Below are 143514 nucleotides of genomic sequence, written 5' to 3' on the forward strand. Positions count from 1 at the left end.
GACTATTGTGCTCAGTAACAGCGATATTGTTTTAAAAATAACTATTATAAATACCCAAATTAACTATAAAAGACACATGAAGAAAGATGCTATATACATCCAGAGAAAGAACTGATAAACAGAATTGCATAGAGAATAATTTTACATATATGTATACATAGGTGCTATGTATGTGTATATGTATTTGTGTCTAATGATGGCCATTTCTAGGATGGGGTGGGGAAGGGAGAGAGGAGGAGGCAGGAAACAGAAATTTACATTATAACTTTAGTACTTATTTAAAAGGAAAAGCAAGTTGTACACAGTAGATTTGCAAATGTTATATACAATCATCTTTTTAAAATTATCCTATTGTGAAAAAAAGTATCCTATTATGGAAATACTTGTTTTATCTCATAAATTAAAAATACAATTAATTTAATTTAAAGAGATATGTAAATACTAGCTTTGCAGATTAAATCATAGGTGACTTGCTAACTTTCTCTTCAGTTTCCTTTTTATTTCATATTTTAACTTTATTTCAGTTTTAGCATAATCTAAATCAACATGATCAACAAGATCCTAAAAACCAATCCCATCCAGTTTTTTTGGGGGACCAGATCATGGATCTGGTCTTTGGTGTCATAGAACTCTCTGATGAAGAGATTTCTTCTACTGAGGCAAGTTATCCCCACCCCAAAATCTAGAATCTCTGAGAGTCACATAAGATTGAATTTGCCGAGAGTCATAGTACATTCAGCTCTAATTATTATTGTCTAATTATTATCTCTGTCTCCCTCTGTCTTTTCTCTCTGTCTCTGTTTCTTTCTGTCTCTGTCTCTGTCCCTGTCTCTCTCTGTATCTCTCTCTTTTTCTCCCTTCCTCTCTCCTTTCCTCCCCTTTTCCCTTTTCTTCCTCTTTCTCCCCTTCTCTCTCTGTATTTGTACCACAGCTGTGGAATACCACAGCAATCTCAATGAATTCTTGACTTATAGACTTGGAAGGAACCTCAAAAGTCATCTAGGGTCTCTTCAACCTCAGAAGCACTATAGCATAATAGAATGAGATTTGTGTTCAAAGGACCTGGTTGCCATTCCAGGTTATACCTTCTTTTCTCTGGGGATCAGTTTATTCATTTGTAAAATGTAAAATAGAAAGTTGCACCAGATGATCTCTAAGGTCCCTTTTAGCTCTAAATCTGTGATTGGTCCTTTTTGATCATATTTCCATCCTTCCTAACACCTCCATTCAATGAATTCCAGTATCTCTGTTGCTTCCAGGATCTTGTATAAAATCTTTTGTCTGGCTTTTGATATTCTTCATTACCTGTCCTGTTCCTACTTTTCCAGGCCTCTTATATCTAACTTCTTTTCCTCTCATTACCTGACTCCTACCTTGTACTCTGAGAGCCAGCGACACTGCCTTTCTTGATGTCCCTTAAATAGGACATTTCATTGTCCCTTAATTAGGACATTTCATTTCCTAACTCTCCCTGGATATCCGCCATTCCTGGAATGCTCCCTCCTCATTTCCCTCCTGGCTTCTCTGGCTTCCTTCACGTCTCAGCTAAAACCTCTTCTTGATCTTACATCTTTTCCTCTAAGATTACTCAAACTATCCCATCCATATCTTGTTTGTACCCAGCTGTTTGTATGTGGTTTTCTCCATTAAATGTGAACTCTTTGAGGGACTGTCTGTTGTCTTTCTTTACACTGTGCTTAGCACAGTGGCTGGCACATAGTAGATACTGAATAAATGCTTTTCCATGCTTTTATTTACTTATGTGGTTTTTTAATATTATAATTTTGATGTTTCTGTTATGTCCCTGTGGAAGAACATAAGCTCCATGAAGGGCAGGGGCTCAGTCTTTTTTTTTTTTTTTTTTTTTTTTTTTTTTTTTTTTTTTGTGTGTGTGGCAACTTTGTAATTCTAACACAGCAAATATTTATAAATTTTAATAGGAAAAAACCACAAACAAACAATGAACACACACTAAATGATCAAGCTTTTCCTAAAAATAAGACAATGTATCTCTCTCCCTTCTTTGCAGGGATGGAGGACTATGGATTTTGAAGAATACAGACATAGCCTGTCAGAATTGGTTGATATGTTGGTTCATTCTCCTGAACTACTTTCTCCCTTCTCTATTTTTTTTTTTTTCTGGTAAAAAAGGAGAGAAGAGGGGAATATTTAAAAATGAAGATGATACAAAGACAAAGGATATATCAATAAAACATTTTAAAAGTCTGTTGATTTTCTGAATTGATTTGGTTGTTTGGCTGGAAGAGTTGCTGTTTGCTCAGCAAGAACATGGCACCAGATACTGAAACAGATACGGAGGTTATTTTCAAACTGCATGTAGACCCCCAAATGGAACATCTTCTTTTTCAATGGAACCCCTTCTAAAACCCACTAGACAGATTGAGTTTCACTTTTAGCAAGCTCCTGGCCCTGGGTGAAGGCAGAAACTAGCAGCCATTAGGGCCCCTTCAGTACAAATCCTGCTCAAAGGTAAGATTATTTGTTGTCTACATTTCTCCTTCCTTCCTTCCCCAATTCCCAGGATTACTTAATGTCTTTTCTCTCCTTTTTTTTCTCTTTGCCTTCCATCTCTTCTTTTCCCATGACCTTTCTCTTTCTCTCCTCTTATCTCCTTCCCTTTTTTCATCTTAACATTTATAAGGGCCTATTATGTGCCAGATACCGTGTAAGGCACGACAGAAGCTGACATTCTACTGAAGCCGAGATGCAAAATCCTTAAAAGTTAGATCTTTTTCCTGCATATAATCTATGCAGCATCCTGTAAGCATTCAATATTTACAGTGATGAGACATTTGGTTCAAGAGGCCCAATTGTCCCTTTTTCATTTGCCATCAAAAACAAATGAATGAATGAACAAATAAAGGCTTCCCCCCAGGGTCCATATGTGAAGATTCTTTCATGGCTAGGTTGATTCAGATGACCCCAGAGGACCCTCCCCGTAATATGGAAAGGTTGGACTAAATGACCTTTAAGGTGCTTTTCAACTCAGGAGCCATAATGCTAAACCTCACCTAGTCTCATTCAATTATTCCCCAATGGGCTGCACTCTTCTGGGCTTCTCCAGTGCCTTTTCTCCCCAGTCCCTACCCCGGCCACCTGTTTTTCGGCTTCCTTTTACAGCTTGTCTTCCCCACTAGAATGTAACCTCCTTGAGACTTAAAAGAACTGATGCTGAGTGAAGGGAGCAGAACCAGGAGATCACTGTGCCCGGCAACAGCAAGACTGTACAATGATCAATTTTGATGGAGGGGCTCTCTTCAACAGTGAGATGATGCAGGCCAGTTCCAAGCATCTTGGGAGGAAGAGAGCCATCTACGCCCAGAGGATTGTGGGAACTGAGGGGGGATCACTGCATAGCATTTTCACCCTTTTTGTTGTTTGCTCCCATTTTATTTTTTCTCATTGTTTTTTTTTTTTAATCTGATTTTTCTTGTGCAGCAAGATAATCATATAAACATGTGTGCATATATTGGATTTAACATATATCTCTACCCTGTTTAACATATATCGGGCTACTTGCCATCTAGGGGAGGGGGCGGGAGAAGGGGGGAATTGGAACACAGGGGTTTGTGAGCGCTAATGTTGAAGAATTGTCCCCGCATGGTTTGAAAAATAAAAAGCTTTAATAAAAATCTCTCTCTCTCTAAAGAATGTGATCCAAAACAGGGGCTGTCTCTCATTGCGCTTGTGGCTGCCCCCAGCACTTAGCGCGGCGCGGGCCCGGGCAGGTTTGGGGATTGCTTAGTCGGGTTTGACTCCAGGGCATTGGGTTCCAAACTCAGCGTCCTTTCCTTGCCGCTCCAACGTGCCCCCTCCCCCCCCTTCCCCCCCTTAACCCCAGGCTGTTTTGGACAGTAACTACAATAACCCGGCAGCGAGTAACCGGGCCTTAGTTACTCCGCTGTCAGCGGCAGGATTCGCGCCGCGATTGTTCCGTTGTTGATTCTGCGCCAGAGCTCCCAGCGCCGCCGGACGCGCCTCGTGGCCCGGAGCTCGGGGGCTGCGGAGCCCCGCGGTCTGTTAGCCCCCCTCCCTCTCCCCCCCGCCCCGGAGCCCTAAGCCCCAGCAGCCATCAAAGGGGCAGGTGGAGAGAAGGGGGGCAGCTCGGAAGCCCGCCAGCGCGCTCGCAGTCCTCCCCCTCAGCCCCGCCGCCGGCTCCTCTCCCCCCCAGGGCGTGCACCCCTGGAGAAGGCTGGTTCCCAGACTCCGCTGGAGGAGGGGGAGGGGGAGTGCGGACACACATGTGGCGGGACAGCCGGATCTGTGAGGGGGAGCGGGATCTGTGCGGGGAAGCGGGATCTGTGCGGGGAAGCGGGATCTGTGCGGGGGAGCGGGATCTGTGCGGGGAAGCGGGATCTGCGCGGGGGAGCGGGATCTGCGCGGGGGAGCGGGATCTGCGCGGGGGAGCGGGATCTGCGCGGGGGAGCGGGATCTCTGTAGGGGAGCGGGATCTCTGCAGGGGAGCGGGATCTCTGCAGGGGAGCGGGATCTCTGCGGGGGGGCGGGATCTGTGCGGGGGGGGCGGGATCTCTGCAGGGGAGCGATATCTTTGTAGGGGAGCCAGGAAGGATGATGGAGACAACATGGGATTTAGAATCAGAAGCCCAGACAATCTTATGTCTAGAGCTTGCGGGGAGCTTAGAGATCACTTTGTCCAACCACCTTGTTTGATGGAGAAACTGATTTCCAGAGAGATCGACTGGCCCGGTAGTAAGTTACAGGGGCAGCATCTGAACCCAGATTCTGGAGCTCCAGCTTCAGTTGTCCCACATTTCCACTGTTCCAGGACTTAGGTCTAAATTCTGGTTCTGCCTTTGATGTCTGTCCTTGATCAAGCCAGCATTTCTTAATTGCCTGCTAGGTGCCAGGAATGCCCAAAGGAAGCTGTGTCTCCAGGAGCATAAATGAGACTTCAACTCTCCAAGGTTCAGTTTCCTACTTAAAAAAGTAGGATTGGGGAGCAGCTAGATGGTGCAGTGGCTAGAGCCCTGAAGTCAGGAGGGCCTGAGTTCAAATTTAGTCTCAGACACTTAACACTTCCTGGCTGTGTGACCCTGGGCATGTCATTTAACCCTTAGCAGAAAAAAAGAAAGAAAAATAGGATTGGATTAGATATAGAACCTTGACTTTTTTGTGTCCTAATCCCTTTGGCAGCCTTGTGAAGCCTATGGCCCCTTCTCAGAATAGGGGTTCTAAATGCATCATATAAAATGTTGAAGATTATAATGGAAGCCAGTTATATTGGAAAACAGTTATGAATTAATATTTACATATTAATAGACACAAGTATAGAAAGATGGTGGGCACATTAGGGGATGCAGTGGATAGAGTGCTGGCCCCGGAGGCAGGAAGATTCATCTTCGTGAGTTCCGATCCAGCCTCAGACACTTCTCGCTGTGACCCCCTGGGCAAGTCACTTAACCCTATTTTCCTCAGTTTCCTCAACTGTAGAATGAGCTAGAAAAGGAATCACAAACTACTTCAATACCTCTTCCCAAAAACCTCAAATAAGGTCACAAAGAGTTAGACACAACCGAAAACCATTAAACAGCATCAATAACAACATATTAACATGAGGTCAAGAACCTTTGGACTAGATCCTCTCACTGGATTCTTCCAGCCCCAAATTCGATGATACCATGATTGGAATAGTGGAAAGAACACCAAAGTAGGAATTGAGCGACCTGGCTTCTTGTCCAGCTACTGACTTTTTGGGTAACGTTAGACAAGTCACCTTTCAAAAAAGAGTAAATCATACTTAACTCACAGGATACCCAAAGACGTGATGTATGAAGAAAGGGGCTAGGCCCTTTCTTGGCTGCCATTTTGGATTTCTCCTCACTTTCCTCCATTTCTCATCTGTAAAGTTAGGAGATGGCACGTGATGACCTCTAAGACAGTCCAGCTTCCAGCCCTCAGTCCTATCACCCATGCTCCACTTCCCACTTCCCAGGATGGGTTCAATAAACTTGCCGAATTTCAGTGTTTTTGAGGCACCTCCAAGTCTGGGAGGTCTGGGACTGGCTGGAGCCTAATTTTCCAGGCTTATTGGGCATTCCTCCCCCTCACCAACTCTGTATTGCAGCAGACTGACTTACTTGCTTCTTATGGAATATGGCATTTGTTCCAACTGCTACCTCTCTCTCTCTCTGTCTCTCTCTCTCTCTCTTTTTTTTTTTTTTTTTTTTTTTTTTTGTTTTTGTTGAGGCAGTTGGGGTTAAGTGACTTATCCAGGGTCACACAGCTAGGAAGTATTAAGTGTCTGAAACCAGATTTGAACTCAGGTCCTCCCGATTTCAGGGCTGGTGCTCTATCCACTGCACAGCATAGCTGCCCCCAAATTGTTCGTTTATTAAGCAGCTATTAAGTGCCTTGCTCTGTGCTTATCATTAGGGATACAAAGAATGAAACAATTCTTACCCCAAAGGAGTTTATATTCTTATGGGAAAGACTGTAAATACATACAGAAGAAATAGAGAATAAATACAAATACATACAGAAGAAACAGAAAGAGAATCAATACAAATTCAAACAAACGTCAATATGAGGTAATTTGGTAGGGAAGGCACAAGCAACCAGGGTTAGGGGACTTTTCAAAACATCACATGGAAGATGGAGCTTGAACCGCAGCTTGAAGGAAGATTAGGGATTCTGGGAAGTGACAGTGAGGGAAAGGTGAATTTCAGGCTGGGAGACAAAGGCAGGAGGCAGAAATTACTTGTCCGACTGAAGGCCAAAGAGAGAAATTTGTGATCTACAGAGCTGGGAGGGAGACCCCATGGGGATGAGAAACTACTGAAATGGGTCAGGGTGTGGTTTTGTGGCTGGAACACTGATGGCAGAGGGGGTCTGTTTTAAGCCTGGCTTTGTCATGAGACATCCCTGTGAAACGCCGGCTTCAAATGGGCAGGATCAGACCCTCTTCTGGCAAGGTCTTGGGGCAGCAAGTGAAAGGGAGTCTCCCATATCATCTAAAAGCTACTAAGAGGCTAATCATTGTTTCTTTTGTTTCTTTAAATGGTAAAGGATCTTTTGGCACCTTACAGGGGAAGAATGGAAGAGTTTGGGTCCCTGTGATACTTGTGTGTTTGTGGGATACACGGGAGCCATTGATTAATCAAGGTGATATTACTCTGAAAGCAGCAAGAGGAAAACCTAGAGCTGTGATGGGAAATCTCACCTCCCTATGGGCCAACAGGGGAAAGGAGTGAATCATGAGCCTGGGAGGGTTTCTCTGGTAGACTTTGCCACCCCACCTACACTAAAGAGCACCGGCTGATCCTTGAATATTTAAATTTTTTTTAATGTGTTATAAACTTGATTGATATTGACAAACATGAATATTTCAATTTATAAAAAAGGATTACATATGAAACTATGAATTTCCATTACATATTTACATATCATAATATTATTATTATTATTTTTTTTTTACAAAAGCATATATTAAATTTTACACGGCAGGACCCACATTGCCTTGCTTGTGTTCCCTTTGGACTTCCTTCTATTCTCTCTTCTGTGTTTCTTATTTTATTTTTGTGATGCTATTGGAGTTAAGTGACTTGCCTAAGATCATACGGCTATTACATTTCAAATATTTGAACTCAGCTCCTCCTGGCTCCAGGGCCAGCGCTCTAGCCATTGTACTACTTAGCTGCCCCTTCCTCTGCGTAGTTTAAAGCCACGATTGATTGCTACATTGATCAGGATCCCAAGAATTAATTATTCCAAAGTTGGTGGCAAAGAGGGGGAAAAAAGTTTCAGAGCCTAATTGCTTGATGTTTAATTTTCATGCTGTCACAGTTGAGGCAAGAGCCATTAATTAACACTAGTGTTCATGTGCATATGCACAAACCAGGGATCCTAAACTCTGATATCATAGGAAACTTTGATAAAATGTCCAGTGCAAGAACCAGGAAAAACTTGAGGCTTCTGGTATTTGTGGTTGAGGATTGGCTGGGAGATAGGAAGGAGAGAGGGGATTTCCTTTCTAATTTCATTAGATTATAAACTGCTTATTAAACTTTAAACTCCTTGAAGGCAGGGACTGCTTTTAGCTAATTTTTTTAATCTCCAAGAGTTACTACAATGTCTAGCACATAGTAGACACTTAATACATGTTTTAGTTACTGATTGTTATTCCACTGATAGTATAAAAGAGTAAGGGCTAGCAGGGGCAGTCTTAGGAAGGGAAGGGAAGGTATAGAGGGTGTCCAAAGAGAAAAAAGTTAGTAATCAGAATAACAACCAATATTTATGAAAGAATCTTAACATCTGAAAAGCATTTATTATGCATTAAATTAAACCAGAACAAGTAGATGGGACCAGAATCCTTCAAAGGGTAAAAATGTAATGGAAGGAGGCACCAGAGCAGATGAGAGAGCAACTTTCAGTTTCTTTACGTATAGAAAACAAAAAGATCACAGATTTAAAAGCTGAAGGGGCCTTTGGGGTCTTCTGGTCTCCCTCATTTTACAGATGAGAAAATGGAGGCTCAAAGAGCGTGCTCAAGGTCACAAAAGATATTCCATTTATTTCTTTCTGCTTTAAGTTCAGACTTGACTTCCTACATTTCTCTAAATTCTTCCAACTCCTAATTCCCATGGACCTTAATATTCCATTATATTCATGGAGCTATCTCTCCAGCTCTTAAAATACCTTCTTAAATCTTCTCTGGAGATGCTAGATAGCTGCAAATGATGAAATATCACCATTTTGAGGGAGTCAAAGTCATCCTAAAGTCAATGGAGAGATGCATGTATAAGGTAGAGTGTATAAGCTTTAAGGATTTTAGTCTCTATGTAAGAGATATCATCAAAGAGATGAGGGGAAATGTACAAGAGACTTTTTATATATAAAAAGATTTTATCCAATTATAATAAAAGACTTAAACGGATACTTAAGTATTTCATTCCAAAACAATACGGATCAAATAAGATTTTTATAAGAAAGCATGTTTGGGCCATAGGACCCATAGTGTACAAGTCCCTTCCAGCGATGCATCTACAGCCCTATATCGAAATAAAAGGGAAACCCCAAAGTCTTCATTCCCGAAGCTCTTTGAGCCCCCAGAAGCCTAGTTTCTGACTCTCTAGTTTGCTTATCTTCAGGAAACAATTCGCAATGACTAATCCATGTTTTCTCTTGGGCTGCTACCAACACACAAGCCAGAATGAGTTCTTCCTTCTCCCACTATAGGAAGGCACTCGAAGAGGCGGCTTTCTGTTTGAGTAGGGACAGTTCTTTCACCTCCACTGGGGATTACTTTCTGAAAACAAGCCATCCACCTTCTATGAGCAGCCAGCAAGCATTTATTAAGTACCTATCAGGATATATTTAGCCAGTTAACTAGCACTTATTAAGTGCCTACTATATGCCAGGCTCTGTGTTGAGTTCTGGTGATACAAAGAAAGGCAGAAGACAGTTCCTGCTCTTAAGGAACTAATGGTGTGGACAATATGCAAATAGCCATGTATGGACAAGCTATATACAGAACAAATTGGAGATAATCGAGAGAAAGGACCATATTTTAAGGGGATCAGGGAAAGTTCTACCTTGGGAGCTGGCCAAGTCAGAAAATAAAAAAAAAAAGTAGGATAAGGATGTTCTTCCCTCCTCTATCTCCTAGGCTGGAGGAAAGAAATCTAGTAAGAAAAGGGTTAGGGAGAGTCATGTTGTAAACAGTAAAGGTGCTTAGGTGGCCAAAGATACATGTATCATTGGGTGGAGGGGATTTTCAGATGGAGAAGAAACATGAGTAACAACAATCTTGCAGGCAGAGGCTTTCCATCCCTTGGTGCAATGGTTGCACAAATGAATTATTTCTAAAAGATTTTATTCCAATTATGAAAAAAAGACTTAGAAGGATACTTAAGTACTTAATTTCAAAACAGTATGCATGAAATAAGATTTTCATAGGAAAGCATGTTTGTACCATAGGACACATAGTATACACAGATGTTATTTTCACATTAGGAATACACTTAAATAAAATTGATTTTTCCACTGATGTAACATAAATTATTCCATAAGTCACCTCCCTAAGAAAAATGATTGCACTAAAGTTCTTTTCGTACTGAAGACGTACTGAAGAGGTTTCTGATTTTATTTCAAAAATAAATAGAATAACAGCTAGGTCCCACAACAATTGTATCAAAAGCCAATGAATCTTACATTATTTTGAAACATTTAAGGACCTCAATTCATATAGATATATACATCAGTAACAGGCAGATGACTAGGCCAAATATTCATTTGCCTGTTTAGAATATAGTGGCTGCTTATTTCCAGATTGAAAACAGCATGATCTTACATATTTGCCTTGTGCTCATGTGTTCTATTGACCACTTGCTTTAATTATGGAAATTTGCTATAAGAGAAAAAAAGCAGGGTCATGATTATAACAGCATCAAACCATCCTCCAAGCTTAAGTCTAAAGGCAAATATATGGCAAGATAAATTATCTCTGTCTGTTTTCAGGTAAGAGTCACAGTTGACAACCAACTATATAGTAACAATTCCACTTCGTAGATAGACTCAGGTGGGAAACATTCCTCATCACAGGACCCCAATTGGAAACTGAGCCAGAAGAATATCGTCTTAAGCTTAAGCCAAAGGTTGTCCTCTCAGCTTTCCCCCAAATACAGACCTCCATCTATAACAGGTCAGGATCACATCCTTTTGAATAATTTATGGCATTTCTCTTGAATGGTGGATTACTGACTTGATGACCCAATGAATCATCATACCTGAATTCAAAATTCAAAACAATATCAGTTACAGTGCCAAGAGATTTTATTCCAAATATCAAGCTTCACTAATTACAGTTTAGGACTAGATAGAGTTATTTTTATTCTCGTGAAACTGCAATAAGAAATAGAATTTAATCAGGACTTGTAAGAGATTTTATTTAACATCTTTCACTTGTTTTTTTTCTTCTCCTCAAGTTTAAACTCCTCTTAGAATAAAGGCTAATCATTAGAAATAACTTCTATATGATAAATAAACTCACAGATTTTCAGTAAAACCATTTCTTATTTGGAAACTACATAACCTAAACAACCTCTTTTCCCAAGGCTAATGACTTGCCCACACCAATGCTTTCTAGAAACCTGGCAAATTTACAAATTAAGGGAAGTCAACAGGAACTCCAGAGAGGGAATTGAGCTCGCTGCTTCTGCCTGCCCACCCCATCTATCTTTAGGGTGTGCTCTTTGCCATATCCCCTCTCTCTGGAAAGGGGGAAGGGAGCTGTGCAAACTGAGACCCTAAGACAAACTGCTCTGAAAAAAGCAAAACTAATGTAGATGAGACTTTTTACTGCCAGAGTTTTTAAAGTGATAGCAAACCTTTTCGGTTTCCAAATGTTTCAAAACTCTCAAATCCCTTTCTGTCCGTGTTTCTCTCATTCCTATATACTTGTTTCCTTGATTTCTTTTCTACATAAATATTTCTTGAATGAATTTTGATTAAAGTCCTTTTAAAACTACATAGTCTTGTTTCTTTCTTTTTAATCCAGCATTTCTGTTTTCTTTTACTTGCTTTTATCATCTTATCTCAAATAATCTTCACTGCACTGAGTACATTTTCTCCCATCTGCCCATCCCTGCTGCAATCAGAAAAGGGTTGGGGAGAAGCAGGGAGGGAGGAGGGGAGGAGAAAAAGAGAGCTTCAAAAGAGTACTTAGAATTACCCCTGAGTCTCTGGAGTTCTTTCTTACAATCTTAAAATGACTAATTGCCAAACCCCTTAATGATTAATCTCAAAACCTCCAGAATCTACTAAGATATTTTTAATGGTTCTCCAATTTTAATGATATAACTTTATTTATATAGCCACAGTTGAAACCACAGGGAAAAAAAAAAGTGTCACAGGCCTTTTCTATTTTTCTTATACTGAATCTCTCATGGAAAGCCTAAGGTGGGATTTAGGAATATTGATAAATCTTTCCCAGTTTTCTTTCTAACTTCCGCTCTTCCAAGGTTTTCTTTCTGGCTGTATCTCACAGCACAAACATGACACGTACATTCGGCAAACACAGAGACAAAGACTGAGATAAAATGACAAGACAAATACAAACAATAAAGTGTGTGATTAAAATACTAATTTAAGGGGAGTCCCATGAGGTGTAAGGGGGGACTGTCCCATCTTTGTCACAAGCTGTAAAAAATAGGAGGGAAAAACTAAAAGCTCCTATAATGTTCCAGAAGAAGAAAATGAGCAGTAGATATTCCAAGACAAGGTGTCCCATATTGAAAGGGAATGCTGTGAGAAACCCATGGCAAACTTGCCCAAAGAATAAAGCCTTCCTAGGTGCTTGAAGGGAGGACCCAACTACAGGACAAAGGGAGGGAGGCAGGAGGATTACCTTGACTGGAAAGGACTTAAGCTGTCAGAAAGGTCTTTGCATGGGGCACCAAAATGATGAGTCAAGTCAGGATGAGTCATGAAACAAATCATGAAGATGGGGAGTTATCCAGAATGAATTTATAGGCTCACACCATCTCCAGGTCAAGGGGCAAGGCTTTTTTGTAATGCCATAAGACAAGAAAAGATCTTAATGAACTTGCAATTAAGGGGGGAGATGGATGATCTTTAGTGGGAGAAGACCCAGAGCAAGAAGTGCTAACTGTGCTGATTGTCTGCCTCAGTAAATGAATTTTACTCATCCTGCCCATCCTGTTTACACAAGATGCCTTATAAGTTGACGTCCATAGCTTAACTTCCAGGTTGTATAAGGTAAGAGTGGGCTCCAGTACAGGATAGCTCTGTCTATACAAGGGAACTCTACAGAGGCAGCTTCCTTCTCACGGGGGCCATCTCAGATACTGGATTGCAACCAGGGATATGGCTTTTTGTGCCATTCACTTCATCAGGAACACCTCTGACCCAGAAACTTACAATTATTCAATGGTCTTTGGTTAAAATTGTCAAGTATCAGGGTGACTTGTAAAATAAAACAAAGTAAAACCCTTTGTTGGGTGTGATGTCTTTTCTCTGGCTTCCTGGGCCAGCTCTGGGCCCTGGAAAGTCACTACAGAACCCTGCTTTCCTTCTTCAAAATAAAAGGAAGACAAATGAAATCTGAACCGATGAAGAGGGAGGAAGGAGAGATAGATAGCATGGGTGAACTTTTAAACCACACAGCTACCTGGAGTGTGGCTTTGAGAAGTTTACCTTAAAACTAAAAGTTTATGGTTGGGGGGTTGTTGGTATATACATGTAGGAGGGTGGAGGGCTTGTTTCTGGGCAGAGTTTAAATTAACAGGATTTTCTGTTTTTGGGTGAAGAACTATGATTTTGCTAATTCCCTGTATGGAAAACACTTTTTACCACTGCTGAGCTAAGTCTGTAACTAATAGTCCCCGAGGATAATGAGAGATTCACTGACCTACCTAGTCAGTTGTATGATTACAAAACCAGTATATATCAAAGGGTAGAGTGGAGAGAAAACCAGACTAAATAATGTACATTACAGCAAGTTTAAGGAAGAAGGATGAATTTTTATAAAAAATATAAATGTCAAAATTGACAAAATTGAACTTATTTTGAAAAAAAAAAGTGAACAGGTCAAAAGTAAACTGAATAGAACAGAACACCAGGACTAGAAGAACTCACAAATCAATCAATAAACATTTATTAAGTAGTTATTATGTGCCTGGCACTATGCCAGGTGCCTATTCTATTAAGTATTTGAAGAACAAATAATCTCTTTTACTGTAAATTTTCTTCAAAAATACTTTACATAAATGATCTTGATAAAACCAGGAATGGATAATTTAGATAAAGAGAACTAGAAATCAACAACTAAGGGGTATTGATATAAACACTGGCAAATTGTAAATTTATGTTCATATGTTTACATATAAAATGAAAAACAGGAAGGATTTTAAACTATTCACAGTCCTCTTTGGCAAAGCCCACCAGCCTGCCTTAGGTACCCACATCAATAACATTCATCTCATCTCCACCCCTGTTCTCCAAGCCCTACCCACAGCCCCTTTATAGTCAGTCTTAAAGTCAGCCAGTTCTGTCACAGGTGTGTATTATTCCCCAAACAAAACAAAATTAAGAGCAAATAAACCCCAAACCCCCAAACCAAAGTGAGTTTGCAAACTAGCAAGTAACACCAGTATCAGTAACAGATTTTGAGAGGGAAGGAGAATTAAACATTTAAGCAGCGGTGGAGGGAAAGCGCTCTTGGGCTTTTCTGGCACCCACTATGATTTTGCTGAAAGGGCTCTAACATCCTTACCTGTATGGGTCAGTTTCCTAAATTATAGTTTCCCACAGCCTAATATTCCTTCAATTCATATTTTTCTTCACGGCACCTGCCAACAAGCTTATCATCAAAAGACAGAGAAGGTAGTCTTCTTCATAGAGTGTGGCTCCCTTATAGGGCAGGAGCACGTTCTATCTCTGGGCACTTCCTATTTCATTGCTCAACATTCAATAAACATGAGAAAGAGTAAGTGGAGATTATCTGATTCTGCTTTTTCCTCTCCAACTCCACTCCTTGAGATCTTGGAGGGAAATCTCTGGGCTCGTGTCCCTGGAGCTCCAAAACAGAAACCCTCATATTCTACATGCAAAGTATCATTAGTTTGTTTTTATGCAGACCTGTGAATGCATCCATTCAGGGAACGCTCTGTTCAGACTATAATGAAGAGTTTTAGAAAGTCACCTTGGGCACTGAGAGTTAAATCATTTCCATCCTCACTTTACAAGTTTGTGTTAAGGCAACACTCGACTTTAGGTTTTCTTGGCCCCAAAGCCAGCCTTTAATCCAATGGGGAAGAACTCTATCATTTTTTGTGTTCAGGACCTCTTTGGCCTTCTCAAAAAAAGAGTTTTAAATGCATAGGATTACAAAGAAAACCAATTATATTAAAAGTCATAACAATATAATTTTTGAAAAGTTCTTGGACCTCAGATGAAGAACCCCCGTTCTATGCATTCTGCCCTTTCTCTTTGCATCTCATCCAACACATTTTTGTTGAATCGATGGCTGCTAACGGTTTGGCTGGGGGCCTCGTTCACAAGGCCACCTTTGCTGATGGCCGCCACTGACCGCAGCGGTGACGTCCCCCGAGCCACCTCTGAGTCCTCCCAGAGACGAAGTCCTGGTTTCTGAACCTCGTCCTGGTTAGAAGCCCTTTAAAACACAAAACCCCATGTTGCACTTGGGGCATGTCTGTGACATTGGTTTGCTCTGTGTGAACAAAGGAGCTCAGAGATACCATCAGGACCCAGCTTCTGCAACAATTAATATCAGACTTTATTTTAAAACAAACAAAACAAAAAAACCGAGGCCATTTTCACTCAGAGAAGAGAAAAGGGAAAATAACAAAGAGAAGACCTAGAAGAGAGGCGGAAGGGCTGCACCCGCTCTACCTCGCAGAGTACCCTCATTGTCACGGAGAGCGTATCAGGCAGATATTAACCCTTGGAAGCCACGGCCGTGGCTTACCTTCCACTTCTGTGAGCTTACTTTTGTTAGTCACCGGGGAGTCACTGTGGAATCATGGGGCCAGACCTACTGCTGAGAAAATACAGACCCGGCCACTGACCGGTGACTTTCAAAGGCTCTGGCCCAGAGTCTGAATCTTTCCCCAGTAACAGGAAATGGCATTTGTTACATAATCAGCAAGTAGCAGAAAGTGCTTGAGGTTTAAGCTGGGCTACTGGTGACCGCCAATCCATTAGTCCCATGAACCCAATTCATGAGAGGGTAGGCCAGGGCTCAGGAGAATTTCAAGGTTCATCATTGTTATTCAGATGCTCTAGTTTCCCAATTCTGCTTATGCAAAATCCAGCGCATTTCTTCAGCAGGCTATTTGAAGAACTTTATTTTGAGGGGTATGGAGCGGTACTCATCTGTGAAGCCTGAAAAAAAAAGTCAGACAAATTCATCATCCTTTGAAGTCGGCATTTTGAATTTTTGCTACTGTGAGCTAAGGTATAAGGGAGAGCTCTGGATTAGAACCAGGCAGGCTGGGGTTCAAATTCTGCCGCAGATATTGAGTAACTATTTTGAATTTACTTGATGATTTCACCCATAGTGAAAATAAGATGAAATCGGGAATTATTTTTGTCTTTCTGTCTCTAGGTAGTGCAAAGCTTGAAAAGCACTTGTTTAATTGAACTGAATGAAATCAACCAAATGGCAAGCAAAGTCACTAATTTCTAAGATCAAAGATTTAGAGAGAAGGCCATTTAGTCCAGTCCATTACACCTGAGGAAACTGAGGCTGAGAGTGGTCATGTGACTGGCCCACAGTCAATGGAAACAGGTTAAAATATCTGAGCCTCAGTTTCTCTAGATGTGAAATGGAATTAATAAAAGCTGCTGTAAATACCTTATGGGGTTATTATGCAAACCTTACAATTCCACTAAAGTGCTGATTATTATTAGTAATAACAATGAAAATTAGCTCTTTCCAAGCATCAAGTGTCCAATTTTATGGGATGATCATAGAGAGGATGGTAGTTAACTCTCTGCTGAGGTCCAATCCAACCTGTTGAAGGGTCAAAAGGTAGATGAGCACAGGATCAGCTGAGCAGAGAGCCTTGAAGGACAATTTCTGAGAAGCAGAAAAAGGAAGAGGGACCAGAGGTGGGGGATCTGAGTCTTAAAGTCCCATGAAAGGCAAAGAAAGAAGCAGGTCATCACAGAATCCCGGCTTGGAGCCAGAACTGACCTTCAAGGTCAGCTGGTCCGTGTATATCTTGTACGTATAGAGTTGTTTTTGTGTCGTCCCCTTGATTAGATTGTAAGCTCTTGGAGGGCAGTGAAAACCACCCTCAAGGGGCATGGAAATATTTTAAAGCTTTAAACAGGAACTTAGACAAACTTATTTTCAAAATTGACACCCTAGATACTGTTGCATTTAAGGTATAGGAAACTTCCTTTCCTGCTTTGAGTCAGCCTGGTTTCCTCTGGCTTAGGAGTGATGGAAAGTCAGACCCAGAATTGGAGAGAATTTCCAGTGCCTGTTGGTGGTGACCTAGGACACATGTTTGATCTGGGAATCACTCATCAATTAAACAAGCCAGTGGGAGGGAGCCCCAGAAATGGCTGCTACAGGGCTGTGTCCGGACACACCCTTGTTGTATGTCTTTACCAAAACCCGGGGGCTCACTTGCTCAGATAATAATTCTTCACTCTTTGTTTTTGGTGTAATTCCTGTGTATTTGCCCAGCCCTTGGCCCACCCATGGAAGGGAGAGGTAGGGAGACAATGTGCACCCAAAGAATCCAATCAATACCCAACATACCCAGGTTCTAGGGAAGTCTCTCCTGGGAAAATAAATTCATTTTGTTTGTCCCTTCCCCTAATGATTCTAATTGCTTATTTGTGGTTGATGATGCCCTAAGGAGTGATCTGTGGGGTTAAGAGGGTAAAAGACTTGTCCAGGGTCACAAAGACAATATATCAGAGGTAGAATTTGAATCCAGGTCTTCCTAACTCTAAGTCTGGCCCACAGAAATAGGGACTAGACCTGTGATTTCACTGGCATTAAGGGAACAACGCAGTCTGGAGATTTAAGTGCCTTGCCTTGGTCAGCCCTGACTGGTTCTAAGTCTGGTTCTCTGTGATTTTTACATGATTTATATAATTACTTAATCCAGAACTTTCAGGCTTTTGTCCTTAGGTTAGAGTCAGTGACTGTCAGAAATCAGAAAGAGCATGAGGAGGGGGCAGCATGAGGACTATGGGAAACCTGCATGTCACGGTCCCTGCAGGGAGTTTTCACCAAGCATTAAACATCAACCATCCTTCTGGGGATTCGCTTTACTTACTGTTTCACAAAGTGATGACGAGCTAGATTCCATAAATCTGGGAGGAGAGAAGGAGAAGCATGAGTTAAGTTCTTCCCATAGCCCCTCATGTCCACTAAGCAACTACCAAGTCTTCCCTAAGCACCTCCTGCTATTCCCTGCACTGTTCTGGTTATTGCTGGGATTCCCACCGATGGAATCACTATCTCCAACCTCAAGGGCTTATGACTTACTAGGGAGAATCACGAGACAGCAACAAGGCAGAAGAAGATGTAAAACTTCCCCAGAGAAAAACGCACAAAACTCTACCTCTGGAGCATCGTACTGACTTCTGGGTGTCACATTTTAGGAAGGACATTGGTGTGAAAAGTGTCCAAAGGAGGATACTGAAGAAACTGGGGATATTTAGTCTGGAGAGGAGGAGACTTGGGGGAGATAAAATAACCACCTTTGTGTATTTTAAAGGCTGTCATATGCAATGGCAATCCGTCAGTCAAGAAGTATTTACTAAATATTTAACATGTGCCAGGCTCCAAGCTAAGCGATCCGTTAGGAGATGATTGCAAGAGATGGGGACGGGGCTGAAAGAGAGATGTGACACATGAGAGAGAGAAAGGTACGTATGAGCGAGGTCTGGAAGACAGAAACTGCAGGGCTTGGAAACAGATTGGACTTATGGGGTGAGTGTAGATGAGTTGGTTGTCAATCTGATGATTGGGAGCATGGTGGTTCCATCAATAGGAAGAGGGAAGTTCATAGAAGGGGAGAGTTGGAGGTGGATAGAATAATGAGTTCTGTCTTGGGAGATGCTGAGTTTGAGAGGATTACATGATCTATGGTATGTAATGTCCAAAAGGTACCTGGTAATAGAGAATGGTACTTTTCACAAGGCCAGGATTGGAGATATATAAATCTGTTCAAAGCTGTTGAGACTATGGGAGCTGAGAAGATGAAATGAGAGAGGATGGAGAGAGAAGAGAAGAGGGCCCAGAATAACCTTGAGTTGTTGTTGTTCAATGGCTTCAGTCATGCTCTATTCTTCAAGACTCTATCTGATATTTTATTGACAAAAACCCTGGAGGGGTTTGCCATTTTCCCTTTTTAACTCATTTTGTTGATGAGGAAACAGAGGCAAACAGGGTTAAATGACTTTTTCAGTTAGTCTCTGAGGTTGGATTTGAACTTGAGAAGATAAGTCTTTCTGACTCCAAGTCTGGTACTTATCCACTGTGTTCTCAGGAGATTTGAGAGATCTCTACAATTGTTTGATGTGAAGAGAATGAAGAACCAGTAAATGAGATGGAGAAGTTATGATCACAGAGTAAGGAAGAAAACTAGAAGAAAGGAGTGTCACAAAAACCTAAACAAGGGAAAGAAACCAAGACAAAATGATGATGACAGAAAAGGCCATTAGATTTGGCAAATAAGAGATCACAGGTACCTTTGGAGAGAGCGGTTCCATTTGAAAGATGAAACAAGATCGTGTAGGGTTTTAAAGAGGGTGAAAGAAATTCAGTCCCATGTGTAGACAGTTTCCTTAAAGAGTTTAGCCTTGAAGGATAAGAATAATATAGAATGGTAGCTGGTTTGGATGGATGGGTCAGGTGGGCGTTTTTTGAATCTGAGGGAGCATGTTGGAAGCAGTAGGGAAGCAACCAGCATAAAGAGAAAGACTAAAGAAGAAAGAGTACAGATTATAATGGGGAAAATCTGTTGGAGAAGTTAGCAGGGGATGGGATCAAAGGTGCAAATGTAGGACTTGGGCATCTCTCTCTGAGATTGTCACAAAGGAGAAAGTAGTGGGGAAAGTTCTATGAGTGATGGGAGATGAGGAGGTTTCAACAAACTTTTTGGGGGGTCAAATATGAGACAAGTGTGAAGGAAAGGGCTTAGGGATGGATGAAAAGGTTTGGAACAGCTGCCATTCAGATTAGGACAGCAAGTCAATGTGAGAACAGGTTTGCCTTGTGAGAGTGAGGGCATGGGTCAGTTTTTAGTGTTCAAGTCACCATGGCTTTATCATTTCTCCCAGCTCTATTCCAGACTATGTGAACAGGGCTGAAGGAGACAAAAAGTGGAAGTAAACCCTGGTGGGGGTTTGGCAGGGTGTGAGCAACAACAGGACAAGGGATCCAAGAGCAGAGGTAGCTGTAGAGTCAAGATGAGAAGGGGAAGAGGGCAGAACCAGCCAAGGGGTGATGACTTGAGGAAGAATGGAGCAGGGGAGCGACAACGAGGATGAAGAACAGGGCTGGGGTTTTAAGGCACCAGGAAAGATGGGACGATAAAAGATTATGACCAGAAAAAGGGGTTTCCGAGTTCCTGCCCATGTGAATGACTGAGTATCACTTTGGGGGTGATGGCAAACTCAGAGGTACATCTAGCTCAGTGTAGGTGAAGGGTGGGGAGGAACTGAGTAGTCAGGGTGTCTGAGGAAGCATCAATATGTATGTGGAAGTCCCCAAGTTTCAGGACAGAAGGTGAGAAGGAAAAAAAGACTTTGAGGAAAGAGCATGTCCTTTCCTCAATAACCAGTGGAAAATAACCAGTGAGAGCCGGATCAGGTGATAGAGCTCTACAGCTGTGACCCCGGAGGAGAGGTTACTTAGTGAAAGGGCTACTGGGAGACAATGGGGATCCCTGAATATCTCTTCTTCCCCACTCTCACTGCTGTGACTGGATGTCTGGGAGAGAGTGTAGCTGGTGTTGGAAATGGTGTCCAGGGAAGCCACATCAGAAGGGAGAAGTCACCATGTCTCAGTGAGAGAATGGAAGAAGTGAGAAGGGAAGAGATTTAAGATGAAAGAAGTTAGAGAGAACAGAACCAGGATTAATGGGTGAGAGCACAAAGAGGCGGATTGAGACTTGATTAGATGAGCAAACAAGCAAGGCCCCCCAACTTCCCAACAATAGCGCTGTCTCCAGAGAAGGCAATGGTCTGCTCCAGGAGACAGTTCTCTCTCAACCCAGGACCTAAGTGGAGACCAAATGACCGCTTGGCAGGTAGGTCACGGCGGGGATTCTTATTCAGGTGTGGGTCAGACTGGATGATTTGAAGCCCCTGCTAACTCTGCAACTCTGGGAAGATGCACTGGTCAAGTGGGACAAGTACAGTAACAAACTATTATCGAGCCAGAGATTTCCATCTACAAGAGGTCATATTTTACACCTGAACAAGCTGAGGTCCGGACAAGTTAAGAAATGAGGCAAAAGCCACAGAGGAAGCGGCAGAAGCAGGGTTTGGCTCTCTCATTCTAGCTTGGTGTTCTTCCACGGCACCATATTCATCCCAAACATGACCCTAATCCAGTCTCTCGGCCCAATCGCTCCGGCTCCCGCCCACTTCCCAGCCCTGAGAAGCCACATGGACCACACTGAATTCTAGAGCTCCCTGGGCTAGGCACTTCACAGGTCATTCTTGGTCCCACTCAGTTCCAACTCATTTCCTCTCATAAACATTTATTCACTGCCTGCTATATGCAATGGAGCTCCCTTCAAAGTGCCCTCAAGATGCAATCCACCTTTCTCCCCTTTTCCATCTTTTCCCCAGCTCTACAACACACTGAGAAAATGGTAATCTCTTGCTTTTATGCCACTTGTGAGGGTGAACAACTTACAGTTCAATCGGATGATCACAATTAGAGAGATTAGCAAAACCGTAGCACACCCCACCAGGAGGCTGAGAGGGAGGATGTTACAGTGGGTACCTACAACAAACATACAAAAAAAGGGTGGTTAATATTTCTCCCCCCAAAATCCCCTCAAAAGAGTTTTTAAAGGAATGAATTCAACAGCTTTTTACATTCAAAATCATTGCATAAAACTCAACTAGTAACTGTACTAACATCCATGGCATTGGTAGGATTTTTATTACGTCAGCTATAGTACTGGATGATTCAAAGCTCCGGCTAACTCTGCAGTGCTGGGCAGATGCACTGGTCAAATGGGAAAAGTAAAGTATAAAACTATTATCGAACCAAAGATTTAGACCTAGGAGAGGCTGTACTTTACACCTGAACAAGCTGAGGAACAGACAAGTTAAGTGATGAGGCAAAAGCCACAGAGATAGTGGGAGAGGGAGAAATGTCTTCTAAGATATCTGTGCTTTCAGTTAGACTTGGCCCTGTTCACAGTCAGCTCAAGTGACCCAGTTCTGGAGCTGCTACTCTTAGGGAAAAGATTAGGATTGGTTTGAACGGGGGCAGTTAGATGGTGCCATGGATACGGCACCAGCCCTGAAGTCAGGAGGACCTGAGTTCAAATCTGGTCTCAGATAGTTAACACTTCCTGGCTCTGTGACTCTGGACAAGTCACTTAACCCCAACTGTCTCAGCAAAAAAAAAAAAAAAAAAGGATTGGTTTGAAGGATGATGGAAAGGATGCTGGATTTGGGGTCAAGAAGAACTGAATTTAAGTCCTCAGCCAGTCACAAGCTTTCCTTTATCAAACGAGGGTGTTGGTTTTAATGGCCTCTAAATCTATAACCCTATGACTAATGAATGGAAATTACAGAGAGGTGGATTTCAGTTTAATAAAGGGAATTGAAATGAATGAAGTGAATATTAAAGACCCTCGTTCTTGCCATCTACCACATTGATGGTCCCTAGGACTCATGGGCATCTCCCACCTTTCATCTGGGCCCTCACAGGCACTGAATCCAGCAATCAGAGAGAGAGTGCCATGAGTCTCCACTGCACTCCCAAAGTCCCATCTCTTTCTGAAGTCTGGTTAATCAATAAAACGGTGTCAACCCCTGCTTTTGTAATGACTGCAGATTTCTGAAGTATAAATGCTCTGAAAATTAACAACTGGTCCCCAAAGCACTCGCACCAAGACGCTCAATACCAGGATTCTTAGTCTTTTTGTGTGTCAGGGGTCCCTTTGTCAGTCTGTTGAAGGCTATGAACCCCTTTCTCAGGACAATGTTTTTAAATACATAAAATACACTGATTTATAAAAGAAGTCAATGATGTTGAAATACAGTTTTTAAAATATTGTTTAAAAAGTTGCCCGGTTATGAACTTTTGCCTTAATGAATGATCACTGTGATAAAAAACCAAATCGCCATCGTTTATTAGGAGGTCACCCTTCTGGTGAGGAACTTCTCCATTTCACAGAGGGGGACACTGAGCATTAGAGACCCAGGATGCTTTTACACATCCAGCATTCACCACCAGCCCTTCCTCTTGGGTCCGCAGCTTCTTCTAATTGGCCAAACACCAGCGTCCATCCCAAGAGCCCAAGGAGATGATTAATGTGTATAGATTCACAGGAGAGACAAGCTGATGGAGGAGGGAGCAGCATGGGTGGGAGCTCCTGGTAACGGAGCAGCTCCTGGATGGAAAATCCAAAAGAATCCAGGCAGAGCTTGTAAAGCACCTGCTAGAGGCAGGGTGGCTGTGGGGGAGATGCAAGTTCTTGATAAGAGTGAGCTTCTGCCTGAAACTGCTGCCCCAAGATGAAAGCCGCGCTTGCAGGTGGTTCCGCGGGACGTGACCGCAGAAGAGCACGCTGGTCTTTTTGGGCACTCCACCACAGGCAGAAGCCAGTGAACAGCAGCCTTGCCTCTGAATACAAACCTCTCTTCAGAGCATCCCTGGGAAGGGGCTGTCAGAAAGCCCGCACTCCAGCTAGAGTCGCCAAGGAGACAGTGGGATTGGAAGGGGAAGCTTACTGATAGAGACAGACTAAGAAAGAAATGGAGACTTCTCAGAGTGGAAAGGCACAGCTACAGCGACTCAGACTGCTTCCTCTCAGAACCTCTTCCTCATTTTAATCCCTGTGCCTTTCTCCTTATAGATCTCGTGAATACACTGGGAGGGAGTGAAATTCTAGACTCAGCTTGTGGGAAGCTCTTGGTCTTTCCAATGCTCAATTTTCTCACCTGTGAAATGGAGGAGTTCATCCCCAGAAGGTTGGCCACTAAGTGATGAAAAATAATTATAACCAAAGTCTATAAGATCTTTTTAGGAGGAGGACCTATGATTTCATGGGCATCGGGAATTCCCAGAGTACAGATTATCTCCATTAATGGACGTTGATAGTCCATCTCTAATTTATATGTTTACAAAGTTGTCCAGGGTGGAAACGGACAGATTAAGGGACTTGCTGATGGTCCCACAGGCAGAATGGGTCTGTTGTAGAGCTTGAACCCAGCACTCTGACTTCGCATCAGCACCATAACCATTATACCACACTGCCTCTTCTTTAGTCCCTATTTTGGGACAGAATTAGGAGGCATTCTCTCAAGGCGAAGGGATACGTGGAGGAAAAGGAAAGGAAGCACAAGTTACTCCTGATTCTCAGTTTCCACATCTTTAAAATATAGTTTTTTAAAAGCATTAAATGAAGCTAATTCTAGATTTTCTAGAGAATGGTGACTTAGAAAATCCAAAATATCAGATACTAAAACCCCCCCAGTTTGTTCATACTTATATCATGTGACTCCTGTGACTTTGAGGAGCCCTTATTAAACCATCGCTGAGGATTCAGAGGAATGAGAAGGAGACCTTACCATTTTGTTGAGTGACATCTGAGGGTTTTGTATTGCATATCCGCCTCCTGGGGGTGGTCTTCTTGGTGGGTTTAACTGTTGTAGGCAAGACATCCACTGCAACAAAGGGAGAGACAGCAATTTACTACAAGAGAACTTGGGGCTCCTGGGAAGGTCTTCTAGATCTTAGCTGAACTGACCTATTTGCTGCCCCCATGCCCCTCACTCCGTCTCCCACCTTTCCCGAAGTTATTTCCCATACCCGCAATGCTTCTCTTATCTCCACTTTTTAGAATCCCTCACTGCCTTCAAGGCTGAGCTCCGATGCCACCTTTTCCATGGAGCCCTCTCCATTTCATCCAGTTTATAGTGCCCCTTCCCCATTTTTAGATTAATTTTATTTTGAATTTACTTATATGTGTCCATGCTTTTCCCTCAATAGGAAGGCAAGCTCTTGGAAGGCAGGGGCCCTTTCCTTTTTTTAAATATCTCCATATCTGGAAACTTACTGGCATTTATTATATATGATATATATTATTGATATAAATTATGGCATTTCTAAATGCAGCAGCCATGCTATCTATGCCCGATCGACCTCTTTTTATTTCTCTCGACTATAATGATGATGATATCCTCTATTTATATAGCTTTTTAAGGCTTGCAAAAAACTTTACATGAGCGCAAGGAAGAAAAAGAGCTTTCTCCCCCTCAGTGGTAGAAATGCAGGGAAAGGTAGAAAAGGAGGGAAAATCATTCTGAGTGTGAGGGCCCCTGCCCTGTTCTGATCAGGCTCAACAAGCATTGAGGGGGACGACTGCCACGTGGCACTAACAGAGACCGGAGAATCCTAAACCTTCATAAAACTTGCTCATAACCTTCCCCCCAATCCCAAACCTGCCAAGAGGAGGAGACTGGCCCACGGCCCTTCTCCTTAAAACCCTTGAATTCTGTGCTTTGTTCTCTCCACCACTTCTTTCGAGATTGCCCTTAGAATTAAAGAACCATTAGGACTTGCCATTAGACCACAAGGCCACTCATAAAATGCTTTTGGAGATGTCCAAGGCTTTATCCCTAACCTTCCTTTCCCAATCACAAATCCCCATCTTTGCAGAAACATAAACCTCAGAGCAAAGGCAAAGACCATGGCCAAAAACACCATACTCTGATCCCTATATTGTAACGTCATGGATCTTCCTCAAAAATGAAGGACAAACAACAACAGATGACCACGAGCTAACATCTTCTTGGCCAGATCCATTTGGTTCAGTTTATTTTCTCCAAGATTGTGGTTTCTTTAGAACAAGTCAGAATTTATTGGCTTTATTTCCGGAGTGATTGCACACCTGCTGTATTTCTAAGCTAAGATAAGGATGTGGGGGAGAGGGAGAGAGAGAGAGACGAATGAGAGAGACAAAGAGAGAGAGAAAGAGAGAAATGGATAGAGGGAGAGAGAAAGAGAAAGGGAGAGAAAGAGAAGGAGAGAGAAAGAGAGACAGTCAGAGAGAGACAGAGATAGAGAAATAGAGAGACAGAGAGAGAGCAATGCTAAGGGAGAGCATGGCAAGGGTAGCCATAGCCTAAGTTGGTATGTCTTTGTATCCTCAGCACCAGTATATAGTGCTTGTTTAATAGATGTTTGTTTAATTGATTTGAATCAAATCCTAGGAGGTAGGACCTACCTGGGCTGGAGTATTTGAGAACAGACATAGTGATCTGTTTTACAATCTCTATTCATCAATTCAAGCTAGTTTAAACTCTGGGTTCCTGCAGAAAATGTACAGAAAGTCCCCACCATCTCATGAATGCCCCTAAAAAATCTTAGCCATAAATTGGGAGGGAGGGAGACCCTCCTTTTGTGGAGCCCCAGGCACTGAACAACAGATTCCTGAAGCATATCATTGAAGGGTTAGGGACTTAGAGCTGGGGGATCATGTCACGCAATCTCTTCATCTTATGGATGAATAAAAAGGCCTCGAGGGAATCAGGAGTTTGTCCAGGGTCACAGGACTAGTAAATGGGAAAGGCATAATTTGAACCGAGCTCCTCTGATTAAAAAAACCAAAACAACAAAACAACCCTCCCCTCCCCAAGACAAATATCCCCTTCCAAAAAATGCGCACGGCCCCTTGCCCTGGATTCTGAAAACTCTTTATCAGAGCCTCTAATTTCCTGTAACAGGGCTACAGGCCATGTGGAGCCGGAATGGGATGGAGGCCCTTTGCGGCCCCGCTTGCACCTCCTCCTCAGTGGGAAGCTTTTCTGGCTGAGCTCCCGTGGATGAGGGCTTGGCTCTGACCGCCATGGGGCCCATCGCTCTCTCCCCACAGGGAGAGTCCTTACCTACGTTCACGAGGGTTCCTTTCCCAAAGACCAGCTGAGGGCCTGGGATAATGGCACAGATGTAGACGCCGCTGTCCGAAGGCTCCATTTTCAGAAGCCTGAGGGTGGATCTGTACGGCTCCCCAGACACAAGGAAGCGCTGCGAGCCGTTGCCTTCCTCCCGCGCGGAAGGGATCTTGGAGTTTGAGTGGGCCAGAAACTGGTAGGGATTGTTGGCGCCGAAAGGCCTCAGCTGGCGAAACCAGTAGACCGCCTGGGCAGTTTGGGCTGACCGGATTTCGCAGATAATCTTCGCCTCATGGTTGGTCTGAACCTGAAGGACTTCTGAGCTCTGGAGGAGAGTGGGGCCTCCGGAGATCCCTGGGGAGGACAGAAAGGAGACAGGACCTCAAGCCTTTGGGTGCTTGTTCTCAGCGGGAGCACGTACTTTGTCTTTGGGGAGGAAGCCTTTCTCAGGGCCGATACCTTCCCTCTGAGAGCCCCTCCCCGTGCACTGTGCCCATCTCGGTTACGTCCAAGACTCTGCCATTAGGATGGAAGCTACTGGAGGACAAGGACTGTGATTTTGCCTTTCTTTGCTTCCTTAGTCCCTGGAGCACAATAAGCTTTTAAAAATGTGACACTGATTGACTCTGGGCCCTTTAACCTCTCTATAACAGGACAGAGTTAGAGTATATGACCTCCAGGATCTCTTAAACCTTAAAAATCCACAAAACAAAGAAACACTTATTAGCGGCGGGCAGAAAACTTTACAATGTTCTGCTGCAGTTGAGTCATTTAAGTTGTACCCAGCTCCAGGACGCATCTTGGGGGTTTTCTTGGCAAAGTGCTAGAGGGGTTTGCATGTGTTCAAGACCATATTTAGGGGTCTACAGGAAGGACCCTCAAGGCCATTTAAGCCCTCATGTTACAGATGAAAAATCTGAGGTGAAATGGCTTGTACAAGGTCACACAGATAGCAAAGGCAAGAATTGAAGCCATTTCCTCTGACTTCAGAGTCAATATTTTTTTCACTGCACTTTCTATATCAGTTTTCTCATCTGTAAAATGGATAATACCTGCCCAGCCAATCTAAATTATCATAAGAAAGAGCTAAAGCAGCATTAGTAATAAGAATAACTTTCTGCAATGTCATCATAATCCTCAGAGGTTGCTATCATGCCCTACCCTCCGAGTTCATATGCTCCGTTCTTGAGCGCAGCGTTCAGGGTGATCAGCCCCTCACCCGACCCACTGTCCCCGTGCAGCCATCACAGAGCACCCGGAATAAACTGAATAAGTGTCTGCAGAAAGGAACTGGTCTTGAGATACAACTCAATCTCACCAATGGCCGGCACTTGTCTGTTCTCTGTTAGTGTCCATGCAGGCTGTGATGCAAGCTTTTGTCTTCTCCTGGGACTGCGGGGCTTTCTGTTGCCTCTCCCACATAAAAGGAGAGTTTCAAGTCCCTTTTGATGTAGTCTGATGAAAGAGTTCAGGCTCTGGAGGTAGTACACCAAGGTTTTGGTCTCTCTTCCATCATCAAATATTAAACAAAGGGACCTCTAACATACATATCTCTGAGTTTCATGGTCCTTGTCCACAAAATGAGTCAGCTTTGTCCACCTGACTCAAAATAGTTGGGAAGACACGTAGAACTAAGGGGGTGACAGCACTGTAGGCATTGGGGGCCATCATGGAACGTCCTGGAGATCAGGGATCGAGGTCTGGCTATGTCACTAACTTATCATGCAACATGCGTCAAGTCAGTCCCCTTCTTTAAATCTCAATTTCTGCACGTAGAGAGAGAATTTTGGGGACTAAATGTGGATTGAAACAGAGTAATTTCACCTTTTTTGTTTGTTTGTTTATTTTTTTCTCATGGTTTCCCCCCTTTTGGTGTGGTTTTTCTTGCACAACGTGACAAATATGGAAACATGTTTAAAAGGATTGCACATATTTGCCATATGTTAGATTACTTGCTGTCTTGGGGAAGGGGAGGTAAGGGAGAGAGGGAGAAAATATTTGGATCATAAGGTGTTACAAAAATGAATGTCAAAAACTATTTTACATGTATTTGGAAAAATAAAATGCTATTAAAAAATAAAATGGGGATGATTATAACTACCTTGTCTACCTTATAGAATTATAGTCATATACAATTTTTTCTCCTTTTGCTCCTAAATCTTCAGTGACTTCCTATGATCTCCAGGAAAAAAATAGAAACTTGTTGGTGATACATTTAAAAGTCTTTTACAGTTTGAGCCTCTATTTTCAAACTGTACACCATTGCATAGAAGTCCCTAGCAAAGGTTCTTTGACTGACTAGTACTGCTCCCCTGTAGCTGCTCTACAGCTAGCGTGTGTGAATAGTGTGAATAGCCACCATGGAATCCCTGGGAACTGGTTCTTTATTTGAATTCACACTGTGGAGCCAGTTTGACATAATTGTAACTTGCAATGGGACAAACCCAAATTCAAATGACCACTTCAGGGAATTCGTTATTCGCACTAACCAGGACCAAACTGCGCGGGCCGGCCAATCTGGTTCCTCAGACATGGCGTTCCAGCTCCTGACTTTGTGTTCTGGCTTAGGCTGAAACCCCTGCATCTGTGCCTGGAATACCTTCCCTCCTGGCTGCCCCAAGTTGGAACCTCTACATCCTTCAGTATTCATGGGTGGCTCTTCTTGCCCATTTGTTCTCTTGAGAAGCTCCTCAAATTACTTTATGCTTTCTTATCAATGTATATGTTGTATTGCCTACTCACACCAGAATATGAGCTGCTTTGTTATTTTTGTTTTCAAGTTTCCCCTGCCTAGAACAGGGTCTTCTGCATAGCTGCTTAAGACATGCTTGCTTGGTAGAATTACTTATTTCTCTTTGGTTAAATAAAAGCTCTCTGCTCTCTTTTTCCCGCTCAGGCTTTCATCTTAGCCCCAAGGTTCTTTTACTTGACTAACTGAGGATAATGTTGATAAAACTGTGTTGAATCAAATTGATCCAAGTATCTCAAAATCATTTCATGTTCACATTTCTTTCTATAGCTCCCTTTCTTTCTCTTTTCCTCCTTTTTCTTTTATTTTCTTTCTTATCTCTCTCCCTTTCTCTCTTATCCTTTTTCTTTCTCATTTATTCTTTCTCCTGTCTCCTCTTTCTCTCTCTTCCTCCCCCCCTTCTCTTTTCCCTTTTCCCTCACCCACCCTCTCTCTTTCCCTCCCTTCTTCTCTCCCTCTTCCCTCTCTTTTCTTTCTTTCTCCTTCCCTTCTATCCCTCAAATACTTCCATTTTATAGTTGGGCAAAATAAGGCTTTGGGAGGAAAAGTGAATGACTTTCCTCATCAAATCAAAGAACAATTCTGTTCCTCTTCGAGAACCCTGGCCAAAGCTCAAGAGACTACAGAGCAATTTCCTGAGGTCTACATTGGATATGATCATGGCTGGAACCAAAATCTAAGGCAGTTTAACACTCCTTCTAGGAAAGCATAATGATGTCAGAAGATCTCTTAGCGAAAGAAAGAGAGAGAGGGAGGGAGGGAGAGAGAGAAAGAAAGGAAGAAAGAAAGAAAGAAAGAAAGAATAAAAATTTTAATGTAGCACCAAGCCTAGTCAGCTTGATATGCATTATCTTTTTTACCCCCACTATTAACAAGAGGGCCAACTATTCACATTGCAGCTAGGGTTTTTCTAAGAGGTGAAAGTAAGGAGATTCTTTCATAAAAAACATCCATACACTATCCATAACCCATATCCAAAAACATCCATAACACTAGTTGGATGGAATAAAATCCCAATGTAAATGACCAAGCTGGGATTTGAACCCACATCTCCTCATTCCAAAGCTGGTGCTCCAATGCCAGTTGCATTATTTTTTCATTCTTAAGGATGGCATGCCTAGAAATGTTCCATTAAACTGATTAAACTTCTCTCTGTCTCTCTTTGTCCATTTCTCTCTCCTTTCTTTTTTCCTTTTCTCTCTTTTTTCTCTTTTCCCATTCTCTTTCTTTCCTTCTTATAAATTTTTATTCATTTTGGGGGCAGGGGGAACAGGAGAGGCCACAGTGCACAGAGGATAAAGAATTGCCTTTGGATCCAGGAAGACCTCATCTTTGGCATGTACTAGTCGTAAGACTCTGGGTAGGGCGCCCAATCTCTCCCAGCCTCAGTAAAATGGGACAGGTTGGAGCCAATGGCCTGTAAAATCCCTTCCCATTCTAATCTGTGATCCTATGATGTCGGAAGATCATTCCCTTCTAGGAGGGATGTCCTTCCTTGGCAGTCATCTGGTCCTGTACCCCAAAAGCACTATCACAAAATATCCACCCCACAGTTATCTGCCTCTTCTTGCAGGCCTCCAGGACCTTCAGAGCCAGTCCCCTCCAATCTGAACAGCTCTAGCTGAGGCAGGGGACAGGGAGCTGGCCGTGGGAGCTGGGTTCAAGACCCACTTCTGATGAAGACTGCCTGTGTGACCCTGGTGGTAGGGAAGGTACAGACTTGATTTGGTAGAGGGATTTCCTCATCTGGAAGTTCCCTGCACCAAAGAAGTCGCTGATCCAGGTCCTATTCTTTCCTTTCTATATCACCTATCTTTCTTCCCCTCTGCCTTCCAGAAAGCCATTCCTAATAAAAAAGAGAAAGATAAAAAAAGTTCAGCAAATCTAGCGGACATATAGAAAAACTCTTCATTATATGCAATGGTCTGTACTCACAGGCCTCCCTCTAACCAAACTCCTCACATTTCTCACCCTATGTCACCTCTGCAGTGCTCTTCCAGTTTCTGCTCCTTATTTGCCCTCTCTACCCATTCTCTCTGCCTGATAAATCCGACTCAGAGTTTAAAATGCCATCCCCTTTCCCCAGCTGTAAATATCAGCCCGAGTTTCTGTAGTCCCTTTAAGCTTATTTTATTCCAGTCTCAATATATCCCTCTGTGATATCTCCATTTTACAGAGGCAAAATGGAGTCTCAGAGAGAAGTGACTTGCTCATTAAGTGTTGACACAAAAAAATCTTTTCCCTCTGACTTTGTCTACTTCCTTGTTAGTGTCTTTCTTAAAATAATCATCATCATGATAAGTATTTCTGTAAAGTTACACACCAAGGCCGGTAGTTTAAACTATTATTTGTTCCTACCACATGTTCCTAGGAAACGGGGGTAGGGGGTTAGAAAAAAACTAGTTCTAAAACGGAATCAGTCACTAAAAAGTGGCAAAGTCACTTAACATCTGGAGACTCAGTTGTAACGCTAGATAACACCTGCAGGTCAACTTCATTTGTTTCAAGATAAAATGAAAGCTTCCAAGAAAGCATGATGCTCTATTAACAGTGTGTTAGTATTACCAACAATTACTTTAAATACAGATAACTATTAATATACTTGAGGTTCACCACAACCCTATGAAATAGGACTCTTGCTCAAGCCCACGGCCTAATACAGTGCTTGGTATCTAGTAGGTATTTAATAAATGCTTATTAAGCACACACGCTGCATAAGAACCCACACCTGGGGATTCCAGAGCTGGTGAGGGGAGGACTCCTCAATAGGCATTCTGTAAAGCATGGAGCCCACATTTTGTTCCCCGCATCTTCCAGATTTGGGCCTGTAACAGGAAGAGAACTGAATCTGAAATCAGAGGACCCGAGTTCAAATCAAAGCTTGACTTTTTGATGTTGAATGTGTCCCATCACCTCTCTGGACCTCATTTCCTCATCTGCAGCCTTAATCACTGAATGGGTATGGCCTCAGTCAAACAGACCTGTTGAAGACCTTAGCTTAAAAAGGCCGAGGTCTCCCATTTCATCCGGGGCCATCTCTGGTCCTGATCTCTATCTGGCCACTGGACCCAGATGGCTCTGGAGAGGAAGGTGAGGCAGATGACCTTGCCCTGCCCTTCCTCACTTAAATCCAATTCATTTGCATGTCATGGTATCACTTCTCTGACGTCCTCTTTGAGAAAGAGAGACCAACAACCACCGTCTCATCTGCAAATTGGGAAGTTTGTTTCTGATGATCTTTAGAGTCTTTTTCTTCCAAATCCATCTTCTCAGAGAAGGCAGTTATTTGTTCAAAGTGGGACTGTCAGATCTCGAACTCAGATCTGCCTTCCTCAGGCAATAAACATTTATTAAACCCCTACTGTGTTCGAGGCACTGGTCTGGGAATACAAAAAAAAAACCAAAACAAAAAGAGACAAGACAGTTCCTGCTCTCATTGCCTCCATGACCATGGCCTGGCCACTGCCCCACACTGTAAAACATACAGGAGTTCATCTCCTGACCTGTCCCATAGTGGGCTCCTAAAAGTCGATCAATAAGTATTTATTAAGTGCTTACTAGGTGCCCGGGACTGGGACACAAAGAAAGGCAAAAACAGTTTCTGTTTAATAAATGCTTCTGGAAGGAAAGCAGGATGGCCCAGGATGAACCTCAAACGCAGTGAGATTTTCTTCTCGCACCAGATCAGAGAACAACAAAGAGAGCCACCCGTGGGGGAGTGGGACCAGCCCAGAAAAGGGGCAAAATGCCTGCTGTCCTCCTCCCCCTACTTCTGGACTCCCTAGCTTGGGGGGAGAGTCATCCCCACAAGAAGAAGGCCTTCCTTGGGCCACATTTTCTGTTCAGAAATATCAGCATGCACACATTGTTCCTACCAGTAGACCGTGAGTCCTTTGAAGGCAGAGACTGTGGCACTTGGATCCCTGCTTCCCCAGCACCTTGCAGAGCCCCTGCAGGGACTGGTCCCACACCTAAGGCAGCCTGGACAGGGGAGGACTAGGAAAACAGGCCCGAAATTTGCCTCCCTGATGGTCTCCAGCTTCAGAGCAGAGGCCCTTTTAGAACAGTGTCGGATTTTAAGTTCAGAGCCCTTATGGGGCTCCCTGCTGCCCCTTGACCAGGCTGAGGATGCTCAGAGGCGGTTCCCCCACCTTGGTCCCCGGAGAGTCTCTCCCTGGCCGTCCTTTTTAGATCCGAGGGGACCTCTGAGTTTCTATTCTTCCTCTCCTCCCCCCAACTCTGACTTTTAGTCTCCAAAGCCCGGGAGGGATCCCAGTAGATTCTTAGAGATGATAATCTGTATTTAATAAGCCTCTGGGCTGCTTCGGCTCATTTCCACCGGTGATGTGGTCTAGCTTGGCCAGTGGGGGGGTGAGCCTGCCTGTGCTCACAGGCATCCCTGAGGAGTCCCAGGACAGGATAACCGCTGCTCTGCTAATTTCCTTTTTTTTTCCTTTTTGCTGAAGCAATTAGGGTTAAGTGACTCACTTACTCCACAGCCAGAGAGTGTTAAGTGTCTGAGGCCAGATTTGATCTCAGGCCCTCCTGACTTCAGGGCCGATGCTCTAGCCACTGCCCCTCCCAGCTGCCCCGCTCTGCTAACTTCCACCTTCATTTCCTCGGGTAATTCCAGTTAAGGTTGGTTTTGGCCCATCTTCCCCTTAGCTCGAGGCCCAGCTGTGACTGCATATTAAGTACAGTTTCCACCTTCAAGGCAAGCTCATGGTTTGCTAAACTGCTCCTCTGGAGATTACAAAATGTGTGCTGGGCCGCAGACCCCGTGTGAACTCTTCAGGAAGTCTGAGCGGAAGAGGATGCCCAAGTCCGGCCAAGGGCCCAGAAGTCCGGCCAAGGGCCCAGGAGTCCGGCCAAGGGCCCAGAAGTCCGGCCAAGGGCCCAGAAGTCTGGCCAAGGGCCCAGGAGTCCGGCCAAAGGCCCAGAAATCCGGCCAAGGGCCCAGGAGTCCGGCCAAGGGCCCAGGAGCCCTCGGCACTTGGGGCTGACATGCCTTCCCCTGCCACCGGAGCCTCTCCCCCACCCGGGCTAGGCTGGCACCCAGGCTGCCAAGTCAGAGGCCGCGGGTTCAAGGCTGGTCCGTCCCCTGGGCACCCCCAGCTGCATCTCTCTGAGCCAGCTCACGTCTCCTCACGAGGGGAACGAGCACTTGGGCTGGAGGACTCTCCAGTCTCTCAGCTTTATCCTCCCCATCCCCCCCTTCTCCATGCCAGCTCCTCCCTTTTTCTCTCCCTCTCTCCCGGCTGCCCGTCGGGGTCCGGGCCCGCCACGGACCGAGGGGTGGGAAGGGGAGGCTATTGCGTCGCGGACCGGAGAAGGGTCTCCTCTCAGTCCTCTGGCTGGGGCGTCTCCCACACCCGACGCCCGGCGGCCCCGGGGAGCGAGCGCCCGCCCGGAATGACCACCCCGCTTCGGAGGAGGCGCGCGGGGTGTCGGCAGCGCTCCGCACTCGGGACCCCCGCCTCCGCCCGGCTCCCGCCAAGTCTCGTGCGGGGTGAGTCCCCTCGGACCCTCCTCCTGCCCCCCAAGCCCTGGAGCTTCCCCCAGTAGAAGGTCCCGCGTCTCACCTGAGATGGCGACGGACAAGAGGAGGCCGAGCCACAGGAGCTGCATCGCGACGAGTTCTGGGGGTAAAGCACCTGGGGGGCCCGGGACCCGCGGGCTGCGAGGCTGCCGGGCTGGGGGCGGGGCCAGAGGGAAGCTAGAGCCCCTTCCCCCCGCCCACTGGCCCTCCATTGGCCGGGAAGCTTGGAAGGAGGAGGGTTTCGTACACGTGCGGGGTCTGGAGGGGATTTCCACTAAGTCCGCCCGCGGCTCAGCCCCGCGTGGGGCCCCGAGAGGTCTCAGCTCCTGACATCCTGAGTGTCTCTCATCTTACCTGCATTTCCAAAGAGGTTCCGCCCCCGCTGCCGCGGCCCCTTCCAGGAGTGGCGGGATCCCCCGCGGGCAGGGGCCGCACGGCTCCCCACGGGACGGCGTCGGTCCCCTGGCCCTGCCAGAATCTCTCCTACAACCGGAGGGGAAAGCGGAGCTTGGGCTCCATCCTCGGCACGGACAAGGGCTCTCTTTTTCCCTCAGATTGTGAGCGGAGAGCACCGGGATGCTCCACCAAGAGGAGGCCGGAGGAACCTTTTCAGGTACATTGCAGAGCCCCCTCCCCCACCGGGGCACAGGTGACATGCCCACTGGGGTCTCTTCTAACTCTTATCAAATACAGTGCTCGCCAAAGTCCTCAGAGTCGGAGATTTAGATCTGGAAGGGATCTTCGAGGCCACTGGTCCAGCCCTTGCATTTTATTATATATATATGACATTTTATGAGATGTATCTTCTTGCCTTGCAAATATATATATATATATATATATATATATATATATATAATATATATATATATATATATTTTTTTTTTTTTTGCAAGACAAGTTGGGGTTAAGTGACTTGCCCAGGATCACACAGCTGGGATGTCTTAAGTGACAGATTATAATCTGAATTCAGGCTCCGACTCAATCCAGCGCTCTAGACATTTTTAATGCATTGTCCTGTCTCAACAATCTTGCACATTTAATGGATAGAAATTTTATAAACAGACATTAGTGATAAGCCTATAACTAATTACCAGGTTTTTTCCCCCCACTTTCTGAGTTTTTCTCTTTTCACTTTATTCTCCAATCTCTACATTCATTGGAAAAAAATGTTTCCAATACCTTGTAGGCTCTGGTCTCTAAAGAGAACGGGGTATAAATATAGATGTAAATATCTCCAGACAGACAGTTACATGTTAAGTTAATGGCTGTTCAAATTTTTCAGAGCAGCTTTATAGGTAATTGCTAAAAGTTGAAAGCAACCTAGATGTCCAACTGTGGGGGAGATGGTTAAATAAATGATCATAATCCTTTGTCATAATGGAATGCTATAATGCAGTTGAGACTGACAAGTATGAGTAATAGAGAAATCTGGAAAGCTCTTTCTGTAATAATGCAACGTGTGGAAGAGGAAGCCCTCCAGGGAGGGGAGGCACTAACTAAGATCATATGAAAAAAGTGACTGAGAATGAATGATAAGAATTTTGAAGGGGACAGAAAAGTGTGATGATTTGGGTTTAAAGAATTATTATCATGTGTCTGAGGGGCGGGCAAAAGATGGAAAGAGAGCCAGATCTGGGCAGGAGGGGGACTTGGTTTTGGAAGTCCTCGATCATGGAGTACCCGGGCCATTCTGAACAAGTTACTTAACTTTTCAGGGCCCTAGATGGTGACTCTTAGGATTCTCAGTCTCCAAAGCAAGCAAAAACAAAAGCAAAGCAAAGTGTAAAAGCCACCTACAACAGGGCGATTCATAATTCAACTGTGGTCTAATAATGAAAGGGGATCCCATAAGGCAATTGATATGGGCAAATCTGAGGAATATAAAGAAATCTGGATCTTCTAATTCTAAGCCCGGGGCTGTACCATATGCATCATTGTGATCACCTGAATCCCAGGGGGTTGGCTAATGACTGATAATGGGTCAATGTGTGGTCTGGAGGTTTGGAATCAAATCATTTGTGTTGGAATTCCCAGCTCTTCCCCTTAATGCTTGTGTGAACTTGGGCAGTCATAGCCTTCCTGGAAGAGTATCCTACACTGCTGTCCAATTTTAAGTCTTAGCATTCCCTCCTCCAATGATTTTTCTACATTGGGACATGGATGGGGCTATCCTGGGTGCTTTTGCTATTGTGTGTGTGTGTGTACATCTACACCAGGGTATATCCTTAAGGATGACAAACCTTTGGCTGCTTCCACTTGGTCACGTATGACTCAGTGCTGATGGTTTGGGGGTGCTTTGGGGGATGAGAAAGCAGCAGGTGGCACTGAGTCAAGTCAGGAAGGAGATTTCAAATCCACCATTGGACTAGTCCTGTGTGATTCTGGACAAGTCATGGAAACTCTGTTTCCTCATCTGGGTAATGGGGATAATAATAACACCTATTCATTGTTGTGAGAATCAAATAAGATCATTTTTGTAAAGTGCTTGGCACATGATAGGTGCTTAATAAATGGTTATTCTCTTCCCTTTCCCCCCTTATTGATCAAGGAGCAAGAAGAAATGATGACTCGGCGGCTTTTAAAAATCTCTCAGTTGACTTCCCTATTTTTCCATTTAAAGATTGCACAGAGAGTGTTGTAGTCTGTTGGAGGGGAATGGGTGAGAAGGCTGCAGTCCTTCTTCCCACCCTGGACCTAGGGACGATTCCCATCTGGGTTGGATGAGCTGGGCCTGGACCTTTCAGCCCCGCTGCCTTTTCTGTTTTAAATTTACTTTGAGTTGAGGTTACCAAACACAAGCCTGAGATGGAAGCAACCTTTCCAGTTCAAGAGTGGGCCAGTCCTCAGACAGAACTGGCTCGTGGCAGGAGGGAACTTGGAGCAGAGGGTCTCCAGCAGGAGAATAAGCCACCCACTGCCCCAGCTTGCCGGAAGACACCCATCTTGAGGGGGCAGGGTGGGGTGCAATGTCACTCCGCCTGGCCAGACACCCCAAAAATGGCTTCTCTCAAACTCACCTCTTCCGTACCTAATTCATATTGTGCCTGGAGTAGCTTTCTCTTTTCCCTGGGGAGATCACGGGCATGAGGTCCAACTTAAGTCTTAAGTAATCTTCCCCTTGGTGTCAGAGCAGGGGCAGAGGAAGGGCCTGGCTCCCCTTCAAGCTGCTCAGGCTCTTCTGGGACCCAGTGAGAGTTAGAACCAGGCAAGATTCCCTTAGTGGCGAGGGGCAGGTCCGGCGCCTTAGCCCCTTGGGCCCAGGGGGGACTGGTAAGTGGCAGAGAGGAAATGCCATGTGAATGTTCGCTATTCTGGACAAACACACACACACGCACATATGCACACACAGAGAGAGTTTAGTCTATATCCACATAGAATGTAGATAGAACATATACAAACACATATCTCTATATAGTACATACCCACATAACAGTGCGTATTTCTATAGAGCTTGCCCTGTGCCAGACTGTAGGAAGCACTTTACAATTATTATCTCATGTGCTTCTCACAACCACCCTGGGAAGCAGATACTGTCGTCATCCCCACATGAGTGATGAGGAAATCGAGGCAAATAAAGTTGAGTGACTGCCCTGGGTTACACACTTAGTGTCTGAGACAACATTTGAACCCAGAGCTTCCTGATTCCAGCCTTGGCCTTCTCTCTACTGTTCAATCTAGTTGCCTCCATGCTTATATACATATATACATACATATTAAAAACAGAAGAGGCAGCTGGGTGGAGCAGTGGATAGAGCACCAGCCCTGAAGTCAGGAGGACCTGAGTTTAAATCTGGCCTCAGACACTTAATATGTCCTGGCTGTATGACCCTGGGAAAGTCACTTACCCCCAATTGCCTCAGCAAAAAACCCCAAACCAAAAAAACCCCACATAGAATATATAGCTATGTGACACACATATAGAATGTACACATATATGTATAATATAAATATACAACACACAAACATATGCAGAGAGAAATAAATATGTTTAAAAAGATAACACAGAGAAATACATGCACATAAATGTATGATAGAGGCCTGAATCTGGTGATGGGCACGTGTCCCAGAAGCCTTTGCCACGAGATCCGAGGTTTGGTCCTCCCCAGACAGGAGCCCTGAGCGTTAGAGCTGGGAGGGACTCGTGAGGCCGTCCAGTCCAGCCTGGTGCTTTTCCCACATTACAGACCAGGTGGCTGATCCCCCTCCGCCCCAGAGGGAAGGTGATTGCTCAGGGCCCCACAGGTGGAAAGCAGCCCTCATAGAGTTCGGAACACGAGTCTTAACAGAGCGAACACTCAGAGAACCTGCAGTGTGGAGGGGAACTTGATGACCATTGAGCTGGATTCTGGATGGCCCCCAAAGGGTCCATGCTGTGACATGGTTGCCTGAGGGTTATCCAACATCTGTTAGAGGGAGGAGCCACCATCTACCTCCCAAAAGCTGCTCAGGCTCCTTTTGTCTTTCTCTAGTACTTAGAAAGGTGTTTTTTTTGGTTTGGTTTTTACATTAAGCTTCATTTGCCTATTTGTACATGTTGCTCATCCTCCCTGGTTTTCTCCTCTGGGGCCAAACAGAAAAGCCTCATCCTAGGTGACAGCCACTCAAATGGTGTTCCCCACCTGAATCTTCTCCCTTTTGATCTGTTGGCGTTTTCATGTGGCAGGCCTGGAGCCCCTTCTCTCCCTGGCTGCCCGGCAGGTCTTTAGTTCATCAGTAGTCCGTCCTGAAGTGGATTCCCCAGAGCTGAATGAGGTTTGACCAGGGCAGAGCCCAGAGGGTCTATCACCCCTTGAGGAAGCAAAGGAAGGTCCAGATGTTCCTCACTGTGACCCCTATGTGTTGTGTGCCTGCCTCCCTAGTCCCCGCTCTGGGGGTAGGGCTGGGAAGTGGTCTCCCCCCCACCCAACAAATCCGACTGCGGAGGGACTGGTTTGCCCCCTGGATGGAGGGGTGGGGGAGAGAGCGGTGTCTCTGCAGCTGCTGCGGGCACACCTGGTGTTGTTCCCACTACGGGAGCCCTGAGAAAAGCTGCCTGCGGTGGGTTTCTTATCTCACTGGAGGGACCAGCTGGGGGATGGGGGAGACACAACCACCCCACTGCGAGCGCCAGCAGCGATGGGACAACTTGGATGCTGCAGGTAGTTTTCCTGGCCCTCTGAACAACGGCATGGCGAGAGGGGTGAAGCTTGGCTCTACTACTTCCCAGTGACTTTCCCACAGACAAGTCCATAGAGAGTCGCTTAGGAGTGGATGCTGTTCGCAGTAAGAGGCCCAGCTTTCAATCTCCAGAACTAAAGTTCCTCGTTTCCTTGGGAGCATAATGGGAAAAGGACCAGGCCTAGAGACCCAGACGTCCTGGCTCAGTCAGTCCGAAGCTTTGCCTCATGAATTCTTATAGCACCTCCCTTTGCCAGGGGAGTGGGGAGCATCCTACATCAACTAATCACCCAGCATTTATTAGATGCCTGCTTTGTGTCAAGCACTGCCAAGGACACAAAGCTACAAACAAAATAATTACATTTTAGGGTGGTAGGGGTTGAGCATACATGTACACATATACTACTATATACTCTATACCATATACTCTATAATATGCTATAAAATATACTACTATATGGTCTATAATATATACCACTGTGAGCTCTTTAATATATATTACCATGTAATATATACTTCTATATGCTCTATAAAATAGATCACTATATACTCTGTAATATATACTACTACATACACTATAAGAATAGCAAACATTTATATGGGGTAGCTGGGGGCACTACAGTGCACAGAGTACTGGGCCAGAGGCTCACTTATGAGTTCCAATCTGGCCTCAGACTGTGTGATCCTGGACAAGTCACTTCATCCTGTTTGCCTTGGTTTCCTCATCTGTAAAATGAGCTGGAGAAGGAAATGGCTAACCTCTCCAGTAGCTCGGCCAAGAAAACCCCAAATGGGGTCACAACAGAAACAATTTTTATATAGCTCTTACTGTGTGCCAGGTGCGGTGCTAAGAACTTTATAATTTTTGTCTTGTTTGATCCTCACAACAACCCTGTGAAGTAGATATTACACCCACTTTACAGAGAGGAAAACTGATGTTAAGTGACTTGCCAAGAGTTCACACCCAAGATGTGTCTAAAGCCACATTTGACCTCATATCTTCCTGAGTACAGGCCCAATGCTCTAATTAAAGTACCATTCAGCTGCCCCTAATGCTACAGAAGGAGATTAGCATCAAGTCCCTCTCTCTGCCACTAACCCAGCTGTGTAGCCTTGCACAGCTTTTTTCCTTCTCTGCCTACCTCACAGAGACCTGAAGTTTGAAGTACTTTGTAAAGGACTTTGAAAAATTTAAGAATTCTGATCAATGTATTCAGGGGTCCTCAAACTTTTTAAATAGGGGGCCAGTTCACTGTCCCTCAGATTGGAGGGTCGGACTATAGTAAAAACAAAAAACTTTGTTTTGTGGGCCTTTAAATAAAGAAACTTCATAACCCTGGGTGAGGGGGATAATCGTCCTCAGTTGCTACATCTGGCCCGCGGGCCGGCCGTAGTTTGAGGACACCTGGTATTGAGCAACCATGATTCCGTCCCAAGGATCAATGATAATTCCTGCATGCTATCCATTTCCTGAAAGGGGTGAGGGACTTGGGGCACAGAGACACACAGTTTTGAATACGGCTGATGTGTGAATTTGTGTTGACATGCTTATTTGCTTTTATCCCCCCTGGAGTGAGGAGGGAAGAAAAGAGAAAAATAATAAAAATGTATATTAATAAACATTATGATATTAAATATTTAAAATCACATATACCAATATAATACAATATATATTTAATTAACAATACATTATAATGTTATATAATAATTATATAATCACAATGTATAATATCGTACTTAATATGTTATACATAATACTTAATGTTATATTATAATCTAATATATGGTTATTATATGTTGTAGTTATGTTTAACAAGTAATATAATAACATTTATAATGAATAATAATGATATAATAAATAATTAAAAGATAATTTATTTTAAACTTTAATAAAAAAGAGATAACTTCCCCCCAATGAAACATGTGGAAAGGAATTTTTGAATAAAAAAATTATTTGTATTGACATTTTTTGTTTTTATAATACATTCATTTCTAAATATACCACTCCCATGCCCCTCCTTATAATAAAGGTTTAAAAAGAAAGAGCGGGGAGAGAAGCAATTTAACAAAAGTAACACATCCCCATCATTGGACAATATATATCATATTCCACATGTACTGTATGGAAGTATTCTTACCGCCTTATTCTCTGCATTTACAATACACATAGGTATATAACAGAATAAAGGGGATTTATTGTACATGAAACCACAAACATCTGTTATATTCATCTGGCTTTCATTTGAAAATGATTAAAATCAGTCTGCTATTTTCAAAGCTTCCTTCCTTTTATTCTCTTCCATGCCATAACATCCTACCTGGGCATTAGCACTATAATGTAGATCCCATAAAGCCTTTGCTCTCCACTCTGGGTTAGGACAGTCCTTGCCAGAGGCAGGGTACTGGACTTCATCTGGCCTCTTGAGTTCTGTTCCCACCCTAGGATATAAAAAGGAAAGGGCAGAATTTTCCCAGAGGACCACTGACCTCATGTTATTGATTATATGCTAGCCATAATTAATAAATCAATTATTAGCTACCCAGAAAAAAGGAAAGGGCAGAATACCTGAATGTTACCCAGTACCCACCATACCCCCTGCAGTTAGCAGAGGAAAAAATAATTTAGAAAGTCATCCAGAAAAAGAGAGAGCTGAAAAGGGGGTAACATTGTTAACTATATTTTTTAACATTAACTATAGCCTAGATATTTTTCTTACAAGATGCACGGGGCTGTTTGAGTATATTTTTTGTCTTTCAGTCAGTGACAAAATCAGCTAGTGCTCTGCTGGCCCAAAGTTGCTGGAATTCAGGCTGACTTGGCAGAACACTGGCTATGAAATTCTGTGCCTCCAACCTTCCTGGAACTTCTTCCTTCTTCCCATCCCAAGCCAGAGGTTGTTTTTTTTTAACTATCCTGTATCACCACAGCAGGGACCCATACCTGTCACTAATCGCAGGATGACATCCTCACTGAGCAAATTGTACTGGTGTCCGTGTTTTTTCAATCACTTTAGCCTGTCTCTCCTCCCCCCCCCCCCATTCACCCTCACTTTCTATCCCTTGCAAGATTTCTTATCATTGATTGGGACAAGGTTTAGAAACACACCTATGGAGACTTTTAGGGACCTTGGGAAGGAGTCTCTGTTTCTTCTAATTGCTGAAATTCGACCATTAGAAATTCTATTTTTTTTAAATTAGATTTTATCAACTACTTTCCTAAGAGCAAATTTTGACAGAAATAAAGATGGCAGAGAAAAGTAGGCACTGAGACTGATGAATTAGGTTGCTACCTAAAATAAACTTGTCCAAGACCCACTGTGTCTTGGAGGGAGCACTATTCTGAGATTGATCCCAATGGTATAAGAAGAAATAGATGAACCAAGTTGGATGAGCACTAGCTAAATGATGGAGAGACACTGGATAGCATCCAGGGCCTCAAAGCCTAAAATGTAAGGTACCACCACTCCTTGTTCAATTGTCCTGTTGCATTCTGGGGTAATAGGTCACATTTCTATATACTTCTTGACAAGCATTTGAAGAAGTGTATTATATCCTTCTTATATAGATGAGGAAACTGGGGGTGACTGAACCTAGATTACAGAGCTAAATAGGATCAGGACTTGGTAGTCAGAGTCAAGCCCAGGGCTCTTTGCTACCTGTTTAGTTAAGAAACCCAGACCTCTCTGGATGTGTCCCCTCATCACACAACTGCTTCCCTTTTCCTTTCCTCATTCTGCAGCATTGTGGAAAGTTTGCAGTCTGCCCTCAAACCATTTCTTGGCTCTCATTCCTTTGCAGGGGGAGGGTTGGATCCCTGCTCTATTTTAAGTTGCTCTGGCTACTAAATGGATTAATGAGATAAACCGAGCCAGAGTAATTAGTCCATAAAGCATTGATCAGCTAGATGGTGCCATAATGCTGGGCCTGGAGTCAGGAAAACATCCTCTGATTTCAAATCTGGCCTCTGACACTAGCTGAGTAACACTGGGCAAATCACTTAGCCCCTCATCTGGAAGATGATACTCCACTAGCCTTGCTAGGAAAACCCTAAGAAGGGTCACAAAGAGTCAGACCAGATTGAAATGGCTATAGGGCTTGAGAAGGCAGGAGAAAAAAAAAAGTTGGATTCATTGACGACTTTGGAGGAAAGGTGAGCCACCTGAACTGAAGCCAGTTAGTGGGGCCAGAGAGGAGAGTTTCTGAAACCAGGATTCAGAAGGGCAGTTACTTATACTTAGTATTCCAGGTGTTTGCAGAGTTCCATTTCACTTATGGGGATGGTGGCTGTGGCTGGAATCCAGCAAGAAAGTTCCAAGACCCACCAAGGGCTGTAGCTCAAAGTCAGTCATCTTGGGAATAAATGGATTAACAAATGTAAAAAATTAGATATTACTATTGGAGATCAAAGCCCTCTACCATATAAACCATAATACCTTTCTAGTCAAAATTTGCTCCAAAAATTGCTGTTGGTTATCTTCAAATGGATCTTTTGTTTTTAGCAAGTTTTCTATCTTCCTGCCTCTCATACTTCCCATCCTACCCATCCACTTCTCAAAAACCACTGCAGTTGTCCAAAGCTGGGGCTGATATCCACAATTCATCATGAAAGTGGGTTGTCTTTCTTCATAGCATTTTTTAAAATCTCTCAGGCATTTTTTTGTATACGGTTAAATTCTATCATTACTATAGTTTTGAAAATTCTAATTTGTTCCAACTAAATGGCTATATTAGAGAATAATTTGAGCATAATGCAGATTTTGTGTTTGCTTATGCACGATTTCATACTTAAAAATTTTACCCATTTGAACCTAGCCATATAGGAATATACAAGACACACACAACTATCAGTTATTTCTCTTCACTGTGATATCCTAAAAGGCCATGTTTTGCCATTCTTTTGCATTTGTGAACATTTCTAGGTATATTAAAAAAAACCACCTACCAAACATGCTATGTGTATCTTCTGATGTAGTAGGGAACCCATATACTCTCCTGTGCTCCCTCCCTACCACGATGTCCTCTTCAAGTCAATGGGAGAGCAGCCCGAGGCCGCAGTCATCACCACTAGTTACTGTAACATATATGTTCTTAACCATTGAACATGTTTAAAACGATGCTATCCTTTTTTTATTTAGGTTCTACTATCAAGATGCTTGAAGACACCGTTTCCCAGAGCTAAGCACCAGCAAGCAGGCTGTACCCTGAGGTTGGCATAAAGACAATCCTTTGTGCTATGGATAATCTCATCCTTTGGCAACGTGAATTGCTTTGACTAGCACCAGATGTTCCTTGATTTATGCTCACCATCCATTTATTAATTTATATAATTTGTTGTTATATACATTATATATATATATATATATATATATATATATATATATATAAATTTATTATGAACCAAACCAGGTACTGCACTCCTCTTCCCCCCATGCTAACTCTGGTTCTGTACCCCGCTGAATGGTCACAGGCTCAATGATCCTTATGCAACTTGAGACTGTTTTCATGAGACCCAAGAGTGTCTCCACTGTCCCAAGAAATGCCAGACTTACTCTGAAATTAAACTTGTTTGATCCCTGACTCTCCTTTTCTAGTCTCTTTATTTGGTTCTGTCCATTCACAGGTGAGAGGCCGGGTTGGGTCTGATTGACACTTTTTAGAAAAAATGCGATGCTGAAAATTTTTGTGTGCTGTGCCCATAAGCACTGTAGTTTTTGTTGTGTGATTTTTGCATGTAATGGTGATTTTTAGGAATGCCTGTGTGGAATTATAGTAGAATTGCCTGTACTTTTATGTCATGCTTGATGGCTCTTGCCATTCTGAATTGAGAACCTCATCAGGGCAGAGACCTGTGTCTTATCCACATCTGTGTTTCCTCCCTGCCCTGTGATCAGCAGGGTTTGTGATCATATTTACAAGGCACTCTTTGAATGGTACTCGATTTTCAAAGGATGGGGAAAAGTGAGCCAGGAGAAACTATCACTCTTCAAACACATTTTCATGGCCAGGGATGTTTTCAATTAATTTCAAAGAGAACACAACAGGAAATGGTACAAGACACAACAGATAGTCCTAGAACGCTGAGGGATTTGCTTTAGCTAGAACACTGAAAAATCAGAAGACAAGTCAGCCTAAAGGGCTAAAATCTGGTCATCAAGAGATGAAAATCTGGTCAACCAGTGAGTTCTAGGATGAAGTAAGAGTAACCAAACTGGGGAAAGGAATGGCTGGTCTGGTATGGTGTAGCTCAGTGTGACAGATTAGTGGGAAGGGTAGGAGGAATGTGAGCCAGAAGACCTGGCCACAGTCCTGATTCTATCACTAACTTGGTGGGAGACCTCAGGCAAGTGACTTAGTTTCTATGAACCATTTCACTCATCTGTAAAATGATATGAAGTTACATCAATAGTTCTCAAAACAGGGTTTTCTGAGCTTTTGGGAGTTTTCTCGAGGTGAACACATTTTCTTAATAAGGCCACTATCAATAGCCATAACCTACATAAACAAATGCTCTTTGGGAGTGTCTATTTTCTTTTAAAGTGTACGAGAGCCCTAAGAACCACTGGGTCAAATGATCAGAAGTCTTTTCTATTTCTAAAATTCTGTGATTCTCTATTCAATTTCATTAAAAACAAACAAACAAACAAACAAAGAACATTGCACACACTCCAATGTGCCTTTCATACCTGGGCTTTGTTTATTTATCCAGGGATTGAGCAGGACCTAAGCACGATATGGAAGCTACACCACGCTCTTGGTGAAGAGTCAGTAGCTGCCTCCCCTCCATCTCCATTGGGTCAGACTGCTGGTGAGGGCAGCCCAAGGTGCCACCACCTCATTTCAGGTGCCTGGACAGTCTGATCTATATTCCATGAAGCAAGAGGAATGACTTTGGGTGAGAGAATGTCCATGTTTCCTGAGGTAGAAAGCAATTCCTTAAGCAAGAGAGTCCTCTAATCAATCAATGATTCCCTGCTCAGGCACTTCCTTCTTCCTTACCAGCCGTGGTCAGCAGTAGCCATTGTGGCCACATAACGGAGGTATGAAGTACTAAGTACAAATCATTCAATGAAAGATACAACTATATTATAAAGGGAACACAATTTATATAGAACAGCATGTAAAATTAGAATATTTTTAATATGAACACTTCCTGAATGTAAAATGAATTCTGATTAGTATTATTTACTTGAGAACATTTTAAACTATGTATATCTGAGTTTAGCCTATGTCATTTTATACTTCCACATCTGGAAAACATACTGTAAATTAAGTCTAAACATGGGGAAAAATAATTCTACACTGTTTTTGTATATTCTCTTAAAAAAACAAACAAACAAACAACAAAGCAAAAACAAAACACCAAATCTTAACCCAAACCAACAGGAACCTAATCAAGAAAGACATTCAGAAAGGTCATTTGAAATAAAGGATAACTCAAAGAAGAGAAAGAAGAAAAGTAGTCTTCCGTACAAAATGAAGCAGCATTACCTGGAAAAAACAAGGCATTTTCATGAAATCATTTTTAGAAAACGTTAAGAGAAGTCATTTCTCCTCATTTTAAAGTGCTGGAGAACAGGCCGAACACCTTCAGACGGCCTTGCGATGGGCATCCAGGGCCACTAGCATCTGGCACCTGATGTCAGAGCAGTGGCCTCAGAAGCCCAGGATGGACTCGTCCCACAGCATCTCCTCCTCTGTCCTCCTGGGCAGAGGCTCCTTCTTCTCCTTCCGGTGTCTCCGGTCTTCTTTGTCAGTGGCTATTTCCCGATTCCTTTTCTCTTTCCTGTGCTTCGGTTTCCCTACGCTGGTGCCATCTGCCTCCGCCTTCCTCCTCCGGACAGCCTTGTGGTCTTTGCCCGAGTCCTTGTCCTCCACATTTTTCTTCCTCTTCTCTTCCTCATTTGGCCGGTCTTCTCCGTCCTCCCTTAAATGTCTCTTCCTCCGATGAGTCCCTTTGGGTTTATGACCTGCTTGGTAGGAATTGATGCTGTTGTCCGAGGAGATGCTGGACGGCCCCGAGTTATCGTCCTGCTGAGTGGGCCCCAAGGCTGTGAATTTTTCTGAGAACTCTTCCTTGCTGGGCTGGCCTTGGCCGAAAGATTCCAGTCGGAGCCGGCTGTCATGGACGGGTGACCAATGAGACAGAGTGTTCTCCACTGTGCGTGTGAGGGCGTAGGTTCCGGGGCAGGCCTGGAAGGTCTCGGGTGGGAGTCTCTGTTCAAAGGCCACCAGCGTGCCCTGGGGCCTGGCGTCCTGATCTTCCTTGTACTTGTCCATCTCAAAGTGATCCTCGGCCATTTTCCTGAAGTAAGTCTTGGGCTCCAGCCCTCGGGCTTTCTGCACCTGGATGTAGTCAGCCAGCTCATCTTGGAAAGAGTGAAAGGTTCTCTTTGAGTTCTTCATCAGGTTGACAACCAGAGATTCTCTGAGGGAAAGAAGGGGAAGAGGGTTTTTGTTACTGAGCTGCTTTGTTTACAACCAAAAAGTTGTGTCCTTTCAAAAGTTCACTAGGCTCAGGGAAGCAGTGGAGCCAGAGGGACACAGCTGGACTTGAAGCCAAAGGACCTGGATTGGAATCCCAGCTCTGCTAGTTACTGGGTGGCCCTGGGCAGGGCGATTCCCTTTCCTCCCTCCGTTTCCTGATTTGTAAAAAGAGAAGATTGGTCTATGCTTTTCAAGTTCCCTCCCAGCTCTAAATCCTGTGTTCCTCAACTGAAACAGGAAATCCAGAAAACAGGTGTGATCCCCCTTCCAGAAGATGCCTCCGGGCATTCCAGGTCACACACAAATCAGGTCCTGGTGCCCTTGCCTTGGGCTCTCTTCCCCACTCTCTGTTCAGCAGGCACAATTGGGGCCGGTTCTGGGCCACAGAGAGAAGGCCCAACGGCTCAGATCACTGTCAAATGAGACTGAGAAAGTACTTGGTTCTTGGCCCTCTAGAGACAGGTCTGAGAAAAGGGTCTTGGAAGTTCCTATAGGGGCATACTGTGGGGCCAGGGGCAAGTAATTTTTTAAAAATTTAGTTTACTGAATTAAGAGCAACGTGTGTACTTCTAAAATCACAGAAAAGGAACTCAGGGCCATCTAATCCAATTTGAAGTACCCGCCTCCTCTAAAACTTCCCAGCAATCTGCCTTTGCCAGAACATGTCCAGAGACGAGGAACTCATTATATCCAAAGGCAGCCCTGGTCCTCTTTGCTCGCTTTACCCAGAGTCCAGCCATCCCCCATGGGACATTCACCTCCTCTGTTCTCCCCTGAGGGCCAAGCAGATGGGGATAATTCCCATTCCAACAACAATCTTACAAATGTTTGAAGATGGCCTCATGGTCCCCCTAAGTCTCTTCTGAAGATGAACTTCCCTGACTTCTTATTATATGGTATCAAGTTCCCTTATCATTGAGGACATTTCAATTTGGATAAAATGGTGCTCCATCAAGGTTTCTAAAATATGCTTAGAGGTAGACATCATGCGTCAGGTAGAGTCTTCCCAGGACAGAGAACAGGGCAAGGACTCCATGTGCCCCCCTCTGGTATTCTCTTTCTTAGCCTGAGTCACTAAGTCTTCCTACAAAATGCCCGTTAATCACTCCCCTTTCCTATTTTGTATAGATTCTGTTCATTATTCCGGCTGTTGAGATCTTTTTGGATTCTGAGTCTAACAGCCTTGGATCGATCACCTTACCGATATGAGTTAATTATGCAGCTTAAAGCACATGCATGCACTGGCTGAAGTTATATACATCTGAAGGGCACATAAAAAATACAGATGGAATGGCCTTCTAGTTCTCCTTGGGTTTTAATTTATTTCCCCTCTTTTGAATTAAGTGAAAACAAAAGCATCCAATAGTATTCTCAGTCTTGTTCTCACTCTATCAGGGATTGTGACTAGAGGGAGATAAAGGCAGGGAAAGGAGATGCAGCACTGACAAGTTTTGTAAGAAATATGAATGAAGACTTTCTTTATCCTGTCCTGTCCTGTCCTGTCCTGCCCTGCCTTGCCGCCTTCTCCCTCTGTCCACACAAGGTATCATACCTTTACCTGTGGTGCTTTGCCCAAAGGAATGTAAAATTTTGATCGCTGAACTCTTATACAAAATATCTTAGGTTTTACTGGCTAGATTTCTTTTTTAAGGACTGTGCCTTAAGCCCAATTCACTCTGTTCTCATCGACTGGCCAACAGTAGGTCCCAGGCCAACTCTGACTTGGTCACTGTTTGGAGCCTGATGGCTCCAAGAAAACGTCTGTTAGCAATGGTTTTTGTTGTGGCCCTCGCAGCTGGCCCAGCTTCCTGGCCCAGACTAGGAGGTTCTGGAAGTTTCATTCTAGAGGACACTGCAATGTAGAGAAGCCAGGACAAGTACCCTATGGGGTCTAGGCTCTGCTTGGGCAGAAGGAATCTCTGCAGGCAAACACTAATGGACAGAGGCCCTTATCACCCGCATCATAGGAGCATTTTCACAAAATTACTTACTTAATCTGATGTTTATTTCCTTGCATGTGGGACTGGTACATTTCTATAGATGTAAGGGTGATACTACAAATGGGACATATGTAGTTACCCACACCAAGTGCTGAAAGAACATAGAATTCAGGTTAATGTCAGTATGCAGAGACATAAAAAGAAACACACTTATCTGATACCATTATCAGGGACCACCACCATGAGCCAGGCTGCTTAAAGTTGCTCCCAGAGACTGGCCAGCTCTGTCCCCAAAGATCTCATAACCTATTTTTTCCTTTCTCTGATGTTTTACTGTTATCCTTTCCTACGCCCTTGGCACTTCTTTTCATTGGCTGAAATCAGTAGAAATGTTGTTCTCTCAGGTCCAGCTTGTGGGTGATAGATATGCTTGAGCTTGAGATCATCTCCTGAATGTTCCCCAAGCTTAGGACCAAATCTGCTTTCAGGTTCTTGAGACCCTCCTAAAGGTGATGATGATGAATGATCATGGTGACAAGAGTGAGAAAGGAATTCAAGGATGAGCAGTCGGCAGCTTGAGCAGGGAAAGTTGGTCCGTCAGTAGCCTCCGCCCCCTATTGCTTTGCCAGGGCCAGCTCAGACTATAGAACAGTCTGAAGTCAAATGAGAACCCTGACTTCTGTTGACTTTTCCTCTGAGCTATCATCTCCTTTATTTATTTCCTCTCTAAAATAATCACCTTTTTAGTTTGTCCTTGTTTCCTCATGCTTTATTTCCCAGCTTCACCAAACCAGAACCTGAAACATTCCCCCAAAGCTTTAAAAATACTTAGTGCATAATTGTTATGCATTCAGAGTCTTTGGATCCCCACTTTTCTTCAATTCTTTCTGGGAGAAAGAACTTTAAGTCTATGTACTCAAATCAAGATGAGGGGGATTTAATCCCACACATTTCTTCCTCAGCCACCTCACCTGTAAAATGAGGGATCAGATAGTTCCTAAGGTCCACAACGGACTACAAGTTTTGGGTTTTTACAAGATTTCATTATGTATAATACTCAAAAGAACAAGAGGAATAAGGAAGTGTTCGATCATATTTGTTGACTCCCAAGAAACAAAACCTTTTTAATGGAGGAAGAGAAGCCCAGCTAGAACCTAATGACCCTAGCCCTAATCAACCAGCCACGTATTTCAGTAGTAATTTGTAAGAGACTGATCTTACCCACTGACCTTGTGGAAAGGACAAAGTCTCAGCGACTGGAGTTGCCCCAAGATGAATTATTTGGTAGAAGCTGGTTACTTAGTATGGGAGAAAGGAAGGGAACTCAAGCCTTTATTGAGCACCTACTATGTGCTAAGCATCTTGTTAAGCACTTTACAAATATGATCTTGATTTTCACCACAACCCCAGGACTATTATTATCCCCATTTTATAGGTGAGAAACTGAGTCAGACAGAGGGATGGTGATTTGGTGCTCTAGTCTCCCTGACCCTAGCCCCATCCTCTGGTTGGTATTCTATCCAATGTGTCGACAACTCCCTGTCAGAGGCTAGATTCTAATCCTAATTTTGAGTGTCAAGAAGTGTCAAGGGGCAGAACTGTCCCTAAATGTAATGCCTTGGCTTGGACTGTTGGTAAGAAGCCCCGTAGAGGGGAACCATTCTTTCTGTGGTGGCTACAAAAGCAAACTGCTAACCTTCCCTGGCTTTCTTTCAGACTTTTTCCTGCTCCCTGTTGGGGGAGGACAAACCCTGAGAAAGTCACAGGATAGGGAGATAGAGGTGAGATTTCTTTCTCCCCCAGAAACTACGGAGGCACATGAGACTATTTGTTCTCATGCACACATCCCTAGGGAAGAGCTTTGGGCCACCCTTTGCCGCCTTCTCTTCCTGAGCATGTCAGAGATAGGTACAAGAGTGAGCTTTCTTGGTCCAAGAGATGGAAATCGTTAGGGCCATGTTGACACATCCTCAAGCAGCACCATGGGGCTGTGAATGCTTGTCCAGATGGCTCCTCTTGAGGAGAGTACGGGGACAAAGTCACTGCTGAACCACTACCTTCTGGGCAGCATTAGCCTGGGTGATGGAGTGGAGGATGCCCCAGCATGGAGAGTCCTGGAATCTGGCCTTCTGGATCAATGGAAGGAAAAGGGACGGGATCCAAGTAAAGCTAACAATATGGGAAATCTAAAGTCTCAACAGTACAGTAGCAGGAAATGAGCCAGTTTGGGTGGGCTGGCAGCAGGTGCAAGACAGCATTTGGATGGTTCCACACTAATGTGTTTGGACTTGATTCTAGATCAGGAGGGAGAGGATTAGGGCTGGGCATTAAGGAGGTTGTGGCCTGGAGGGCAGAAATGAAGAGAAGATCTCTGATCTTTTGAGTCCAGTAACCTTTCTACTCTACTAACCTTCTATCTAGTAATCTTTTTACTATGCAATATTTTTTGGTCATTTTTTGGTAACCTCAGAAGTTAGCATGGTGTGCCACTTAATAAATGCCTGTTAACTTGGCAATGTTAGCGAATTCCCTTTAAGATTATTCTCTGTTGACCCTGGACATACCTTGTACATACAAGTTGTTTGCATGTTGTCATCTTGACTAAACTGGGAGCTCTTTGACAGCAGGGCCAGTTTTTGCCTTTTTTCATAATTCAGTATTTAGCATAGTGCTTTATCATGATAAGGTCTTAATAACTGCATCCAGACTCACACCATCAAAGGATACCAACTCACAAAAAATAACAGTGATCTTTCTCAGGGTAACAAAAATATCTTTTAAAAAATGCTTTAGATTGTATTTCTAAAAGAAACAAATAGATAGCACTGTTCAATGAATCATCCTATCTCAGAGTTGGATGCAATTTCAGAAGCCAGCTAGTCCAACTCGTACCTGAACCCGAATTCCTTCCATGACATCCCCTTGAGGCAAGGGACCATTTTGCCCTTTTTTAAAGTGAGTGGGAGCTCACTGATAGCTGAGGAAATCTATTCTATTTTTGGGCAGCTCTAAGTGGCTCTAATTGTTCCAACCATACTTGATTATTCTATCAGAAACTGAGATTTAGGGCAGCTGAATGTTTTCTGATTCTCTCCATCCATTTCCTAGGCTTCAATTCCCTAATATCCATTTCTGTTTTCTCCCCTCTTCCCCAAAGATCTCTTCCTGTGGCAGAAAAAGTAGTTCTCTTCACCATCGGTCAGCTAAGATCCTGAGAGCCAGAGGGAGGGACCATGAGAGCCAGTCCTCTTTGAGAACAGGGATAAATAACAGCCTAGATCATCAGCCTTGATCAGTCACTCAAACTTTCTTTGGTTCTCTTCTTTTTCTCACAGTATGGAATCAACTTCTTCCCTTCCAGACACATTGAACTAATATATTTCCTCTCTTGGTGCATTCACACCAACAGGGCTCTATGCTTAAGAGCGTCCTCCTGACTGTCTACTTCTCAGAATTCTCAGTTGCCAACTCCTTTAAGAAGGGCCTCTCTTATGTGGTCCCACATCACTTCCCCAAATGGCTCCTTCCCTCTACAAATTACTTCAGTCTTACTCCTGACAAACAGAATCTATTTCACATTAGAAGGTCAGCTCCTCAGGGCAGGCCCTTTTCTCACTTTTGGTCTTGTTTGCGTGTCTAGCCCAGTGTAGCTTTGCACAAAGTGGACACCTTTTAATGTGTCAGTGTATAGTGGACAGACGAATCAACTGAAGTCAGAAAGTTCACCTGTAGACAGTTTTAGATGTTAGAATAAATTAGGGTTGTGGCACTGAGAAATAAATTACTGAACAGAGAAGAAGCATCTCTGGGGAAGAACCTTATTGGATGGGGAAAGTGAAGAGAGCTCATCAAAATCCTCCTAGGGTTTCCAGCCTGAGTAAATATAACAATGGCAGCTCCAATGACAAACTGAGAGGTTTTTAGTTTTAGAAATCCTGCATGTGTGATGATAACAAGGCATTCAAATAGAAATGTTAGGAAGGAAGTGTAACTAAGAGAAAAGAGCTCTGGTGAGACTATATACAACAAAAAAGCACAAATACATTTTGTACGTTTCTCTAGTATGGCTACTTCAAAAAGACAGAGAAGGAAGAAAAAGGGGAAAAGAGAGGGATGAGTAGGAGGGGGAAAGACTGAGAGAGAAAAGAAGATAGAAATGTTCATTCACCAAGGAGAAAGAGAGGAAGGGGAAGCACCGGGCGGCAGAGAGAAGGGCCGGCTAGGTTCTGAAGTGGTATTAGCAAATACATTTTGTACCTGCTTTCTCCCTAGATCTTTGGGTTCTGAGGAAATTATGCTGCTACTCTGAGATCTGGGCCAGGGCTCCTTCCTCCACAGGGCATCCTAATAGCAGACTCAGTGCAAAGCTGTCTCACTAAACTTGAAGTCTTCCTTCTAAAACTCCTAGCAGGGCCTTTCTACACTGTCATGCTTCCGGTCTTCATCTCTGGAGAGAAGACTAATGGCTAATAGGGAACTGATTCCCCAGCTCAGTGGAGCCACAGTCAGAGGCGACCGCAAGTGGGAGCTGGCAGTGCCGCTGGGCTCTGAATTTGATTCTGTTGCTTTGAGTTGCCATCTTCTGGTGGGTGCCATTTCTGGTTCCCTATCACAGCTTTGAGAGAGCACTTGGGTCTGCAGACATGGAAGGCAGTTATGCTGATTCTTTGGGTCCAGAGAAGTTGATGGAAGGCTCACATGGTAAGAACCATAGCGGAAGAAAGCCATCAGTGGAGGGCCTGCAGGTTCCCTTATCTTCTCATCAAATACAGAAAGACCCAGCCTGATGTTACAAACAGACCTGTGCTTTTGATGGTCACCAAGGTCGCTGGGCTGAAGTCAGCCAGTCCATCTCAAGCTGGGGCAACAAAAGCTGTCTTGAGCAGAATGCTGTCAGCTAGTGTGGGGGCCACAGATGCGAGACTCTGCCTGAGAAAAGATGGTAGCGCCTTGCCGGTGATCAGCCTTTGTGGGCAGAGGCCAGCCCTAGGCCCAACTGGGGCACGGCCAGTCACAATATGGCTGTGGAACACACGAGGGACCCGGCTTCCCTCATGCAGCTTCTCAAGGCTCTGCCACAAAGACACCATTGGCCCCGCTACTAACTACCAGGGGAGTTTTCGATTTCCTTCCTAATCTTGTTTTTGAAAAATATACTGTCTGTGACTTTGGCTGACCAGTCCCTGGCCTGGTGTGATTCAGCCTTCATCTAATTGACTAAGGGGAGTCCACCAAGCCATAAGATGCTTAAAATATTGAGAGGGGCTCATACAGAAGCACTCTTCCACCTTCTTTGAGCAGCTTTCCTTCAGGGTATCTTCTTGTTTTCTGACTGAGGTTTTCCTGCAGCTTCTGCTTTTCTCCAGTTGCCAAAGGGAATTATCCTTGCTGAAAGTAAACACTGAAGTGGATAGAGGAAGGTCTTCATTCTATATGTAATGGGTAGACAGGCTTACCACCTCCATGTGAAATTATTTAATTTCAAAAACCTGCAAAGCTCATATATTTGAGCCTTGCTGACTTCTCTAGGGTGTGAATCTCTCAATACTCAGGCTCAGTCTGGGATAGGTAAGAAAAAGGCAGGACAAGTGACAGGACAGGTATTGTGGAGCCCAATTACAACAACGAGCCGGGCAACTGATCTGGGGCAACTCCAGAATCAGGCTTGGAGACAGAACATTTTCATTTTCAGCTCTGGGAGCTGAATGGGGAAACAGGTATTTCTGGAGAAGACAACATTTCTCTGGGAAGGAAATCATGCTCCCATTATTCCTTCCTCCACCTCTCATTCCCTTTCCAGCCTTCTCCCTATTTAAGATTTATTTAATGCTAATTGACATTACATAACAGCTTAACTTGGTCCTGATGAGAGTTGAAAGAGGGGTTGAGTAGGAACTTTATTGCAACAAAGTTGAGGAGGGAAGAACCTGCTTTTGTGGTGTTGATAGCATACTGATATACCCATAACCACTACCCAAGTTGTCAAAAACAGGTGGTAAGAGTTACACTGCATGTAAATCTGTTCCTTTTCCTAGAATACACAACTTTTGAGTGAGAAACAAGTTCTTTGGGTTTTCAGGACAAGTCACTCTAGCACTTACTGTTCAAAAAGGACAAAATGAAAACTTTTTTCTGTCTGAGAAATGCTCTCACTACAGATTACCTACCAACTGTTACTTGTTAGCTCGAAGGAGTAGGCTATCTAAAGTCTGGTTTCTTCAATAAACCAATAATTAAAATAGTCTGTTTAGAATTCAGGGGTCCTCAAACTTTTTAAATAGGGGGCCAGTTCACTGTCCCTCAGACTGTTGGAGGGCCGGACTATAGTAAAAATAAAAACTTTATTTTGTGGGCCTTTAAATAAAGAAACTTCATAATCCTGGGTGAGGGGGATAAACATCCTCAGCTGCCGCATGTGGCCTGCGGGCCGTAGTTTGAGGACTCCTGCTTTAGATAGTATTTCAGAGATTCCCAGGAAAAGGTAAAGAAAAAAGTTGTTTTATTTGACAGACTAGATTTCATCAATCACGAATTTGCAGGACAAATCACTGTGAACATAGTTTTTGGAGTTCTTTTAAGAGCATTATTTGTAGAATATAAATGAAAAAAAAATTTGAGTTTCCTATTCTAGTTCATACTGCTAGTTAAGGGTTCCATTTAACTGAGCTATAAACATGGTTCAAACATTCATATTTCCCAAAAGACTGAGACCTGTATTCTGGCTTATTCTGGGCTGAGTTTTGGAAGAGCTTTTTGGTGAACCTACCTGTCCCTGCAGGACTGCTGGAAGTACCTTGGTGATTTGCAAATATTCTCACTAGGAATAAACAAATGTAGGTAGTGTGGGCTACTTAGTGTTTGGGGTAGCTCAGCCCAAGCAAAACAAAAAGACCATTTGTTTGGATTTAATTTAAAAGATTATCCCTGCAGCATCATTTAGGTAAGGCTGGAGTACAGCAGCTGCTTGGGTTAATTAGTAGTATATGTTTAAATGTGGCTGCTGGCATTATTGGAATACTTGAATTACACTTTTCAAAATTCAATTTGAATTCCAAGTTGAGCAAAAACCAATTAGTTAAAATCATGCTTATGATGGCTATGTGTAGGGGGACAGTTTGCAAAATTCAAGGCATTTTGCATGATATTTTAAAATGTCTTCAATATACTGGCAAATTTTGGGGAAAGAGATTTATTGTGTGCTTGTATAGAAGAAAATTTAAAAATTGGCTTTAAACACAATGAGAAATATACTACTATTTCATTCTTTGAGTCCTGTCTTTGTGATGCTTCAGTGTTTCAAAACACATTCATGGTCTATATGTCAATATGTCAATATTGACCTCTTCAGAAGCAAAGTGATAGTTTAAGGAACTTTAATCAACAGCTTTAGTCTAACAGACATGGGTTATCCTGTCCTTCTAAAGCAGGTGAATGAAGACTTCAGAAAGAAGAACTGTTTCCCTCAGTTCAGGCCTCCAGCCTAGTCCAGCTTACTGATTTTTATAATTTCAGATCGAGTTAAGACTCAACTGTGCAATCTAAGATTTGTTTGCATCTAGAAGAAGCACCTTAGGCAAGACCGTAACACAGAAGAGCAGCCATATGGTCATCAGATCTGCATTTGTGTTTACCTTGTTGGAAGACTGCTTTAAGGTAGAGGATTTGAAAAAGATCTGGCAGGAAAGATTTCAGTTGTTAGAGTTCCCACATTTTACATGAAGGAACAAAAAGCCCACTTATTTGAACTGAAACCACCAATCTTCATTTTTATTGTGTGTCTGCATTGAAATAAAGTACTTAGATAATAAAGAACAGTTTGTGTCAACAAAAAAGAGCAAGCTTCAGTTCCTGGGAGACATGTGGCTTAGTTCAGTTAAATAGATTTCGAACTGGATAAATAGCCAAAGATGGTAGTGGTTTGGTGACAGTGTCAATGTGTCAGGAAGTTTTTGATGAAGTGCTTCAGGGATATTAGTTTTTCAATATTTTTATTAGTGACTTGGATTAAAGGTATAAATTTTATGCCCATTAAATCTGCAGATGACACAAAAGTTGGGAGGGATAACTAACATAACAAACAACAGAGATAGCATCCAAAAATAATCCCAAAAAGACAGACCATCAGGTAGAATCTCCTAAGATGAAATTGAATACAGATAAATGTAAACTCATACACTTGACAATGGGCCAGGAGTAAGATGGGGGGGGGGGGGGGGGAAACAGGTAGTAGTTAATGTGAAAAAGATCTGGAGTTTTCTGATAGAGCAAATGTAAGATGAGTGCAGCATGCTGTATGATAGCTCCCAAAGCTAAGGTGGTCTTAGGCTGCATAAGAGACTCATGCTTTAAAGAAGATGGTGATCATCCCACTACATCTACCTTGTCAAAGCATACTTGTTGTACTGTGTCTGCTTCTGGAGCCAGGGCTTAGGAAAGATACAGATAAGCTGGAGAGAATTCAGAGGGCAAAAGGGGCTTGGGGAAGGGTCTTGAGCTCATGCCAAATGAGGCTAAACGAATTGAGGATCTTGGAGAAAAGAAGAATTATCTGAAAGACCATCATGTGAAAGGGAGATGGATGAAACTGGCCCTAGAAACAATAGGTAGAAACTGCAAAGAAGAAAATTTAGACTTGATATAAGGAAAAACTTCCTACCAAACCAGAGATGGGATGAGCTGCCTCCATGAGGCCAGGGCCTCCCCTTCAGTGGAGATCTTTAAGCAGAAAACTGTATAAGCCCTTGTGGATCACGCTGTAGGGAGGGTTCCTTTTCAGGTATGGGCTGGACTAGCCATCAATAAATTCCCTTTAAAACTCTCAAATTCTGTGATATCTCTAAATTTCTACTTTAACTTACAAAACCCCACACCTTTAGCATTTAGCTAAACCATGTTCCTGGAAGACAGGAGGTATTCAGCAAATACATTTTGACTGACTGAATGCCAGAGTGGAGGTGAATAAGAATAATAAAAATATGGAAGGGAAGAGTGGTAGGACCGAAGCAGGCTGAGTAAAAGAATCGATCGTAAGAAGAGGAAACAAGTCCTTCCTTCCTGTCTCTGGCCTTTTGCCTGAGTGCTTTTGTTCCCAAGATCCGCAGCCCCCTATCAAGACTGTTCATTTCTCTGAATCCCTTTGACATTTTAAGCCAATCTGGCAAGTGATCATCTGCTCCACATTATCCTTTCAGTAAATTTGAGCTATAAATCAGTTGACAAGTTTCCTGAGGGCAGAAGCTATCCTTGGTCTCCCAAAGCCCAGACATAGTGGTGGACACAGAGTAGGATCAGGGATTTAGAGTTGAGAGGCACCTTCAAAGTCTCCAACCCTCTCCTTTTACAAGTGAGGATGCTCAAGCCCCAGAGAAATTAAATGCCTTGCCCCAGGTGCCCCAGAAGCTAGATGTGAACCCAGGACCTCTGGCTCCAAATGCGATGCCTTTTCCAGTGCACTACCTCATTGCTCTCTGTGCAGAACTTCAGACTACTGGAGGGACAGGACATGTGCATTTGCTGCAACCCAGCTCTGAGGAGAGCCTGCTACTCACCACTGCTCGTAGACTCGGCAGGGAGGGTCTTCTGCCCAATCTCTTCCAGGATCTTCTTCCGAGTCTCGCTCCGCTTGTGCTTCTTGCCCACATAGTGCTGCTGCGCCATGAACGGGCTATTAAAGAAGGCACAGCAGAGCTCGCAGTATCTGTCTGGGTTGTTCAGATCCAAAGTGGGGCCAGCACCAGCCGGGGGAGTTTCTTCCATTGCCGCTTCTGGGGCGGCTCTGTCGGAAGTGGGCTGCTGTGGCTCCGGCCCGGCACAACTAGCAACAGGCAGACCTGCTGAAAGAAGAATAGACTCCGAATGTCAAGAAATATCTACAGAAAATAGAATTAGAGTTTTAATAGAAAAATCTATTTTAATACTGGTGATAAACATTTGTTCGTGTAACACAACTAGCACATCAAGGAAACTCTTAAAAAAATCTGTCATTAGTGTGCATGCTAGTTAGAGTAAATGTGCACATTTATACGTGTGTGTGTGTGTGTGTGTGTCCAAGCTTGGTCACCATGTTTTTCCACGCAGAAAGGCTTCCAAAATCTTGGCATACAAAAGAGTTAGAGAGCACAATGCTCAGCACGGCAAAGTGAGCCCTAGCAGACCGGACCACGGAGACACATTCTTCTCGACTTCTTCTTAATGGATGGAGCAGCTTTGTCAAGGAGCCAGGGTCTGTCTGGAAGAACATGTTAATGGCACTAATTCAAGCTTGGCTCGTTCTCTAGCTACTTTGGGGTGAAATCCCACCCCACTATATATTTTCAACTCTGTTACTTCAAAGTTCTTCTTTCTACCTGCTCCACTGAGGTCAGCTTGTTCAACTTGGGAGACTAAGGGTAGGACACTTAACTCTTATAGGACATTATGGGGCAGGTCATCTCTGGCTTAGCCTGCAACGTATTCAGAGAATTGGTCTTCTAACTCATGACTGCTAAAACTGACATTGATTTTTTAAAAATCTATTTTAAATATAATATACAAAGAAAAATAAATCATATCTGTGTAAAACCTAAAATATATTTTTGGGAGACTGATATAACAAATAGTTAGTACTCTGATATCATCCTGATGCTATACAAGGCTTCTCATGGCATAGGTTTCAACATGTAATGTTGATATGACCTGACAAAAATGGGAATATACTACATTGGTGAATAGCCTACACTGGGAAATGAATTCCCTTCTCCAAAGCAGGACAATCAGTAAGTGAATTACTTGCTATAGAAATGCCAAATCACAATCTTTATAGCAGAAATCAAGCCTCAGATTCTCTTCCATTTCAAAACCCAGGTTGGATTTCCCAGATTTGGATGAGTTTTCCAGATTTCTATTCAATTCCAGAATAGATGTCCTCATTCTAGGCTATCTTGGACCAGCTCTCAAAGTACACTTCATATCTTCTATTCTCCTCAACTAGACAGTCAACTTACCCAGGGGAGGGATCTTATTTTATGCTTCTCAGTAGGTGCTCAATAATTCTTATTCATAATGACATACCTTTTTGGATCTTTACAGAGAAATGGGGATATATAATTTACTGTTAGCTGACTGAAAGGAAATTTATCTAGGATATGCTACAGCAATAATATAGTTTATGCAATTTTATATAATTTATATAAGATAAATATTAAGTATGATATGAAATAAAGAAGGATACAGAAAAAGAAAAGAACTGAGATTAACAGAGAAGGGAGAGAATAATAGTCATTTGGGTCATGATTTATGATTTTTTTTTTTTTGCTGAGGCAACTGGGGTTAAGTAACTTGCCCAGAGTCACACACCTAGGAAATGTTGAACTCAGGTTCACTGTGCCATCTAGCTGCCTTTATGATTCATGATTTGATTCTGTTTAAGTAGAAGCAGGGAGAAAGGGGGCATGGTGAGTATGTAGCATGTTGTCAGACAATGATCAGGTGGAGAAGAGCTAATTCACCCACTTTTATTTGGCTTTATTCAGATGAGAGCCCAAGATGAAAAGGGAGGTCAAGTTCAATGGGCAATCATATTCTCCAAATTCAATGTTAGGGACACAGAATGAAAGTAAAGAATTAGGAGAGCAGCAATGAATCCCTTCAAAGAGCCACTTTCCCAGAGGGAGACTTCTAGAAATATAGAGGACAGGCTGAAAAATGACAGTGTGAGAAGCACAGGGAGAAGGTAGGATAAAGAGGTGAATGGAACCTTACCCTTGTCTGGCTGAGAACTTGGTGGAGATGTTTGAGCATGTTCTCCCATTAACTGCTTCAACTTTTTGGCATGAACTTTCCCCAAATAGTGAGACTGAGCAACAACTGGGGAACTAAAAATCATGTTGCAGAGATCACAAAATTTGTTTTTGTCCACCACTCCACTCCCATCCGTCTGAAATCAAGCGCAGTCTCAATTAAAAGATTCAACAACTCAGAGTCTGTTTTAACATCACAGTAGCAACGTGGCACACTCACCTGCAGAGTCAGAAAATCCAGCTTCCCTCTTTTATCAGTCCCTTGGGCTTCACTTTGTTCCCCATGAATTTGGAAATAAAGTCTAACCTTTTGAGCGTGTTTTTTGCCCTGGAAAAAGAGATGGCAGAACTCAGTGGAAAAGCACCACCTGCCCCTTGACCTTGAGCAGGGCAGGGCTTGGGATTGAGGGAGGATGCTCAATCTGAGCAATGTTTGCTGGGAGCCTTCCATTTGCTTTCCAGTCTCTGGCTCTTCGTTAAACAAAGCCCCAGCTCCATAGGGGAGAAGTTAGCAGCAGCATTTTGGGGTGACTCTTTTGTCCATCTGGAATCAATACAACAGCACAGAACACAGTAACTCAACCTGGAAATGTTTCTGAGGTTGGATCTGGGCTATGTTTTTAAACCAGTGGAAAATCTGGCATTTTCTCCAGACTGGTTGGGGCCATTTCCCCTCTACCAGCCTCACTGAAGCCCTGCACTTCACCCCCCCACACACACATCCCCTCCACCTGGTGGCCTTCCCTCTGGCTGGCGGCTTCTGGGGCACCAGGCCTGCCCAGGCCCTGTTCCTCTCCAGGCAGCCTTCTCTACCATTCCCTTACTCTTCCTCTTTTTTAAGTGTCCTCCTGTGCATTGTCTTCTTCCATGTGAATGCAGCCTTTCTGCTTGTACTTGCCATCTCCTAGGACGATGCCTGGGACAGGGTCTGAACACCCCAAACCAAATTGTCTCCAATGACAAAATGAGCCTGAGCTAACCTCTGGCCTAAGTACAGGAGAATGAAACACAACGTTTTGTAGAGTTACTGTCGCTGAAGCAGCTCGTTTCGCTGCAGCACTGTGGACAGAATCCCCAACACCAGAAATGGATGGCGGCTGCGCAACGTGGACACTGCCAGGGTGTGCGCTCACCTGCGGGCTCACTCTTCACAAACAAGTCCATACCCAGGTAACCATTGAGAAAATCACGGACTGGGAATGAGCCCAGGAGGGACTTTCTCTCTGCCCCTCCCTATCTGACATGCTGTGGTTCTTCGGGCGAGGGGCTTGACCTCTGTGGGCCCCAGTTTCCTCATGTGTGAGATGAATGGGCTGAGCAGGCTCCTTCCAATCCCCCCAATGCTCTGAGTCTAAAGTTAGTGCCCTAACTCAGGTTCCCCATTTGAACTTCTCTTTGTGTTTGGTAGCCTGGCCCGCAGAAGGCTCAAATCATGTCTGTGAGCCTACCATCCAATGATTAAGAGTTTGCCCCCGAGGCTCATAATTTCTCTCTTGTGCTTTTTCAGGGACATAAGGATGTGATGGCTCTAAATATCATGGAAAGAAGAAAAACCCCAACTTAGTTCAGGCTGTAATTCCTCTTTGCTTTCAGCTTACCTCATAATGTGAAATCCTTTGGGATTCAAACTGTAGCATTGCGCCACATACTTTACAAAAGTTGTCTGTAAAAAGTTCATTCCTTTTATGTTCATCCAAAATAGTATCTATAAGCACAAAAGGGGAGGGAGGGGAGTAAAACAGGGAATCATGGGAATAGACCATGGAAGCTTCTTCTCTTTCCCTATTAGCTGCTATAGACTACCTCAACTCAAATTTTGAAAATTATGCAAAGGTTTTTCTTTTTAAAAAAAATGTAGACTTTGAGAATCTCTTAACAGCAGGAAACAAAGAGCTAAAGAAAGGGAAAAGGAAAGCCATGTGCATAGTAATAGTGACCTCTGGGTCGCTGTATTGAAAGGTTATCACAAAGGCTGGCTCTGTTACCTACTTCACATGACTCCCCAACCTCCACCCTTACCCCCACTGCACCCCCTCCCTTTCCCTCTTTACAAATGTGGAGAAGGCATTTATTTCTACCCTTCATATAGGAAAACTGGCACAAACTGGGGTTAAATATCACAGTACAATTAACAATTTGTATTCTTATGCAACAATTCTGATGTGGGTTCAGAAAACCAGGCATCGATGTTTCTGTTTCCCAGCAGATGACCAAACTAGATGCAAGTATGTTTTAAGACAGTCAACAATTTCTAAGTACTATACCACCCATTTACCTGAGAGTCACAAGGAACCACAAACCTACTTTAAGAAAGGTGGGCGCACATCCTCAGTAGCTGATACAAACATGACACCACCCAAACACTTCTCCCACTAGCATATCAAAGTTACAAAGAACAATTCATTTTTAACATGTGGAAATTATACTGTAAGATATCTCACTGTGGACTGTCCTAACTTAAGTGGATAATCTCAGGATTGATATTTGTGATTTACATTCCCATTCTCAGCTCCTAATAGCTAAAATTTATCGTGTAAGAATTTGCTGGCCTAAATGTGATACAAATCACTCACAAAGCTTTCTATAACATACTGTAAATACTTCAGGGTTGGGGGGGGTAGTAGAAATAAGGCCTCTTTTGGAACCTGGCTTTGCTCCCTACTATCTGTGGACAAGTCATTTATTTTCCTGGTGCCTTGGTGTCTTCATCTGTACAATGAGTAGTTTGGACCAGCTGGTATTAGCTTTAAACCTATGATGTTTCCATTGCTATTTGACAAATACTTACTGATCATTCACTATGTGAAAGGCCCTTTACAAGGTATTACTGGGAATATAGAGAATAAGATATGGCCTGTAATCTCAAGAATCTTGCAGCCTGATAGGAAGATAAGGGGTGTTAACTAGTCCTGTAATGCATGGTAGGAAGTAAGAGCACAAAAATACTCTGAGAGTTTAGAAGAGATTACTTCTGGAAGGAAGATCCAAGGAGGCTTCATGGCAAGACAGCAATTGTCCCTGGTCCTGAAGGAGCAGCAAGTAGTAGAAAGGAGAAGCTGGGGGACAGACATAGGTGGGAAAGGTCCTCCAAGCAGAAGCAATGCTTTCAGGGTATGCTCACACGAGCAATGTTTTACAGCATGAGGCTGTAGATCTGGCTGCACTAATGCCATAGGGTGACCTTGGTCCTTAGTGTCTGGGCTTCTGAACCTTCAGAGAGGAGGTTCAATGAGAAAATCTCTACCAACTCTGCTACACTAGGCTTCTAGCATCGTCTCTAAAGCCAGTCAAGGAAAAAAAAAAAACTACCCAGAATAGTAACTCCCATTTCAGGTCTTCTCCAGTGTCAGACTGAGTAAGTGTAACTTGATTGTCCCTGGGCAACAGACCTGAAAATTCATTAAAAAACCCTCATCAAAAAGAGGCAAATGCCTCCCCCTGGTGACTATTAAAATTCACTGCAGTGGAAAATGTTTAGAATCACGCATTAATAGAAATAGAAAGCAAGCAGCTTTTCTGAGGCTCCAGAGAAACCAGAGCATTGAAGAACTGGGTAGGACTGAATGGGCAGTGCTGAGGGGAGAAAAAGAGCCACATGGGGCCAGTTGAATTCTGCCCTTAGGATTGTGGGACCCTGGGCAGATCACTTAACATTTTTAGCCTCAGTTTGCTCATCTCATGGGAGGTCAACATATCATCAAAACCACAAATCCCTCTTCAACAGGTGAGGTTGCTGAGGGCCAGAGGTTAAGTGAATTATCCCAGAAAACACAATCCAAATCTAGGTTTCTCTCCATTATAGCAATCCCTTTTGGGGGCTTTCCTATTTGTGAATAGTCGGTATCTCTGGTTGGCAGAAGATCCTCACCCCCCCACATCCAGGAAGCCTGACCATGCTTCAGAGAAGCAGTGTAGCCTGGGAGTTACTTCTGACACTTTTATGTGCCCTTGAATGGGGGAGAGTGACAATCAGATCTGAACCTTGGGACCCTCAACCTCTGGGTATCTCAAGGAACAAGCTGGGGCTCATCTCCATTCCATGAATAAGGAGTCTTACTATCCTTCTCTTCCCAAGCCTTTCCATGTGTCTAACTCGAGAGCGCTCATCCCTGTGTACTATAATAGCTTCTTTGCTCTAGCCGCTTGCCCCTCCTCCTGCCAACTCCACCTAGTTAACCTGCTCCTGAGCATCAATGGCTCCCCACTTCTCACAGGTAAAGCCCCAGTGCCTTACTTTGGCATCCAGGCCCCGCCAAGCTGGATGACTCGGTCAAATATGTGTGGAGGACTTGATTCCTGACCTTGACCCCAGTACTGGAGGTACCAAGAAAAGCCAGTCCAGCCCTGACCTTAGGGAGCTCTTTTTTACATATAAGATGCATACAGAGCAGCCAGAGGTTGGTGGGCCTGGAAATAGTCCGGAAGGAAGCAAGGCAGACATGAGGCTCAAGGCCATGGAGGAGGGGTCCCTGTAGCTGGACAGTCTGGGGGAAGGGACCTTGTGTGAAGGCTTTCCATGCTCCACTTTGGGTTTGATTCCAGAGGTCGGAGGGAGACAAAAGCTGGTTGGGGAGGCTGTTACTGGGTGCCATGGGGTGGACAACCCTGGGCCTGGGTCAGGAAGATCTGAGTTTGATTCCAGCCTATGACACTTTGTGACTGTATGACCCTGGGCAAGTCCCAGTCTGGGTGTCTCTGTCTCACTTATAAAATCCCAGGGTGGTAAGAACAATTGTACATCTCTTTGAAAACCTTGAAGGGCTGCCCACCTGAGGCAGACTGCTATGACTCAGGGTTCCTCTGGAGGCTCCCTCTTAATGCCCCCCAGGTTCCTTTTCTGACATCCTGTAGCAGTCCTTGATAAGGGGCTTCTTCCCAACTAGATGCTAAGCTCCCCTGGATTAAGTCAGTTAGTTTTGAGCTTCTCTGCATCCTTTGCACCCAGCCCAGGGCGCCTGTGGAGAATTATGAGCAAGAACCTTTTTCTTACTGTGGAGGCTGTGATTTATAACAAGGAGAAATGCCCTCCGAAGAGCAAGACAAACACTTTCTTCCTTCTCCTTCGCCACTGGCGAATGACGTTTGGATAGAGGTACAAGAACAGTTGAGTCTAATGAAATGGAATGACATCCTAATTAAGAGTGCATCAGAGAAAGAATATTAACTTGTTCTATTCCTTATTCCTTATAGGAACTGTCCCAAGTCACTGCCCAACAGTGATAATTAGGATTTAGATTTTGTAGAATCTTTTGTTTTGTTGGAGGGACAGGAGGATCCAGACGTGTGAATTCATCCATGTGGGGGACTTCTAGTGTGTAAACTCCCTTTGCTGATACCGGTCAGCAACTTATCTATAACTTATATAGATGTAGTGAGAATTCTAGGGCTCTGAAAGTGAAAATAATTTTCCATGGTCACAATGAACCCAGATCTTTCTGATCCCATCCACTACTCCACGTTGCCTCCTTGCTAATAATTCAGGTCTTTTATTATTTTCTCACATCTATAAAAGAAATAAGTTTTCTGCGTGCACACACATTTCTAATGTCCCATGTCTATGTTGTCCTCCACCTCCTCTAAAATTATTCTACTATTATAAGGCAAGAATGTAGAAAATTGTGTGCTTTGCCTCCTCCCTCCCCCCAACATTAATTTTTTTGGGGGAGAGGGGAGATGTCCGACCTGACTAGACACCTGGGTGGTGCAGTGAATAAAGCACTGGGCTTGGAATCAATCTTCCTGAGTTCAAAACTGGCCTCAAATACTTACTAGCTGTGTGACTCTGGGCAAGTCACTTAATCCTATTTGCTTCAGTTTCCTCATCTGTAAAATGAGCTCGAAAAGCAAATTGCAAACCAACCATATCTTTGCCAAGAGAATCCCAAGTAGAGTTGCAGAAAGTCAGGCAAGACTGAACAATAATAAAAACCAACTGGAGGCAAAAAACGAAATATAATGCAACTACAATGTGTTCATGCTTTTAGTGAAGATTCTCCAAAAATAAATGATTTACTGATCAGAGCCTGAAAGACAACTCTTTGTGGGACAATAAGCACAGGAATCCCAGGACAGCACAAATGAGATGAGGCTAATCTGGGGCTGTGAGACTTTCTCAGGGCTGTATGGACAAGAGGAAAACAAAAGTGAAGGGGCTCACAGGTATGGATGTACATAAAGATGCACAAAATGCCATCGGCTGAAAACAAAATGCTTGTCAGAGACTATCTGTAAGCTGAGAGAATTTCAGGAGGCTTGGAGTGGTGACTGGGCAAGGGGAGAAGAGACACAGAAAAAGAGTTTAGGGATTTAGGGAATTAAGAGGAAGTTCAACAAGGGTCTAGAATGTAGGATGAATTAGCAAGAAAAAGATGGTAACTCTGAGGACTAGAAGACACTTGGAACAGAATTAAGAGGGCCTGGTCTCAAATGCTTGTTCTGCTATGACTTTAGACAACTGAGAATTCATCACTCTGGACCCCCGTTTTATTACCACCACCATAATAACTAGCCATTTATGTAATACTTCAAAAATACTATCTCATCTGATCTTTACCATAGCCCTAGGAAGTAGGAGCTACTATAGTTCCCATTTTTAGATGAGGAAATAGAGGTAGATAGAGGCTGTGACTTGCCTAGGATCACACAACTAGTGGGTACCTGGGGTGCCATCTGGACTCAGGTTTTCCCGTTGGCCTGTTGCCTCTGGTGCCCCTAGCTACCTCAATCTACCATCCTCATCAACAAAAAGGAGAGGACTGCTCTGGGTGGTCCCTAAGGTCCCTTTTGCTCTAATATTCTAAGATTCTGCTGAGGAACTGACTGTAGGGAGCCCCTCTGCTGAAGGCTCTTGGAGATCAAGGGATGTATTTAGTACTTAATGTGGAGCCAAGTCAAACTAACAGCTGTCCCTTAGCCCATGGGAAAGCACTTTGTGACTATGAAGAAATCCACAAATGCACATAATGTGGCTTATCGCCCGAACCTCCCTCCCACCAAAGGGAAACTGCTGACGATTTAGCGGGACTTGTCCTCTACTTGGAGGGGCCATGGTAAGGAAGAGAGGCCGACAAGTCCTAAATCTGTGTCCCTGCTTTTTGGAAGAATTCCAAAACTCTACCTGCCCCGGCCCCTCCAACCTCAGCACCTGGAGCTACCAGGGATTAATTTCATACCGAATGTCTCTCAAGGATCATCCATGTTTCTAAGGAGTTATGGAAATAGATATTAGCAGCTGATAGGTTTTTCTACAAGCTCATTTTTAAGTTGCTTTTTTTGGGAGACCAACCACCTCCTCCCCCAGTGTTCTACTTAGGATTCAAGAGAATTTGAAATCCCTAAAATATAACCGAAATTCTGACCAGAGTACTAGGAAGAATATCCAAATGCCTCTGGGCAACCTGTAGCACCATTTCACCTTGAATGCTGGTACTAAGAAATAAGTGATCAGCTTATCAAAACTGTAATTTTACAGTTTTATCTGAAGACTTTCACTTGCTTTCTGGAATTCTCTTTAAATTACCTTCATACTTATGTCATTTTCCTAGTGTTTAATATAAGAATTCACCAGTATTTTATTTTTAACAACATTCACACTCATGGATTTAACAGATCAATAGTTTCCCTTGTTCTTTTTAATTCGGGCAAGGAAGTGGCATCATTCCTGTTTGAGGACAATTAAGAATGTGTAAATCATAATCATGCTTTTTGTGGAATAATGTATATGTAAGGTACATATACTTATAGCCTTCCAGGAAAATTAAGTTCAGAATCAATCAAAATGTAATGACTAATGCACATTTCTGAAATGGGCACTATACCTTTCGGGTAAAGGTTAGCAAGTTGGAAACTACATTTTATTATAGAATATATTCAATAGGCATATATTAAGTGTCTATTATATGTGAAAAACTAATGCTAAGTGATGAAAATTCTGAGAAAAATAAATCATGTCTGTTCCCAATAAAGAAACATTTAGTTGGGAGTGACAGTAAGGGAAGGGGGAGATAGTGAAAGGGAGAAGAGAGGGGGAAAGGAGATAAAGGAGAAGGGAGTGAGGTGGGGGCAAGGTTTAAGGAAGACAGGTTTTTGAGAAGGTACCTTTTAGGTTTGGAGATACAACAGAAAACTAAAGGTTAAGAAAGGAGATTGGTCATCTGAATGTAGTATATCATGACTTGGTGGTATTGGCTATCCATACAAAAATATGACCATTTCAGATATTGAAAAATTTAATTTTGATGAATTACAAAACTGATGTGATCATGAGAAAACTCTTAAGGAATTTTTTCCTGGTATTAACACAACTTTTTTTAGGAGTTAGGAATTTAAATTTAGGATTCCTATTTACTCTAGAACTCTTGACATTATTAAGATTCTAAGCAAATGAAGTCATCTGTTAAAAATAAAAATATTTGTAAAAATGGAAATTCTACTTAGCTCTTTGGCCCTATGTTCCAGAAATGTGAAAGGATACCCACAATAAACCATTATATTTTACATGTCAAATCATAGAGTTCTTGAAGGGATTTTCAATTCTAGAAAGGTTGAATTTGGTTTAAATAGAAAATTCTGATTTTGAAGAAACAAAAACCACATATTATATATACATATAATAATGTTTAATGTGACTTTTTTTACGTGGTCAAAATTAAAATCAAAGCAATTTAAAAGCAATTTAAAACCTACATGGCAAATTTCTGCTAAATGTGAAAATGTTATCTGATTAAATTTTAAATCATTCAATTCTAAGTTCCACAAAGTGAGGAACATGTTCTAGTATTATATTTCCCCAGTGATGATTAGACAGCTCTGCATATAATAGCAGCTTAATGCTTGATGAATTGGGTTGAAGATTGTGGACTGGTGAATAAACAAGAGTGAGACTAATTCTATGCTCAGCTTGGATCACATCTGAAGTACTAATATGTAGAGTTCTGGGTACCTCATTTTAGGAAAGCTGTATCACCAGTTTGATAAAGGTGCTTTAATCCAAAAAAAAGAAATGGAGATGGAGACATTGAGTTTCAAGAAGACTTGACTTGGGAGGTAACAGCTATCTCCAAGTATATAAAGACGATGCTTATTCTGCTTGGTATCAAAGTGAGCAAGGGTAGAAGCTGAATCAATTTTAGACTGGGTAAGGAAGCATTTCTAACAAGTAATCTGTTCCAAAGTGGAAGAAGCTGTCTTGAAAAATGGTGGATGTCCTCTTACTGAAAGTTTCCATTTAAAATTGGGGTGAAAATTTCCATTTAAAATTGGGGTGAAAAGTCATCAGGTACACTGTGGAGGGGAATTTTTTTCAGGTAAAAATTGCATTAGATGGCCACTGAGCCCCTCTGGGGATTTGCTGGGTTCAACAGTTCTAAAATTCTGTGATTCTATGAATTTTAAATCTGGAAAAGACTACACATTCCAGTCTTTTAAAAACTGATAAATTAAAACATTTGCAATAGATTAAAGAAGGTTCGTTGAAGCAGCCCATGCATGTATAAAATGAATACCCTGAAGAACTTCAAATGAATTTGATCATTCCAAGTTTCTTAGATAACATGATCTATAACTGATATTTATACACACAGATCCTATGACATAGATCTGTATTCAGCCCTCAGTTGTAATTTATCATAAAAAGATTTTTAAAATATAACTTCTGACTTCTTATACAATAGAGGTAGGTAAACTTTTGTTCTAGAAGACGGGATTAACTGAGTGATAAAAGCAAAAACTTGATAAGATTTTTTTAAGTTATAAAAGTTAAAATTCTCGTTTAAAAATAACATGGAACCCAAAGTTCAATCCAATAAATATTTTATACTTCATCTCCACAATAATGGCAGGGACAGGGAAAGGAGAAGGGAAAGAAAGAAGACAAAGGGGTGAACTAGTAAACAGAAGAAATAATGAACTGCTAAATCTTGCATGCCAACTTTTCATGGGAACAGTCATAGTGAACCATGAAAATAAGTTCACAGTGTGGTAGAGTGGGTTTTGGAATCAGAACATCTGGGTCTGGATCAGTTGTGCTATTTACTTTGTATGTGACACTGTTCGAGTTATTTGACTTCATTTCTCTAGGTCTATTTCCTCATACATTAGATATTTTCCTAGCTCCAAATCTTAATATAGCAATGGATGAAATCTAAGATCTTTACCATCTCTAGAATTCTATGATTTTTCAAGATTTTGGGGCCACAGGTTAGTCATTCCTATAAGAGTAAGGGAAATCCTTGAGAGCCTTCTGAGTGAAAGAGCAGATGTCAAGGAGATAGCTGAAGTTACATGCCTCCATTTTATCTGGGTTCCTATATATTACAACTTTTAGAATCTAATTCATTCTTGAACATGAGAATAGAGATAATTAATGGGACAGGAAATTAGATACAACACTGAAGGGGGCCCAGGTGGAATGCAATAAAATTTGGGAGATTTGTTGGTAGTGCTGGGCCAGCTAGAAAAAGGAAAAATGTGACTACAGGTCCATTCAGAGATAGTGTTAATAAGAAGCAAACAACAGTTGATCATGAGACAATGAATAAGGCTTCCTGGGTAGACCAGTGGGATTTGGAAGGCTTTGACTTTTCAGATGGTGTTAAGAGGCTTAAAGGCCAAAAATACTGAAAGAGAATTTTGGAGATACGGAGTTGTGAGCATGGCCTAAGTGGACTGGAGATAACTGACTTCTCTCTTTTCTGGTTGACTTGATCTTTTCCTGAATTCTTTAATGGATCATAATAAAGAACTAAAATGTTTTGGGTAACAATTATTGAATACTATTTTCTCGCTTAAATTTTTTTAAAATGATTAAACTGAAAATTTAGGAAAACAGTGGACAGAAGTCTTTAGATTGGTATTCAGATTTAGATTAGGATATTGATATCCTAATCCCATCAATAATGAGGTGTTAAGAGTCTTATTTTCATTCAAAATAATAGAGAAATGTAGATTATGTCTAAAGTCACTTTGAAGTATCAAGAAAAATCAACTAAAGCTAAAGTTGTGTTTTACTTATAAATGTTCATTAAGTGACAACAACTTTCCCAATCTGTTTTAAAAGAAACCACATTCAGAAGATAGTTATGAGGTGTGTGCGTGACTAAGATGACCAAATATTTTAGCTCCCTGCAGCTCTTCAAAATTGCAGGCAGGATTAGAGGGTACAACTCTTTAAGCAGACTATAGACTGTTAGGACTTTAAATGTTTAAGGACCTTCTACATTGATTACCTGTATTTAAGAAACTTATAGTCCTAAAGGGTACTAGATTTAAGATCTGGGAAAATTCTCGAAAAGCTCACTAGAAATGGATAAGTGACTGTGGAGATGGAAATAGTAAATTACCAAGAACTAGTATATGACATCATTAAGAGGAGGTTGTGCTAGACTAGCTTCCTTTCCTTTTGTGACAGGATTCTTAGTTGAGGAAAGTGCTGAAGAATAGGTAGCATTTACCTATATTTAAGGCAAGCATTTGATTAAAAAGTACCTTGTACTTTTTTGTGCACAGAGAAGATAGATATGGCCTGGAGGGCATTATAAATGGAGGGATGAAGATTCTGTTGGATGGCTGGACTTCCAAAGGCCACTGAATTAAAGACTGATGCCACTGTAGTCTCTAGTGGTGTATACCAGGGATCTGAGCTGGTTTTGTTTCCCATTTTTATCACTGATTTGAGCAAAGGCATATATGGCGTTATTTATCCTATTTTTAGATGACACCAAGTTGGATGACAGCCAGGAGATCTTGACAGTCTATAGCAGGAGTTGACAAAGCATGACCCACAGGCCAAATCTGGCCCTCTGCCTATTTTTGCCTAGTCCTTGAGCTAAGAATAACTTTTACATTTTAAAATAAAGTTTTACTATAGATTTGACCCTGAGTTTGCAACCCTAGGGCTAGTGCATGAGAATGAATTCAATAAAATGAAATAAATATAAATCCTTATACTTGGGTACAAGAAATACCAATTTTACAAGCATAATTTAGCAAAGTCATACAATTAGAGAGCAAGCTGTATGATATATGTATATGGGGAACTGCAAGCTGAGTCAGAAGAGTGATATGGTTGATTTTACAGAATCACAAGATCATTGCCTGGGAGCAAGAGGTCACCATACATCAAAGAAGAGAGGACTGATAACCATTGTCCTTTGCCCTCATTAGATTTCTCTGAACTGCTGTTTAAATCTGGATACCATTGTTAAACAGGACATTTTTATAAGCTGAAGAGCATCCCTAGGAGATGACTAGGGTGGTGGAGAAACTTGGGCCCATTTCATATGACCCTAAGTTGAAGTAACTGGGAATGTTTAGCTTGAGGGCAGAGGAAGACTGAAGTGGCCAGGCGAGCTGTTTCAAATATCTGAAAGGCTGAAATATAGAATGAGGAGGGATTGGACTGTTCCGTTTGACCCGAGAGAGCAGAAGCAAGGGGAATTTGAAAAGAAACATATTTCTGCTTGATGTAAAGATGATCCTAAAGTTAGAGCTGAGCTGCCTCAAGAGGCAGTGAGTCATCCCACCCTGGAGGGTTACTGAGAGAGGCTGGATGACAACTTGTTGGAAGTGTTTTATAGTTTAGGTATGGGCAGAATTACATGGCTCCTAAGTCCTTTCCAGCTTTCTGATTCTGAGCTGAGCTCTAGCTCTCTGTGTCTTAGTTTCCCTATCTTTAAAATAAACATATTGCTTTGCATCATTTTTCTTATGGAATAGTAAGGATAGAAGGAAAAGTGCACTTTGCAATGCCATAAGGTGTTATAAAATGTGCTTACTACAAAATATACAAAGCCCTAATTTAATGGCAAAAGAATTAGACCTGAAGCCATAAGACAAGGGTTCAAATGCTTCTTCCACGTATTTTGTTCTTGGACAAGTTATTTTAACTTTGAGCTTCTTTCCTCATCTTTAAAATGGGAATTTTTACTCTTCCTCACTTATAGGCCTAGAGTGATCTTGGCAAATATGTCACATTTGTTATAGTATTTAACTGCCTCCAAACTCTATGATCTGATTCCATTTCCTCTCCCTAGTAGAGTTCACATTAATTATTCCCAATAGTGAGAGGTGATTTTGTGAGCTGAGCACACAGTAAATTCTGAAAAGATGCTTATCCAGCAAAGATATTCAGCTTTAGTTTACAAATATCACGAGAGGACCCCATGTTGGTTCTGATTTGTGGAAAGTGGTGTGTTATGTGTATACACACGCTCCAAAGAATTAGATTCAACACAGAAATGGTACAAAGCTGAAGAAGAAAAACAGCTTTAGTTATTATAGGTACAGAGAGGGGAAAGAGTTCCATGAAATGCCCTGCAAAGAATAATACACCAATAGGTAATCTCTTGATAGTATGTTCTGACACATTTTTCAGTTTTAGAAGATGTACAAAGGGAAAGGGATTAAGAAAATGTTATCGGTTAAAAAAAAAAAAAACCCAAAGAAGGGCTCTGTAATGTACTGAGAAGAAATAAAAATTAATACTGGCTCATATCTATATTTTACAAGTGGGTTTTTGAGAAGAAACTGGTGAAGTAGATTGTGCTAAGATTCCTCCAGTTTTTCAGATAAAAAGACTGATGTTCAGAGAATAGAAGAGAGATTAGCCTGATAACAAGTACCGAGGCTAGGACTTGGAGCCAGGTCTTTAATAGACAGAGCTTTCCCCACAACACAAGCTTGGGGGAGACAGCATGTGGGGAGAGTTAGGAACCCTGTTGTGGGCAGGATTCTCTTCTGGAACCAGTTCAGGGTACCCCCTGCCCCTGATGCAACACTTCCATAAAGGTATAAGAAGAAAACTTTTCCCCCAAACTACAGTATCAAATTCTATCTCTGTGTTCTGTTTGATGACATTTTCCTGATTCCTCATAAACTTGACAAAGGAGGCTAAGGCTAGAGATGCCAGAAAACACTTCAGAATCATAATTATATATTAGGCAGGTAAATGACTTACCTCCCAGGTCCTAATTAGTAATTTAGGGGCAAATGATACAATAAATATCAAGAATTTCTAGAGTTTCTTTGGAAGCTACTAAATTGTAATGAGATGCTATACAACAGGGATCCTTTTTGGGTATATAATGGACTCTTTGACAGTCTGGGGAAACCCATGGTCCCTGTCCCAGAATAATGGTTTCAAATGAATAAAAATACAAAGGACTACAAAGGAAATCAAGATTTTTTCTCTCCCTAAAGTTCACAGACTTCCTGATATCCATAAGCCCTTTGGAAGTCCATCCACTCCAGTTGCATTAACCACTGTTCTAGAATTACTTTCTTTCTTTGCAACTTTTCTAATTCTGATAAGGAAATAACAGGTAATTTGGGGTCAAAGTAAAGCCACATATAGAGATATGGATATAAACTAGTTGGCTGCAAAAATGGACTCTGTAAAATTCAGCATAATGTACTTTACACAACTACAAAGTCAACTGTGGAGAACGGATGTGAATACTTTGCTGACTAGAGAAAAATAGGATAGGAAGTCAGAAACTGACTGTTCTCTGTTATACCTCCTTGAGGACAGGGACTATTTTTTGCCTCTTTTTGAATCCCTAGCACTTAGCACAATGCCTGGCTCACAGCAGACACTTGATAAATGTTTACTGAATTAATAAATCTGAAATAAGAACATGAAAGGGGAAATGATACAAGTATTAGAAGTAAACTTATTTCACATTTTTTAATTGAGGCATATTCAAAGTAAGGTATTGTTTTGCTTTTACAGAATACAAAGCCCCTGAACTGACTCTAAAGCATTTACTGGCACCATTCCATCTCAATTATGTTGAGAGGAATATTGGGATCCTCATGCATATATCACAGTTCTGGAGTACTTTTACATAACCTATGTTACATAGACCCATAGACAGGCCCTAGCAAGAAGGAAAGGCTTCCAGTATGCATCTAGTTGTCTGAGGACCAGGCCAGCTTAGTTTGGTGAGGTTCATCACCAGTCCGACTGTATGGTGTCACAGCTGTTTAAGTCAACACTGGCTGAAGAAATCCTCAAGTCAATGAAATCCTGAGTCTTTGAAAGTTCCTTAGTGGCAACACTGCACTGGGCCATCAGGTTTCCACAATGACCCTGTGAGATGAATAGTTCAGGTACAGTTATCCTCATGATACAGACAGAAAAAAAGTTAGTCAGCCCCCTAGCACAGGTGACCCTTGACCACAGATTACATCACTTCTTCCAGTCACAGACAAGGACAGAAGTATAGAGAGATGAGGGTACAGGCTGCTTCAGACAAAAGATGGGGACCTATGTTGGAACCTAAATTTTAGGAGAACTAATGATGAAGTCAAGGGGTCTGAGGCCTGAGAAAGTCCCGAGGAAATCCAGACATTCCTGGGCCAAGACCATGGGATCATAGATGTAGCCTTAGGAGGGGCTTTCAGGATCATGCAGTCCAGTCTCCATGTTTTGTTGTGAGAAAACTAAGGCCCAGAGGGAGAAAATTGTAGTGGTGGCTTAATTTGGATTGTGTGGACATTTAACAGTTCACAATGCAGCACTTTTGAAGTCTTAAAGTCCCCAGGATCTGTCCTTGGTCCTGAGCCAGTCTACAGTTTATCAATCACTAGCACCAAACCAGAGAAGGCATGTGTCAAGAGTTTTATATAAGAGTCCCTGAGAGAGATTAAAGTTTTTATACTTGGAACTTCTAGTAAGGAGCTACTTTTACCAGTGCTGCATCTCTGCACCTGCTTCCTCAAGCAGAGAGAGGATGGGTGACTCACTCAGGCTTACCCAACTAGAACCTTGACCCCCAGTGTCTGCTGACTCTGAGACCAGCTTTCTTAACACATGGATACATGCCAGGTTCTATGCTTGGGTTCAAAATAATTATCTTCCCCACATCACAAGAACAAGATGAGAGCAGTGTGGGTAGACAAGAATGCCTATGAAAAAGAACAGGGGCTTTTATAAATCTAAGTCAAAAGTGTGGTAGGAAGTCTGCACTAAGAGACAGTGTCCAAAGGAGGCAAGGTCCCTGATCAAACCACGTATGTATTTCTGTCTTCAGTTCTGGGGACAGGGAGAAAGACACATTTTTTAAAAGATATGGAAAAGCTACAGTGTCCTGAAGTTGGTGACAGAAATGGCCAGGGGCCTAGAAACTGTGTCTCAGGAGATCATCAGAAGAAACTAGCTGGTTTGATTGGAGAAAAGTTACTAGGAGCCAGGACAGCTGTCTTTGAGATTTTGAGAAAACTATCAGTCATGAAGGAGAGAGCTCATATATAATCTGTTGATCTCAGGGAACAGAAAAAAGAATGGTAGGGGGGAAGTCGGAGGCAGTTAGATTTCTCATAAAGAAAATCTTCATTTACAGCTTTACAAATTATACTTCAAAAGCAGAATGTAACACTGAGCGCTCTCAGTATGTAATAAATTTTCCCTTCTGCTTAGTGATAGCTACAATCAACATACCTTTCTTTGAAAATAAAGTTCAATTTAGACATGTAGGTTTTCTTTTTCTGTGAAATCTTCTATTTTATAATAGAAACTGCTATTTGGTTTTTAGCCATCAGCTAGAAAGCACAAACTGCCCAGAGTTAGTGCCAACCTTCCCCTAATGTTGCTACAGGGATTCATTTTTCTTTGGTTTGGGCCTGAGAATTACTGGTATAAGGAATGTTCTCCACTAATGCAGATAGGGTCCTGCTCCCTAAAGGGGTCTGGGGAAGAGGCCTGAGATAGTGAGAAATTAAATTGCCCAGTCAACTGCCAGTACCAATTTCCATTCTTTCCTTAATTCTATTAAACAATAGCAAGTGATTTTAGACATCACAGCTTTTGTGTGTGTGTGTGTGTGTGTGTGTGTGTGTGTGTGTGTGTGTGTGTGTGTGTGACAGATTTAATGATAAAGTCTGAGGCAGGAAGAAATATAAAGACTTTATGCTTAGATAAATGCCTCTGGGATGATGAGAACTCATTTGATTCTTCCCAAGGAGAGCTGCTAATGCTTCTGCAGCTGAAGTCATGAAGACCACCAATGGAATTTTAATGACTGTCCATTTCTGTTGAAAGGATATTCTCTAATGATCTAGCAGGAGGTTAGGTCTATTTGCTTATTTGACAAAAATGAATCTTTGGGGAGAAGGGTGGGAACATGCATAAAGAGTTGTCTATTCACTGGTTTAAGAAATTCCCAAGGTGAAAATTTCCTCCACTTGTAAGCAGGCAGAAAGTCTTAGTGGTTGAGGGTGGAGAAAGGTGGAGTGAGTTAGTGGAGAGAGGTGAAGGGATATGCCCTGGGGACACTGTATGTGTGTTGTGTGTGTGTGTGTGTGTGTGTGTGTGTGTGTGTGTCTGTGTGGGGGAGGGAGAGGGAGAGAGGTAAGGGGAAAGAGGGAAGGAGAGAGAAGGAGAGGAAGGGAGGGAGAGAGAAACAGAGGGAGGAAGGGAGAGAGGGAGAGAAAACCAATATTTGTTAAGAGTTCAAACCTGAATTCAGATCTTCCTGACTTCATGGCTGGCCCACTAGCCACTAGGCCAATGCAAATGAATCTAGCAATAAATTACCTAGGTAAATGTATTGGTTTAAAAAAACCCAAACTATGACAGTGACCAACCCTGGAGCAAACGTATATGTATAGTTCTAAGAGTCTTAGGACAATTTAAGGGTGCTCAAAACTACCTATTTAGGGGAAAAATACTTGTGGCTATTACTTGGGCTTATATACTGAAAAGTGAGATTTTGACTAATTGATCCTAACATATAGCACATTGGGAACAGTGTGAGATTTCTTGATGTATTAAAAGGGCTAAGTATTCTGTGATTTGAATAATTTATGTTTGCAAGGGGGAAAAAAGGCTGCTCTCATCAAGAGTGCTGGTTTCATATTTTAAACTTCTTAAATTTTTATAAAACAAACACTTTAAGGCTCTTTTATGTGCAAAGACCCTGGGGAAAATCCCACCCCCCAAAAGGAAACACCAAATTTCAATTTGTTCTGAATCTTACACATGGAGTATAATGTTAAATGAATTGCCAAGTTGATAGCATTTTGTGAAGCCATGACATTACTCTCAAAATAACTATCCCCACAAAAATAGAAAGATGTTTTCATCTTGTCTAAACATGGAAGGAAAAGTTGACTTGTCCTTTTGCTACCTATGAAATCCTGGCAACCAGTGAGCAAAATCTGGCATCGAGCTGTGGAAAACCCAGAGTCCTGAGCCAGCCTCTTACTCTATTGAAAATAACAATAGACAAAGAACTTTCTCTTTTTTATCACTGCAGGCCAATCTCATTAAAAGGAACTTCTAAGGGATTTCAAATTTCTTTCTCACTCTGAAAATATATAAACATCACTAGAAACATCCTCTTTCTCACTGTACACTGTATCCACTGGGAATTCTAAACAGCTTCAGATTCAATGATTCTTTCTATGTAGATGATTCTCAAATCAATTTATCTCATCCTAAACTCTCTCCAGACCCTCAGACTTGGATCACTTACTACCTACTGGATGTCCTGGAGGAATCTTAAACTCAGCATACAAGCTTGTTACCATTCCCTCCTAAGCCGCTCTTCTACCAAGTGTCCCTATTCCTGCCTAAGGCACCACTGCCCCTGTCAGACCTGCTACCTCAGGACCATCCTCATTTCTTTTCTTGCATCTCATTTATCCCACAAACCCAACACTTTACCAAGTCCTCTTTTCATTCCCTTCTCATTTGTTCCACACCATTCTGGTGCGTGCCCTCATCATCTTATGCCTAGTTCTAAACAGCCTTGGGCTGGTCTTCCCGCCTCCCTCAGGTTTTACCCTCTCCAGCTCATCCTTCAGCTGGCTGCCTCACCCCTTGCTCGGACCATGTCCCATCCCCCATTACTTCAGGATCGTACAGAAAATGCTCTTTGGTCCTTAATGCCACACAACCTGGTCCCATTCCACCCCCAGCTTCCTTACGCTTTATGCCCCTTCCCACACACCTGGGTACTTCTCAGTATTGCATGGACATGACCTTGAGCCTTTTCAATCACTGAACCACATGCCTGGAATGCTCCCCCTCCTCCCCTTGGCTTCTTCCCAAGTTCATCTCCTATCTCCCCAGGGCCAGATGGCCCTTCCCAGTCCAGAACATCCTCTCAGTGATTACCTCCCATTTACACTGTAAATATCGTGCATATACACAGTTGTACAGTAGACTGTAAACTCCTGACGGGTAGGGGCTGTTTGGGATTTTATGTCTGGTTGTTTTAATATCACTTAGCACAATGCCTAGTACCCATTTCTTAATACTTGATGAACTACAAAGCCTATTATAAAACCTACCTTTGTACATCTTAAGTGTAGTCTATAGGCTAGATCTCCTATGAAAAACAAATCAAAAGCACATCTTAAAGAATCATCCTATGTGAAGAAAACTATTCCATAATATAGCTAATATTATTGAAACATATTTGAATTTGTAGGTATTGAAATTCCAGTTTTTACAACTTAGGCAAAGTTCCTTTGCGTATAAGTCGGCATTTTCAGAGTACTTTGAGGTTTGCAAAGTGCTTTACAAAAATTCTCTCATTTGAGTCTCACAACAATCTTGGAAGGGAGATGCTATTGTTCTCATGTCACAGAAGAGGAAACTGAGTCTGAGAGAGGTTAAATGACATGCCCAAAGTCCCACAGCCAGTATGTGACTGAGGTAGGATTTGAATTCAGTCTTTCTGACTCCATCTATGGAGCCACTTTAGCTGCCTACATGGTAAACACTTAGCACTCATTTAATTCTGTCAATTTTTATACAATGATATCTGTAATAAAAGCATAGGATTTCAATGTAACAAATTATTCTTTTTCATAAAAGAATTATATAGTATAATAAGAATTTTCTATTCTCATCTTATCTAGTGCAGACATAATCAGCACAGCCCTGAGTGTGATCTCCGTGATAGCATGGATTGTCTTGGGCTTTTTTCCTATTTGTATCCCCAGGTCTTAGCATAGTCCTTGGAACACAGTACTTAGTAAATGCATTTTCAGTCATTCATTCATTACTTGTAAATATGATTCTCACTAGCTAGTTAAAAACAAAAAAAAATTCCTTGTGTTGAATTATTAAGTTCTAAATTTACTATAAGGAGAATGCTATTATGAAATCTGGCAGGTTTTTTTTTCTTATACTAGAAGTTAACTTGAATCTGATAACATCTTTATCAAAATCTATATATCCTTGTCTCATTAAGAAATGCCACAATAGAAATTTGTTGTTGAAATAATTACGACAGGAATTTTCCTTTCAATGAGGACCATCTTACATTTCTTTTTCTGTTAAGTGGGTAAACACAAAAAATGATTCATATACTTGAGGTAAAAGAGCCTCAAGTGGTGAAAAACATATTGTTTAATAACATTTTAAATGTCTGGCTTACCAGAATACCAGCATCTTAGAAAAATAGAAATGATGACTCTTGCCAAGAACCCTTGGAATGCTTCACATCATGTATCTCCATTTTGCTTTCCTTCTATGTTTGTCTTTTCCCCACAGACATTCTAGGCTCCTTGTAGAGTTCTTGCTACTCTGACCTTTGATCATCTCTCTCAGGACACCAATAAGATCCTGATCAGCCCATTATAGTTAAAACAGAATGAAGCTGAGGCTTAGGATTTGATGCCTTTGCAAGCCACTTTTGTTATAATAATCTGATCAAGATCTTGAAAGGCAGGAAGAAGGTATGAATGGTTCCAGGAATGTACTAGCTAAAGAAAAAAAAAAAAGTTCTTTTCCCTTGTTCTTGCTTATCCCCTATCCAGAACTTAGAACTACAGTATTATGTGACTGCCAGTAAAGGAACAACTCAATATCTCTGATGACTTGAAAGTCCTAGGGAGGGAGCTGCTTCAAGCACAATGTTCCCAAGAGAGATTAAATGACTTACAAGTGCCCAGGATCGTCAGCTAATTGTTAAGAGGCAAGTTTTGAACTTCTGACTCCAAGTCTAGAAATTCTACCCATCAATGCCAAGCTGTCCTCCTTATAAATGCTTAAGACTTTTAAAAATATCTAAATTTAAAATGTGAATGCTTCAAAATACGTGTTGTCAAGTCAGCTTTGGTACAAGATTAATTAACTGACAAGTCTATGACCAAAGGCTCATTTCTATAGCTAACAGAAGAATTGCATTTGATTTGTTTAATATTTCAAATACGACAGAACTAGCCAAAGCTAGTTTTTCATTATTCATTGAATATCACCACCAGGTTCATGTTACTAGCCAGGGTTTACCATGTATTGTGCTTTGGTGTTAACTGTAACTTTAGTGTAACTGTTAACATGTAAGGAGCTGCCATATGGAGATTACAAATAACTAATGATGGAATCACAGAATTTTAGAACCTCGGGGAACCTGCATGTCCCAGAGGAGATGTGACTTGCCTATGGTCACAGCAGAGCCAGAATTAGATAATAGGGGGGTAGGGGTCCTGCCTCCTAAAACCCAGTGCTTCCACTCAACCATGCTGTGATGAAATGGTTTGTACTATAGGGAGTGTCTCTAGCACTTCGGTTTGCTAGGACCTGAATATACAAAGGGCTGCACATGCTAATCAAATCAGCTGTTCTTTCCAAGACTCTTAGCGCAGCCAGCTGTCTTCCTTTAAAGGACACTGAGAAGGGCAAGTCTGTGCACAGGTGTAGTATTACACAGGCCACTACAACTAAAAACAGCTCAAGCTTCCATTCTGGGTGCAGGAGGGAGCAGTAAAATGCCTATGTGATTTCCATTTCTGAGTATGAAAAACAATTACATAGAGTGGTAACAGTCTAATTCTTTACAGGGAGTTTTTAATTTTAGATTTATAGAATGTTATCCTATTATACAAAATACTAATCTTTCATCTCTAGTGATTTACATAAGAAAAACTGTTACCATGCTCACTGTAAATATAATTTCAGGGATTTAAAAAAACCATCATTATTATGCTGTGTATAATAGCACACAAAAATAATTTAAAGTGAAATGGGAAGCTTCTATTTTTATAATGTGCTCCAGTGATAAAAAGAAAATTACTCCTCTCCCCTGCAAAGTTGTTTTTTTTTTTTTTTAAATAGTATTTAAATGTTTACTTTCCCTCATGAGGGGATGGGGAGGATGTCTTCTTTTGAATGGTCATTTTAAAACCATGGGGAAAAGTCACAAAAACATTTAAAATTTCAATGCACTTCTTATACAGCAAGTATAAATGAGCCTAATTTGAAAAAAAACTCATGTAAATGTTTTTCTGAAGCCCACCAGAATGGAATTCATGCAAGAAAAGGCAAAAAAAGGAACCAAGGCCTTGGTAGAAGATTGGGTTCCTTTAGGAAGGCAGTCTAAAGCATTCTACAAGTGTAATTCTCAGGAGGAAAAAATTTTAGTAGTCAGGACTACAGAGCCTAGGTGTGGAAAAAGATTAGAGGGGTGGAGGTTAGGACACATTTTACTCCTGCTTGTATTTAGTATTTCCTGTGCCTAAACATTGGCTGAAGTGCCACTGAGAAGGGCAAAGTCACACCCTGGCTGTGCAACGTACAGACCCAGGGCTCAGAATGGAGGCCCTGTCTAGTGCCTGCTCCGGCCCTTCCATCCCTAAGTGTGGGCTCCCTGGGCAGGGGCCCATGTGGTGGAACCACACGCTCTCCCAGTGAACACTCAGTACCATCCTTCTCCTACCCTCGCTGGCCGGACTTCTCCCCCTCAGGCTCCCTTCCCTGAGAAGCAGGCTGGCACACAGGGACTTGGGACTCAGGAGGCCCTGGGTTCAACTACCGTGTCAAACGTTCAATAGCCATGGGACCCGAGGGCAAGTCACTCTAAGCTGTCAGCCCCAAGTCTCCCACCTTAGAATGTGGAAGACAACCACCTAACACTTCTACTTGCAGTTTAGGCTGGAAAGGCCCTCAGAGGTCCGCGAGTGCCAGCCCCTCATTTCATAGAGAAAGCTTCCGAGTTATCCATGCTTCCATGGGCTCTGAGTGGCTTTTCTTTTCTTTCATTGGCATTTAATATTATTTTTAGCAAATCACAGGTAGGATGCTGGTTCCCACCCTTGTGACCTTGGGCAAGAATTCACCAAACCCTGTGGGTCTCAGCTTCCTTCTCTGTAAAGCAAGTGGCTGGACTGAACAGCCTCCAAGGCTCCTTCCCAGAGATCCCCATCTTAGGACTCTCCGAACCCATTTTTAAGTAGATACAAGAAAATTGGAGAGCAGAGGGCCTCAGGGATCTGTCCTTGGTCCTGTGCTGTTCTGATAATGTGAATGTCTTCTGCCAGGTAACTTAGAGTGCCATCTATCTATAGCACGGTGAGAGTGACTTGCGCAGGGTCCCACGGCCCTATGCCAGAGACAGGACTGGAACCCAGGCCTTCCGGGACAGCTCTCTGCCCACTAAGGCAAGAAGAGAAGAAAGAACTGGACTCTGAGCCCTGATTCCATGGGTTTGGGGGAACTCCCAGGTGAGGAAGCTCCTCCTGGGGGCATGTTTTCTGCAACTACTGGTCTGAGAGTGGAGCCGATGACTGGGAAAGGAGCTCATTTATACACACATATATTATATATGTCTCTATATAATATAAATGTCTATATATGTACGGATGTATATGTATGGATGTATTTTCACTTTACTTCTCCCCTTCCAAGCCTTGGACAAGCCTTCCTTTCCCCCATCTCTTCTCTCCTGACCTCTTCTCCCTGGGGTCCCCCTCCTCTTTCCTGACCCTTTCTCTATTACTTGTAGATCCCCAGCCTTCTCCTCCTGTGTCCTCTCTCCTAACTTTTCCATGGCCCGCTTTCCTCCTGCTACTTCTCTGCTCCCCCCTCACTGGGCTCTCTCTTCCTTTCTGTCCCTTCTCTAGAGAATCTCCCCCTCTTTCTGCCCCTTCTTTGCTGCCCTTTTCCTGGGCCCCCCTTCTTTCTGCCTTCTCTAGGGAGTCTCCCCCTTCCTTTCTGCCCCTTCTCTGCGCCCTTTTTCCTGCTCCTCTCCCTGGGCTCCCCCTTCTTTTCCTTTCTGTCCCTTCTCTGGGAGTCTCCCCCTCTTTCTGCCCCTCCCCCACTCCCCTTTCCCTGGGCTCCCCCCCTTCTCTGCTCCCTCTCTGACCTTCCCTTCTTTCTGTCCCTTCCCTAGGGAGTCTCCCCCTCTTTCTCTCTGCTCTCCTCCCCGCTCGGGGCCCCCTCCTCCTGCGCTCCCCAGTCCTCTCGGCCCCTCCCCCGCTGCTGGGCGGGGCTGGTCACATGGGGCGTCCCCTCCCCCCGCAGGAGGGATGGGGGCGCCCCCGGCCCGCGGCGCCCCCTCCCGGGGCGGGCACTCACCTTCTCGGAGGCCGGGGCGGGGGTCTACATTACAACTACTGTCCCCCCCCCCCGCCGCCGCCGCCGCCGTAGTGGAGCCGCCGCCGGCGGGGGCTCGGCAGGAGGGGGCGGCCCTGGGGCCCACGCCCGCTCCCGGCGCCGCCGCCGCCGCCGCCGCCGCCGCCGCGCACGACGAGGACGAGCCCGGGGGCAAAGCCTCCCCCGGGGGCGGCGGCGGCGGCGACGGCGGAGGCGGCAGCGGCGGCGAGGAGGTGACAGCGCTCGGCGCCGACGCCATGTCAGCGGGGCGGCCCAGCACGCCTGCGCAGAAGGCGCCCTCGCCGCGCGTGGCCGGCCCCGCCCATCCGGCCCCGGCCCCGCCCACCATCTCCCTCTCCGGCCCTCCTCCTCCCCGACTCAACCTCGTTCTCCAGGACCCCGCCCTAGCACGGAGACTACTGGCTTCCTACGCTTTGCGTCACAGTGGGCGACGCCTAGGCCAGACTCGGGAGCCCCGCCTCCCCGCTGTAGCGCGTGCGCCTGCTGCTAACTGCTGGCGGGTCTCGTGCTGGGGGGCGGGGCAGGACGGAGGCGGCTCGGTGGTGTTCGAATCCCGCCTCTGCCCCCACGCTTGCTGGGCCGGCCTCAGTTCCTTTACCAGAGGCCCTGGTCCTCTTCTGGTGGGACCGAAAGCCGAGGGTTCTCGGGCCCCTCCGGTAACTAGCGGCAAGTATTCACTGAGGACCGGGCACTGACTGCAGGGGGCCGGCGGGGGGTTCTGCCCGTCCCTCTGGGAGCCAGGACGTCACGGGGGGGAAAAAGCCCGGAGCCCGTGGGCTTGCGTCGGGCAGGACCCGGCAGGACCCGGTCTCTCTGAGACCGACCTTCCCCTGTTAGAATTAGTCATCGGCACAGTTGCTGTCCCAGTAGAGTTATTAGCAATCACGTTATTATTAATATGAACAATTAACAACGCTGAAAATACGCCGCAACTAGCGGCCAATAATGAAGACTTCAAAATGACTTCTGTGCGATGGCGACACTGCCTGCCTTAGCGCTGGGGCCTTCCTTAGCGCTGGGGCCTGCCTTAGCGCTGGGGCCTTCCTTAGCGCTGGGGCACCTGCTTCTGGCCAGGTGCTGGGGCCAAGAGCTGGTCCCGCCATCGGAAGTGCGAGGGAAATGAGCGGATCAGTGCCTGCTATTTATCACTTGTGTGTCCTTAGGCGAGTCGGTGCCCAAGCATCATAATCGAATATCATAATAATAATATAATTATAAGCAATTGTGACTAATAGGCGGGTGCTAAATTCTGGCGGAACTTTCAAAGAGAAGCCGAAAGAAAGACAATCGCGCCCTCAAAGCTTGTGCTCTGTCCGGGAAAGACTGGACGGTCTCATTTCCACCGTCCGCTGAAGGCGAACGCGCTAGGTGAACTTTAAAACCCTCCTTCCGTACAGCCTGAGACTGAAAAGCGGGTCAGCTCTCCCCAGCGGGCTCGGTGGGCAGGGAGGCGGCTCCGGAAGGCTCTGGTAGAACCAGCCTCACGGAGCCTTACCAGCGCTCGTGCTGCCTATTGGGGGGAGTCGTTACGTCGGCTGTCCTGCAGCGGGAAAGGGGACGGTCCTGGGGCCAGCTCGGACGCCGATCCGGGTTTGTGAGTCTGTGGCCTCTTCTGAGTAAAATGATGGCGCTGCACCAGGTGCCCCTGGGTTCCCTTTAGCTCTGGGCTTATAGGTGGTCCTGAAGACTCATCGGATATGTGGCTTCCGGGAAAGCCATTTGACCTTGACCCAGACTGTTGTTCAGTATGTCTGACTCTTCATAGCCCCATTTGGGGCTTTTCTGGCAAAGGTACTGGAGGACGTTATCATTTCCTTTTCCAGGATACTTACAGATGAGGAAACTGAGGCAAACCGCGTGAAGAAACCTAATCAGGGCCCCACAGCTAGTAAATAAACATCCCAGTCAGGCTTGAATTAAAAAAACCCAGTCTCTCTGACTCCAGGACTGGCATTCTATCCATTCTACCACTTAGCTGCCTTTTAAAAGTTATCTTTATCTGCCTCATTAAGTTACAAGTTATTAAGTTACAAGTTATTAAGTTACAAACTGCACTAGTGGAGGTAATTTTCACCCCAGGAGTTTCCTACATGCATGCAACATAGATTATGGAGAAAAAAAAACACATGTCTCCCACGCACATTCCTTCACAGATCAATCCAATAACAAAGTATTTAATCGAGATATTAAAGCAAACAACAAGAAAAAACTGCAACTGTCTCCATACCCCATACATAGTTACCCCTTTGTCTCTGCCCACAGAATTCCTCATAGACTTCCCTGCTGCTTTTTAGCTTTTTTACAAGACTCCCAGTCATTCAGAATCTTTTCTTTATGAAGGCATTGCCTTTACCCACAACAAGGCAGTCCTCTGAGAAATAGAGTTGGTCTGCAGACCTATCAGTCGATGTAATTGGGTATACCTTATTACACTCCTCCCAGGGCAGGGATTCATTCTTTTGGATTAAGGAATGCTAAAATACAAAGTTTGTAAAAGCTATAATGAAATTACACATATATGCAATACATATATTATAAATAATTATTTAGCATCGATCATAATGTAGGGAGACAAAACAAAGAATCTTGGGGCTTATTAACAGAAAAAAAAAGTTTTGGTCATCAAGTGGATTCTAAGTGATTTGGTGTTCTAGAAGAGAAAATTAAAACCATCTCTTTAATTAGTTGCAGGAAAACTGTTACTAATAAGAATGATAATTTTAAAAAATTTGCAGTTTTACTGCTGATGGGTATGCTGTATAATAGGAGGCAGCCAGATGGCTCAGTGGATAGTAAGCCAAACCTGGAAGTAGGAGAAGTAAAATGGCAACTGACTCTGGTATCTTTATCAAGAAAAATCAATGGACAGTATGATCTATGAGATAATGAACAATTGGACATGACTGAAAAAGAACAATATGCTGCATAATGACAAAAGAACTAAACCAGATGGAGAGTGAATTTTACTTAGACCTTCTGTTTTTGCTTTAAAGTTTATTTGCATGCTAACCAGAAGTATTATGGGAAGTTGAGAAAAGGTCTTCTTTTTAATTTCTACACAACTCCTTAGATGATTTTGTTATTTGGAGTCCTTCAAATGGCTTGGGATGATGTAAACTGACCATTGAGGATTTATGGGAGTAGCAGATAGATGGTGCAATGGACAAAGCACCAGTCCTAGAATCAGGAAGCTCTGAATTCAAATCCAGCCTCAGACAATTTACACTTAATAGATAGGCAAGTCACTTCACCCCAATTGCCTTGCAAAAAAAAAATAGGAATTAAAGGAAATTTTATTAATTAAAAAGATTTTATTAATGTCATTGTTTTTATATCAACTATATTTCCCTTTGTATCTCACTACTCTCCCTATAGGAGAGTTATTTATCTCTTATAATAATCTTTAAAAGAAAAAACAAAAATGATACTATCTTTCCCTGTCAAGAAGTCCAATCAGCTATTATGGGATATAATCACTTCCTAGACTATCCTGTTTGTATAGAGTATGTAAGGAGTAATTACTCCTTATCAACCTGCATTGTCCATCCCCCAACCTCTGGGTATCATTATAAACAAGCTTTTGAGATATTAGCTCCATCTGGCTCCTTGAATCCTTCTCTCTTTGATTTCCCGGCTGGTCCTTGATCCCTCCTTCTGAATTCCTGCCTTTACTTCCCTGAGAAACCCCAAAGCTATATTTCTCTTATAAAGGATCTGCTTATGATAAAGATCTTTGCTAGTTAGCAAAGTCTACTATGAGGTACTCTCTCTCCCTGCCCTCTAATGGCTCCATTTTTCTTATCCTACTTTACTCTGGTTAGTTTGTCTATGGCTCTAACCTGCCAATAAGTGGCATACCCAGGCCTCATGGAGTGTTTCCTTTCTACTAGGTAACTGAATTCCACTGAGGAACTTGTCTTTCATATGCTCTTCCACTCTAGTTCATATTTACCATTCCTGGTGTCTATTATATCTCTTTGTCTATAACCTATCCCCCCAAATAAACCTTGCTTTTGGCAAAGAGAATGGCTATTGTGAATTTGTCAATGTTTATTTCTAACTAGGTATTGCTACCCCTATCAAAAAAACAGAAATAAAATCAGCAAAACCCATTTATATTGAGCAAAAAAGACATTCTATGCAGTGTATCATGCCGTGAGACCCTCCCAGTTCTCTGCTGAAGGGATGAGAAGGAAAATCATCTTTTATCTCCTCTTTTTGGAGCTAAGCTTGTTCTCTGTATATTTACATTTACTTTTGGCTGTTTTGTGTTGATTGTTTCCATTTGCATTGTTACAGCCTCTGTGTATGTTGCTTTCTGGGCTCTGTTTACTTCATTTGCCCTCAGTTCAATGGTCCTCATGATCATTTTACAGCACAATAAAATTCCATCACTTTATTGTATCACTATTTTTTCTGCTGTTCCACAATTGATTAGTATCTGCTTCATTTCCAGCTCTTGATGACCATAAAAAGCAGTGTTCATAGTGTAGAACCCAGTTGGGAACACCATCCCATCATGTGGGCTGAGCAGCACCCCTATATTAGCTTTCCCATGTTCCTGTAATCATGGCTCCCAGAATACAAAGTAGGACACTTGGGGATATATTTGATACAGCTTTATTTACTCCTTACCCATGCCATAGTTAATACAGCCACACACTTAAGTGATAAGCAACCCAGGGACCCTTGGATTTCAAGTAGTTACAAGATGGAGGACTGTGACCTCATGCTTATGCTGAGCTGTCTAGAATTAACTGACCCACAAGTGACCAGGTCGAGCTTTCTTGATTTGCCACGAGGTGGCATTCTGTTGGTAGTAAATGCCCCATGGCCACCAGTCCCAGGGTTCCTGGAGTTGAAGATATGGGAGATTTTTCACAAAGATATAAATCTCTCTTATAAGTGAAATGCTGCAATGGAAAGAGCCTTAAATAGTGGAAATCAGGTAACCTGGATATCAGTGAATCAATGAGTCAATCAAGCATTATTTATCAATGCCCACTTTGTGCTTGGTACTGAGCACTCTCCTATACACACAAAATCCCTGCCCTCAGGGACCTTCCATTCAAGTAGGAGAGCCAACATATGCACACACAAGTGCATATGAAATATGCTAGGCAATATTGGGGGAAGGGCACTAACATCTTGGGGGAAATCAGGAGATTTTAGGGGGGGGGAAATGAAGGATTCTCAAAAGTGGAAATGAGGAGTGAGTTGTGGTTGAGAAGCAGAGATGGTATGGTGGCCAAGAAGATATGGGTTGAACTCCCTCCCTCAACAGTTATTCGCCCTGAGACTCGGAGCAACTTTTACTCTCTCTGGGCCTCAGTTCCCTTATCTGTAAAGTACGGGATTGGATTCCGTGACCCCCAAGATTCCTTCTAGCTCTAAACTTATGAAACTAAATGTGTCTTCAGGACATGGGAGCAAGCTAGAGCAAAGGTATGGCGAGGAGATATGGGAGTGTTGTGTATGTGGAATGGTAAGATCAGTCTGGACTGGATTGTAGAGTCCACATGGGGAAAAGTAAGGAATAAATATTTGTTACCTATTCTGTGACAGGCATTGTGCTTTATGAATATCTCATTTGATCTTTACAATAACACTAACTATTATCGTTCCCATTTTTATAGATGAGAAATGAGAGGTCATAATTCCCAAAACTCCCCCAGGTTTCTTATATATAATAACCATAGAAAATAAGCCAAGCTAAATTTTGGAAAAATTGGGGGGAAATGAGAGGGATGCAAGAAAAGTATGAAAAAATTAACATCTTGGTAAAAGAGGTACAAACTAAATTCTGAAGAAAATAACTTCTTATAAATTAGAATTGATGGGGCAGCTAGATGGGGCAGTGGACAGAGCACCAGCCCTGAAGACAGAAGGACCCGAGTTCAAATCTTGTCTCAGACACTTAACACTTCCTAACTGTGTGACCCTGAACAAGCCACTTAACCCCAATTGCCTCAGCAAAAAAAAAAAAAAAGAAAAGAAAAAGAAAAAATTGATCAGGTAGAAGCAGATGACAATAAGAATAAAAGTCAAAAAGATGAAACAATAGAAAAAATGTGAAATATTGCATAGAAACAAAAACAACTGTCTTGGAAAATAGAATGAGGAGTGATATTGAAAAAAGAACTTTGACATCATATTTCAAGAAATTATAAAGGAAAACTGCTAAGATATGTCAGAACCAGAGGGGCATAGTAGAAATGGAGAGAATCACCTTTAAGCCTTCTGTAGGAAATCCCAAAATGAAAAGTCCCAGGTTGATAGCCAAAACCTAGAACTGCTAGGAGAGGAGAAAATTCTGAAAGTGGCCAGAAAGAAGAATCACAGTTAGGATCATACAAGATTTAGAAAAGCAGAGGGCTTGGACTATGATATTTTGGAAAGCAAAGAAGCTAGGGTTATAACTAAGAATAATCTACTCAGTAAAACTGAGTATACTCTTTCAGGTGAATGAAATAGACTTTCAAGTATTCCTTATTAAAAGATCAGAACAGAATAGAAAACTGGAAAGAAGTTTTATGGTAGGAAAAAGCATATAGACAAGGCAACAGGAATCTAAGCATCCCTAAGACAGGAAAATCTCTTCCTAAGTCTAGTGCCTTCCTTCTGGTGATTATTTCCTATTCTGTTTATAGCTTGACATGTTGTCTCCATTAGATTACAACCTCCTAAAAGTCAAGGACTGGAACACAGTCCTTCATAAATACTTCATAAACACTTCCTAAATATATAGAGCAGCTAGGTGTTGGCAGAGTACAAAAACTAATGGGCTTGCCATAGAAAGACTCATCTTCCTGAGTTCAAATACAACTTCAGATACTTGTTAGTTTAATCCTGTTTGCCTCAGTTTCTTTATAAAATGAGCTGAAAAAGGAAGTACTATTGTAGTACTTTTACAAAAAATAAAAACAAAACAAAACCCCAAAATCCAAATAGAATCACAAAGATAGGACTGAAAAAAAATGACTGAAAAACTATAATAAATACTTATTGACTGACTGGCCGATATGAGGTAGAGATAGCTCCATTTGTGAGAAATATTCATTTGGATCCCTGCTCTATTCCAATTAGCATTAATCAGCTTGATATGATTCCAAAGGGAAAGTGATTATAAGTTCTGAATATTAGGTCCCAGAGCTGCAAATTCACTTGCTTAATCATGGCAAGCTAACTAGAAGATCTTCCCTCTTGTTTTTCCTTATTATGGTGATCAAGTGCCAGCATGGCAGAGGTGACTCTATTACATGGAAGGTCCCCCAAATTATCTTAGTACCTCCATACTGTTCTGTCTTGTCCAACATGAGCAGTCAGTGGAAATTCCTGCCTTTTGGACCCCTCCCTTGCTAGATACCATTTTTTGGCTAATGCATCATTTGGCTGATTAAGCAAGGCCTATCAACCAATGGGAATCTGTATTTCGTGTAGCCCTTCTGAGTGTTCAAGTATCAAATCTGGTATTCAGCCTTATAAAAATAAAGCATCTCAGACCATGAGAAAGGTCCGGACTACACTTCATTAGAGGGGATTGTGGATCCTTTAATAAAGTGTCATTGGCTTAGAGCTCTACCTCACTTGTTTTTCTTGCAGATTGGGCAATTATAATCTCCATACAATCTGATCTAACCTGACAATCATTTGTTAGGTGCTTACTACATGCAAGGTGCCATGCTGGGAACTAAGCAAAGAAAAGAGAATGAGAAAACATCTCTTGTCATCTAGCAGCTTATAATTTTGGGGGTAAATCAGAGGGAACAGAGATTAAATGGTGTTTCAGATATAGTGACATCAGTGAGTGATGTAAAAGATATAATGTTTTTTTTTTCCTGTTAGCAACAGTCTTCCAAAGAAGGAATTGTAGAATCTCAAGAGTTGGAAGGAACCTTACAAGTCAGGTGGTCCAACACCTGCCTAAAGGAGTGTTCTTTCAGTTCTGGAAGGCATGAATCCTGAAATGAGACCTGGGATCTATCAACTCCAAGGCAAGATGCCAGAATGCTTTAGTGAGCGCCAAGGCAAACAGGAGATCCACCAAATATGCAGGGCTTGGATGCTGACTTGCCACAAAGTTTAGAAATTGCCTGTGAGGGTATTAGCGTCTCATGGATGTGTCCTGTGTGAAGGGGAAATCCAGATCTAGTCCCTCAGACAAGAACTGATTTGACTTAATCTGGGTTTGAATTCTTGGGTCAGAACAATTCTGTAGTTCTTTCCAGTTCTGGGAGTTCCTATCATCCTGGGAACAGCTTGACTCAAATCTAAAGAAGAGGTCCATAAAGCCTTTGTTCTGTTCCTGGTATTTCAACTAGAGTTGTCAAGCAGCAAACACTATGTGACCATTCCTTGGCCCTTTCTGAAGCCACCCTGACTCTCAGGTGAAGGATCAGCTGTTTAAGGAGAATTCTGATAAGAATGATTGAGCATGCAATACCAACTGTGATTAAGAGAGAGACGCCGCTGTGGTTGGACAATCTATTCCCTTTTCCTTTATATAGATGGAAATCCTTGATGTCCTGGAAGATAACTTCTAATTGCCATATAACCCAGATTATTTCCATCAGCTTTTGTAAAAGCAATGCTACACACTCTCTCCTACCCCTTGTAAATCTTAAGGGGAATAGAATCAGCCCCAAGCTCTTTGCCACTTAAGAGGCCCCTAAAAGCATTGAATACTATCCCTTCTTTAGCTGGAGCTTGGCTAGAGAGGGACTTCAACCTGAGGTATAAGGTCAGTGGCTACAACATTGGTTGCTAATGGTCTGTTAAGGAAACTCTGGAAGCGTTCAGCCCATCTCTTCAGGGTCACATCCTTAGCATCCCATCTTTGTGACTCCATCAGCACTGAGTATTTGAGGTACCTTATATGTCTTTGGCTCATAAATAGCCATCAGGGCATTTTTAAAAATTAAAAAACCAAACCAAACCAAACCAAACCAAAAACTGCTTTTGGGCAAAGGAAGGTGATACTTTGGGCAAGCAAATCTTTAATTTACAAGCTCTTGTGAGTGCTTTATCAATGGAACACAGTAGTTTGTTAACCAAGAGGCAAATAGCCAGAATTAAATCATCAGATCTGGCCTTATTTGTTGCTGATTGTTCTAAGCTATGGAAGGAAGGGTGGGGTAGTAGAATGGAATAGATTCTTACATTTATAACTATTATATTTGTAACTATTAGGTATTGCTGAGGTGGCTGATTGTCAGAGCTCTCCCTTGGGAGCTGAGGAGAGGAATTGAAGATCATGTGAGATTGGTTTGGAGCAGGAGTTTTCCCTCCACTGACTTCTCTCTTCCATTCCTCCCAGGTGAGGCTCTTCTTCCATTGCTCTCACCCTGCCTCTCCCCTCTCCTTTTCTGCATAAGGGTTATTGAGGAATATAATCCCAGAAATTTGAGAACTGAAATTGAAGACAATAGACTTTTGGGTATTTTTCTAGAGGCAAATAACATAAACCTTTAAAGTTCTTTGTTTATTACAAGATTTACCGGATTTTTGCTAAAGTCAAACAAACCTCTATTGACCTATTCTGTCCCTAAGTGATTTCTAAAACAGCAAACCAGAGTGGAAGAGTACTAAGTTGTATATTCTATAATATAAAAGTACCCCAGAGCTGGTGGTCTCCCCTCCTTCATTTTGATCAGTTTAAGACATATCTGCAAGGCAATGGAGAACAAGCTTTAATTTTCAAAATTTACAGAAATACTATTGAAGCCTCAGAAAAAAATTGAGAGAGAAAACATGAAAGATTGGTTTGAAATCTCCCATCTGAAAGCATGGAGCAGGGTGAGAAGAAAGAGTGCTGGTTACTTTCTCATTTTCTCTAATAGGGCAATCTTCTTCTAGAGGACTTGCCATGGACTTGTTCTACTTGAATGCATGACCTGTGACACTTACCATCCCTCTCCCTGGGCCTCAGTTTCCTGATCTCTGTAAAAAAAAAAAAAAGGAGGGGGGGGGCTGAACTAGAAGGCCCTTAAAGTCCTTGCCCATCATTGGCTCTCATCCCTCCCTCCTGTGCAATTGGAAGCAAATTATCTCAACTCTGTATTTCAGTTTTCTTACTTGAAAAATAGGGAGATTGAGCTTAGGTGATCTCTAAGGTACTTTGTTTCCTTTTTAATCTAGTATATTTAATTTTATTCATTAAACTTGTATTGCCTAGAAAGAGTCCATGGGCATCACTAGGAACTGTTTTATGCCTAGTACTTATCATAGTGTCTGGCACACGGGATGTGCTGGCCAAATTTTTGGATTGATATGACAAGAAAATGTGAGGAATTCCTTTCATATCTGTGATCATCCCATGTTATTATTTAATCTTTTTCTCAATGATAAAACCATTTTTATTACTCTAAAGTCATTGGTTCTCAGTGTTCTTCCCATAGCCACCTAGTACACCTATATTTCAAAGACATACACCTACCTATAGCCCACTACTCCCCTTTGTATTCTCCAAAGAACTAAAAATTCTTCAAAAGGTATGTACTTTTTTCAGTAGTATTTTTTTCTTTCCAAATACTTGTAAAGATAATTTTCAACATTCATTTTTGTAAAACTTTGTGTACCAAAGTTTTCTCCCTCATTCCCTTCCCTTTCCTCTCCCAAAGACAGCAAGCAATATGATAGGTTAAATATGTGCAGTTCTTTTAAACATATTTCCATATTTGTCAAGTTATGCCAGAAAAATCAGACCAAAAGGGAAAAAACCACGAGAAAGAAAAAAAGCAAATAAAAAAGTGAAAACACTGCTTTCATCCGTATTCAGTCCCCATAGTTCTTCATCTCAAGTCTATTGGAATCAAGACGTGATTTTTTTCCTTTTTAAAAAATAGCTATTTATTTTTCCAAAAAATACAAAGATAGTTTTCAAGTCACCCTTGTTGAATCTTATGTTTCAAAATTTTCTCCCTTCCTTTCCCTCCTCCACCCTCCCCTAGACAGCAAACAATCCTATAATAGGTTATACATGTGCAATTCTTCTAAACATATTTCCATATTTGTTATTCTGCACAAGAAAAATCAGATCAAAAGGAGAAAAAATGAGAAAGAAAAAAAAACAAAACAAAAAGGTGAAAATACTAAAGACGTGCTTTTTAAACTAGTTATTCTGAGTTAAGTGTGTTCTGAGCCATTAAAACAGATGAAGACCAGGAGACCTAGCAAACAATTCCTGTATTGTCTGGCACCAGGCTGACTTCCAGCAAAGAGCTCTAGCCTCCAGGTTGTCCCAGATTGACATTATCAGGCTTTATCAGTAGTGGAAAGGGAAGCCTGCTAGTGTATTGCTATTTTTAATCTGGGGCCCACTAACTGGGAGCAAGAGTATGCCCCTGCTTTATGTGTGCCTCCCTTGACCCCAGTGTATTTTTAAAAGAGTACTCACTGAGAGGCTGTCGTGGAAAGAGAACCAGATTGGAAGTCAGAAGACTGGGCTTGAGCTCTGACTTGGCCATTGAGTCACTGCGTGACTGTGAGTAGTGGCTAGTCTTTGCTGTGCCCTGTCTCTCAGGGTGCTGGGAGGGCCAAAGGAGATAGTATGTATAAAGCTCTTTGTAACCATGGATATCGGCTTATGAATAGTCCTGCTTCACAATGGCATCGTGGTGGCAGAGTGGGTAGAGCCCTAGACTTGGAATCAAGACCACCTGAATTCAAATCCTGTCTCAGACACTTAGTACCCTGTGTTTACCTCAGTTTCTTCAATTATAAAATGAAAAACATAATGGCACCTTCCCCCAAGGTTGTTAGGAGCTTAAAGTGAGATATTTGTGGAGCACTTTGCACAGTATCTGATATAGAGTAGGTGCTTAATACTTGTTAATCTAAGATCTAAGTCAAAAGAATTAAAGGTAGTAGAGGATGAAAAAAGTTATAGACAGCTTGATAGGAGACCGAACTTAAACAGATCTACCAAATAATCTTTGGAAAACAACAAACGGATCTGTTCACACACCACTGCTGATAGTAGAATCAACCAATTATTTAGACTTATTTGGCATGTCTCGGTACCAAAGTCCCCCAGATACCCCAGGAAGTAGAGATAACACTTAAGAAAATAAAGAAGGAAAAGGAGCTGCATCTAATCAAAAGCACATAGAAGAAATCTGCCCTAGGAATGTTACAATAGGAAAAATATTCAAAGATTGATTTTTTAAAAATTTCACAAAGATGGGAAGAGCATAAAAAAATCCTAGATATTACTGTCGCCAAGGTGTAGTTACATCAATTGCTCCTGACTCTCATTCCTGCTATTTCTGACCTTTATAAAATCACTGTGAGAACAATTCACACATGTAGGAAGAATGTTCTTGACAAAAACAGGAGAAGGAAACATTCAAGACTCTGGAAACATTTTCACAGCCATACAAATGTCTGATAGGTATAGAGAATTCAAGATTCTCTTTTACCTATTGCTTATTGATTTTTTTCCAACCAGATAACATGATTTCATCTGTGTGGGGAGGTATCAGGGAGGACCTCCTGAAGACATTATAGGTCAGCACCTTTTCTTCTCAATCTATTACTATTCCCCTATTCAGGCAAACCATTCCAAATAGCAAAATAAATAATCCATTAGGTCGACAAGTATTGACAGACTTTAGAGTGGTATATAATAAAATAGGTGACCAACTGGATGTTTATTTTTCTGGATTGTCAAACAGCTTAAAGATTTGAGTACATGGCTTCATTACCATCAAATCAATAACTTTCTAATTGTTTTTTCTGCTTTAAGTTTCTTTCCATTTGTTCTGGACTAATTCTGACTTAGGCTAGTCTTCTGGTAGTTTAAGTCCTATATTGGAATACAGCAAAACTGATATTAATTCAGCAATTAATAAAGAGATTTCCTTAATCAAGTAGAAGGTTATTCAATAAGGATCAGTATTCAGGATACTCCCAAGTTTATTTAGCTGAATGAAGTTCCCCTGCCTCTGAGCTGTTCATGGTGGTCCACTGGTCTTCAGTGTCCCAAACTATCTGAATCTTGAGGACAGTTTCAATACCTTTTAAGGCAAAAGTAGTCTAACTCTGATAAAAGTGGGAATGGGGGGTGGGGGTGGGGTTGGGTTAGGATCCAATGCATCCTTCACTCAGCTGCTGTATCTATCCATGTCAATTTCTATTCAGTAAACTCCAGTGGCTTTCCTACCTCCAGAATCAAATAAGAAATTCTCTGTTGTCATTCAAAATTTTCACAATCTGGTCTCTTCCTCCTACCCAGTCTTCTTACACATTTGCCCCCCCTCCCCATTTTACAATCTGGCATTTTTTGCTGCTTTTCAAACATGTAATTCTATTCATGTTCTCTCAGGCTCTTTCCAGATGTAATAGATGATTTTATAATCAAGTCCCTTAAGTCACTCTTGCTCAAGGCAGGACAATGAAGTCTTTGAGATACCACGCCTGGGGACTAAAAATGCAAAAATCAGATGAATCTCTGATATCCAAGGATATTCCATTTTTCTTTTAGAATAAGCCCCCTTCAATAAGAGGGGAGACAATGAGATGTCAGACAGAGGGTCAGCAGTGTGGTACTATGGAAAATATGCCACGTTTGGAATCCCAGATCTGTTACTTGCTAATTGTGTGACCTAAGGAATGTCTTTTAACTTATTTGTGCCTCAATTTCCTTGTCTGTAAAATTAGGGGATTGGGCTTGATGTCTTCTAAAGGCCCTTCAGTTCTAAAGTTACCATCCATGAGCCTATAAAATTAAGACCTGGGTTCAGCTCTCACCTTTGACACATTCTGGCTGAAAGACCACAGGCAAGTCATTTGAATTTTTAGTAATCCAGGCCATTTTCTAATAGTCTAAATTGCCAGTCTACATTGGGAAATGGAGTTTTCCTATCAGGGGTGAGGAAATATGATAATGATTGTCATAACTATCAATATGATGTGTGAAAAATATACTAATAATTTAGATTTCTGGGAACTCTCTCTTCTGGCTTGGAAGTCAGAGTCTTGCAAGGCAGCTTGAAATGATGAATCAATTCTTGACAATGCTTTCCTGTGTTAAGTGAATCAAAGTTTGCAACATCTGTTTCCCCACAAAGTAAGGAGCCCCTGGATTTGAAACAATCACTTAAGAACTATTTCCACAGGACTAGAGAACACCCATATTATGCTGCACCCATGGGTTTGTCATGGGAAACCACTCAGACTCTGAAAATGATTGAATTGTAATCCCCCCCCTTCCCTTTTATGATTTGTGAATAAAGTCTCTACCTTTCCTGCAGCAGGAGCAGGTCTCCTGCCAGAAGGACTTCTAGTTTGCAAACTGTTTTCCTTTCTCTGAAAGTGACCAATTAATTCAACTGTCACTTGATGTATAAAATCTGACTCCTGGCTCTGCTTTGTAGGGCACCAGATATCCACAGTATAGAGACCTGGACCCTAAAATTCCCTTGATAGGAGTTTGCTACATGGATGAAATCACAGGTCAACACACACACGGTGGCCCCAGAAGATTCTATGTATAGTCATCCTACATATGATGGCCTCTGTGGCCAAGGGCCAGAATTGTGTCCCGATTCTGCCTCTGTGACTTCAGGAAAAGTCATTTCCTTTACGTAAAATGAGAGGACTGAAGGCCCCCTTTGGGATCCCTTCATTTCTAGAGCTACATTGTTATGAGCCCATTTATATTCTCAGAAAAGACATAGGTCGGGACAAATCTGGGATATGGATCTAGCTTCAGCACTGTCCCCACTGGCTTCCCCAGCCTCAGCAGGGGGAGAGGCCGGTATCCTTGTCAGGGCTTTGAGCAGCAGCTGCTGCCGCCCTCCTCAGCTTCCACCCCAGCTCCAGACCCTTCATCTCTCGGGATCGTGGTCCTAGAAATGGCCCCAGCAAATCCCCCTTTTCCTCCGGTCGCTTTCAGCTGCTGCCTCCTGATAGACGGCCGCATCTGGCTGCTAAAAATACCCCAGTGAAGCGGCCCTCCCCACTTGTTCGCGGGAGTTAGGGTCTCGGTTTTCTCAACACGTACGCACGCCGTCTCCTTGGGGAAGCACCCGCCAAATGTTCTCCCATCCAAGCCGCTAATAGGTTAGTCAGAGACCGACGGAGCCGCCGGCCCTTTGACTGGTCCTGCCAGTTGGGAGGGGTGGGGTGGGGGCGCTTTCCTCCTTCCCCTGCCTCATCCCGGGTGGACAGTGCTGCCGCAGGCAGAGGGGAGGAGGTGAGTGAGGGGCGGGAGGAGGGCGAGGGGGGCGGAGGCGAGACCATTTATGGCCTTGGCCTTCGGGATGCCGAAGGTGCTGAAATAGCAGCAGCTGACACTCCTGCAATGACAATAGCGAGCATGGAGAAAGTTGAAGTGTTCACTTCGGAAGGCAAAGGCCGGGGGCTGAAGACCACCAAGGAGCTTTGGGCCGCCGATGTGGTGTTTGCCGAGCCGGCTTATTCTGCCGTGGTCTTTGACAGGTCAGTGGCCAGTTTTGTGGGGCGGGGGGAGGAGGGGTTTCCTTGGGCTTAATGGAGGAGATGAATGAGGTCAGATTTTGATACCCCATGAGGGACCCAAAACCGGAATCGTGAGAGGTCATGGGATTTAGAGCTGGAACACCAAAGGTCGTCGTCAAAATAATAGCCGTGGCATTTGAAGGTTTACAAAGCACTTCCTTTCCGATCCAACCTTCGCGTGTCCTGGATGAGAAAGTGGGGGACTCATGGCAGTAGTGCCAGAGCCTCCAAATCTAGCCCCTGCTCCTCTTATGCAGTAATTGGAGAAATCATCAGATACAAGGGCTCTTAGGGACCGTCACATCACGTCGGTGTGGGTCAGGTGCCGTATCCCGAACTCTAGGCTAATCAGACGCCGTTCTGGTGTCTATTCCTTGCGTTATTCTATGTGCACTTTGCCACGATTCCTCCAGCCTCTGGAGCCTCTTGTTATGATTACTCCTGTAATCGGAGGAATGCCGGAGATGTCGGTCCAGGGCTGGTAGGAGAGGGAAAAGTGGGGGTGACAGTGACTTTTTTCTTCTTCTTTTTTTTTTTTCTGAGGCAATTGGGGTTAAATGACTTGCCCAGAGCCCCACAGCTGGAAGTGTTAAGTGTCTGAGGTCGGATTTGAACTCAGGTGATCCTGATTTCAGGGCTGGTGCTCTATCCACTGCACCATCCAGATTGCCCCTACAAGACTTTTTTTTTAAAGCTTTTTACATTTCCAGCCTTTATATATATATATATATATATATATATATATATATATATATATATATATATATATATATATATATATATATATATAATATATGCACATCGCTTTACATCAAAAACCAATAAAATGTGGTTTTATCCAAAAATTGCTTGAAGGCCAGTCAGGCTAGCTGCGGAGGGTCTCTGAGCTAGTAAATGTTGGAGGTGGGATTTGAAATTATGTCTCTTGGTCTCCTGCCCAGCTGTGCCAGGGTTCTGGCAGAGATGTGGTTCAGGGACAGCTTGCTGCTTTGTAATCTAACACCATCCACATGCAATTGTGGGTTAATCAGTGAAACTTCCGGATCCTTAGCTTTAGCATCGTTGTTGGTGTGTGTTTGGTTTTTGTTTTTTGTCCTTCATTCTCAAAGAGGACCATGACATTAGGGAGATGACTTGCTAGGGAATTAGATCTGAGGGAGGGAGGGCTGGCCAAGGTCACCTGCCTCACTTTTCCCTCCAGAGCCATCTAGGTCCAGTGACCAGATGCAGATCAGGACATCTGGAGATGACCCTGGATGAAATGGAAACCGTCCCAATTGACTCAGATTGACTCAGTCTCTACAAAATGAAAGCATCAGATGGTTCTGAGATCCCTTTTAGTTCTGTATCTAAGGTTAAGCTTTTATCCTTAAACAAATCCTCAAACAGATGCCAGGAGATAATGAGATGTAATAACAATCATAATCATAATGGCTGCAATTTATGAAGAACCTTAGGGTTTTTAAAGAGCTTTGGGAATATCGCATTTGGTCCTCACAACTCTTGGAGGATATCATTGTTGTGCAGCCACTTTTCAGTCATGTCTGACTGTGACTCCATTTGGGATTTTCTTGGCAGAGATACTGGAGCGGTTTGCTATTTCCTTCTCCAGCTCATTTGACAGATGAGAAAACGGAGGCAAACAGATTGAAGTGACTTGCCCAGAATCACACAGCTAAAAAAAAAGTGTCTGGGGTGAGATTTGAACCCAAGGCTTCCTGCCTCTGGCCCTGGCATTCTGTACACTATGGCACCACCTAGTTGCTAGTTCTCCTTTGTAAGGGAAATGCTATTATTATCCCCATTTTATAGGTGAGATAATTGTGGCACAGAGATTGATTGATTTTCCCAGCATCCCACAATTAGTAATATTTTGAAGCAGAATCTGAACTCAGGCCTTCTTAACATCCAGATCTGGTATTCTATGCAGTGTGCCACCTAGAGACCTGGAGGAGGAGGTGTTAGATTCATAATCTAGAAGACTAGGGTTCAGTTCTCATTTCTTACTCTCATAACTGAGAGTAAGAAAAGAGAGTAACTCATAACTTTATTTTCCTCATCTCTAAATGGGGCTAATTATATCAAAAGCAGTGGTTGCCAAGAATCAGAAGATAATGTAAATGGATATATCTCTGTGTAAATATTAAAATATTTCCTACATACCAGTTAGAGCATCTGAGGATTATGATGTTCAATTATAACCTATTATAATCCTTCCTACTAATAGGAGATCATGCTTAGAGGTTATGCATACAAGGAGTCTTCACACACATGATCTCATTTGATCCTTACATCTGGCTTGTGTGGGTTGGGGAGTGGAAGAGAAAGTTGAGGTTCTCAAACTGTCAATAAGAATTTGTTATCATTTTAAATGTGAAATAGTATTTGTTTTTTCAATTGATCCTCCTAGCAGGTGTGTCTGGGCTGGTGAGGAAGAGAAAGTTGAAGCTCTCAAACAATCAGTCAACAAGCATTATCATCATCATTACAGATTTGTAATAGCATTTTTTCAATTATAGGCAAACATAATTTCTAACATTCGTTTTAAAAAATATTGATCTCCAAATTTCTCTCTTCCTTTCTCCCCTCCCCTCCCTCAGATGGTAAGCAATTTTGATATAGGTTATACAGACACATAGATTGTCACATACAGTCACTGAAAGAATTTGTTCTGACCCAGCACTTCTTGGAGTGCTAAGAATACAAGGGAGAAAGTAGGACAGTCCCCTTCCACCTGGAGCTTCTATTGGAAGAGTTAAAAGGCTGTCACTAGCACCATTACCTTGTTGCCTCAGGAAAGTTCTAGGATGGGATCAATGCAAGATGCTTCAGAGGAGTCTTAAAAACACTGGATTTAGAGTCAAATTTTGCCTCCTTTGATTTGCAAACTGGCTGACCTTGAGCAGGGGGTTTAACCTACTTGAGCCTCAGTTTCCTCATCTATAAAAAGAAAGGAGCAGGACTTGATAAGAGCTGAGTGCCTTTCTTGTCCCTGTTCTCTGATCTTATATCCTCAAGATCATCACCAGCAGAACCAGAGGACTTTTCAAAAAAGGAAAGTTTTGACCTGCTGGTTCTAAACCTCTGACGATTCTTTAGCAGGTTACATCCAAAAGTCTTAACTAATCTTTGGAAGCTGAGGAAGCAGAAAGAAGCAGGGAGAAAGGAGTTAAACTACCTTATAAGATGTTTTTTTTTCTTTTTAGTCATCCTATAAAGTAGCCTCTCCTAATTTGAGTTACCAATTTATTCCAGGACACCTCTTTTTGCAGTCTTGTTCTAGTCAGTCCACAAACCTTTATTAAATGCTTATTATTAGATGTTGTGCTAAGTACTGGGAATAATTAGGTAACTGGTAGGGGTCACGGTGGATTAAGCTTTGGGGTTAGAGTCAAGAAGTTACTGTTCGGTCATGTCCAACTCCTTGTTCCCCAGTTTGGGTATTTCTTGGTAAAATACTGGAAGGGCTGGCCACTTCCTTTTCCAGCTCATTTTACAGATGAGCAATTGAGGCAAACAGATTTAAGTGACTTGCCTGAGCAACTGAGGCAAACAGATTTAAGTGATTTGCCCAGGCCACAAAGCTTAGAAATGTCTGAGGTCAGATTTGAACTCAGGTACTTCCTAAATGTCCCACCCACCTGCCCAGAGTCAAGAAGACCTGAGTTCAAATGTTGCTTCAAATACTTTCTAGGTGTGTGATTCACAAGTCATTTCATTTCTATTTGTCTCAATTTCCTCATCTATAAAATGTAGAAAGCCCAGGTTGTTGTGAGGTTCAAGTGAAGTCATGTTTGTAATGTGTTTTGCAAACTTTATAAAGTGTTTTATACATTCTTTCCCATTATTTCTATCTTGGTTCTGCATCTTATTTGCTGTGATGCTTTGATGTCAGTTTCCTTGGTTGTAAAATGAGGAAAGGACCTCTTCCTGAGCTCCCTCCCTGCACTGGATCTTTGAACCTCCATCCTTTTTGGAAGGAACAATCATGGAAAGATTTTTTAGGGAAATGCATAGAGAAAGGCACATGCAGATATGAATAGTCTGAAGATCAAGGGCTGAGCCAGACTCCCAAACTAAGTAAGAGCATGGCTACACAGACCAGAACAAAGCAAGGACAGCTGTGTCCTCCCTGGGCGTGGAGGGTGTTGATTCTGTCAGGACAAGGATATGTGTTGTTTCAAGACAGAAGAAAGAGGAGACATCTTAGAGGTGCAGTGGTTAGAGCTCTGAGCCTGGAGTCACAAAGAGCCAGGTTCAAATTTGGTCTCAGATAATGCCCTGGCTGGGTGGTCCTGGGCAAGCCATTAAGCTCTGTCTCTGTTTCTTAGCTTCTTCTCAGACTTTTTTTTAGTCTTAGATTCTTCAGCTGTAAAATGGGGATAATATAGCACCTACCTCCCAGATAGGAGGATCAGCTGAGATACTATTCGTAAAGTGCTTAGCACAGCACCTAGGACATGAGAGGTAGCCTAAAAATGCTAATTATTATTATCCAGACAGAGTGAGTGGAACATGTATTTTATGTTGGTCAAATCCTGCTATGGGTGATATAACAAGAATGCTTTTTTTCTAGTGTAAAATATCACAATGTTGAAAAGGCTGTTTTGGGGGTGAGGGATGGGGATAGAGAGACACTAGTCCTCGGTTATGGGATCACCACTTATGAGGGTATCTCATATGGTGGTGATGGTGAGAAGGGAGGCACATGTGGTGGGAGGAGGGTACAGCATATATGGGGGGAGAATAGAGTGGGGCTCGCCCTAGTCACCATCTTATGGATGCCCATTTTAACTAGTTAATTAATTCTTGCCAACTGATAGGGGGCCTGGTATATTGGGTAGAGTATCAATTCTTTCCCTAAGATATATTAGCCATGTGACTCTGGATAAATATGTTTCTTAACACTATAACTTGCAGCCAGATTGCTGGTCAATATGGATAAGAGAGAGTTTTCAAACCAGGAGTTTCCCTCTATTTAGTGAAAATATAGGTCTAGACCCCCTTCCATCTCAAAAAAAAAATTCTTGCTCAACTAAACTCTATTGTTTCCATGTTGTTGAATAACAATTCAAGTGTGATTCATGACCTCCAGATTTGGTGCTCCCTAATTTCAGCACCCAGTAGCAAAGCTCTGTTAGACCCTCCTTAGTTACAGCTTTCCTCAATATTGTCTTTTAATGCTTTTCTCTGGAGAAATAGGTGCAGGAATATAAATTCAAAGGAGCCCAAGCCTGCTGAAATGATCTGAATTTTAACTTGAACCAAAAACAGACTCCTAGAGTTTCAGTACTTTCCAGGACCCTAAAGACCATCTGTAAAACTATGGTTTTACAGAAGACAGAACAGGTGCTGTGACCTGCCCAAGCCTACCCAGCAGTCTTCTGGCTCCCAGCTAGACATGTCATCAGCCACTTCAGAGCCCTGCCCCTTCTCACTCTGCATCTTACCCTGAACTGTTTTTAAGTCTTAAGAGGTGGAGTTGGAAAAACCGGTCATATTTTCCAGCTGACTTTGTCTTTGCCATCTTGAGCCCAGACCTAACCAGTAAAGCTGCAGGCTTTGTTGAACGTCATCCTGAACGAGCTGGTTTCCCTTTCTGGCCACAAATTCAGAGCTTCAAGCCTCCCCCTAAAAACTGACAAAACAGTGGCCAAATTCACTTTTGTCTGACCCAGCTGCAGCTGGCTGGTGGAACCAAGCATCTCCTGGAGATGCTAAGAAGGGGGACAGATAGCCTATGTGACCTCAGCAGGGCCTGGGTTCCTCCAAGCAGAAGTACCTCAGGAGAAGGAGAGGTACCTCATGAAGAGATCCTGAAAAAGGTCTTAGAGGAGCTTGGGGGCTGGCACAAAGTCACTAGGTATATCTGCTTCCTTCTCCTGCACCACAGCATCTGGGAAAACACTGGGGAAAGGGGAAGTGAATAAGAAATGGAGAAAAGAAGCTGGAGTCATGTCAGCAGAGGCTATAACAAATAGGGTTATCAGAGATTGGAAAAGCCATTATCTTCCCCCTTCCCCTCCAGATGCTGGATCCTGAGCATATCTAGCACTTTAAGGTTATTGTTCACACCTGGAACACCCCATGCACACACCTGTGATAAGAGAAAAGCTATAAGGTTGGAGTTAAGATCTGGCTTCAAATCCTGACTCTGACATTTTCAAATTGTGTGGCCATGGGCAGGTCACATAGCTTGGCTGGTTTCCTCATCTATCAGCTAAAAATAACTCCAATACCTGCCTCAGAGGGTCACTGTGAAGGCAATATATTACATGATGACCCTGGCATGAGAGAATCTGGGTTCAAATTTCACCCCTAATGATAACTACTTGTATGACCAGTCACTAAAATCTCTTGGGTGAGATAGCTAGATGCTATTGTGAATAGAGCAGCAAAAATGGACCCTAGAGACCTAAATTCAAATACCACCTTGGATGCTCATGGCTCTGTGACATATAGCCAAATTCCTCATCTGTAAAAATGAAAGGCAAGCAGTCTCCCACTTCTGGACCTTTGTCCTAGTTGGACTCTCCCTCCTCATTCGTACTGCTCAGTTCCCCTAACTATTACTTTGAAACAACTCATATTTTATCATTTACAGGGAGTCTTTCTTAGTACTCCTAAGTAGTATTGCCTCTCCTTTTTAGCTTGCATCTCTCTCTCTATCTCTTGTATATACCTAGCTATTTACATGTCGTTTCTCACATTAGAATAGAATGGGAACTCCTTGAGGATGCCTTTTGCCTTTCTTGGCATCCATACTGCTTAGCACAGTGCCTGGAATATTAATAAATATTTATTGGCTGATTGTCATTATGGTAGAGGGGAGACAGCTCTGGGACCAATGCCAGAAATAATAAATTAGGTTTCTTTGTGAGCTAAGTCTATTTCGTATCAATGAACAACCTCAGGTGATATACAGATGTCATTGGCGAAGATAGCAAATGATGCTTATAATACAGGTGAGAAAGAAAGCCAAACTCATCAGATGTAAGGATAAAAAATAAGATCAACAAATTACCTATATTCCTGTTCATACCTGCCTTTCCCTTCCCCTTTATTTATTTATTTATTTTTTGCTGAGGCAATTGGGGTTAAATGACTTGCTCAGTGGCACACAGGTAATAACTACTAAGTAGCTAAGGCTGGATTTGAACTCAGGATTCTCCTGACTTCAGTGTCAATTCTCTATCCACTGAACCATCTGGCTGCCTCCCCCCCCCTTTTTTTTTTTAATAGAAATTTGACCAATTCCTAAAAGATTGATTGGGTCCAGAGAAACATATGTCTGCTTGAGATACGATGTAATGCATTTCAGGGCATATTAGCGCCACTAGGTTGGCTGACTGATTGTAGAACTAAGGGTCTGCCAAGCCTACTGAAAATTAAATTGGTTTTGAGTTCAACCAGGCATGGTGAAGGCTGCCAGACTCTCAGCCTGAAATATTTATGGCTGTGCAGCTAATGTGGAGATCAGCCACTGGGTGTGTGCAGCCACATAGCTTGGAGGGGTTTATAGTCACAGTTGGTTCATGTACAAGTTGGGGGGGGGGGAAGCACAAATGGGTTATAAATGGGCTATAAAAGACTCCTCTGGATATAAATATAAATAGGTTCAGGGAGGGTAAGGAGTAAGTACTGGGTTCAGTTCCATAACAGGATACTGAAAGAATATTAGAGAACTTACACTGAAAACCCAAATACCCAAGGTCAATATTATGGTGTCATGGTATCATTCCTGTTCTGTCTCACAAATGAAAGCTCAATACAAAGTGTGGGATGGAGAAGATTCTATATTGAATGGATCATTGGTTTGACCCAACATGCGATCATAGGGTCAGAGAGCCAGAGCTGAGCAGAACCTTTAAGTTCTCTGAGTAGAATGTAAGCTTCTTGAGGATAGGAACTTTCATATATTTTTTTGTATCTCTAGAATCTCACCCAGTGTCTGGCATTTTGCTAAATAAGTGATTGCTGACTTAAATTGAATCTAGTCTAACTTTCCCCATTTTGAACATAAAGAAACTGAGCCAGAAGAGGGGAAGGGATTTGCCCAAAGTCATACAAGTAGTAAGTGGCGAAGGTTAACTCTAAATGGAATCCCTTGGGTTCTAAATCCAAGTCTTTCTACTGAACTCCAGGATGCCTGCTTAGTACAGAGCTGAGCTTATGGGGGGAAAGAAATTTTAAAAACTTTTTGGGGGAATCCAAATGTGTAATTTCATCTGGGGTTCTCCTGGAGTGTGAACTGAGTGAGGATTGGCATCTGTTGTAGGATTTATGGTCTTAGATCGTTGCCATGGGGCACAGAGAGATGAAGTCAGCCAGTGATTTTTCATTAAGCACCTATCATCTACTTTGGTAGTGACAGCTGCTCGCTAACACTATGCTGGGAGCTAGGGGTACAAATATAAAAGTGAAGCAGGCTTGGCCCTTGGGGAATGTAGACTCCATTACTCCATTAACTGACTTGACCAGGGCTACCCAGCCAGGAGATACCAGAAATAGGACTTAGGGTGTGAAGTTAAAGCTGGATGGGACCTCAGAAGCCATCCAGTTCAGTCCCCTCATTTTATAATTGAGGAAACTGAGTCCCAGAGGAGTTAGCACAGATCCATCCTCCCTTCTTCCCTTTCTTCTTCTCTCTCCTTCCTTTCCTTCCTTCCTTTCTTCCTTTCCTCCCTCTTTCCCTCCTTCCTTCATTTCCTTCCTCATCATAATGTAGAGATAACACTGGGTTATTATAACCCAATGCTATTATTATATAAAGGTTTGTCAACCTAGCACAAGTCTTAGATTGTCCCATTAATCTGGAAAGACTTTGAATGTGGGCAGAAAACTTTCTACTTCAGACAACCTAAGCCATTTCAAAGAGGAGACATTCTAATGTTTCTGATCTCTTTTTTCCCCCTACAAAATGTGAGCCTCCTGAGGGCAGAGACCCCATTTTTTGCCTTTCTTTGAATTATGCATGTTTAGCACAGTGCCTGGAACGTGGCATGTGGTTAACAAATTTTTGTTCATTGTTGGTTTTCTAAAGATGTTCAATAAAAGGCAGGATGCTAACCATGAGCAGCAGTTCTTCACTTCAGCCTTATATTTTGCTTTGGCAGAACTCCCTTGCTAGGCTGCACTGGACCTAGTTTTATGGATCAGCACCACAGAGCGACAGGGAGACCTTCACAGTTTCCCAGCACAGAAGGGGGACTGGAAAAAGACAATATATTGCCAATGTCAGCTCTCAGAGGGCCCAGCAGTAAATCCAGTGCACCCAGCCAGGCTTTGGTTTATGTGACAGTGGGGGAGTTGGGGGCAGCTGGCTTGGAGATCTGGACTGTTTTCTATCAGCTGTCAGAGTTAAGAGGGCAGAAAGATGCAGTTTGATGCTTCTCTCCTTGTAAGGGAAGAAACATCCACTGGGGAGATAAAAGCAAGAAAAAATGGAAGAAGCAAGCCTTCCATGGGGGCTGGGGAAGGATAGGGATGGGAGGGGGGATCTCTTTATCAGAAAACAATTACAGGGAGAAAACCTGACAACATTGATGTCCTTTGATTTCCTGTGTGTGGCCCCATCTTGAAGAAAATATTTTGTGTGGACACCTGGGAGCTATAACCTGGATCTAAATGGAGCAGCCCTGGGTACATGCATGTAATGCAATATGTACTCCCAATGGATTAGGAAGTGAGGGAGAGAAATGCTGGCAGAGAAGCAGACTGAGTTTACCGCTATCTTCTAGGGGATCCTAACTCTTCTGGCAAGGTGCTTTGATTTTCCATGTAAACCCTGAACAAGTCACTTTCTGGAATAGAGCACACAGTAGGATTGAAATACTTGAATGTCCAGCCCCCCACCCCTAGCATCAGTTGCTAATATTCTCCTCTAGACCCCTCCCCAAATTGCTTTGAAGGTCCTGTAGCTTAATCCCTTCATTGTATAGATTAGGACACTGAGGCCAGAGAAGTCACAAGGGCCAGAATCAGGCACTGAAACTAATAGCTCCTGACTCTAAAACCCAACCTTCTTTCTGTTAAAGTGTCAAGTCTTATCTTGGTCATAAGAGAGATGAGGAATGTTGAGAGAGAAGGAAGGGGGAAACTGCTATTGAAAGAAATGCACAGGACCCGAAATCTAGAATTGGAAAAGACTTAAGAGACTACTTAGAACAGAGCTTCTTAACTTTTTCCCCACTCACAACCCCTTGTCCCTTGAGAAATTTTTAGACAACTCCAAATATATAGGTATATAAAGTAGGTATGCAAAGCAAATATTTACTGATGATAACTCATAATTTTACAACTCCCACATCTAGTTACAAGAGCCCATATGGGGCTGTAACCCACAGTTTAAAAATCTTTGATCTAGGGTAATTAGTCCAACTTCTCCATTTTACAGATGAGGAAACAGGCTGAGAGAAGTTAATTAAATGATTCTCTGAAGGTTACACATGTAGTAAGAGATGTGAGATTCAAATGTAGGATCTTTGGCTCCAGGCTCAATTTGTGCTCTACTCAGTCAGGAGAAAAGTTCTTGATCTAGACAAAGTCAATGGATCACTGGCTTTGAGACTCCAAATCCTATATTTTTCAGATATTGCAACTGGATAAGGTAAAATCATTTATCCAAATGGTAAATAGTAGAGTCAGGATTCAAACCTAGATTTTCAAGTTCCAAACCATCTTCTAACCGGATATCCAATGCCCATTTCACTTTGGACATCAGTCCATTGATATGTTATCTTCCTTCTAGATATCTGTCCAGGCAAGACACATCTATTAAAACATAGCGGTTATTCTCCCCACTTTTGTAAAAGTTAGAGATAGAACCATGTATGTGTGTGTATAAATATTAAAAAAAGGCATATGTGTATACACATGTACACATATATACACACATACACATATACGTATACATATATGCCTATTATGAAGCAATCACCAAGGAATTTCTCTAAACCCTTCTGAATCTATTTCTATCTTTAGCTAGCTGGCTCATTTGTCCTGCCACCTGCTGATTTTCCCTTGTGTACAGGCACCAGCTGTTGCTAGAAATATCCAACACGTGCAGCTACTTAAGTGTGATGGCCAGTCTCTGGTCTTGAGAGTCTATAACATAGTGGAAAGACTGCTAGGAAGCCATTTACTACCTTTGACCTTGGGCAACTCACCACTCTGGGTCTCAGTTTCCTCATCTGTAAAATGGATTCTGTATAATAGAATGATCCATTCCAGCTCTTATGATTCTGTAATTCTGATGATTTTTTTAAAAAAATCTTGAGCTCTTCAAAATCATTCCCAATTAACGAACTCCTCAAACTTAATGAGCACTGACTGTATTTGCAACTCTACTGGATTTACAAGGGGAAGAAGATGTGGGGGGATAGAAAATAAGTGTGAGCCATAGTTCCTGTTCTTAAGGAAAAATTATCTTGGGAAATAAGGTAGTTCAGTTCGAAGATCTCAAGGAAAAGAAGCATAGCCTTATATTATTTAATTCCACCTACAAAGGCTAGTCAAGTCAGTAAGAATTTAAGTCTATGTTATTGATAAAATATAAACTACATTCTATCTTTCTTGATCCTGTCCTTTCTTTCTGGGCATTATATCTTGGCTATTTCTTTCTTCTCTCTGGCTCTCTTCTCTATCTTTGCCCGCCTTTCTCTGTTTCTTTTTCTTTTCCTCTTTTCTCTTTTCTCTCCCTCTCTCTATCTCTGTCTCTCTCCTCCTTTCATTCTTTTTCTTCCCCTATTTTCTCCTCCTCTTTCCCTCCATCCCCTCTCTCTTTCCCTGTCTCTGTGTCTTTCTTCCCTTTTCCACCCTGGCCTTCCCACCCCCCACCCCAGGCTATTCTTACTGCTACTCCCTATTATGTATGTCACTCCTGCAGTCCTTGTCTGAGGTGCTGCCTTGTGGGAAGATGTTATCCTCACTTGAGAGTCTTGAGTCTTTAGCTTTTCCATATACCCAGCTTCCTCAGCATCTTTTCTCTATCAGGAGAGGGAAGTTTCTCAGCTCTGAGTCTCATCCATGGGGCCACTTCTTTAGGCAGAACATACAACCAGTTAAATAATCATCTCATCTGTCTTTCCACCAATTTCCTACTGCTAACAAGGATCCACTTCTCTTCCCAAGTTGCTGGCTTAGGCTAGAGAGTCTTTGTTTCTCCTGCTTACTCCACACTGCTCACTTGTAACCCCTTCAGATCATCTCACAGGGGGACCGGGGGGCGGGGGGAGAGGGGAGGGGAGGGCTGCCTTCTGAAAACCCTGAACGGGCTGTCTGGGTCTAAGGTACCATATTCTAATGGGGATCCAGGGCTCCTTCTTGCTTTGGGGATTGTTTTGTGTGATGTGAAGCTGCTTATTTGACTTTGTTGCACTTCTTTCCCTATCTGTAAATAGGTGTATTTATTTTATATATAATATAGGGATAGGGACTGAAACTGATGCAGGACAGTCGAGGGAACTCCAAGGTGAGGGACCTCCCTCCACTGGTATGGACTGCCATCTTCTTTGCAACTGATAATGATTTGCCTTTAGTACAAGTTAAGTGACTTGCTCAGGATTACACAGAGTAGAACTCAAGTCTTTGTGATTCTCTCCCCCTCCCCCCCACCCCATATGTGTATACAATATATAACACATTCAGAACATAGAGAGCAGGTAGGTGACTTGATAGATATAACATTGCTTCTGAAGTCTGGAAGATCTGAGATCAAGTATAGTCTTGGACATTACTAAGGACTCTGGGTGAGTTGCATAACTCTGCCTCAGTTTCCTTATCTGTAAAATGGCACTTATACTAGCACCTAAATATGTCCACAGGCTTGTTGTGAGGATAAAATGATATAATATTTATAAAGTGCTTAGCATAATGCCTGGCACATATATAAATGCTATCTAAATATTATTATTATTATTATAGAAATACATATAACATGTTATAACATGACATAAACATTAATTTTCTTATATATTACATATATTTATATAATATATAAATATATACGCATTTATAGAATATGTATATTGTGTATATATCTTATATATTATATATATTATAATATGTACATAAATATGTATATCAAAGAGGGTGTCCCAAAAGTATTAGTGCAATTTTAAAGTTTATTACATCCTTATCAATGCTTAAAACCGCATTAGCTCTTTCAGTATCCCCTATATCTATGTGTCCCATTCACAGCTACACCCCGGTCTGGGGGGGTCTAATTAGTCTGTTATAGACCTGTACGAGCATAGAAGTGTCCCCGCCCCGGTCTGGGGGCTCCAATTTGTCTGTTCCAGACCTCCACAAGCATAGAAGCGCCCTGCTCTGAGTGCACTTAGTCCTTAGTGTCTTAGAGGTCCCGATCCGGGGCTGTTCCTAGAGGGGCACTGGGCCGCTTTGCGCACGGCACAGGTCGCCTTAGCCCCAGCGCCCCGAGTCATCCCACTGCTGCTCCCTGGGTTTCTTTGTTTCAGGGACACGGGCTAGGGGCTCTCCACACCAACCGGGCGCTGGCCGGGCCCAGGGTCGGCATCCCCTAGCCCACCGCCTTCCCCGCTGACCCCCTGTCCTTTCCCCAGCTTCACCCAGGTCGTGTGCCACACCTGCTTTAAGAGGCAGGAGAAGCTGCAGCGCTGCGGCCAGTGTAAGTTTGCGCACTATTGTGACCGGACCTGCCAAAAGGACGCCTGGCTGAACCACAAGAATGAGTGTGCGGCCATCAAGAAACACGGGAAGCCGCCCAGTGAGAACATCAGGTCAGTGCCGCGGGGCTCGGTACTGGGGTAGGGGTGGGGGAGGGCGACGGGTGGGGGGTGTGCCCAGGCTGATGAGATCCGCGGGGGCAGCCTCGGATTAAGAGACTTGGAAACAAGAGTGAGCCCGTGGGTCCCACAGCCCCCGAGGAATCAGGCAACTGGCTTATGGACTGCTCCTTCGGTGAGCAGGCATCTAGTAAGCAGCAACTGTATACCCAGCCCTGCGCCAGGCACTGGGGATACCAAGAGAACAGTGACTCCTTCCTCCAAGGAGTTAACAAGCTCTGGGGGTGTAAATGGGGGACAGCACATGCACAGACAAGAGTACTAGAGGCTATATCTTGGGCAGCTGATTGGCGCAGTGGATAGAGCACCGACCCTGCAGTCGGGAGGACCTGAGGTCAAATATGGCTCAGACACTTAACACTTCCTGGCTGTGTGAACCTGGGCAAGTCACTTAACTCCAATTCCCTTGGGAAAAAAAGAAACAATATCTTGTAGGGGGAAGGATTAACGCAGAACAAATGCTGACAAAGTTTTCATTATAAAAATTCACATTTCAATCTGTACTTGTCATGTATACCAACTGTCCCCCAATATATTATGCCTGATAAATACAGAGTAATTTCTGGTGGAAAGCACTAGGAAATGACAGAGGCTTAAATGAATTCATTAGGTTCCCTGTGGGAAAGGACATCACAACTGAATTTTGAAGGATTCCAGGAATGGTACACAGCTGGAGGAAGGAGGTGGAGTGTTGGAGTGCCTAGGGCATACGCTACAAGATATGGAAAATAACTAAGAGTTAGGCCAGAAATAAAGGGTACATGAAAGGGATTAATGTGAAATAATCCTGGAGAGGGAATTGACTTCAGACTGAGAAGGGCTTTAATGCCAGAGGGTTTTATATTTTACCCTAATGGCTAGACTAATTGGGGTTACTTAATCCTATTTGCCTCAGTTTCCTCATCTGTAAAATGAGCTGGGGAAAGAAATGGCACCCCATTATCTTTGCAAACAAATGGAGTCACAAAGAGTCAGACTTGACAACATGTGCAATATAATAAATATTTCAATAATATAAGTTAGAAATTAAAACATTTTAGCATTATTACGAAAATAATTTTAATTTTGCATATCCCCCTGAAAGGGTCTCAGAGACCTGCAGGGGGGAGCCTCTGATCAGACTGACAATTGCTGATACAGTGTACTCAGGATCACTATGGAAGGGGTTATGGGAGGAGGAAATGGTACAGAGACTGCAGTGGGGGTAGCTTGGAGATACTGGATCTAGGCACATACCAGGGTAGGAATGCATCTTCCAACACAGGAGTCCCCTGCCAAAATCAAGGGCTGACTGGTGGGCACATAGCCAGTTCCAATCCCCCAACCCGTGCCATCTCTATACTCTGATCCCAGACTTCCCAGAATCTGCCCAAAGCACAGGAATGGTTCTCTTTATAAGAACTCAAGAGCAGGAGCTCTCATCTGCATCCTTTCCCAGTTTCCTGGCTCCTCTGGATCTAGAGTCTGGCTCTTTAAAGGGAGCCACCAAAACAAACCATAGAAAAAGTACAGCCCCCAATGTCACACCTCTGCCTTTCCCCTGGACTCCATGTTCTGGCTGGCTTGGATCCCGGGTAACTGGGATCCCTAGGAATGGCTGTGTTCTATTAATAGTCTCTGATCGCTAGTGAAAGAAGACCATGACTGGTGGCCCTTGGAGGAAAATCCGCCTTCTGGGATGGGGAGTGATCTGAGTCCATGAGCCACTGCCACCCTACATGTCATGTCAGTGTACAGGAATAGTAGGTGAGGCTGAGAGGCCTCATGGTCCTTAGCCCTTAACTCTTGCAAGGCTATTCAAGAGATCAAGTTTGACATAGAGGAATGAATGCTGAACACCTGGGGTCAAATCCTGTGTCTGACAAATCATTTCTTTTTGCTTGTTTTCCTTATCTGTGAAATGGGGAAGTTGGAAACCCCTTCTCTCCATTGTAAGGCTCAAACGAAATAAGGTTTATGAAGTAATTATATAAATACCATCTGTTGTCATTATTGTATCATTTCCATTGCCTGTGTTTTCTCTCCCCCACAGTCACGACAGCTACAGTAGAAAGAACTCTACATTTGCTTACGTTGGGTTTCTGGCTCTCTGTCCATCGACCATTGCTTTTCTTTAACAGAAACTATGCGCAATGAGATTTCAAGGGGAGAGAGTGCCAAAGACTGGGGTGATCAGGAAAGCCCTTGTGAGAGTCCTTGTGTAGGAAGTCACAGCTGAGCTGGCTTTCAGGTATCCTGGACGTCTATGAGGGAGAGGCTTTCCATACAGCAGTAGCTACTTGTACAAAGGTGTGGAGGGAGGAAATTGCTGGTACCGATTGTTATACATAATAGGTACCTGGTATATGTCAGATTGAATAGAACTGTTGGGAAATGATAACCTTGAAAATGGAAGTATCAAAAAAGAAAGAAAGAAAGAAAGAAAATGGAAGTACCAGCTCCCTTCATTGGGAGACAGGATTGCAAAAGGGACTTGAAATGAATGGTTGAGGGAGAATGAAGTCAGGCATTCTGGCTTACAGCCCATCAAGTCACATTGTTTCCGATCACCTGATAGCACAGCCCTTAGTTACAAAACATAGACCTGCCTTTGCCCTCCTTACCCCAATATAGTGCCAAGGACTAACTGGAACTATTACCCTGGGTCCAATCAGTGAACCTTGAACTTGGACTGGGTGTCTGGGAAGCAGTCAGTCAGACTCAAGCCATTTAAAAGTGAGGAGAGAGGGTGAGACTAGTAGTGAGGAAAGAGCCTACCTGACACAGATGGGGGATTCACCATCTGAATATCTTTCTTCCATCCCCCAAGAAAAGTGCATCTTGCCTCTTTTCCCCTGCCCATAAATTTCTGAATCATTCCCCCCCCCCCCCAACATACATCAATCACATCAATTGCCAGGTTAGCCAAGGACAAGGCTTGGGGCCAAGAAATGCCCATTCAATTTCAGGGTAGAGGGAAAGATTTGAAAAAGCGTACCAGGCATGGTTGGGACCTCAAGTGTGACAGAACTAGTGCTGCAGGCTTAAAAGTTGTCCAAGGAATAAAGGAGGTCCCCTGGGATTCTCTAGACTACAGATCTCAGTCCACATTTGATAGATTCATTGATTTTCAAAATCCTATCCCTCTCCCCTTTCCCCCTCCTCTCTCCCCTCCCCCCCCTCTCTGTGTGTGTGTGTGTGTGTTTAATCCAACAACAAGTATTTATCAAGCCCCCATTATGTCCAGGCAACCTGCAGAGAGAGCTGTCCTACAGACAAAACTGAAACAACCCTTGTTACATTCTCTTGGAGGAAAAAACATGTATCCATCATAATGAACTATAACAAAATGATCTAGGAATTGGAGGAAGGCGGTAGTATCTGGGGTGGGCAGGGACCAGGAAGGACCTCATATAAGATAAACTAACTTGGTTACCTCCTTTTACATCTGAAGTTTTGTTGGCAGTGAGACAGTTTGAGCTATTTTTCCTCTACGTCCTCATTCGTAACCCAGTGCCTGGCACATAATAAACAATAAATGTTTATTGAATTATAAGGTGTCCTAAGAAGCCTGCTGTTTGCTGAAAATTGAAATCTTTTTTTAAAAAATTCTGTATAGAGGACAGATCCACAGTGAATTGTGAAGTGAACCTGGGATATTTGTGTTGTAACCTTGGAGGTGGAGGTTCCAGCGGACAGCCCACTGTCCCAGCAACACCTGCCAGAGACAGAATCCCAAACTGAAGGGACTGAGGGAGTGATTCTGAATGGGTTTTTTTTGTGGCTTCTTCTGTCCTGTGATTTACCTAAATATTCTACTAAAATCCTTGTGTTCTCTGGGGAGAGTAACTCAATACAGTGGAGGGTGTGGGGAGCATGGGGCCAGGAAGATTTAATCTTTCTTCTCAGTTTCCTTATCTGTAAAATGAGAGAATTGAACTCACTTGTCTTTAAGGTACCTTCCAGTTCTAATCTTTTGATCCTAAGAGCTGGATTTGAATCCAACCTTAGATACTTAGTAACTCTGAATTCTAACTTTAAGCTACTTGAGGATAGGAACTGCCCTTTGCATCCTCATTGTATCCCTGGTGCTTAGTCCAATGCCTGGCTCAGAGGTACTTAATGCTTATTGATTGATTCATCTGTAAAATGGGATAACAATATCGGTAGTTCTTGTCACCCAGGGCTTCTGTGAGGAACAGATGAAATAATGTGTGTCAAGTGCTTCATAAACATCATGGGTCACTTCTTTGCCTCAATTCCTCCCTAACCTTGATCACTGGATGGGTGTTGCTTAGGTCAAACTGAGACCTGTTAAAGGCCTTGCTTAAAAAGGCTGAGGTCTCCCCTTGCATGGGGGCCATCTCTAGTCGTCCTGATCTCTGTCTGGCCACTGGACCCAGATGGTTCTGGAGGGGAGAGTGAGGCTGGTAACTTTGCACTGCCCTCCCTCCCTTAAATCCAACTCGCCTGCACGTCACGGAATCACCTTTCCGATGTTGTGGCTGAACGAAGCACCAACAGCAACACTTCATACTTTATCACTCTTTCTCACTACCATTATCATTGTTTTCGCCCTCCTCTTCCTCATCATCCATAGGCTGGCGGCCAGAATCATGTGGCGCATAGAGAGAGAGGGCACCGGACTCACAGAGGGTTGCTTGGTCTCCGTGGATGACCTGCAGAATCACGTGGACAACTTTGGGGAAGAGGAGCAGAAAGACCTTCGAATGGATGTGGACAGCTTTTTGAACTTCTGGCCACCCCAGAGCCAACAATTCAGCATGCAGTATATCTCGCACATATTCGGCGTGGTACGGCACCCTGACCTCTCTTCCCATTTCCCTCACTCCTCCTGGTCCCCTTCTCCCTCTTCTCCTTCCTACTTCTGCCTGCCTCCTCCATTTACCCTACTTCCTTCTCTTCCTCTTCTCTTCCTTTCCTCCTCACTCTCCCTTTCCTCCTTCCCCTCCTCCTCCTCCTCCTGTTTGTTTTCCCCAAAATGGAAGAAACCAAGAAGTTCCTTGATGGTTTTTCTGCTTGTAACAAAGGCAGGAGGACATCACTCTGTGCTATTCAAGGATCTTCCCCACCTCCTCCCACTCCCAGTCCTGACCACTTACTCATTTCTCTCTCCTCCCAGCTGATTCTGGCTTCTCTTGAAGCACCTGTTATTCTCATCCTTTTCATTCCCTCCACTGCCCCCACTTCTGTTTCTGGGCACAAGGACACAAAATTAAAATGGCATGACAAATAAATCCCAGGGGCTAAAATGCTAAGTTTCCCATAAAGGAAAAAATGGAAAAAGAAATCCCCTGGCATCCCTTGTGATGGCCAAATTCAGAAGGTACAGTCTGCACTGAGAACTTTGAGCCTCAGAGGCTCTAGGGGGAAGGGAGGAAGGAAATAGGGACAGTGGAAGGGGGAGAGGTATGGAGAAGGACAAAAACTCATTGGTCAGCTGTGAGGGATACTTGGTGGATTGCCATAGTCAAGGGCAAGGCCATCTCTTCCCTAGCATGATAATTAGAAAAGTACATCTTGCCTTCATAATTAGCTAAACAGCATGACCTACGGTAAGAAGTCTTAACTTGGAGTATATAAACTTAAATATAGATAAATAACCAGATAGGTAGGTAGATAGACAAACATGATAAATAGATAGAAGATGAATAGATAGATAGATGGATGGATAAACAGACAAACAGATGATTGACATATGAATAGATAGGTAGATGGGCAGACAGACAGACAAACAGATAAACAGATAATCTAACTGTGTTAGATGAACAATTAGATAGGTGGATAAACAGATAGCTAGATATAGAGACAGACAGTCAAGTAGACAGACAGATTTAATATTTAATATAATTGATTCCTCTGTAATCTCATATGTTTTCTTTTATCAATTTTTAAAAACTACTGAGAAAGAATCCATAGATTTCATGAGATTTCCAGATGGGGACTTGACCTCAAAAATTAATAAGAACCCCTGACTCTGGGGGAATAGAGATACAACTCTTATCTGAAGTCTGAGAATCAGAGATATGAGATAAGATAAACAAAAGGCTACCATTCAGCTTCCCATCACAGTGAATTGTATTAAATCGTAAGTTCCTTGAGGACAGGAACTATCTTTCCCCTCTTTATGTATCTTTAGCACTTAGCATAGTACATGGTACACAGTAGGGGCTTAATAAATGTAGCTTGATTGCAAGCCACATAAAATTAAGCTAAGGACTGGAATTCCCCTAATGTGGCTTTAAGGACCTTAACATCCACCATTCCCTTCTTCGCTCTCTATTGCCCAGCTTCTTAAACTGTGGTTCACAACTGCATATGGGATCTCATAACTGAAAGCGGGGATCACAAAATTATGCTTTACTATCAGTATTGTTTGATTTGTATATTTATTACCCTGGATCATGTAAAAATTTCTCAGGTGAAAAGGGGTCACAAATGGAAAAAGTTAAGAAACCTTGCTCTATGGTACTCTGTTTATGAATGATATATTATTTTCTTTCCTCCCATTGGGCAGATCAACTGCAATGCTTTCACTCTCAGTGACCAGAGGGGCCTTCAGGCTGTGGGAGTGGGCATATTTCCCAACCTCTGCCTGGTGAACCATGACTGCTGGCCCAACTGTACTGTCATATTCAACAATGGCAAGTGAGTAGTCCTCTGTCTGGGGTGGGTGGCAGGGGTGGGGTAACACCAGCTATGATGTTTCCTGCAATTGATTTTTAAAATCTAAAAGCAAACCTGTGAAGGTCAACCAGCAACTTCAAAAAAGGACTAAATAGTATTTCCATTGCCTTTAGTAGTAGTAATGATGCCAGCCTCAACTCCTTTTCAACTAAAGAGAACCCTTTTCATCAGGATTCCCATCTCCCAAATTCCCAAAAATAGCAAATATCCTGGTAGGGACGGTGTCTATGGCCCAATATCATAATGGGTTTGATAATTAGAATGATCCTTTACTACTTATTTCTTTCAAAAAGGGATCTTTTCCATTTAATGATGGGATGTAGAAGTATTTCTTTTTTTTTTTTTTAAACACATGGGAAACATATCCTTGTGCATGAGATTAGAATTAGGAACTACATAAAAATTCTCATTCACATTGCCCATTTCCCCTTTTATTTCCCCTTTGCACAGGAAGTCGCCATCTTCAAGCCCAAACCTTCCCCCAACCACTCGCCACAAGGGGAAAGTACTTGTCACCTAGAGTTCCCCTGAATGTCAATGACAGATTGAAATATTGCAACCAAGGAGGAGGCCTTCTGGGCTCTATATCCCTTGGGGGTGATAACCCCAAACTCAGATTTTTTTTTAAAAACCCGACTAAAGGTTTTTAATTTTCATTTATGTCATGGACCCCTTTTGCAGTCTGTGAAACCTATGGACTGACTTCTGTTCAGAATAATGCTTTAAAATGCACAAAATAAAATATATACAGTGATGAAGGAAAATACTATTGAAATAAGGTTATCAAAGCATTCTTTAAAAAGTTAACAGACCCCCTGAAATCTTTCCACAGACCCCTTGGAGTCCATGGAGAGCAGGTTAAGAACTCCTTTACTAAATCCTGCTTTCCTTCCTAAAGGCTGACCTAGTTATTCTCCCTCCCACCAGTGAAACACTCTTCTCCATAAATCAGTTTCAGTACCCACCACTCATCATTTCAGGGCTGTTAGCTCCAATCTTGTTTTCTCAGACATTAGTGGAGAAAACTTTGTATATGAGCCCAGGATAGTTTGAGGAATGTCCTTATGGTTAGTGGTGCCTCTGAGTTCCCCCTCCCAAGCATGAATGCTACCCAAAATATGTTTCAAAGGAGGCTGTTTCTGTATTTGAGAGGCTACCCAATTTAAATCCTGCTTGTAACCTGCCCCAGAGGGATAACATTTGGGCTCTCGTTTCTATTCAGTTAGTGAATCTAAGTAGACAGAGTTTGTAAAAACTGACACTACAATGTTTGGGAAGGAGGGATGATGGGAGATTCTTGTAACTATGGAAGCCTGGCTGGAGTTATTGATCCCATTCACGCATGCTAACTATAGTTTATCCAACCAATCTGAGCATTTTTGTTTGTGGTGGGGTTGCTCTTACATCACCTGCGCTATCTGTTTTGTCTTTCAGTCATGAGGCTGTGAAATCTATGTTTCACACACAGATGAGGTGGGTCAGTTTTGTCGAAGCACATACCTGTTCCTCTGATCCTCCCCTCACTTGCTTGGTTTGCTTTCTGGACCAGTCCTTTTCCAACTCCCAGGCTGGTCGTGTGTTCAAATTCACCATTCCTGTTTCCACTGTCCCAAAGTCCTGCTCAACCTAAAACCCCCACATTCTTTGGCTGCTATATTTTGTATGCAATTGAAAAACAAATAATTCTGTTCTTCATTCCACCCATCACCACAGCATCTTCCCTGGCCTTTCATTCCTTTCTCCTCCATCTTTTCCTATCCTATTTCTCCCTTTCCTTTAACTGACAAGCATGGAATCTCTCAAAGTCTAAAAAAATCTACTTTAAAAAATAAATCAAGACAATTTGAGTAAAGGTTTTTAACCTTCACTTGTGTCATGGATCCTTTGGGCAGTCTGTGAAGTTTATGGACCAACTCCTATTCGGAATAATGTTTTAAAATGAACAACATAAAAATGATAGGATGGCAAAAGAAATATTGAAATACAGTTATCAAAGTATTTTTAAAAAAGTTAACAGACCCCCTGAAATCTCTCCACAGACCTCTTGGGAGTCCATGGACACTGGGTTAAGAACCCCTTCCCGAAAACCTGCTTACTGTCATAGAAAAAGTGATTCTCTTACTGACATATTAAAGGATATGGTGTTCTCTGACATCTCCTATTTCCCACCCAGTAAAATGGCTCAGAGATGTGTTTTGATGATTGAGATGAGGATTGGTTTTCTCTAGTGTCTCCTTTGCTGATTGAGGACCATTGTTAGCTGATATGTTTGGGTTGGTTTCAATTATTTAATTCAGTGAAGTTCCAATCATGTGCCAAGCACTGAATGAAGTGCTGGGATACAATAGGGGAAAAAAGGAGAGTTGCTACCTTTTAGGAGCTTGCCTTCTCTGTAATGTAGTAGAAAAAAAGTGGCCCTGGACTCAAAAGAATCTGCTTCGTATCCATTCTCTGACACTGCTTCTGTGACCTTGACAGTGAGTGGAGAGAGAAAGCAGTTGAAATCCGGATCCTAGCTAACCTCCGGGTTTTTGGTTGAATCAAGACAAGTGACAATAACAATAATAACTAATGTTACACAGTACTTTAAAATTTTCAGTGCATTTACAACCACTGCCTCCTTTTATCCTCCACAACAAGCTTGGGAGACAAGCTTGCTATGTTTGTCCTCATTTTACAGATGGGGAAAGTAAGAAAGTAAGTGACTTGCCCAGGATCACACAGTAAGTGTCTGTAGCAGAATCTGAATTCAGGTCTTCCCCATTCCAGATCCAGTACTCTAACCACGCTGACCTCTAGCTGTAGACCCATAGTGGGCACAGATCCTTATTTGATACTACTTCCATCAGCCCAGTTTTTAAGTCATTTTAATGGGTGGATATCAGTTCTTTCTCCCATCCCCTTCCAGTTTTTTATCAGTTGACTGGAAGGAAGCAAGGAGTTATTAGCCCAGTAGTGGGGAAGCGACAGATGCCTAGCATTTAACTGATCCCAGTCTGGATGAGCTTTTTACCCCAATAATGGGGGGGGGGTTATGTACACTATCATATATGAACAACTGCATGTTTTAGGCTAGGAGTTAGCTGTCATGCACATGGACTGGCTGGTCAATGGGAAGCCCGACTTCATGTTACAGAAATGTTCTGTATGGGCTATTATTCTTCTTCGCCTTTTGATAGGATTGGGATAATGGTAGGGATTGGTGATATTGGTGTAGGGAACTCCCAGGTGAGGGCATATCCTTCTGTCTATCCTTCTATTCCTTCTTTTCAACACAGAATCTTAAAGAGTTATCTAGGGCACTAAGATGTTAAATAACTTGCCCAAGATCAAAGAACCTACTTGTGTCTGAGGAGACCCAACTCTTCCAAGTATGAAGACTAGCTCTCCATTTTACCATGGTGATTTTTTAAAAGCCCTCTTGTCCAAATTTTACCCTTATTTCCCTCCCATCAAAATGTCCCAGTTTCATCCACTGAGACATCTGGAGACCAAAAGGACACAGGATCAATTTATTGTCTCCATCCTGATTTCTTTTAGGTTCCGGTTCTATGGCCAGTGCTGATTTGCATGACTAAGTTCCATGGGCTGTTCTTCATGATGATTGGTTAAGCTGGATGTCAGTTTGGCTAAGCTGGATGTCAGTTATAGAATGGGCTTTGCTTTGACTACAAGCCATCTACTGTGCTGAGAGATGGTACCATGGTTAAGTGAAGGGTAAAGGAATTAGTGGTAAAGTGCAGGTAGGGTAGGTCGGTTGAAAGGGGAATCTGTGTATCATAGCATATTATGAAAGCAAATAATATATGGTAATGGAATGAAGCCGACACTTGATCATCCATGTTTGACTATCTGCAGGGAGCTTTTGGCCATTGCAGGTAATTGAAACTAGAGCTAAGTCAAGAGTGGAAGTTAAGGTTGGGGCTTGGCCAAGAACAGGGTAAAAAAAGCATGAGTCGATCAGAGCTTCTCCAAAACTAAATGGAAATGATTTTGGCATTATTTACTGTTGGGAGTTATCTCAATTTCCATTCTCCTACACAGGCCTGGATAATCAGGAGTTGATTATACCCTCAGACCTGTCAGTGAAACACCAAAGGAGGCCATAGCTAGTCTCATGACTACACCAAATTTTGAGCAGAATGAATTTCTCTGTAGTAAACCTGATTAGGTTATCATTGCAATGAAAAAAACCTGAATTGCCATTGGTTCAGTTCATGAGAACAGACATGGTTTTTGTCTCTCATTTTGTTTCCTTTTCAAATTAGCATCTTTGTAAAAGTCTGTGTCGTATTTTACTGGAATTGTAGAGTGTTTGTGTGTGGAGGGCTTCATCCTTGTTCTTGGGTGGGAAATGGATTTCTCTAAGATTGTAGGTGAGTGGGTCTAATATCTGGGATTTTTACCAGGCATTCCTGAACTTAAAACCATAATTTTAGAGCTATAACAGGTAATTTTGGCATCTAGAGCAAGCAACACAAAAAAGGGTTCTTAAATCAACTTTGTAATTCATGATAGAAAATAATACAATTGAGACATTCAAGTGAGAATGAGGTAAAGTTAGTTATTACAGTGGCTCCCTAATAGTTATCTTTAAAATTTCACCACTCTAGGACAAAGGTCCGATTGCCTTGCCTTAGGTATACCCCTGCAGAATAAGCCAGCCAACTAGTCAGTAATAATTTTAAGTGCCTGCTATGAGTCAAGCACTGTGCATTAAATTTGGATTTCTTATCTTACCTCTTGTGCCAACCCAGAATCGAACTTCGGGCCCTCGGGAAGATCTCAGAAGGGGAGGAATTGACTGTATCCTACATAGATTTTCTCAATATCAGCCAAGAACGGAAGAAGCAGCTGAAGAAACAGTATTACTTTGATTGTACATGTGAACACTGTGAGAAAGGGATAAAAGATGACCTTTTCCTGGCAGTGAAAGAGGACCCCAAGGTATATAGTCTTCACTTAAGACCCTTAAGGACTCCACCTAAGAGGATGGGGTCGACTTGTATTGGTAGAGAGAATGCCCTCTGCTAGCTAAATCACCCACCTCGGCCCCATCCCTACAGAATAAGGGACCAAAATTCCCCGAGCAAGCCAAGGTTACGTTCTCGGCCTTCCTTCTCTACACTTACTTTGCTAAGTAAGATGTTTCCTGCCCATCCCAGATCACAGAACTTTAGTTCTCTAGGGGTGATGTTAATACAATGGATTAATGTCAGGTGTCCCGACTTCCTGTGTCACTGAAGAGAAGGCATTCCTTTCTCTGAGCTGCTCTGTAAAATGACAGTGTTGGATTAGCTGATTGAACTCTCAGCACTCAGTCCTAACATGGGCAATGCATGAAGAGAGGTCCAGAAGGTAAAAGACCATAAAAGCTCTAAGGGAAGGAGCTTTAACAATAATCTTTGGGCTCAGAAAGTCCCTGCTTAAAGGCCTGGATTCTCAGGTCTGATAGGATGACCCTGGACTGAGTGATGAAACAAGGTGACTGTTCTATCTTTTTCCTAACCCTCCCACCATCATTCCTCCATGTTGAAGCTCTTACCTCCCACCCAGGTAAGACTAATAGTAACAGTTCACATCTACAGAGTGCAAACCAAGAGACTGGGCACCCCAGAGGATCAATAGGGAGGCTGCAGTTCTCCATTCCAGGTGCTCTGCTCTTGTGTTTAGAAATAAGGGACACGTCTCTCTGGGGAGGGAGGGCGGTTCACACATTATTTTACTTCAGCTACTGCAGGAATATAGCCACCTTTCCACCCAGGAGTCTTAATTAACTTCAGCCATCTTCTCTCTTTCCAGCCTTCCCAGGATGTGGTGAAGGAGGTGACCCAATTCTCCAAGGACACCTTGGAGAAGATTGACAAGGCTCGCTCTGAAGGGCTGTACCACGAAGTGAGAACTTGACTCTCCCAATGGGGTGTGGTGAGAGGGAAGAAGAAATATTTCTTTGAGAGCAGATGGGATCTAGAGATGATCCTTGTCCCCTTAGGCTTCAATTCACCCCTTCTTGGCCCCCCAGTGAATGCTTTGAAATAGTTTTTAGGCCCAGGTGCCTTCGGGATGTATGTCCCTTTGGAGATGGATGGTGGCCCAACTTGGCCAGTGGGAGAAGGGGCCCACCAAGACCCTCTGTCCAAAAACTGGGTAACTAGCTTTGCTCTTAAGTCCTAGGTATACAAATAGAAAAGCAAAATGAGACAGATCCACTAATGCTAATGAGCACCATGGAGGAATAAATAAAGATGAGCTTTAAGAGCTGTAGAAATGTGATCCCTCCCCTCAGTAGATAAGCTTCTGAGAGCCAGAAGCCACTTTTTTTTTTTTTTTTTAATTTGCATGCCCCAAGTATCTAGGTCAGTCCTTGTGCTCCAAAGGTGCTTGTTGAATTAAATTGTACCATAAGAAAAGAAATACAGCTCAAGAACCAAGTGGAAACCTGGCCATTGTTTCTAAATCACAGTATATTGGAAGTGTCTCTGCAGTGAGTAGTCAGCTGCGCCGTCCCCAGGGAGTTTACATTTGGTCTACTAATAATGGAATGTCTAATGCCTTGTCCCAGGTGGTGAAGTTATGTCGAGAGTGTTTGCAGAAGCAGGAGCCGGTGCTGGCGGACACCAACATCCACGTGCTGCGGATCCTGAGCATCGCCTCCGAAGTGCTCTCCTACCTGCAGAGCTTCCAGGAGGCCTCAGACTACGCTAAGAGGATGGTCGACGGTTACATGTAGGCACTTGGAGCTGGGCCTAGGAGTGCCTTCCCTTTCCTCATTCCCTTCCCTTTTTCCCTTCCATTTCTTCCTTCTCTTCCTTTTTCCCCTTTGCTCCTTCCCTTCCCTTCTTCCTTTCCATTTCTTCCTTCCCTTCCCTTTTCTCCTTTCCTCCTTCCCTTCCCCTCTTCCTTCTCTTCCCTTTTTCCCTTTTCTCCTCCCCTTCCCTTCTTTTTCCCACCTTTCTCTTCTTCCCTTCCCTTTCCTTCTTCTCCTTCAACCTTCTCTTATGACATCTACTCTCTTATGATCTTCTCTTATAAACATCTGAGCATACAAAATTGACATAATAAATTACATGTAACATGTGCAACATTCTGCACCTATAGTCCTCCACTTCTCTTACAAAAGGAAACCAGTGTATTTCCTCATCTCTTTCCAGATGACCCCTTAGAAAAGACCCTACTGTTGTTTTTATCCAGGGCTTGCAGTCCTTTCCCATTATAGTGCTGGCAGCTGGAGGTGGGATAGAGGAATTATTTGTGTCTCCTCTGGGCTTTGATGTTGCTTAGTTATAAATACTAATAAGGGATTCTTCTATTCCTCTTCATGGAAAATCCTACCATTTTCTGTTAAATATTCTAAATATTTTAAGTAAGGGATTCTTCTACTCCTCTTCTTAGAAAATCCTACTATTTTCTGTTAAATATTCTATTAAATATTCTAAATATTTTAAGTAAGGGATTGTTCTACTCCTCTTCATGGGAAATCCTACTATTTTCTGTTAAATATTCTAAATAGTTTAAGTAAGGGATTCTTCTCCTCCTCTTGGAAAATCCTACTATTTTCTGTTAAATATTCTTTTAAATATTTTAAGTAAGGGATTGTTCTGCTCCTCCTCATAAGAAATCCTACTATTTTCTGTTAAATATTCTAAATAGTTTAAGTAAGGGACTCTTCTACTCTTTCTCTTGGAAAATCCTAACTATTTTCTGTTAAATATTCTATTAACTATTATAAATATTTTAAGTAAGGAATTGTTCTACTCCTCATGGAAAATCCTACCATTTTCTGTTAAATATTCTAAATATTTTAAGTAAGGGAGTCTTCTATTCCTCATAGAAAATCCTACCCTTTTCTGTTAAATATTCAGAGAAATGAATATGTTTTAGTGTCATGTCTTGTGGAAGTTCACAGGATCATGGATACTGAGGTAGGAAGACATCTTAGTAGCTGTTAAGTCCAACCTCCCCCCCACCCCCAGATGAGTCCCATAGAGGGGAAGGGCAGCATTCAAATATGTCTTCCTGATTCCAAGAAATTCTGTGTTCTGTCTATTGGTCCACCACTAGATCTCTGCTCTCTCTATAGAGAGTCTTTTCTTTGTTGACCTCATACTTTCTCAGATCTCTGGCATCAGGAAAGCATCAAATGGTTTTAATTCTAGAGAGATTCGGGCTCCAGCCGGGGAGACCATCCTTCCTTGAGATCAGATCACTGAGGAGAGGCTGGCTCCTCTTACCCTCTCCAGGGCTTCCTCTCTGACCGGATGCTGTCTCTGTGCCCTTTCAGGAAACTCTACCACCCTAACAATGCCCAGCTGGGCATGGCTGTGATGCGGGCAGGACTGACCCACTGGCATGCCGGACTCATCGAGGCTGGGCATGGGATGATTTGCAAAGCCTACGCCATACTCCTGGTGACTCATGGACCTACCCATCCAATCACTAAGGACCTGGAAGTAGGTGACCCCCTAATGTCTCATGGCCATACCTACCCAGTGCATGGCTAGACTTTAAAAACTGGGCTAGGAATGCAGTTGTTTTCTCTGTAAAATGGCTGGGCTGGACTCACCGGCCCCCCAAATCCCTACTATTAGTAAGTGACACTAGGACATGACCTCGTATCCTCTAGCACAGTCTCTGGTATACAGTAAGTGCTTAATAAGTAATTGTGGATGGTCATACCTCATCTAACATCTCTAATCAGTCACAGGGAAACATACTTGGCTCAATGGTAACATGAGTGCAGTTGGGATCCAAGAAAGAAACAATTTCATTGATGTAGGAAACTGTTGCCATACTAATTCCTTTTCCCAAAGCAGATTACAATGTTTTAGCCTTAAGATTTGTCTGGAGCAGGTAAAGATTAATAGGATCTTAGATCCAGGAGTATAAGACACATCCAGAATCACTTTGTCCACTCTATGCATTTTACAGATGAGGAATCTGAGGAACAGAGACTCTTAAGTGACTTGCCTGGGATCAGAGGCAGGATTTGAACTCAGGGCTTTCTGACTCGATCCCAGAATTACATCAAGCAGTCTCTTATGTGCAGTTGTTGGTCAGTATATCGGACTCTTTGTGACTCCATTTGAGGATTTTCTTGGCAAAGATACTGGAGTGGTTTTCTGTTTCCTTCTCCAGCTAATTTTACAGCTGAGGAAACGGAGGCAAAAGGGTCACATGACTTGGCCAGGGTCTCACAGCTAATAAGTGTCTGAGGCTATATTTGAACTCATAGAAAAGAGTCTGTCTATCTCTAGGCTCAGTACTTTACCCAAAGCCAATTTTGGCATTTTATCAGAGACCTTCTGGACTTATCAAACATTTATTAAGTGCCTGCTATGTGCAGAGCACATTGGTAAGTGTCAGGAAAGGTGCAAACTTTAGCTAACCAAGTTCCTGCCTGATGGATGGATGTCTGAATTTATAGTCTTGCTCCGGCATCTGGGTCAGGACGGGGCATGGTAAACCGGGCCATCGACTATGATATTGCAGCAGAGAAGACCAGGGAAGAGCACCATAAAGGGCCAAAGTTTGGGGGGGGGGGTAAGAGATTCAACAGTAATTCTGCCCGCATGTATTAAGTGCCTCCTGGCTACCAAACATGTTCTGTGGGTAAGTGGTCATTTTGTGGCATCCCTGGTCTGCCCTATCATCCTGTACTTGCCTTCTGAGGTACAAATCTCCATTCCCACCCCGAGACTGGTCAGGGGAGAGCAGCTGAAGACCATGACAACATATAATCTTGGAAACTGCAAATTCTGTAAATTGAGGCTTAAATTGTTTTATTGATTATCTGAACTTTAAAAAGTGTTAGAGAAGGATGTTAATAATTAAAATTAGACTTAATGTTCTACATTTGGGTGGGGAGAATGGAGGAGAAAAAGCCTGTTAAAACATTTACCCGTTATCCCTGTTTGACCTATTTTTTTTTTTAACTTTCTTGGGTTCCATTTTGGACTTGGCATTAATTTTTTTTTTTTTTTTTTGGTGGGGAAAGGAAGGAAAAGTATCATTTCTCTCTGCCTGTAATGACTTAATCAGCAGCGCAGATGCAGGGACCACCCTTTGGGGGGAGGACAATCCTTGCAAGGCTACATGGGGGTACCCAGAAGCCCTGGGGGACTTTCCAACCCTTGGGGTGCCTACTTCCCACAGGCCATGCGCATCCAGTCAGAAATGGAGCTGCGGATGTTCCGGCAGAACGAGTTCATGTACTACAAGATGCGGGAGGCGACCCTGAGCAACCAGAAGATGCAGATCATGGCCGAGCCCAGCGCGGAGACCGGGGTGCCCACCTTTCTCAAGAAGCCATAGGACTTGGCTCAAGGGGGACCCGTGGTGCTGAAGGGACGAGGCAGATGCGTCCCCTCCAAGGGGATGGGGGAGCAAGGAATACGAGGGGTTGGGGGCTAGGGAAAACTTCTGGCCAGCACGCTTTGGCACTGTGGTTTGTTAGTACGACGTGGGATCCTGAGCAATGCTGGCTTGGCCATATTGTGAATCCTCATGTTCCAATGGAATTGTGAAGAATGTGAGTGGTTGGGCTGGCGTGCTTGTGCTCCAAGAACTGGAACCTTGTAGAAGGGAGGCTGCACTGAAACTGGGGTGCGGAAGCCTCTTGAGGGAAGGGGCTGTTTATGTTTTTGTGCTTTGAACACAGTAGGTGCTTAATGAATGTTTGTGGAATGGATACTTGAATACTTTTCTACCCACCTTTTCCCATCAGCTCCATGGGAGCTCCATGAGAGAGTGGGGTACAATGAATGGAAAGCACTCTGGAGTTCAGATCTACACTCTGCAACTGCCTGTGTGATCTTGGACAAATCACTTCATGCTGTCGGTCCTCAGTTTCCCTGTCTGTAGTATTTGCACTGAACTAGAGACTTCTGAGATCCCTTCTAGCTAGAAATCTTTGTTCCTATGAAATTAGAAGATTCTTTTCTGGAAAACAAATCAATAAGATAGTTAGGTTCTTATAAAATACCAAAAGACTTATAAAGTACTTTTAAGTGCCCCCCTTTGGAGGACATGCTGTTGTTACCTTCTTCCTTCTTCCCCTAGATAAGGGGCTGAGGTCAGAGAACTGAATGACAAGCTCAGGAGGTCAAAGCAGGTGTTGGAGGCAGGTTATCCCTGTACCCCAAATTGCCTTTCTGCCTCTCATCTACATCTCAGGGAAAAATCAGCCATTCTTTTCTCTTTTTCCACCCACCAGGGCAAATTTCCCAGATATTACACTGATTACCTCTGCTTCCTTCCTTTCTGTGTATTCTGGAGGGGAAGACCTGCTCTCCCTTTGAAAACACAGCATATTTCCCAGCTGAGCAACTACAGAGGGGAACCAGGATTTGATGCGAGTCCTTCATGAGAAGGATTCAATGAGGGGGAGAGGGGAGTAGGTCTCTGATCTTGAGAGAAGGCAGGTCTACCGGGGACTAGGTGAGTAAAGCCACATGGCCACTATTACTCTTGGTGACATTGGTGTCCCAGTCTTTACTAATTGCTTTACCCCTGAATAATAACCCCAGAGTTTACAGGGCACTTTAAAGCACTCAAAGCATGTGGTATATTTTTTTCTTCCTTGATCCTCATAAGTTTGTGAAACAGTGCCTTCTCCCTTGTACCCATTTTGCAGAAACCGAGTTCAAGGGAGGTTAATTAAGGAGCCAGGAAGCAGAATCCAGGTTTTTGGACTTCCAAGTCTAGCATGCTCCCATTGCCCCCAGCAGCTCCTCCAAGGCGGGGACTTCTGCCCTTTCTTCGCTTCCCCTTTGGTGTACATATGTGTGTGAATGGTGCATGTGACATATTAGAAAGCCTCACTGCTGGAAGCAAGGAACCAGCCCCCTCAATATTCCTGCCTTTGGGGTGGACGCCGTCTGCCCACCACCTTCCTGGACCAGAGAACTGTGTCTCTGGCTTGTATAACTTTGTGGTAACTAAAGCAGCAGCATTAAACATTGGTGTTTCTAAGCAAGCAAACGCTGAGGGTTTTTCCTACCTAAAATCCAGAGCTGAAATCCTCTTGGGTCTTCCAAATGATATAACCCCTTCTGGGAACTCCTAACTTCTAACTGGGACTTAACTCCCTACTTCCAGTGGCTCAACCTAGCCTGCAATTACTTCAGGGGCCTTTTAGCAAAGCTGTAACTAGGGTGAGGCAAATGAAGTTTTAGAGAGTATGGAAATTCTGAATAATGAACTTGGAAAATTCTTATTATTTAAGAATTTACTACATTTAGTTGTGAGAACACACACATACTCCTCCAACAGGGTAAGAACAATTTAGCTGATCTCACCTAGTTAGCAAGAATAACTAGTTAAAATAGAAAACTATCAGATTGCATGCATTGTTAATGACAGTCAACTATAACATTCTTTATTTCCTCCCAGTTACATTAAAACAGTTTTTTAAACATTTGTTTTTAAAACTTTGAATTCTAGATTCTCTCCCTTCCTCCCCACCCTCACTCCCATTAAGAAGGCACATGTGAAGTTATGCTGGAGGAACAGTCTAAGGAGAGAAACAACAAAAATGTATTTATACACACATACACACACACACACATATAGATACACATAGACTCATTATTATATATACCTACATATGCACATTGTAATATTGAATATGTGGAAATATGTTCAATATAGAAATATATGCAGTATTACATAGATGCATACACCTATATATCTGTATAGGCAAAATATAAATACAAATAACATTAAAATGCAGGTTAGTAATACAAGTTAGAAAGTTGTTCCACAGTCAGTTCCCACGTTCCTCTCTCTGGAGTAGATGGCTCTCTTCATTACTAAACAATTAGAACTGGTCTGAAGTATCTGTGTTGAAGAGGTCTACGTTCATCAGAACTGAGCATCGTATAATCTTGCCATTGCTGTGTACAATAATGATCTCCTCGTTCTGCTCATTTCACTCAGCATCACTTCATATTCTCTCCAAGCCTTTCTGTATTCATTCTGCTGGTCATTTCTTACAGAGCAATAATATTCCATAACATTCATATACCACAATATACCCAACCATTCTCCAATTGCTGGGCATCCATTCATTTTCCAGCTTCTGGCCATTACAAACAGGGCCACCACATTCATTTTTGCACATGTGGGTCCCTTTCCCTTTAAGATCTCTTTGGGGTATAAGCCCAGTAGTAGCACTGCTGAGTCAGAGTTTGCACAGTTTGATAACTTTTTGGGCATAATTCCAGATTGCTCTCCAGAATGGTTGGATTAGATCACAATTCCACCAACAATGCATCAATGTCTCAGTTTTCCCACATCCCCTCCAACATCTTTTCCTGTCATCTTAGTCAATCTGAGAGGTGTCAGTATACATTTATTAAAGGCCTACTGCATACCAGGCACTGTGCTAAGTGCTGGGAAAACAAAAGAAGCAAAAGACAGTTCCTGTCCTCAGCTTGCACTTTCTTGCCCAGGTTCAGATGTGTTTCGGGAAAATGATTTTCCAGAATTCCAACCAATGGCACTATTCCCTACTTAGCATCCTTCACTCTAAAATAAGTTTAGGGGCAGACTCCCAGTGAAGCAAAGGGTTTCAGAAAACACAGAGGGAAGGAGACCACATCTGGTGGTCTAGACAAGGAATGGTAAGTTTGCACCCTCACAGAATGACACAAGTTTGCAAATTTAGAGGTGAATGGAACCTTAAAGATCACCCAGTCTATGGGGTTTTTAATTTTTTTCTGTCACAGAGAGTCTTGGTAATAAGTCTAGTAAAGCAGAATAATGATATTAAATATTTGAAAGAAATGCTAAATTTCATTTAGAAGTTGGTAAAAATAAAGATGGAAATTTTTTCTATCCAAGTTTATTGAATCTCTCTGAAATCTAGTTACATTCTTGGACTTCTATGGACCTTTGATCTCTAGTTCAACCCATTTAATTTACAGATAGGGAAACTTGAGTTTTGGAGATACAAAGGCTTGCTTATCCAAGATTACATTCAGATATGTGGCTGGTAAACCTGGGATTTGAATCCAAGTCCTTAGACTCATCACCAGTGTTCTTGAGCTTCTTAAATCCATAAGGAGTTAGGGTGCAAAGGATGGACTTGCCTTCAAGATGGTTTTGTCCCAGGATGTAGGAAAGATTGTTTAATTCATAATTTCCAGGGATTTCAGATAAGCAAAACTCCTTGTAACTCACTGCTCAGAGAGCCCATTATCTCACCAAGCAAGTACAATGAAGCATGGCTCCTAATTTTTGGACAGGGAGGACAACAGCCTTGTTTGTTCAAATAAACTAAAACTCCCCCTTTCCCTCCATAGCAGGACCTACCGGGATCACCCACATTTTCCCTTAATTTCCTCTTTTCCTTCTCTAGATCACACCTCAAGTAGAGTATTCTTCCCTCTTCTGGAAGAAGGGTCCTCTTCTGAAACCCTCTGCCTTACTGGGAATCTGCCCTAAACTTAGAGTGAAGGAGGAGAAGTAGGGAATGGTGGCATTGTTTTAAGTCCTGGCAAGTCATCTTCCCGTCACCACCTTCTGGGGCTCTGTTGCCTCAAGGATAATCTTTAGTCTCCTCAGTCGGGTTTTTAAGCCCTTTAAAATCTGCCTCCAAAACCTGCCCTTTCAGACTTATTCCCAGAACTGCCCTTCACAAGCCTTTCCCCCTCCCCCATGAGAGTGGGACACTCCGGCGGGAGCCGGGACGCTGGTGAGGAGGAGAAAGTAAAAATAGCTGCGCGCTGCCGCTGCTTTCTAGTCATTACTAACTTAAAGCTTGCGGGCCCGGGGACCCTGGAGTACCCGGACAGACTTCGATGCAGCATTTAAACCACCGCGACCGGCTGGGACTCCTCCTTAGGGCGTCTCCCTGCCCCGCCGGAGGGCACAGCGCCCGCTGGGAAAGGGCAGAGCCGGGCACGCAGAGGCCGCCGAAACCTGGCCGGCTTACCAGGGGAAAAGCCCCGCCCTTCTTGTCTCCCTGGCCCCCTCCTGGTGAATGTCCTTTGAGAACCTTCTAATTATAACCCTCTCATCTCCCCACTCAACAGCGTCCAGATGCCTTCCTGAGAGAGGAAAGGGTCACAGAGAGAGGGGGAGAGACAGAGAAAGAGAGAGACGCACACAGAGACAGAGAGACACAGAGACAGAGAGACAGCGAGACAAAGACACAGAGACAGAGACACAGAGAGAGACAGAGAGAGGGAGACACACACAGAGAGAGAGAGAGAGAGAGAGAGAGAGAGAGAGAGAGAGAGAGAGAGAGAGAGAGAGAGAGAGCGCCAGAGCCAGCTAGGAGAATGGGGAAAGGTTTCCTGCGGGGAGATTTGTTAGGGGGGGAATTCCAAAATATTCTACCAGGCACAACGCTAGGAGCTTGGGATGCACCAAGACACAGACGCAAATGGTCACTGCCTCATGGCTTCCGTTTTACAGAAGAAAAGTCCACTTTTCCCAGCCCTTAGCCCTAACACTCTACCCATTGCTCGGTTGGTTCTCGAAACACCTTCCTTTGTGGAAGTTGTTCCAAGGCTCTAGTCATTAGGCCTCCGGATCTGGGGGGACAGGCAGAAGCGGGTATTGGGCAGCCCCCACGGCCCCCTCTCCCTGAGGTTGAGTTTTGGGGGCTGGGATTCGTCTGGAGGACAACTGGGCCTCTGGCTGGTGGCCTGTGGCAGTCATCCCACGGAAGGGCGAGCTTTTTGATGACAACCTGGAACCTGGAAGGGCCTTGTTTTCCAATTTAACTAACCTGGTCCCTCCTTCTCATTGGGAAAGAAGCTAGATAAGATTTTTTAAAGCGCAGGGTAGAGAGTATTCTAAGGAAAATGACAAAACAGCCTCGATATCCTTGCTCAGGCAATAGGGTCTCCGAAGGTTCCTTAGTGAGTATTAATGGAGAGTGGGCTGGAGTGATCGGCCTTTCTGCCCCCTACATCCACCCCCCCCCCAGCCCTGAGTGGTAGCTTCCTGAGGAATAGCCTGGTTTAGACACCTCCCCTAGACACCTCAGGGGCTGTATTAATCTGTAGGCCCTTCATTTTGGGGTACTTGCCTTCCTTCCCTAATTTTTCACCTTATTCTGTCTATTCAGGGTTCTCAAAGGTGACTTCCTGCCAGAGCTGTAGCTAGGATTTTTTGTGCCCTGGGCAAATGGCACAAAACTCTGTGTGAGGAAAGACAAAGGCACTCAAGCAAAATAGTGCAATGGTTAGAACATGGAATCTGGAGTCAGGGAGATCTGAGTTCAAATTTAGCTTCAGACACTAGCTGTGCGACTGGGAAATTCGCTTAACCTCTCAGCGCTCCATTTTCCTCACTTATAAAATGGTCATAATAATCGTTCCTAACTCCCAGGATAGCTTTACAAACCTCAAAGTGTAACATAAATACTCGTTATTGTTATTATTATTGTTATTATGCTGAAGAAGGACACTGAGAAAGATAGTAAAAACAGAGAAGGATGTTACTTAAGCCAGCTATACCATAGCTTCTAATTTAATTCATTATTCTTGTTTATTTCTGATATAATAAAAAATTCCTATTAAAGGAAGCCCCAAGTGGAAAGGAATAAGCATTTACATTCTGTGCACCAGACACTGCTCACTTTACCAATATGATCAATCTTTATAACAATTCTGGGAGGTAGGTGCTATTCTTCTCCAACCCATTTTACAGATGAGGAAATCAAGGCAAGCAGAGATAAAGTGACTTGTCCAGGGTCACACAACTAGGAAGTATCTGAGGCAATATTTGAACTAAGGTCTTCCTAATTCTAGTTGCCTCAAACAGAGACATGGTTGCTTTGGGAGGTAACAGGTTCTTTCTGATTGGAAGTCTCCATTCAAAGTATAGATGGTCTATATATAAAGTCATTCAAGAACTGTTTTTTTTTTTTTTTTACAAGCCACACTTTATTGTACCAATTTTACACAGTAAAAATAAATGAAAGGCAGAGATGTCTAAATTCTCTTGCTGATTCTCTTGAAGACAATATCACCCAAGGTCATGGTCTGAAAGCCAAGAATAAATCCAGTGTTAATCTTTCCTGGAACTTCCTCCAGTATAGAAGCATGGGCCTGCTAGTCAATGATCCCAATATTTTAGACACTCTAGAGATAGGTTTAGCAAGCTCTGGAGGCTTCTGCGTGGATTCTCTATGCACTTTGAGGGGACCTTGGGGAGGACTGGTCTTGGGTGTCTTTTAAGGGGCCCGTTTAAAAATAAAAATATTCCCAGAAGGTTCACAGTGTAAGTGATGATGAGATGCCAGCTGAAAAAGATTTAATGTCTGAAGGGGGATTAGCAGGAATGTGAGAGGATTAGGTGACTAGGGGTGAGGGATGATGGGATCTTGGATTTTGAGCTAAAAGGAGCCTTAGAGGTCATCCACCCGGCACCTTGGAGTCTGGTAAATGTTACATACTCTGCTGTACCCTGGATGTTGGACAAAAACTCCTCCTCTTTTCCTTTCCTCCTTACTGTCCTCCATGTCTTTTCCTCTTCTTTTCCCTCCCTCTTCACTGCTATCCTTTATATTCTCACCTATCTTTCCCTCCTCCTCTTTCCTTCCCTCCTCCCTACTATCCTCCATCTCCTTGCCTGTCTTTTCCTCCTCCCCTCTTCATTCCTTTCGCCTAGTGTCTTTCAGGTCTTTTCCTCCTCTCTTCCCTTCTTCCTCCTTGCTATCCTTCCTCTCCTCACTTGTCTTTCCCTCCTCTTCAGAGCAGGGGCTGCCTCCCTTGTTCTATTTATAGCCTCAATACTTGACACTTAGTAGGAGTTCACAAAATGCTTTTTGGATCCACCCCCCACAACCCAGCAGGAAGAGAAACCCCTGATCACTCACGTTGGTAATTGTGTCTCCATTGAGTTCAGTGACTGACTTGATCCCTTTGAGAGTTGTCACCAGCTTGTTGTCTCCTTCCATCTGCACGACAGTCTGTGGGGAGACAGAAGAGTTATTCCTGGGAAGCTCTGGGGACTGGGGGTAGAGGAATGGGTAGGAGTGAGCCAGGGACACACTGGTAAATATTTAACAACTGGCTTTACAGAGAAGGAAAAATATACACACAGCTTTTCATTATAATCTGTATTATTTATATTTAAACATAATTTGCATAATTAACATTTTCTCCCACAGTTTAAATCTAGACAATCAATAAAACAACAAACCAATCCTTGATTTGTAATGTTTGCTGTTTTCTGAAGGGTAAACGCTCGCAATGAAAATTTAACAATCTGCTCTCTCTGGCCGGTTTGAGCTGGCTCCAGCACTCCCAAGCTAGGTTCCCTGTAGAACCCCTTGTTTCTGTACTGCACTGGCTAGATTGTTTTCTAGTTCTCTAGTTTCCTTTCCTTTCTCTTCCTCCTTTCCTCCCCATTTCTCTTCTCTTTCTTTCGTGTCTGCTGTCTGAGTCAGTCAAAAAATGCTTATTAATGTATCTTCTTGTGCTAAATGCTGAAGATGATCCCTGCCCTCAGGGAGTTTATAATCTAATAAGGAAATAATAAGCAAAGAAATATGTACAAATAATCTACAGACAGCAGAGGTTGGAAATAATTAGCAGAGGGAAGACACTTGAACTTGGGGAAGGTTTCTCTTGGAAGAGTATCAGGGTTTATAGTTAGGACTTTAAAGAAGCCGGGGAGATCAGCAGTCTGAGCAGAAGGAGAGCTCCAAGCATGGGTTATAAGCAGGGAGATTGCCTGGAGCTGAGAGATGGTCAAGGAATAAGGTGTGAGAGGACGGGAAAAGTAGAAGGGGGGCTGGGTTATGAAGAAGTCCAGTCAGTTACTGAGCCCAGCCAATGGGTGGCCCAGCTGCCTTCTCTCCCACAATCCCGCAGACTGCTTTTTCACTTAATCTATCTCTAGGGCAACATTGTGTCTATCAAAGATGTGTCTTATCTCCCCAGGAGATGGATTACTCCAGGGAGTCCGAAACTGTGTTTTATCTGCTCTTTGCAGCTTCCTGGGGTTTATCTCGGAGGTTAATTCATTAATAACATGTCTCTAACTGAAAGCAAGGTCCATCCTTACCTTGACCTTTTCTCCGGTCAGAGTCTCCAGCTGACACTCCTCCCCCAGGGTGAACTCATTGACCAGGAGTCTGGTGCCGGTGGAAATGGTGAGCTTGAAGTGTTTCCCAGTTTGTACAATTTCAGACACTCCCTTGACATCCTTTCCCTTCTGTATGATGTCATCAGGTACACCTGGTTCATACAGTAGAGACTCAGAGCTAGAAGGCATCTTAGAGCTAGCCCAATGCCCATCACTTTACAGGAAAGGAAACTGAGGCCCAGGGGCAGTTAGGTGGTGCAGTGGGATAGAGCACCAGCTCTGAAGTCAGGAAGACTGAATTCAAATCTGGTCTCAGACACTTAACACTTCCTAGCTGTGTGACCCTGGGCAAGTTACTTAACTTCAATTGCTTCAGGGGAAAGAAAGAAAGGAAAGAAAGAAAGGGAAGAAAGAAAGAAAGAAAGAAAGAAAGAAAGAAAGGGAAGAAAGAAAGAAAGAAAGAAAGAAAGAAAGAAAGAAAGAAAGAAAGAAAGAAAGAAAAGGAAGAAAGAAAAGGAAGAAAGAAAGAAAGAAAGAAAAAGAAAGAAAGAAAGAAAGAAAGAAAAAAAGAAAGAAAGAAAGAAAGAAAGAAAGAAAGAAAGAAAGAAAGAAAGAAAAGGAAGAAAGAAAGAAAGAAAGAAAGAAAGAAAGAAAGAAAATAAAGAAAGAAAGAAAAGGAAAAAAGAAAGAAAGAAAGGAAAAAAGGAAAGAAACTGAGGCCCAAGGAAATTAAAAGTCTTGCCCAAGCTTGCATCGATAGTAAAAGGACAAGTGCCAGAAAGACCCCCATTCAAATCCTGCCTCAGATGCTTGCTGGCTGTTTAACCCTGGACAAACCACTTAATTTTAGTTTTCTTGACTATAAAATGGGGGTTATCATAACACTTTTCTCTCAAGGGTGTTTTAAAGTTCAAATGAAATACAGAGGTCAAGTGCTTTGCAAACCTTAAAATAGTGGTCCTCAAAGTGTAGTCCAAAGAATTGTTGGGGTCTCTGAAACCCTTTCAGAGGGTCGACAAATTCAAAATTATTTTTTATTTCTAATATAGTAAATAGCTATAAATATAACCCATGTGAACAAAAACTATTTGAACAGATCTTTGAAAGTTTTTTTTAACAACATGAAGATACTGAGAACAAAAGTTTGAGAACCATTGCCTTAAAGTGTCATTTATCATCATCTTCCTCCTCATCAGTCCCATGTCATTATTATTTTTGACTTCAAATCCAGTGGTCTTTCTAGTGTACACAACTGGCTCCTGGAAAGTAGTGGATACTAGAATCCCCATTTTCCATGTAATCCATGAATGGAGCTGATATAATCCTTGTCTCTGAGGGAGTTAGGAGCAAGGACAGGGCTAGCATTCAGCTCTACTCCTCATTCTGTTGTTCTTCAGCCTGACGCCCAATCCAGGCCCCCAAATGCCTCCCCAGAAGGTTGAATTATTTCACTTGCTGCAGGTTCCCTTTAAGCATTTTAAGTTCATTCCTTCTGGCAACGGCCAGTATAAGGTCCCTGCCCCTTTGGTCGCAACATTCGATGCCCAAAGGACGTCGCCTTTCGCACTTACCAGCAGCCTTCATGAAGGCTTCAAAGTTCTCTTGGGACTGGAGCTGGTACTTTCCTGAGAAGTTCATGGTGGAGGGATGTTCTCTCACAACGCCAGCTGGGAGAAAAGTGCCTGGTTTGTGCTGAGGGGCTGGTTTTATAGGGGGTTCTTTCCCTTCGAATGTTGGTCAGAGGTTATCGGCTGGAAATTTTATGGTTCTGCTCAATCATTAACTCCTTGGGAGCAATGGTCAGCGATAAAGGATAAGGTAGGTATAGTTGGGCTTGCCTGGAGG

At 42.9% G+C, this 143514-nt stretch overlaps 4 protein-coding genes across 9 annotated transcripts; 1 reads left to right on the forward strand and 3 right to left on the reverse strand.

Annotated features, from left to right (window-relative positions):
• Nucleotides 1–13638: 13638 nt before the first annotated feature.
• Nucleotides 13639–35084, reverse strand: CD8B (CD8b molecule). Its single transcript, XM_031949807.1, has 6 exons — nucleotides 34972–35084; nucleotides 26635–26994; nucleotides 24316–24411; nucleotides 21419–21508; nucleotides 17823–17859; nucleotides 13639–15906 (listed from the first exon to the last, which is right to left on the reverse strand). The coding sequence occupies exons 1-6, from the start codon at nucleotides 35015–35017 to the stop codon at nucleotides 15894–15896; spliced, it is 642 nt and encodes a 213-aa protein (XP_031805667.1). The 5' UTR covers nucleotides 35018–35084; the 3' UTR covers nucleotides 13639–15893.
• An 11672-nt stretch (nucleotides 35085–46756) lies between these two features.
• KRCC1 (lysine rich coiled-coil 1) lies at nucleotides 46757–86637 on the reverse strand. Of its 5 annotated transcripts, none has more exons than XM_031949811.1 (6): nucleotides 86591–86637; nucleotides 62507–62614; nucleotides 62249–62361; nucleotides 60058–60342; nucleotides 50561–50660; nucleotides 46757–48510 (listed from the first exon to the last, which is right to left on the reverse strand). In XM_031949811.1, the coding sequence occupies exons 3-6, from the start codon at nucleotides 62295–62297 to the stop codon at nucleotides 47739–47741; spliced, it is 1206 nt and encodes a 401-aa protein (XP_031805671.1). In that variant the 5' UTR covers nucleotides 62298–62361; nucleotides 62507–62614; nucleotides 86591–86637; the 3' UTR covers nucleotides 46757–47738. The 5 variants fall into 5 exon arrangements, with proteins under 5 accessions (XP_031805671.1, XP_031805670.1, XP_023351029.1 ...); XM_031949810.1 differs by having other exon boundaries at nucleotides 62249–62423; nucleotides 86591–86636; XM_023495261.2 differs by lacking the exon at nucleotides 86591–86637 and adding an exon at nucleotides 63885–68032 and having other exon boundaries at nucleotides 60058–60339; nucleotides 62249–62423.
• Nucleotides 86638–101869: 15232 nt separating this feature from the next.
• Nucleotides 101870–134487, forward strand: SMYD1 (SET and MYND domain containing 1). Of its 2 annotated transcripts, XM_003758646.2 has the most exons (10): nucleotides 101870–102070; nucleotides 115693–115869; nucleotides 120515–120728; nucleotides 122453–122583; nucleotides 124057–124095; nucleotides 127380–127569; nucleotides 128425–128517; nucleotides 129185–129348; nucleotides 130904–131072; nucleotides 132775–134487. In XM_003758646.2, exons 1-10 carry the CDS (start codon nucleotides 101934–101936, stop codon nucleotides 132931–132933), a joined length of 1473 nt encoding a protein of 490 aa, XP_003758694.2. In that variant the 5' UTR covers nucleotides 101870–101933; the 3' UTR covers nucleotides 132934–134487. The 2 variants fall into 2 exon arrangements, with proteins under 2 accessions (XP_003758694.2, XP_031805672.1); XM_031949812.1 differs by lacking the exon at nucleotides 124057–124095.
• A 5005-nt stretch (nucleotides 134488–139492) lies between these two features.
• FABP1 (fatty acid binding protein 1) lies at nucleotides 139493–143384 on the reverse strand. The gene is made up of 4 exons (XM_003758634.4): nucleotides 143241–143384; nucleotides 141649–141821; nucleotides 140456–140548; nucleotides 139493–139619 (listed from the first exon to the last, which is right to left on the reverse strand). Exons 1-4 carry the CDS (start codon nucleotides 143305–143307, stop codon nucleotides 139569–139571), a joined length of 384 nt encoding a protein of 127 aa, XP_003758682.1. The 5' UTR covers nucleotides 143308–143384; the 3' UTR covers nucleotides 139493–139568.
• Nucleotides 143385–143514: the final 130 nt, after the last annotated feature.

The sequence above is a fragment of the Sarcophilus harrisii genome, chromosome 2 (genome assembly GCF_902635505.1).
Source record: "Sarcophilus harrisii chromosome 2, mSarHar1.11, whole genome shotgun sequence".
Taxonomy (NCBI): domain Eukaryota; kingdom Metazoa; phylum Chordata; class Mammalia; order Dasyuromorphia; family Dasyuridae; genus Sarcophilus; species Sarcophilus harrisii.

Excerpts from the sequence above, each read along its gene's own strand:
- FABP1 (XM_003758634.4), bottom strand. The coding sequence starts at position 143,307 with ATGAACTTCTCAGGAAAGTACCAGCTCCAGTCCCAAGAGAACTTTGAA. Across the intron at positions 141,822-143,240 it reads AGCCTTCATGAAGGCTGCTG|GTGTACCTGATGACATCATA; the intron begins GTAAGTGCGAAA and ends TGTATGAACCAG. Across the intron at positions 139,620-140,455 it reads ATGGAGACACAATTACCAAC|ACCATGACCTTGGGTGATAT; the intron begins GTGAGTGATCAG and ends CTTGGCTTTCAG.
- KRCC1 (XM_023495260.2), bottom strand. The coding sequence starts at position 64,049 with ATGGTCTATTCCCATGATTCCCTGTTTTACTCCCCTCCCTCCCCTTTT. Across the intron at positions 60,343-62,248 it reads AAGTTCTCAGCCAGACAAGG|CAGGTCTGCCTGTTGCTAGT; the intron begins GTAAGGTTCCAT and ends TTCTTCTTTCAG. Across the intron at positions 50,661-60,057 it reads TGCCGAGTCTACGAGCAGTG|CACTTGGTGTGGGTAACTAC; the intron begins GTGAGTAGCAGG and ends ATGTTCTTTCAG.
- CD8B (XM_031949807.1), bottom strand. The coding sequence starts at position 35,017 with ATGCAGCTCCTGTGGCTCGGCCTCCTCTTGTCCGTCGCCATCTCAG. Across the intron at positions 21,509-24,315 it reads AGATGTCACTCAACAAAATG|GTACCCACTGTAACATCCTC; the intron begins GTAAGGTCTCCT and ends TGTTTGTTGTAG. Across the intron at positions 17,860-21,418 it reads TGTGATCATCCGATTGAACT|ATTTATGGAATCTAGCTCGT; the intron begins GTAAGTTGTTCA and ends CTCTCCTCCCAG.
- SMYD1 (XM_003758646.2), top strand. The coding sequence starts at position 101,934 with ATGACAATAGCGAGCATGGAGAAAGTTGAAGTGTTCACTTCGGAAGGC. Across the intron at positions 120,729-122,452 it reads TCTCGCACATATTCGGCGTG|ATCAACTGCAATGCTTTCAC; the intron begins GTACGGCACCCT and ends CCCATTGGGCAG. Across the intron at positions 124,096-127,379 it reads ATGTTTCACACACAGATGAG|AATCGAACTTCGGGCCCTCG; the intron begins GTGGGTCAGTTT and ends GTGCCAACCCAG.